The sequence below is a fragment of the Hypanus sabinus genome, chromosome 4 (genome assembly GCF_030144855.1).
Source record: "Hypanus sabinus isolate sHypSab1 chromosome 4, sHypSab1.hap1, whole genome shotgun sequence".
Taxonomy (NCBI): domain Eukaryota; kingdom Metazoa; phylum Chordata; class Chondrichthyes; order Myliobatiformes; family Dasyatidae; genus Hypanus; species Hypanus sabinus.
Window position 1 is genome coordinate 149,177,502 of NC_082709.1, and position 144,179 is coordinate 149,321,680.

At 42.3% G+C, this 144,179-nt stretch overlaps 3 protein-coding genes, 1 long non-coding RNA gene and 1 pseudogene across 8 annotated transcripts; 4 read left to right on the forward strand and 1 right to left on the reverse strand.

Moving 5' to 3' along the window:
- The first annotated feature begins 15,840 nt into the window (after positions 1-15,840).
- Positions 15,841-40,531, forward strand: trim45 (tripartite motif containing 45). 3 transcript variants are annotated; one of them, XM_059968361.1, is made up of 7 exons: positions 15,841-16,050; positions 16,496-16,956; positions 17,980-18,716; positions 27,961-28,090; positions 29,067-29,178; positions 34,688-34,814; positions 37,491-40,531. In XM_059968361.1, exons 2-7 carry the CDS (start codon positions 16,517-16,519, stop codon positions 37,637-37,639), a joined length of 1,695 nt encoding a protein of 564 aa, XP_059824344.1. In that variant the 5' UTR covers positions 15,841-16,050; positions 16,496-16,516; the 3' UTR covers positions 37,640-40,531. The 3 variants fall into 3 exon arrangements, with proteins under 3 accessions (XP_059824344.1, XP_059824343.1, XP_059824345.1); XM_059968362.1 differs by having other exon boundaries at positions 15,845-15,962; XM_059968360.1 differs by having other exon boundaries at positions 15,841-16,956.
- On the reverse strand, positions 19,589-28,747 carry LOC132393311 (uncharacterized). The gene is made up of 3 exons (XR_009511832.1): positions 28,643-28,747; positions 27,473-27,561; positions 19,589-23,179 (listed from the first exon to the last, which is right to left on the reverse strand). It is a non-coding gene; the product is annotated as an uncharacterized LOC132393311 (long non-coding RNA).
- Positions 40,532-61,048: 20,517 nt separating the features above from the next.
- On the forward strand, positions 61,049-82,647 carry LOC132393310 (butyrophilin subfamily 2 member A2-like). Of its 2 annotated transcripts, none has more exons than XM_059968365.1 (6): positions 61,049-61,187; positions 61,663-61,731; positions 71,394-71,443; positions 73,842-74,183; positions 77,161-77,430; positions 81,333-82,647. In XM_059968365.1, the coding sequence occupies exons 3-6, from the start codon at positions 71,395-71,397 to the stop codon at positions 81,383-81,385; spliced, it is 714 nt and encodes a 237-aa protein (XP_059824348.1). In that variant the 5' UTR covers positions 61,049-61,187; positions 61,663-61,731; position 71,394; the 3' UTR covers positions 81,386-82,647. The 2 variants fall into 2 exon arrangements, with proteins under 2 accessions (XP_059824348.1, XP_059824350.1); XM_059968367.1 differs by lacking the exon at positions 61,049-61,187 and adding an exon at positions 61,483-61,550.
- A 7,042-nt stretch (positions 82,648-89,689) lies between these two features.
- On the forward strand, positions 89,690-120,726 carry LOC132393309 (signal-regulatory protein beta-1-like). 2 transcript variants are annotated; one of them, XM_059968364.1, is made up of 8 exons: positions 89,690-90,107; positions 90,201-90,533; positions 91,391-91,684; positions 92,409-92,702; positions 105,728-105,829; positions 106,718-106,824; positions 117,854-117,939; positions 118,377-118,482. In XM_059968364.1, exons 1-7 carry the CDS (start codon positions 90,059-90,061, stop codon positions 117,926-117,928), a joined length of 1,254 nt encoding a protein of 417 aa, XP_059824347.1. In that variant the 5' UTR covers positions 89,690-90,058; the 3' UTR covers positions 117,929-117,939; positions 118,377-118,482. The 2 variants fall into 2 exon arrangements, with proteins under 2 accessions (XP_059824347.1, XP_059824346.1); XM_059968363.1 differs by lacking the exon at positions 117,854-117,939 and having other exon boundaries at positions 118,377-120,726.
- An 8,405-nt stretch (positions 120,727-129,131) lies between these two features.
- On the forward strand, positions 129,132-130,342 carry LOC132392371 (transaldolase-like; annotated as a pseudogene).
- The last annotated feature ends 13,837 nt before the right edge of the window (positions 130,343-144,179 follow it).

Below are 144,179 nucleotides of genomic sequence, written 5' to 3' on the forward strand. Positions count from 1 at the left end.
AATAATATATAAACAAGTAAATCAATTACAGTGTACGTATATTAAATAGATTTTTTAAAACACATCCAAAAACAGAAATAATATCTATTAAAAAGTGAGGTAGTGTCCAAAGCTTCAAAGTCCATTCAGGAATCGGATGGCAAAGGGGAAGAAGCTGTTCCTGTGTCTCTGAGTGTTGCCTCCAGACTTCTGCATCTGCTGGTACCTGATGGTAACAGTGAGAAAAGGGCATGCCCTGGGTGCTGGAGGTCCTTAATAATGGATGTTGCCTTTCTGAGACACTGCTCCCTGAAGATGTCATGGGTACTTTGTAGGCTAGTACCCAAGATGGAGCTGAGCAGAATTACAACCTTCTGCAGCTTCTTTCGGTCCGGCGCAGTAGCCCCTCAATACCAGATGGTTTGCAGCCTGTCAGAATGGTACAACTAAATAAAGTTTTTGAGTGTATTTGTTGACATGCCAAATCTCTTCAAACCCCTAATAAAGTATAGCCGCTGTCCTCCCTTGGTAATAACTACATCGATACGTTGGACCAGGTTAGAAATTCAGAGATCTTGTTGGCGTTGCTAAAGCGGTCGGAGTGTTGCATTTCACCGCCTCTCTTTCAGTGAACTTTTGGAAATCTGCACCAACGACCCTGCTGCCCACCCAAGTTGTGGAGCTGTTGTATCAGCAGCATTTTCTGTATCTTCCCCGTACATGGGATTGTTTGGGTGAAGGTTAATCCAATTACCTCGGGCCACAAAAGGAAAAGCCAAACTAAACGTGGCGAAGCCATACCACCCTCTGTGAAAAATCCCGAGCGACCAGCGAGCGCTCAGGCTGCCGAGTGCCTGTCTTCAACAAGTTCCAGCTGACAATCCCGGCACTGTCCGGCGTCCGAGACCATTCTCGCCGGATCCTTCGGCTCCTCCTCGATTCGCAGCTGTTTGCCCTCGACGAGGGGTCAAAACCGTAGGGGACTGGATAATTTTTAGACTGACAACGATCCCTGCGATTACCACCATCAGCAAATTGTGGAAGGAAAACGGGAATACTGTAGAAGACAGCAGCGGTGAAGGCGTGAATTGCCCATGAGAAAGAACCAGAACTATTTATTCCATTGGCAATAAAGAACAGTTCGCTTAATGTAGTGTTTCAAAACATACAGTAAGTAAAATCAATATCAGCAAAATTAATATTGAATACACACACGTCATCACTCATAGTTGTACCTACGCTGTGAGTTTCCTTTGTTTTACTTGGAAAGCGGCTTCGTAATGATCTTGCCTAAATCATATTTGACAATAGACAATAGGTGCAGGAATAGGCCATTCGGCCCTTCTAGCCAGCACCGCCATTCACTGTGATCATGGCTGATCATACACAATCAGTACCCCATTCCTGCCCTCTCCCCATATCCCTTGACCCCGCTATCTATAAGAGCTCTATCTAACTCTCTCTTGAATGCATCCAGAGACTTGGCCTCCACTGCCTTCTGGGACAGAGCATTCCACATATCCACCACTCTGGGTGAAAAAGTTTTTCCGCATCTCTGTTCTAAATGGCCTACCCCTTATTCTTAAACTGTGGCCTCTAGTTCTGGACTCACCCATCAGCGGGAACATGATTCCTGCCTCCAGCGTGTCCAATTTCTTAATAATCTTATATGTTTCAATCAGATCCCCTTTCATCCTTCTAAATTCCAGTGTATACAAGCCCAGTCGCTCCAATCTTTCAACATATGACAGTCCCGCCATTCCGGGAATTAACCTTGTGAACCTATGCTGCACTCCCTCAATAGCAAGAATGTCCTTCCTCAAATTTGGATCGGAAAGTTTTTATTTCCCCTGTTCTGGGACCAAGTGGAGCACGAAACAACAGCGAAAGTGTACAAAATTGCACTGCCTTAGCACCTAATAGACATTGAATGCCGCCGGCAATGCAACTTGTTACTTTGGGTATACTGTTGCCATGTGTACTGAAATAGATTGAGAAGCTTTTGTACTGTGTGCCAGCCAGCCGGAATATTCCCTGAGATAGCTAAGAGGAAAACGGATTGCAGAACAGTGCTACAGTTACAGAGAAAGTGCAAAGAAAGCAGAGAAGTGCGAGGAAAGTAACACGAAGAAAAAAGATAAATATCTGGGTCATCAAGTATGTTTGTCCACCCAGAGACTCCGAGCCAGGTGATTCGAGATCGTTTCCTGACCCGAATTGCCTCTCACATCTCAGTAACCTTTTTCTACAATCAACACATGCAGCTCAGTTCCATTTTATGTTCAATGTTCTGGATAAGGCTTGATCTTTAATTTACTATGAACTTCGCCATGCCACATTAATGAAATGGCCGCATCCAAAACGGTTGGACGGTTCTCTTTCTGTGAGCCAAAGGCACAGAGCTCCCCACCTGGACTTCCCGTTATCTTGCTCACTAATCAGACTGAAGGATAAGTGACCAGTGAAATCTGAACTTGTAATTCAGCAAATTCAGGGTGACTTAACTATAAATGGGAAATACAAGTTGGTTTATGAGAAAGGGTAAATGAGCCAAAATATATAAAAAATTTATATATCGCCTTTAAAAATGTCCTTGATTTAAACATCTGAATTTTGGTAAAATTGTTTGCAAGATTTTTTTTACTAAATTGGGAAACGAAGCTGGCTATGCCATAAAAGGTGACAGGTGCGAGAAGGCAAGCCCTAACATTGTAAACATAAAAGCGGTTAAATACAAGCGTCAGCTGTGGTGCACAAGCTAACTTAGCCATTTCAAATATGAGGTCTGAGGCAGTTAACTGAGATGCTATTTTGGAAGCAAACAGAAACTTGTGGTGAGTGGAGTACGCAATCAAATCGACAACATTGTGAGCATGCTATTTTACACCGGAATATGTGGCAACGATTGTGGACTGCTTCAAGCACGCTCTAGGGTATGATGGCTGTTAACCGAAATTGTGCATTTCACCGTATATTTCAATGTACACATGATAAATAAAATTCACTCTTGGAATTCCAGAGGCGAAGCGAGAGGTTGTTCGTTGGCGAGGCTGCGCAAGGTTTAAAAGGAGCTTGAGATGTTTTGGCATTTTCTGCAGGCTGCAATCATTGTTAAGGTTTAAAAGGGGCCTGGGAACATTTGGAACTTTTTGAAGAGATGCTATAATCGCAATCCTTTAGACACTCGGCAGTGGCCAATAAAAAGAAGTGTGTGTGGGGGGTGGGGGTTGGTAAACTGAGTGACCATTGTTTGACTGGACAGTGTTAGACTTTGGCACAACAGCGTTAGGTGAGAACACGCACAGGCTAGAGCTTAAGCACGAGAAGTCAGAGGTATAACAAGTGCAGTCAGGATAGTAGATCTAGCAGTGGAATGCTGCTGCTGTGGGATGTATACTCTGGCTGACGACTACATCTGTAGGAAGTGCATCCAACTTCAGCTCCTGACTGACAAGGTCAAGGAAATGGAACTAGAGCTGGATGTACTCAGGTGTACAGGCTTCAGATGGTAGATGGGTGACCACCAGAAGTAAAGGGAGAAATTAGTCAGTGCAGGGTTTCCCCTGTGGCCATTCCCCCAACAAGTAAACCCCTTTGGATACCGCTGGGACTGGGAGTGACCTTTCAGGGTACAGCAGCAACAGCCAGGCCAGTGGCTCCGTGGCCGGCTCTGAGGCTCAGCAGGGAAGGGTAAAGTCAGGCAGAGCAGTAGAGATAGGAGACTCGATAGTAGGGGAAAGGAAAAGTGATTCTGTGGCTACAGGTTGGTGCCAGATCCCAAGAAAGGGAATTTGTAGAATGCCTATGAGATTGCTCTTAGTGCAGCTTGAGATCGAGCCCATATGTATGTGAAAGGCAATTCACAATTAGGTGTTGTGTAATAAACCAGATTTGATGAGGGAGCTTAAGGTAAAGAAATCCTTAGGAAGCAGTGATCATAAATGATAGAATTCAATCTGCAGAAGAAGATAAAATCAAATGTATCATTATTACAGTGGAGTAAAGGGAATTACAGAGGCATGAGAAAGGAGCAGGCCATAGTTGATTGGAAGGGGACACTAGCAGGATGTCAGCAGAACAACAATGAATAGAGTTTCTGGGAACAATGTGGAAAGCACAGGACAGATACATCCCAAAGATGAAATAGTATTGTAAAGAGAGGATGATCCGAGCATGGCTGACAAGCAAAGTGAAAGACAGCATAAAGGCAAAAGAGAGGGCATATAATAGAGCAAAAATTAGTGGGAAGTTAGTGGATTGTGAAGTAAGCTTTTAAAAAACCAAAAGGAGAGAAAAGATGAAATATGAAGGTAAGCTAGCCAATCATATAAAAGCGGATGTTAAAGTTTTTCAGATATGTAAAGAGTAAAAGGGACAAGAGTGAATATTGGATCACTAGAAAATGACACTAGAGAGGCAATACTGGGGGACAAGGAAATGGCAGATGAACTAATTAAGTATTTTACACCAGTCTTCACTGTGGAAGACAGCAGCAGTTGCCAGATGTTCGAGAATATCGGGGACCAAGTGAGTTTAACTTCTGTTACTAAGGAGAAGGTGCTTGGGAAGCTGAAAGGTCAGAAGGTGAATAAGTCAACTGGGCCAGAAGGAATACGCCCCAGGTTCCTGAGAGAGGCAGCTGAAGAGTTTGTGGAAACATTAGTAATGATCTTCCATGAATCACTAGATTCTGGAATGGTTCTAGAGGACTGGAAATTTATATACTGTATGCCTCTCCACTCTTTGAGAAGGGAGGGAAGCATGAGAAAGGAAATTATAGGCTATTTAGCCTGACTTCATTGGATGGGAAAACATTGGAGTCCGTTATTAAGGATGAGGTTTCAGGGTACTTGGAGACACATAGCAAAGCAGGCCAAGTCAGTATGGATTCCTGAAGGTGAAATCCTACCTAGCAAATCTGTTGAGGTCTTTGAGGAAACAACAGGCAGGATAGACAAAGGAAGGTCTGTAGATATCTTTTACTTGGATTTTTAAAAGGCCTTCGGCAAGGTGCCACATATGAGACTACTAAACAAGATGAGAGCCATGGTATTAAAGGGAAAACATCAGCATGGAAAGAGGATTAGCTGACTGGCAGGAGGGGAAGAATAGAAATAAAAGGGCTTTTTCTGTTTGGCTGCCAGTGATTCATGGTGTTCCTCAGGGGTCAGTGTTGGAAATGCCTCATTTCACTTTATATGTCAATGACTTGGATAACAGAATTAATTGCTTTGTGGCAGCACGAGTGAATCTGCAGATGCTGGAAATAAATAAAAAACACAAAATGCTGGCAGAACTCAGCAGGCCATACAGCATCTATGGGAGGAGGTAATAATGACGTTTGGAACATAGATTGCTCCACATGGCCGACAAAAAGGCAGGCATAGCTAGGACCCATGCAGGTGCCCAGGGCTACACCTTTAGTTTGGAGGAAGTGGGAGGAGCCAAAGGAGAACTAAAGGTGTAGCCATGGGCACCCGCATGGGTCCTAGCTATGCCTGCCTTTTTGTCGGCCATGTGGAGTAATCTATGTTCCAAGCCTACACCGGTATCTGTCCTCCACTTTTCTTGCATTATTTCGACGACTGCATCGGCGCTGCTTCCTGCACGCATGCTGAGCTCATTGACTTCATTAACTTCGCCTCCAACTTTCACCCCACCCTCAAATTCACCTGGTCTATTTCCGACACCTCCCTCCCCTTTCTAGTTCTTTCTGTTTCTATCTCTGGAGTCGGCCTATCCACTGACGTCTACTACAAACCTACTAACTCCCACAGCTACCTAGACTATTCCTCTCCCACCCTGTCTCCTGTGTTACGAACCCCATAACTGGGTCACTTACCAGCAAAGATAGAGAGTCCCATTGAAGTCTGATGGTACTATTTTTAAAAGTCTTTATTTATAAAGGGGCACAAAAATAAGATTAATACAGACATTCAGATAAAATACGTCATCAATATTCAATCGAAAAACGCGGGTATAATAATAATCATCAATTAAGCAATAGCTCTATCATTTGTCTCGGGGATATTGTATTGTCCGATGGAAAGGTAAAAGTCACTGTCCTTTCAAGCTGCAGCTTTTGGGTTTAAGAGAGACGGTTTTAAACTTGCCCGAGACTTTTATGAGGCCAATCCATTGCGTCGGGGGAGTTGGTTCCCCGTTGTTAGTTCCAAGTCATTTTCCGTGGTACCAGCCACCAGCTCCCAGGCAAGGGAACTGAACGCACGTGGCTTCCTTCAAATGGCTTCCCGCTATTACAGGATCACTAGCGTTTCTTCTGGTGCGTCTGAAAGTGGTTGTCCCCCCAGACCCTCTTTTATACTTCCTCACGGGTTCTCAGATGTCAATCAGGTTGGGATGATGCAATCCCTCTCTCAACCAGCCCACTTTGCCCGAGGGCTTGCACGTAGCATAGTCCCCAATCCACAAACGTGGTCTCCAGGAGACGATGGCCAGGTCTCTCTCTCTCATTTCCTGGGTCCTCTGACACAACCGAATAATGCTCTTGCGATTCTCACAAAGGAGTGGGCTCCCCCGCACCCTTCGGCCCCTCAGAGCTTTGGTGCATTCATAACACCTGCAAAAATGCTATCCCTTTCTCTCAATTCCTCCGCCTCCGCCGCATCTGCTCTCAGGATGAGGCCTTTCATTCTAGGACAAAGGAGATGTCTTCCTTTTTTAAAGAAAGGGGCTTCCTTTCGTCCACTATCAACTCTGCCCTCCATCGCGTCTCCCGTATTTCACGCACCTCTGCCCTCACCCCATCCCCCAGCCAGCCCACCAGGGATAGGGTCCCCCTGGTCCTCACCTATCACCCTACCAGCCTACAGATCCAACGTATAATCCTCCATAACTTCCGCCACCTCCTATCCACCAGCCACATCTTCCCCTCCCCAACCCTCGGCTTTCCGCAGGGATCGCTCCCTACGTGACTCCCTTGTGCATTCATGCCCCCATCCCTCCCCACGGACCTCCCTCCGGGCACTCATCCCTGCAAATGGAAGAAGTGCTACACCTGCCCCCACACTTCTTCCCTCACCACCATCCCAGGACCCAGACAGTCTTTTCAGGTGAGGCACCACTTCACCTGCGAGTCAACTGGGGTGATATACTGTATCCGGTGCTCCCGATGTGGCCATTTATACATTGGGGAGACCCGCCGCAGACTGGGAGACCGTTTCGCCGAACACCGGCACTCAGTCCTCCAGCAGTGGCAGGATCTCCCTGTGGCCACACACTTCAATTCCACAGACCACTCCCTCTCCGACATGTCTGTCCTTGGCCTCCTCTACCATCAAGATGAGGCCACACACAGGTCGATGGAGCAATACCTTATCTCCCACCTAGGTAGCCTCCTACCTGCCGGCATGAACATCCAACTCACAGACCTCCGTTGATACCCCTGCCCCCCCCTTACCCCCATCCTTATCTATTATTTTAGTCTGGTTCTCCTTCTCTCTCTTTATCCCTCCTCACTGTAATCTCTCCCTCCAGCCCTACTTTTTTTCTCTTCTATTTCCAATAATTCTCCACCTTCCCCCTAGCCCATTTACCTTCAGCCTATCACTTTCCAGCTCTCTACTTTATCCCTCCCCCCACTTCTTATCCCCCCTCGACCATCCCATGTTACTTCACTCCTGATGAAGGGTTTCGGCCCAAAACGTCGTTATTACCTTCTCCCATAGAGCTGTCTGACCTGCTGAGTTCTGCCAACATTTTATGTTTTTTAATTGCTTTGTGGCCAAGGTTGTGAATGATACATAGGTAGGTGGAGGAATAGGTTGTGTTGAGGAAGCAGGGAGCCTGCAGAAAGACTTTAACAGATTTGGAGAATGGGCAAAGAAGTGACAGATGGTATATAATGGAGGGGACTGTATGGCCATGCACTTTGGTGGAAGTAATAAAGGCACAGACTACTTTCTAAACTGGGAGAAAATTGGGAAGTCAGAGATGTAAAGTGACTTGGGAGTTCTCATGCAGGATTCCCTAAAGGTTAACTTGCAGATTGAGTCAGTGGAAAGGAAAGCAAACACAATGTTAGCATTCATTTCAAGAGGCCTAGAATGTAAGATCAAGGATGTAATGCTGAGGCTTTATAAGGCATCGGTCAGACCTTACTTGGAGTAATGAGGGGGGATCTCATTGAATATCAAATGGCCCAGGTAGACTGGATGCAGAGAGGATGTTTCCTGTTGTGGGAGAGTCTAGGGCTAGAGGGAATAGCCTCAGAATTGAGGGACATCCCTTTAGATGAGAGGGGATTTTGTTATTGAGAGGGTAGTGAGTCTCTGGAAGTCATTGCTACATATGGCTGTGGAGGCCAAGTTATTGAGTATAGTTAAATTGGAGGCTGCTAGGTTCTTGATTAGTAAGGATATCAAAGATTATGGGGAGAAGACAGGAAAACGGTGCTGAGAGGGATTGTAAATCAGGCATTATGGAAATAAATTGGCAAAGTTAATGGGCTGAATGGTCTAAATCTGCTGCTTTGTCTTATGGTTTTAAGGTATCTCTAAGTAAATATATAAATAAACACCCTCTTTGCTACTCTACATGTGCAGCCACCTTCAGTAAACTGGACTCTTTTACTTCCAGTTCCCTCTGTTCCACAACACTTTTCCATGGCCTGCCATTCACTGTATAAGTCTTACTCAGCTTTTGACTGTCCAAAGTGTGTGGCCTCATATTTACTTCATTTGAAATCTATTTGCCTTTCCTTAGCCTATTTTCCTAACTGATAAAGACCTTTTATCTACTTATTGCAGCTTCTTCAGTCTCAACAATAATGCTAATGTAGTAGAAACACAAGAGATTCTGCAGATGCTAGAAATCAAAAGTAACACCTACAAAATGCTGAAAGAACTCAGCAGGTCAGACAGCAGCTATGGAAATGAAAATGGTTGATGTTTTGGGCCGAGAGCTTTAATTAGAACTGGAAAGGAAAGGGAAAGAATTCAGAATAAGGTGGTGGAAAGAGGGAAAGGATTAAAAGCAATAATGTAGCGGTGTGCTACACGCAGCGCTAAAATTACGACACGGAGTCGGTAACTGCAGTCGAAGGAAAAACTTTATTCGAAATCTTCAGCCTCACTTTTAAGCCCCCCTCAACCTGCCCCCCCGTGGCGCAGAGGCTCCAAAGCTCTGTGCTCGCAAACCCCCGTAGGCTATCTAATTGTGAGTCGGTTCGGATGTGCCAGGAAATGGGTCGCCACATAACCCCCCCCACAACCGGCGATACACCCCCCAATGTCCACAGTCTGGGCCAGAACCTGCTTGGGAGGTCGGCCTCTGCGCCAGGCGCCGGAAACTCGGCCGGTTGCGCCAGGTCCACATGGGCCGGTTTGAGGCGGTCCACCGTGAAAACCTCCTCTTTCCCCCCAACGTCCAGCACGAACGTGGACCCGTTGTTCCGGAGCACCATAAACGGCCCCTCGTATGGCCGCTGCAGCGGTGGCCGATGCCCGCCCCTTCGTACAAACTCAAACTTACAGTTCTGTAGGTCTTTGGGTACGCAGGTCGGGTGCCGCCCGTACTGTGAAGTGGGTATGGGGGCCAGGTTACCGAGCTTCTCGCGTAGTCTGCCCAGGACTGCTGCGGGTTCTTCCTCTTGCCCCCTTGGGGCTGGTAGGAACTCCCCGGGGACGACCAGGGGCGCGCCGTATACCAACTCAGCCAACGAGGCGTGCAGGTCGTCCTTGGGCGCTGTGCGGATGCCAAGTAGGACCCAGGGAAGCTCGTCCGCCCAGCTGGCTCCTCGCAGGCGGTCCATGAGGGCCGACTTCAGGTGACGGTGGAAACGCTCCACTAGCCCGTCCGACTGTGGGTGGTAGGCAGTTGTGTGGTGCAGCTGAGTCCCCAAAAGGCTGGCCATAGCTGACCACAGGCTGGAGGTGAACTGGGCGCCTCTGTCGGAGGTAATGTGGGCTGGTACACCAAAGCGAGATATCCAGGTGGCGATCAGGGCTCGGGCGCAAGATTCGGAGGTGGTGTCGGTGAGCGGGACCGCCTCCGGCCATCTTGTGAACCGGTCCACGATAGTCAGGAGGTGCCGTGCTCCGCGCGACACTGGCAGGGGGCCCACAATATCCACATGAATGTGGTCGAAACGCCGGTGGGTGGGATGGAACTGCTGCGGTGGGGCTTTGGTGTGCCGCTGCACCTTGGCCGTCTGGCAGTGTATGCACGTTTTGGCCCATTCACTGACCTGTTTGCGGAGTCCGTGCCAAACGAACCTGCTGGAAACCATCCGGACAGTTGTCCGGATGGAGGGATGCGCCAAGTTATGAATGGAGTCGAAAACGCGGCGCCGCCAGGCTGCGGGGACGACCGGACGGGGCTGGCCGGTGGCGACGTCACAGAGTAGGGTCCTCTCACCCGGGCCCACGGGGAGGTCCTGGAGCTGCAAACCGGAGACTGCGGTTCTGTAACTCGGAATCTCCTCATCCGCCTGCTGCGCCTCTGCCAGTGCCTCAAAGTCTACCCCTTGGGAAAGGGCATGAACGGTAGGGCGAGAGAGCGCATCCGCCACGACATTGTCCTTACCCGAGACGTGTCGGACATCCGTCGTGTATTCAGAGATGTAGGACAGATGGCGCTGCTGGCGGGACGACCAGGGGTCGGACGCTTTCGTAAACGCAAAGGTAAGCGGTTTGTGGTCCGTGAACGCGGTGAAGGGCCGACCTTCTAGGAAGTACCTGAAATGCCGGATTGCCAGGTAGAGCGCCAACAGTTCCCGGTCGAAAGCACTGTATTTGAGCTCGGGTGGTCGCAGGTGTTTGCTGAAAACGCCAGGGGTTGCCAGCGACCTGCGATGAGTTGCTCCAGCACCCCACCGACTGCCGTGTTTGATGCGTCCACTGTGAGGGCGGTAGGGGCGTCCATTCTGGGATGTACTAGCATTGCGGCATTCTTCAGGCCGAACGGCATGCGGAGGAACTCGAAAAGGCCAAACGGGGTGATGAGAGCCGTTTTGGGGACGTCGTCAGGATGCATCGGGATTTGATGGTACCCTCGGACGAGGTCCATCTTGGAGAAGCTCCGTGCGCCGTGCAGGTTTGCTGCAAAGTCCTGAATGTGCGGCACAGGGTAGCGGTCCGGTGTGGTAGCCTCGTTCAGCCTGCGGTAGTCGCCGCACGGTCTCCAGACCCCCGTCGCTTTGGGCACCATGTGCAGGGGGGAGGCCCATGGGCTGTCGGACCGCCGGATGATCCCCAATTCCTCCATCCTCTGGAACTCCTCCTTCGCAAGTCGGAGCTTGTCCGGGGGAAGCCGCCGAGCGCGGGCGTGGAGGGGTGGTCCCTGGGTAGGGATGTGGTGCTGTACGCCGTGCCTGGGCATGGCCGCTGTGAACTGCGGTGCCAGAACCGATGGGAAATCCGCCAGGACCCTGGTGAAGTCGTTGTCAGACAGCGTGATGGAGCCGAGGTGAGGGGCTGGCAACTGGGCTGCACCCAGGGAGAACGTCTGAAAGGTCTCGGCGTGGACCAGTCTCTTCCTGGGCAGGTCGACCAGTAGGCTGTGAGCCCGCAAAAAATCCGCACCCAGAAGCGGTTGGGCTACGGCGGCCAGTGTGAAGTCCCACGTGAACTGGCTGGAGGCGAACTGTAGCTGCACCTGACGGGTGCCATAGGTCCTTACTGTGCTGCCATTCACGGCCCTCAGGGGGGGACCCGGTGCCCTGCTGCGGGTGTCGTAACTCGTCGGAGGTAAAACGCTGATCTCAGCCCCAGTATCGACCAAAAACCGGCGTCCCGACCTTCTGTCCCACACATACCGGAGGCTATCCCGATGGCCAGCCGCCGTAGCCATCAGCAGCGGCTGGCCCTGGCGTTTCCCGGGAACTTGCAGGGCGGGCGACAACGGCGGGCTTCTGCGCCCCACCGCTGGTGGTAGAAGCACCAGTGTTCATTGGGCCGGGGGTTGGCGGGCTCTGCGGCCGGGCCTGGACTGGTTTGCTGCCGGGAGCGTGGCTGGGTGATCTGTGCGATGGACGCCCCGCTCACCTTTTTGGCGTTCCACAGCAAGTCCACCCGGGCTGCCACCTTCCGGGGGTCACTGAAATCCGCGTCGGACAGCAGCAGGTGTATGTCCTCGGGCAGCTGCTCCAGGAATGCCTGCTCAAACATGAGGCCTGTGTGTCCGTCGGCCAGAGACAACATCTCATTCATTAAAGCCGATGGAGGTCTGTCTCCCAAGCCATCCAGGTGCAGTAAACGGGCAGCCCGCTCGCGCCGTGAGAGTCCGAAAGTCCTGAGGAGCAGGGCTTTGAATTCCGTGTACTTGCCGTCCGCCGGGGGCGACTGTACGAACTCCGCGACCTGGGCCGCTGTGTCCTTGTCGAGGGAGCTCACCACGTAGTAGTAGCGGGTGTCTTCTGAGGTGATCTGGCGAACGTGGAATTGGGCTTCGGCTTGCTGGAACCATAGGTTCGGTCGCTGTGTCCAGAAACCCGGCAGTTTCAACGAAACCGCATGAACAGAGGCGGCGTCGGTCATTTCTGGTCCAAAAATCGTTTGGACTGTCGGGGTGACCAATTGTAGCGGTGTGCTACAAGCAGCGCTAAAATTACGACGCGGAGTCGGTAACTGCAGTCGAAGGAAAAACTTTATTCGAAACGACACACACGAGCCCTCCACCGGCTGTTGCTATTAAATGCTGTCACAGGATTTCTAGCGTTTCTCCTGGTGCGTCTAAAGGGGTGTTCCCCAGACCCTCTTTTATCCTTACTCACGGGGTCTCAGATGTCAATCAGGTTGGGATGATGCAATCCCTCCACCAGCTCAGTCTGGTCATCTCCTGAGGGCTTCAATGAATAGGACAGTACTCAATACACAATTCCGTCTCCAAGAGACAATGGCCGTTGTCAGTGGCTTTGTCTTGCGGAGGCCAGGACACGTTCCAAACCCTGTGTATTCTGGATGTCTCTCTCTCATTTCCTGGGTCCCAGACCCAAATTAATAGTGATCTTGCGATTCTCAAAAAGGAGGGGGCTACTTTGTACCCTTCGGCCCCTCAGAGTTGTGGCACATTCGTAACAAGGGGGAGTTTAGGAGAAAGGGGCACAGCCTCGGGATAGAGGGTGTCCAATTAAAACAGAGATGCGGAGAAATTTCTTAAGCCAGAGGGTGGTGAATTTGTGGAATTTGTTACCAGTGGCAGCTGTGGAGGCCAGATCAATGGGTATATTTAAGGCAGAGATTGATAGGTGCTTGAATGGATTTTACATCAAAGGTTATGGGGAGTGGGGCTGAGGAAGGGAAGAAAGGATCAGCATGGTGAATGGCAGAGCTGACTTGATGGGTCAAATGGCCTAATCCTGCTCCTATGTCTTATGGTCTTATGAGGGGCACCAGGGGGAGATGATTGACAAGTGAGGAGAAAGGAAGTGGTAAAAGGGGAGGCAGAGTGGTGAATAAAAGAAGAGGCAAGTTGGTGGGGAATAAATTAAGTTATAAAAATTAATGTTTATGCCTTCAAGATGGAGCTAACCAGATGGAATATGATCTGCTGCTCATCCAACCTGAGACTGGCCTTATTGTGGCAGTAGAGGAGCTGTTGGCCGACATATTGGAATGGGAATGGGGACTGGAATTAAAATGATTAGTTGCGGAGAAGTCTTGCTTGTTATGGATGGAGTGACAGTGCTCAAGAAAGTGGATCAATGTTGGGTCTCAGTGTAGAGGAGGCCATATTGGGAGTAATGGATACAGTTGACCATTTCAGCAGATTCACAGCTGAAGTGCTGCCTCACCTAGGGAGACCACTTGTGGCCCTGAATGGAGAGAGGGAGGAGGTGAATGGGGAGGTATAGCACTTCTTTTGCTTGCAGGGAATAGTGCCAGACGGGAGGTTAGTGGAGAGGAATAAATGGTCAAAGGAATCACAGGGGGAGCAATCCCTGCAGAAGATAAAGTTCAGTGGGAGGTAAAGTTGTGTGTTGGTAGTAGGATCCCATTGAAAATGGTGGAAGTTGTGGAGAATGATGAGTTGGATGCAGAGGCTCATGGGGTGTTAGGTAAAGGCAAGAGGAACTCTATCTTTGTTAAAGCAGCAGAAGGTGGGGCGAGGGCAAATGTCCTGGAAGTAGAGGAGATGTTTGTGAGGTCAGCATTAATGGTGGAGGAACGGAAACCACATTCTTTGAAGAAGGAGGACATCTCTGATGTTCTGGAAAGCAGGGACTGCCCAGAGTCCATGTAGACAACATCCACGGTCATATCTTCCCCTTTCTCTTTGGTTACCTCTTCAAAAAACTTCATAGTTCCTCAGATATGACTACCAACTCCCAAAACTGCTCAAATTATGCTGACCACTCCTGGTCAGGTCTTGACTATCCAAGTTATGGTAGATCTTGTCCCTCAGATTTTCCTCCAGTAATTTCCCCATGACTTAATCAGGCTCACCAGCCTTTATTGCCCTGAGCTGGCCTTTAATGCCCTGTGCTGTCCTTGCCATTATTTTTGAACCCTCTCCCCACGCTCTACTCTTCTGGAGATTTGCCAATGGTTTACAAAGCAAATATCTCCACAAAGGCCTTCATGATTTCTTCCCTGGCCTTCTGTAAGGTTTGTGAGTGCAATTACTCAGGGTCTGAGGATTTCTCCACATTAATGCTCTTCAAGGCTGCAAATACCGCCTTCCTTAAAATATGCAAATAACCCAAATACTATTTAGTACCTTAATTTCTTTGGCATCAATAATATCCTCCTTAGTAAACACTAAGGGGAAACTAATTTTAAAGTCTTCGGCCATCTCCTATGGCTCCACACATAGGTGGCCATAATGGTCTTTAATAAGACAGAGTCTCACACTAGTCACCCTTTCACTGTTAATTTAAGTAAAAGACTTATTCAGATTATCTTTAACCCTGCCTGCCAAATCCAACTCATACCCTCTTTTTGTCTTAATAATTCCTTGCTTAAATCTGGATCTTACACCTTTATATTCATCAAGGGATATATTCATGCCCAGCTGCCTAAAAGTGATGTCTACTTCATTATTCTTCCTTGACAGAGTCTCAATATCTTTTGTCAGCCAGGGTTTCTTGAAATTGGTATGTGCACCTCTCACCCTAACAGGAACAAGCTGCCCCTACGAGCTTTTCAAAATACCTCCCAATGACCACCTGTTCCTCAGCCTTTAAGGAAAATCACCCTGTTAGCCACAGACAGAATGGTTTCCCAATCTACTCTACAGCATTTATCGAGGAAACGACCATATCTCTGCCACCTGAGACTTTTGTGCCGCCTTGAAGACAAAAATAGCCTTGTCATAATATAGACGGGGGGGGGGCGGGGGGGGCATAGCTCTGATGGACCCAGACGGCTTCCGCTATCTGACATTTAACTTTACTGTTTGTAGAATTCTACGGAATCTACAAACAATCCCGAATCATCATTTTGACCCAAAGTCAGGTACCTCGGACAGCACACAATTCCGCCCATGGTAACCGAAGGAGCAGTCGGACATGATGTGTTCGAGTTTTGTTGCCTCTCTGTGCAATTGACTAGATTTGACTATACTGGGTGGGAGCTCCCAACTGATATGCGGTTCAATTAGTAGTCTAAATTGCTTTTCCTATTTTTGTTTTCCAGTTTTGATTTTTTTTCTGTATTTCGTTTTCTGCTAACAACGACGTTTTGTTAACCTGGTTGATTCAGTTCTGATTGCCCATACACCGGTCCTCCAGACCTACGAGGGCAGCACCGACTTGCACCGTAGATGGGCGGAACCTCTCATTTCAAAGCGAACAAAAAAACCCAGGCGATAATCTTGCTCCCGCTCCCTGTTTCTGATTGGTGTCTTTAACTGCAGATGGGCGTCGCTAGTTGGTCTGTTGGGCTGTCAATCACCTATGAATGTTACGAGTTTGGAATAGTTTGCGATCTTTTTGTGAGAAAGCTCTTGGATTGAGAAACTTCGGTGCAGGCAGGCGGGCGGCTCTCGGTGTTCATTCTGTCAGCCGACTATATCCCGGGCAGGTGAACAATACACAGCGAGAAAACCCAGTCGGAAAAGTCACGGGAAGTTACCGGGTTTGAGGGATGTGGTGGAGTGAATGTTGGGAAGGTACTGCAGACAAGGGAATGTGAATTAGTGTTGGGAAGAACGGCGGGTACATTTTGATGGAGTAGGTTATACCACAACAGATCTCTGTCTACTATTTTAACATTTAACAATAGTGATTTATAGATGTTGTACTTCCTCGGCTACATTTGATTTTTATAATTGCCTACAGCAGAATCTACAAGAAAAAGTGAATTAGCTTTTTTTCTGGACGGAGTAAATTCTAGAACTCTAATTTTCATCATTGGGTATTGTAGAGGCAAGCAGATGGTTCGTAAAAAGCCGAAACACTTTCGTGAATCTAGGACAATTAATAACACGGATTCTGGTCTGAAGTAGGCCAAGTGAAGAAGTAGGATCTAGACGAATAGTTGCAGTGATTATTATAGTTTAACGTAGCCTTTTTGGAGTGCTCAGATTTTAGGAACTTGAATTTTGATTTTTATAGATTTGAGACAACTCCTTGAAAATGTCGGTGAGACAGAAAGAATTGGAGAGCAAGGCTGTTGCACTGTCCTTGAGTTCAGAGTCTCCAAGGAGTTGCAGGACGAAGTGTTTGGTTTGTAGAAGCTTTTACTCGAATCCCAAGCTCCTGCCTTGCCTCCACACCTTCTGCTTGGACTGCTTAAGCGGCCTGGAGCAGTTCTCTGTTCCGCAGACAGGGAGAGAGGGCGGGCCAGGATCTATGGTCTGCATCCTGTGCCCAGCCTGCGATTTCGAGGTGTATGTGCCCACGGCTGGAATTCAAGGGCTGACCACTAACCACCTGATCCAAAACGAGGTTCTGCTAGAGCGTTTGAAGAGACTCGACCACAAGTTAGTCTGTGACCTTTGTAATGATGGCGATGCTGAAAGAAGGTGTCAAGTTTGCTCGGCAATCCTGTGTGATTTTTGCTCTAAAGCTCACAGGTAAGCCTGTTTGAATTGGTGTTGGCATTTTGTTCACTCACCTAGCATTCAGCTTCCAATACTTTTGTGTATGGGCAGAATGGACTACAAACTTAGAGGAAAGGTATTGGAATGGATGTCTCTTCATTATAAAATTTAATGTTTGGGTACCATCCAGTTAAATGATAGGAAGCTACCTATTTGGTAAATTGGTTTGTTATTGGCACATGTGCTGAGGTACAGTGAAAAACCTATTTTGCCTGAGGTTGTCAGAGGAAACAATAAAAGAAATACAGAATGTAATGTTATGGTTAACAGCAGACAGGACAATAAGATCATAACAAAGTGGGTTGTGAGGTAAGAAAGATAAGAATCCATCTTATGGTACTTGGGGACCATTCACTAGTCTTACTAACAGCGGATGGAAGCTGTCCTTGAGCCTGCTGGTGCTGCTTTCAGGCTTTTGTATCTTCTGACTTGGGAGGGGGAGAAGAGAGTATGAGCAGTGTAGTGGTGGGTGGGGGGAGGTCTTTGATTATGTTGACTGCTTTACTGAGGCAGTGAGAAGTGCAGACAAATCCCTGGACAGGAAGGTGGTTTCTGTGATTTGCTGAGTTGTGTCTGTACAGTTTCTAGCAGTCTAAAGGAGAGCAGCTGTCATGTTAAACCGTGACGCATGCTGATAGGATGCTTTCTAAAGTGCATCTCTAAAAATTAGAGAGGGTCAAAGTGGTTATGTCAGATTATTTAGCCTGAGGAGGAAATAGAGGCACTTGTGTGTTTTCTTGGCCCTGCTGTCCACATGTTTAGACCAGTAGTTTATCAGTGAAATCAGTGCCCAGGTCTTTTGTTGTCATTGAGGGGAAGGTTGTTATGACTCTATGTAATAGGCTGTTTATCTCCTTCCTGTACTCTGGCTCATTGTTATTTGAGATTTTTCAATTATTTCAATCTGCTGAAGCATTGTAATTTTAAAATTAAATCAATCTAATTAAAATGTATTTAGTCGGTCAAGGAGTGTTTTAAAACTAATCCGTTCTGCAGGAGGCAGAGAGCGACTGCTAGTCATAACATGGTGGCACTGAAGGACCTACAAGGTGGAACTGAGCGAATCGTACAATCCATCATGTGCTCTGCTCATCCGTCAGAGGAACTGAGGTTGTTTTGTGAGACGTGCGATTGTCTGGTCTGCAGAGACTGTTGTATTGTGGGCCATCAAGACCACAACTGTGATTTTATCGCCAATGTCATTAACCAACATGGCAAGTCAATCAAACAGCTTCTGAAACAAACACAGCCACGTATTGGTGCTCTACAGGAGAACGTACAAAAAATTCAGACCTCTAGACTGATTCTGAAAGAGCAGCTGAGCAAGATAACAGAAGAAATTAATAGTTTTACAGAGAACTACATCAAGGCACTGGAGAAACATCGGAACAGGCTTTTGAAAGAGCTGGAAGAATTGAAAATGCAGAAAGAGAACTCGTTCAATCTCCATCAGATTCAGTTGGAACAAATCCTGGCAGATGTCAAGACTGGGGTGGACTTTACAGAGAGCTTGTTGACAAATGGCTCTCCTGGGGAAATCTTGTTAACCAAGTGTGTAGTAGTCAACAGGTTGAAGCAACTGAAGAAGATTAGTTACAGCACTCTGCCCAGAGAGGATGACTGGATTCAGTTCCATGCACAAGAGAGAGCTGGCCAGTGTGATGGATTTGAGGTGTTTGGGATCATTACCACAAAAACCATTGATCCCACCAAGTGCTTCCTTCAGGGTGAAGGTAAGAGACAAGGACAGAGTGTTTAACAGCTTTGAAATCTGTCAGCTGTTTGTTTTTTGATGATGATGATTGGATGATAGTGGATTGATCATATCAGGAGAGATTATACAGACTACATTGTATAATGTTGAGTTAAGAGGAAGCGATAAGACACAGAAGCAGAATTAGGCCATCTGGCCCATCGAGTCTGCTCCACATTTGTCCATGGCTGATTTATTTTCCCTCTCAACCACATTCTCCTGCCTTCTCCCCGTAATCTTTGATGCCCTTACTAATAAAGAACCTATCAACCTCCATGTAAAATAAGTCCAATGACTTGACACAGCCATCTGACAATAATTTCCTCTAATTCACCTCCATCTAACTAAATTCCTCATCTGTGTTCTAAAGGGGTTTTTCTATTCTGAAGCTGTGCCCTGTGATCTTAGACTCTCTCTTTGGAAATGTCCTCTCCACATCCACCCTATTCAGGCTTTTCAATATTTGTTAGATTTCAATGAGATTTTCCCCCTCCACCCACCCATTCTTCTAAACTCCAGTGAGTACAGGTCCAGAGCCATCAAATGCTTTTCATATGTTATCTTTTTCATTCCTAGGATAATTCTTGTAAAAATCTTCTCAATCCTCTCCAATGCCAGCACATTCTTTCATAGATATGGGGCCCCACAACTGCTTAACCATGCTCCAAATGTGGACTGACCAGTGTGGTTCTGAAGGTGATTTGGCAGAGGAGATATTGTTGATATTCTCTGACTGGAGTGTTTAGAGCTTGGGGGGGGGGGGGGGTCACAGTCTCAAAATAAGTTGAACATTCAAGACAAGGATGAAAAGAAATTTATTCACCAAAATGTGAAATTTTCTGCTTGGGGAGCTGGTGCAGGTTAGTAACACTTGTGTAAAAGATTAACCACAATCTTATTGAATGGCAGGACAAACATAAAGAGTCTCTTGTTTCCACATTTTATGTTATCATATCTGTATTGCTGGAGGCAATGTAGACATCAATGCAACATTTCAATCAATTGTAGTTTCAGTAAGTCAACAACATAATCTAGCAGGTTCCATTGGCTGCAGCAGGAGTACCCTGTTACAAAGCAGGCTGTTGGTTATGATAAGATCATGGTTCAAGTCTCAATGTTTGCTTGAAAATGTTTCCCCTTTTATTGTGTCTGATTTCACCCATGCCCCCACACAGCTAAATCCGGACCTATCAGATCTAAATATTTCCAGCAGTTTGTTATTATTGTTTATTGGTGGTTCTTTATTGTAGTTGTACTGCTCTGTGAAGAAAAGGTTTCCAGATTTATTCCATAGTGTCAGTATGTACTTCTCAAACACCTCTGATCACTGACTGTCTTTATGTTACCATATTGAAAGCTTGTCTAAGGACCAATCTTGGAAGTCAAAAGCTTTTTAATATTGCTAGGAAGGGTCTGAAAAGTGGTACAGCACACACAAAATGCTGGAGAATTCAGCAGGAGAGGCAGCACCTTTGGAAAAAAGTATAGTCAATGTATCAGGCCAAAACCCTTTGGCAGGACTCCAACGAGAGGTGACCTTTTGGAAGATCGAAGGAGGCTAGGGTGGTTCACAATTGCGTAACCTGAAAGGTGAACTGGTAAAGGTGATTTCGAAGAGCTACCATCCACAAAGAGGGTAAGATCCTGTGTGGGTAATGGGGCGTCTGAAAGGTCTGGTCGAAGGGTGGTTAAGTAATTGGGTAAAAGGCGATCATGGGGGGTACCGGGAGCTCTTCTGGTGGGCTGCTCAGGAAGGTTGCCGGATTCACATTTGACCAGTAGGAGAAGGCCAGAAGGGGGTTATTCTGGAGAGCTATCTCATAAAGGAAAGGAATGGAGGGTTATGGGCTGAGTGTGGGCCAGTGGGACTAGGTGAGAGTAAGCGTTTGGCACATACTAGAAGGGCCGAGATGGCCTGTTTCCGTGCTGTAATTGTTGTATGGTGACTCAGGTGTGCCTGTGTAAGATGTTGGGTTTGGTGGGAAGTCAAGAGGGCTACAATAGCATGTGAGGAATAGACAGTCAGGGGTTGTTGGAGAGTAATATTGGAAGTGGCAATTACGAGGGAGTAGATAGCGGGGAGAATTTGTGAGCAGGGTGGGAGGCCCATGGCTACAGGGTCAAGGCGGGTCAACTAGTAGGCTACTGGTCTCTTGCGATCCCCATGGGCTTGGGTCAAAACAGCAGTTGCGCAGTCCTCCAGGATACAGCATACAACTGGAAAGGCCTGTCATACAAAGGTCTTCCGAATGCCGGGGCACTGGCAAGGGCCGGTTTTAATTCAGTGAAATCTGTCCGTTGCTCATCTGATAGGGTGAAGGTCTTTGGGGCCTTGCTTGAGGCCAAAGGGGTTAACTGCTTGCTGAGTAGTGTTACGTTAGGGAGCCACTGTCGGCAGTAGTTAACTAAGCCTAAGAAGACACGCATTTGCTTGGGGCTTGTGGGCAAAGGGGTCAGCAGAATGGCTGCGATACGTTCCAGGGTCAATTGTCTATCAGAAGCAGTGAGTAAAGTTCCCAGGAATTTGACTTGGTGCTGGGTGTGCTTAACCTTGGCGGCTGGTATGACATACCCGCAAGAATGGAGAGCGTTCAGGAGACGGTTGGTCTCTGCAATGTTAGCAGGTTCAGAAGGGCTGGCTAGGAGCAAGTCATCAACATATTGGACGATGGCAGAGCCAAAGCTCCCTGAGCTGCCGGTGCAGTACCTGGGAGAATAAAGTGGGGGAATGGACAAATCCCCAAGGGAGGCATGTCGAAGTGTACTGCTGGCTCTTGGAGGTAAAGGCAAACAAATACTGTGATTCTCCTGCCAGAGGGATAGCAAAGAAAGCATGCTGTAAGTCAGCCAGGGTGAAAACACAGGTGTCGGCGGAGATGCTGCTAAGAATCGTCGCAGGGTTCGGCACAACCGGGTGTACAGGCTGGACTATTTTGTTGATCTGCCTGAGATCCTGCGCTAATCTCCATTCCGGGCGTCCTGGTTTGGGGACAGGTAGAATGGGGTGTTGCAGGGTGACTGGCAAGGAACTAGGATGCTTTGTTGGAAGAATGATTTTATCAAGGTTGATATCCCCTCTATTGCTTCTGGACTTAGGGGGTACTGGGGTATTGAAGGCAGTTTCGTCCCTGGTATAATCTGGATCTTTATAGGCTCTACGGGGATGCATCCTACTTCATGCGTAGAGGCTGACCAGAGATCGGGAAAGGGTTCTTCTGAGGGGTCATGTTGGGGTTGATGGTGGCAGAGTGGGCCCGTTATGGTGAAAGGGTCTGAAAGATAGTTTAAACTCCCATCGGTCAGTTATTGGGGTATGCCAGTGACACTGGGGTCTGACTGCTGCTTTGGGCGGTGTGCTAACAATCCCAGGGCCTTTGCTTTGTATCCCTTGCTCACAGACAAGGTGATATGGGGAGATACCAAGCCTGGTTGATGCCAGAGGTGGACGGGAACGTCCACCAGGAGGGCGAGTCCCTCCTTACCCTCAATGCGTCCTACAGTGGTAACAGTGACAGTCGACCTTAGGAAAGGAGCAAAGGTTGCTAACAGCTCAGCGGAGGCTCCAGTGGAATCATAACAGAGGGTTACATCGGGATCAGGGACCTGCAGGGGAGGAGTAAAATCCTCCGGCCTCAAGTCAACAGCCCACCACTAGGGGAGCAATAAATCCAAAATTGTCTCGTATTGTTTTTGGTGGTGATGCCCTTGTTAAGGCAAAGAATTTTGACTCGGAGGGAACACAACAAATCTCTTCCTGCTAGATTAATCCCTAAACCAGGGGTTTGGGTGCATTGGACAGTACAGATCCGAGGGCCAGATTGGATAGTGGTTCTGTCAGGGGGTATTGTCTCTCCTGCTCGGTTAGACCGCTAAGGTTCATGGTGGCAGATGAGAGCCTAAATCCTTGCTGGTGCGCACAGCAGATTACAAGTGTTGAAGCTGTGGCCCCAGCATCAGTCTTAAAGGGGATTTCCCTGTCCTCAACAGTCAAGCATGCCATCGGCTCATCCTCAGTGTCCTTAGTCAATATGGGGACGTTCGGAAGGGAGGATAGTCAGGACGAGAAAGGGTTGCTGGTGGAAAAGAGTTGTCTCCTGCCCTGGGGCCTATTTTGCTGCCGTGTCTGGGCAGTTCTGTTGCCAGTGATTCCTGCCACCGCAGTTAAAATAGCCGTGTTGAACTTGGTGTTGCCGAACGGGGCGGGTGAGGCACTAGGCGGATTTTGCCAATTCTCCTCCTGATCATCGGTGTCATTATTTTGGAACAGCAGTTTAGCATTTAATTTCCTGCATGTCAGCAGGACAAATTAATCTTCTAACATCTCGGAAGCTCAGGGAACCTCTCCGTTGTCTCGGGAAGTGTGGCAGCCGGGCAGGACTGAAATGCAGGCCCCAAAGATCCACTTTCCTCCTTCCTGTCGTCCTCCCGTCTAATGCACTGTCTCTGGAAGATGACATTGAAGACCACAGAACAAGATTACGTTAACAGAGGGAGTTAGGAACGATTGTCTACTCTGCTTCACAGAGCCTTGGCTCACTCCCAGCACTCCAGACGCAGAGGGCTTCACCATCCACTGGATGGACTGGACAGTGGCATGAGGTAAAGCCATCTGCTTCATAATGCAGAAGCGTGGCGCTTCTGATTCAGTCCTGCTCCCCCAACCTGGAATCAATTGTTGTCCATTCTATCTGCTGAGGCAATTCTCCTCTGTCATCCTGGTAACGGTGTACATTCCTCTCCTGGCTGATGTCAAGTTGGCACTAGAGGAACTGAGGCTGTGACCAGCAGTCACGAGACAGCACACCCAGATTACTTCAACCAGGCCAGCCTGAAGAATTCTCTGACAAACTACCACCAGCATGCCACCGATGGGACCAGCGGAGCCAACGCATTCAGTCGCTGTTGCAGCAGTGTTGAGAGCATTTACTGTGCTCACACTTTGTGCTGAGGATGGTCAAGGGAGGCAGAGGAGCATTTACACGACTGGTTTGAACTGGTGGACTGGACCATATTCAAGGATTCATCTTTAGCTGCAATATTTAAGTTGGGTGACAACACCACTGTTGTTGGCCGAATCAAAGGTGGTGACAAATTGGTGTATGGGAGGGAAATTGAAAATCTGGTTGAGTGGTGCCATAATAACTTCTCACTCAACGCTAGCAAAACTAAGAAGCTGATTATTGACTATGGGAGGAACAAGCTGGAGGTCCTCTATGAGCCAATCCTCAACAGGGGAAGAGAGATAGAGGGTCAGTAGGGTTATCATGTCAGAGGATCTGTCTTGGGACCAGCACCTAACTGTAATCGCAAAGAAGGCAGGAGGACACCTCTGGATTGTTTTAGAAGTTTGCGTAGATTCGACTTGTCACCAAAAACTTTGACAAACTTCTATAGTTGCACAGTGGAGAGTTTCCTAACTGGTTGCATCATGACCTGGAGTGAAAACATTAGTGACCAGGAATGGAAAAATGGTGGATACAGGCAACGCCCTTGCCACCACTGAGTACCTTTACATTATGCACTGTGCACTGAAAGTAGCAGCCATCATCAAAGGACCCTGCCATCCAGGGATACCCTCTTCCCACTGCCACCATCAGGCAGGAGGTACAGGTGTCTTGGGTCACACACCATCAGGTTCAGAACAGTTATTACCCTTCAACCACCAGGCTCCCGAACTGGTGTGAATAACTTCGCTCATTACTAGTCTGAACTGATTCTACAACCTACAGACTTGCTTACAAAGAGCCTTTACAACTCACGTTCTCAGTATTATGATATTTGCATAGTTTGGTTTCTGCACATTGGTATGTCATTCTTTGTTCATCTATAGTTTTTCATAAAATTCTGTTGTACTTCTGTTTGTCCTGTAAAGGCCCGCAAGAATATTAATCTCAAGGTAATATATGGTAACGCATATACACTTCGATAATGCAATTACTTTGAACTTTGGATCTGGATGTGTGGATGGGTGTATGCCTTCAATAACAGACCGAGCATACCAAAACCTGAAGCTTTGGATGAGCCAGATCTGTGGTGTTCAAGGCCAGTGATCCAGTCCCTACAGGATGTACAGGCATGGCCTACTGAAGGCCAGTGTGAGAGCAAGAAGGCAACTCTGTGTGAAGTTATAGAAACAAATAGACGTTCAGCATCCACAGCAGGGTTTGCATGTTATTACTTCCTATAGGGCAAAACCTAACAGCATGAATGGCAGTGATGCTTCACTCCCCTACAACCTTTATGCATGCTTTGTAAATAGAATATCACCATCAAAATATGAATCGCCACAGCCACTGCCGATTCTGTGTTCTCTGTCTCAGAGTCTGATGTCAGAACTTCCTTTAAGAGGGCGACATGCAGGGAACTGAATATCTGTGCTGACCGCGTGCCTGGAATACTCGAGAACCACTTCAGACATCTTCAGCCGCTCACTGCTGTAGTTGGAGATTCCCAGCTGCTTTAAAAAAGGGCACCCATCACACCAGAGCCAGGAAGAACAAGGTGAGCTACCCAAATGACCGTTGCCTGGTAGCTCTGACATTGATTTGGTGATGAAGTACTTTGGGAGCAGCTCATGGTCGGAATTGACTCTTGTCTGACCTGCTGCAATTTGCTTGCAGCCACAAGAAGTTACCTGTATAATGGACACAATCTCACTGGACCAGAGCAGCTAGACAACAGCAAAACATACATCAGGCAGCTGCTTATTGATTAACATTCAACACCATCATCTCCTCAATACTAATCAATGAGCTTCAAAACCTGGACCTCAGTACCTCCCTCGACTTACTTATTGGGAGACCACAGTCACTACAGGTTCTCAATGACAATCAGCCCAGGCACACACAAAGCTCTACCCTCCCTACACTCGTGACTGTGTGGCTAGGCACAGCTCAAACACCATCAATAAATTGATGACACCGCAGTTGTTAGCAGAATCTCAGATGGTGATGAGGAGGTGTACAGGAGTGAAATTAATCAGCCCATTGAGTGCTGTTACAACAACAATCTCGCACATGGGATCAACAGGACCAAGGATTTGATTACGTATCTCAGGAAGGAGAAGTTGGGAGAACACACACCAGTCCTCACTGACGGTCTGTGGTGGAGAGAGTGAGCAAGTTACTGGGCTTCAGCACCTCGGAGGATGTATCTTGGGTCCAACCATCGCAAATAAGGCGTTTCAGCAGCTCTCCCTCATTAGGAGATTGAGGAGATTTGGTGACCGAGGCCTCCATCTGTCAGAGTTGATCATGGACATTGCTTCCTAGCTGTCTGGATACGTAGGCCTGGGCCATACGGTCTGGAGAGCAAACTGTTGCTCACGTTGCAAGCTCCCGTTCTCCACACATCGAATGAATCCAAAGGAACGGCAGAGACTGATTCAGTTTGGTACCCGCAGCATCACAGGAGTTGCCAGTCAATACTTAACTCATAGGGCTGCCTTAGGAACTCTAGATCAGGATTTTTCTCTCGGGGTCTACTCCCGAAGTCTTCCCCATGAGTGGGTATAGCCACAAGGCAGCGGAGATTTGAGATCGGAGTTCTTCTTCTAGATGAGCTGCCAACCATGGCAGACGAGCCACATCAGCCTGAAGCAACTGGTTTTAAGGTGCCAGTAACCTGGCTTTGTCCCTCCTCCTGTCAGTAGAGAGCATGCTGAATGGTTGCACCACAGCCTGGTATGGAGTCTTCAATACAAAGGATTGCGAGAGGCTGCAGAGTATTGTAGACTCGGGAATTTCCAACACAGGCCCAACCTACCCTGTCATCAAGGACATCTTCAAGAGGTGATGCCTCAAGAATGTGGCATCCATTATTAAAGACCTTCAGCCATCGGTTTGTGCCCTCTTTCCACCACTACTGTCAGGTCTCTGAATGGTCCACGAACGCTACCTTGTAATTTGTCTTTCACACCGTTAATTTATATTGAGTTTTATTCCTTGCATTGTCCTGCTGCTGCAAAACAACAGATTTCATTCCATATGTCAGTGTTTTAAAAAAGTCCTGATCAACACACACAAAATGCTGGAGGAACTCAGCAGGCCGGGCAGCATCTAGAAAAAGAGTAGCATCGACGTTTCAGGCTGAAACCCTTCAGTAGAACCCATCTGTCCTGCTGAAGGGTTTTGGCCTGAAATGTCGACTATACCATCCTGCATACACCCTTCTTGAGGGGCTTACTTGCTCCACATGTTTCCTGTTCACCTCTAGGTCCTGCTAGTCCTTCTCTGTGTCCTTCCCTCTTTACTATTTAAGTCCATTATTCTGTAATTTTTGGAAGTTTATTTTCATTTTTATTTTGGAAACTTACTGCTTTTGTTCCACTGAATATACTTATTATGTATACAGAATTAATGTCAGTCTTATCCTGAATTAATTCTTGTAAAGCCATTAAGTGACTGATATTGTTTCTCATTTGATATCAAAATTGACAGATTTTTACGCCTTTGCTCAAGGTAATTAGCACTCCAGCTTTTTGAAGCCATCAACTTCCTTCCTTATTTCATCCATCCTCACATTTGGTGGGACTTCAGAAGATTGTGTGCCCTAGTCAGAGATCATAATATCCATCAAAGAGCTGAGATATCGGCTCATTGCTGGGTTACAGTGCACTCATCCCATCCAGTTTGATGACTGCTTTGTGGCCATTGAATGTGAGGGCTTGGGAAAAGGTTTTAAATGTTGTATTGAACCCTTGCCCGCTGCAGCCCGTCATTTCATTTTGCTACTTACCATGGTGGAGCAGAAGCTGGGTACGTCCCCGCTGGACAAATGTGGGACAGTCTCCTGCGCTGTCAGTTCATCTCAAGTGTTAAGATGCACTATGAAATGGAGTAAAGTAAGTGGTGTTATTTATGAACATGAGTTCCCTGCATGGGAAAAACAGAAATAGAGATTATTTTTGTCACTATCAGAAAAATCGTTAACCGCCTTTTAACTTCCTTTTAATGTCCTTTGACTTGCAAGAGGAAGCTTTTGGTTTTCGCTGGGCTGTCTACTGATACTGTATAGTTCACAGCACATCCCAGAGAGAGTGTGGGCTGTGTTCAGTGGCTGGGCTCAAATTTGCTTCACACTGAGCATTAAATTACATGAATGAAATGCAGATCTCTCATTGTTTATCTTAAGTAGTGAGAATAAGTGGTTTAAGGTTGTGTATTGCTTTCCAGTTGCATGATGAATTGCGATGTGTAACTCGTGTCCAATTTGCTGTCATTCAGGTCTCAATGTGGCTCAACAAGACCAACCAAGTGCTTTCACACTAGTCTGCAATGACCAATCGGGGCAGAAGATGGGAAGGGGAAGTGAATCTATTCGAGTGAGCATCTTCAATAAGAATAAGAAAGAATGGTGGGTAATTTGCAAGAAAGTGAGCAGGAAGGTAAATTAATCTCTAATAGACTGTAGGTGTCTTGCTGAGTAAAGCAGTTTAAGCTTGGGTGAGTAATTAATTAGTGTAACTTCCATTTCCAAATATAAATTAGGTTAATTTGATTCTGTAGTTTGATTTTTATATTTGCTATAGTTAACTTGCTAGACCTGTACTGCTATGGTAGCGGTTAGTTAATATTCTGTTAATAATTTGGGATTTGAAAACAAAAAGTTAGCTGTTAATAATGATGGCTACAGAAATGGCAGATTAGTGCAAAACCCATCTGGTTCTCTACTGTTCTTCAGGAGAGGAATCCTATCATAGAGTAATTCACAAACCCTTTAGCTCAAATTTTCCATCCCAACCAAACTCCCTTTCTACACTAATTCCATTTGCCTAGATTTGACCCATATTCCTCAAAACCTCTCCTCTCCATCTAAGAGTCCAAATAGCTTTTAAACATTGTAATCGTCCCTGCCACTGGCACCTTGTTCCCACCTAGTTCGGCCAATGCACGACTTCAAACTCACCATTATAGTTAACTCTCAAGTACCTTGCCACTCATTTCCAGTAAGGATTGATGAAAAATGAAACATTGCTTCCAATACTGTAAGACAGTTGTTTTGTTCGCTGCCAAAAACAGAAAAAATACTTAATTACAAAATATTTGGACATTTATCTTTATAGTCGAATAATACTAAATTTTCTATGGAAAATCAGAATTCTTTGAACCTGTGGGCATCTTTCTGTGGGGCCTAATTCCATACTGTATTACTCTATGACTGAGATTTGACTGAAAATTTAACAGAATTTGTAGTAATTCTTGTATCTGCTTGCATCAGAATCAGCATTTTCATCTCTGGTTTGGAAAGAGAGACACCTCAACAGTAATCCATTGCTTTACTGAAAGTATTTACTCTGAATATGCCGGTCATCTATTATTTCAATCCACAGTATCAAAACAACACTGCAAGATAATCACGATGGAACTTACCGAATTATATATACACCTCGGATGTCAGGCTCATATGTGGCGTGGGTCTGTATAAATGGACAGCATGTACAGGTGGGTCAAGACTGGTATAAGTGATATAAAGATTTCAAATTATCTTGATGTTGCATAAAACAGCTTGCATTCTGTTCTAGTGGAATGGATTTGAAAATGAACTAAGTATTAATGTTTCTCTCTGTCTGAAAATGAGACACCTTCTTGCTCCTGACCATCACATTATGTACACATGCAAAGTTTTTCCACTGACTACAGTGTAATAATGTGAGCTGGATACTGGAATTTACAGTAGCTTTATTCTGAACTGGATCCTGTCCTCAAAATCACTTCCTTACTCTTTCACAGGAGTGGGTGTTTTAAAAAAAAGAGGAAGCTAGACTTCTTCCTTGCTTCAAGAAAAAAGTGCTTCTCTCATTATGAAAATAATCTGGTATTTTTTTTTATTTCTGCATTACCGAATAACATGAAATATCTTGGAACCTCTGTCTAAGTGTATTCTGCATTTTTTCCTTCCAGGCATTAATTTTCTGGCCTGTTTCAGATTGATCCAAAAGTTGTTCTTGTGTGAAGCTGCTTAGAGCAGATTGCACACACTGTGTTAATTTATAGAAATAAACAGCTGAGTAAACAAGTCCCTTTACCCCTCCTGAGTCCACTCACCTACTACCCACATACTTGACTCATCAGTGCCCTCTTTCCCTCTTCTGGTTCCATTACCAGATTCTCTCCCACTGATTGCTATCATCTCATTCCTTACCTATCACATAGCAGCACTAGTTCCCACTTAATATCCCCTAGCAGCATTCTCTGCCTTCACCCTTCCTCCTGCTGGCTCCGTCTCTCAACTCCACCCATCCCTCTCTCTGACCTGGCTCCAACCTACCTCTCATCCTTCACTGACCCACAGTTTAGCGGTCATCGTTCGTCCCGTCTCACCATCACCAAACCCCACCCCTTTGTAATGGCAATCATCCGTCTTCAGTCTCAGCCCCAATGCAGGGTTTTGATCTGAAATGTCAGCATGACTTTTCCTTCCGTGGATGCCGAACTCTGCTGGCAGATTGCGTGTTTCTCCAAATTCCAGCATCTGGAATTCCTTGCATCTCCTATTCATTCACTAAAATTCAGAGTGTTACTTCTAAATGTTTCAGATCCACTCAGGTAATCGGCATGCTGAAAATCAGCTATGCTGTCGTATGGGAAAGGTCGTTAACTGCAGATGCTGGAACCCGGAACCACTGTCCATTTCCCTCTACAGCCGTCTGATCCGCTGAGCTCCACCAGCAGCTTGACGGTTTTCCCTTTTGTTCACATTGTTCTCTGCACTCTTTTAATAGGAATGTAATTTGCACTCAGAGGCCACTCTCGTAGGTACACATGCTTGTCAATGCAAATACCTAACCAGCCAATCATGTGGCAGCAACTTGGTGCATATAAGCATGCAGGCATGGTCAAAGAGGTTCAGTTGTTCAATGGGAAAGAAATGTAATCTAAGCAACTTTGACTGTGGAATGATTGCTGGTGTCAGAAGGGATGGTTTGAGTATCTCAAAAATTCAAAGTTCAAAGTACATTTATTATCAAAGAATGTATACTTCATACAACCTTGAGATTTGTCTTCTTACAGGCAGCCACAAAACAAAGAAACACTGTAGAAGCCATTTTTAAAAAAAACCCACACACACACCCAATATATGGAAAAAAGGAATAAATAATGCAAATGATAAAAGTAAACAAGTAACAAAGAATGGGAACTGCAGAGCTCCAAAAACAAGTTCACAGCCACAGAACCGGTTCAGTGCTGAGGTGAGTGCAGCCAGCCCAGAAGCCCGATAGCCACATCCACAGAGCCAGATCAACACTGAGGCGAGTGTTGCCGATGGTTGCAGGCCATAGCTGCAGAGTCAGCCCGGTGCCGAGGCGGGCAAACCCCACGGACCAGTGAACTGAACAACGGCCTGACCTCTACCGTCAGCCTCAATCTCACTCGGCACTTATGTCAGCCAAGCATCAGTTTTTATTTTGGTTTTAGACCCAGGCCTCGCTGCTTTGATCCCGCCCCAGTTCCACTGCAGCAATGGCTGATGCCATCGTACCTGGACTCTCGAGTGTCCAGCCCACCAAATTCCCCAGGACTCTGCAAAAATCACCAGGTCCTATGAAGAGAAGCCACAGCGTGTGGAGTGCAGTGATCATAGTCCAGAAAAAGGTGAATGGTAGTATTAATAGAATAATTGATGGTTTTGTTTGCTGTCTGTAAAGTTTCACTCTGATTCACCGGTGCCTGAGTTATTTCTGGGCTTTTCACACACAATCATCACTAGAGTTTAAAGAGAATGGTTTGGAAAAACAAAAGACATCCAGTTCTGTGGGTGAAAATTCCTTATTAATGAAAGCTGTCAGAGGAGAGTGGCCAGACTGGTTCAAGCTGACAGGAAGGCAACAGTAACTCAAGTAACCTCACGTTACAATGATGGTATGCAAAAGAGCATTTCTGAATGCACAGCATTCATTGAATGCACAGAACCTTGAAGCGGGTGGGCTACAGCAGCAGAAGACAGGGAACATACACTCAGTGGCCAGGAAGTGTATTTTGGGTGGATAATGCCTGCACTGTTACAGCACATACCTGAAATTAAACACACTGATCAGAGTAGTCTTTGTCCTAAAAGTATAGAAATTATTTCATCTGATGTCAACAGCTTTCAGATTTGTTAATGGAAAACTTGCCTCAATCTTATCAACCTCATTGATTTCTGATTGTACAGCCTTTACTTTATCTGAAGCTGGAGGTTGCCCCACTTGTCCTTCGAAATGTTCGCTGTACAGCAAACGCAAACACAATTTGAATACTTCTGCAAAAGTATACAGTTAGGGTGTGTGATACTTTTGCACAGTACTGTAGTAATTTGATATACAGGTGTCTCCCCCACCCTCTTACAAAGGTTGAGCGTTCCTATGAAACCTTTCTTAAGCCAAAATGGCGTAAAGCGAAGAACCCTTAATTTATATGGGAAAAATTTTCCAAAATGCAAAAACCCTCTTTGTAATGCGAAAACAAGTGACTAATGTAGGTCTTTTGTAAAAGCGGAGTGGCATAAAGTGAACATTTGTAAAGCGGGGTACACTGCTGCCACAGAAAGAGAAAAACAAATGTCATGACATATGCGAGTGATGATAAAGGTGATTCCAATGTGGGTCTCTGTTGTGGACTGGGAGTGCAAAGGGGGCAGGGAGAGGGGAATCATTGTTGGGGATAGGGAAAGAGAGAGTTTAGGAGCAGGAAACAGCAGTGAGACATTCTGTAATGATCAATAAGCCAATTGTTTGAAATCAAATGACCTTGATTGGTGTCTTGGGGCTGGGAGTGTTTGCACGTGGGTCACACCCCCCATCCCTGGCATTCCTTTTCTGCCACGCGTCCCACACCCCTCCTGTAGCACTCCACCCTGGACATTTCCAACTTCCTTTGCTTCTGCAAGATTTATAAACTCTCACTTCACTCCACATTGACAAATAGAGTATTGTGGAAAAGTCTTGAGCACATATGAAGACTTTTGCATAGTCCTACATATGCCATTCATAAGACATAGGAGCAGAATTAGACCACTCGCCTGAGCGAGTCTGCTCTGCCATTCTATCATGGCCGATTTATTATCCTGCTTAAGCGCTTTCCTGTCTTTTGCCTGTAACCTTTGCCCTTACTAATCAAGAACCTATCAACCCATACTTTAAATATCCCCTATGACGTCCTCCACAGCAGTCTCCAGCAATGAATTCCACAGATTCATCCTCTGGCTGAAGAAAGTCATTCTCATCTCTGTTCTAAACGGAAGTCCCTCTATTCTACTCAGCGCTTGTTGATCTGATGTGACCTCTGGATAGCTGGCATGCAACCGCAGCGTATTCCAGCCTGGACCCTGACTCTTTACTCTCCTTTATACCTGTCTTTAAAGCCTGTTCTCCCCTTTAGCTGCCTGCATTGTTCCCAAAACCACTGCTATTATTGATCGGTTCCAGCAGATGATTCTAGTCACTTCAATTTGATAATATATTGTGGGTTATAATTATTTAATTCATGGGTATTCAAGGAGTTATTGTTGGTCACTACCTTACTAGAGCAGCTGCACAAATATGCCTTGTTGTGGAGACAATTCTGCACCAAGGGACATGTGCAAGGCATGCTGGGAGTATTCTGCATGGACCAGGACGAATGTGGCTCCAACAACACTTGAATCTTGACATTATCCATAACAAAGCTGACATCTTCCATTTTCCAACATGGTCAGTGCTTGCCATCTAAATTTGCCGTAAAAGCTTGCAGAATTTTGGCAGCTCATTGACAGGAGAGAAGCAGTGCCACTAACTGTTGCTAGGTCATTGCAAAGTTCTTTTGCCTGGTCCTAACCTGGGAATTTTCTGCTTTCTTTTCATTGTTGCTGGAGGGAAATTTCCCAGTAATTTTCTAACCAATGCTCTTCAGCACAGACAACAGTAATTCAAGTAGGTGGCATACCTCTATCTTAACTCGATAAATTTTAATTTTTCCATCATTGCCTACTTCCTGTGGATTAATGAAAATAAATATATATTTTTCATCTTTTGCTAATGCAAATATCTAATCAGCCAATGACGTGGCTGCAACTCAATTCATAAAAACATGCAGACGTGGTCAAGGGGTTCAGTTGTGGTTCGGTTGTTCTTCAGAAGGAACTAAAAATGTGATCTAGGTGACTTTGACTGTGGAATAATTGTTGATTCTAGTTAGGGGAGTTTGACTATCCCAGAACTACTGATCTGCTGGTTTTCATGTACAACAGTGTCTGGAGTTCACAGAGAATGGTTCAAAACACAAATAATCATCCAGTGAGCAGCAGTTCTGTGGGCCAAAATGTCATTTTAATGCGAGAAGTCAGAGGAGAATGGCGAGACTGGTTCACATTGAGAGGAAGAGTACACGCTTTAGAACAGTGGTTTCTGAAAACAGTTTCTTTGGAGAGAAGTTGGATGAGAGGAGACATGATAGGGGTGTACAAGATATTAAGAGGAATAGATAGAGTGGATAGTCAGTGCCTCTCCCCCAGGGCACCACTGCTCAGTACAAGAGGACATGGCTTTAAGGTAAGGGGAGGGAAGTTCAAGGGGGATATTAGAGGAAGGTTTTCCACTCAGAGAGTGGTTGGTGCGTGGAATGCACTGCCTGAGTCAGTGGTGGAGGCAGATACACTAGTGAAGTTTAAGAGACTACGAGACAGGTAAATGGAGGAATTTAAGGTGGGGGGTTATATGGGAGGCAGGGTTGAGGGTCGGCACAACATTGTGGGCCAAAGGGCCTGTAATGTGCTGTACTATTCCATGTTCTATGTGTGCAGAAGATTGTCTTTGAATGCACAGCGTGTTAAACCTTAAACTGGACGAGCTACAGCTGCAGAAGACGAGCATAAACTCAGTGGCAACTTGATTAGGTATAGGATCTATCTATTAAAGTGGCCAGTGAGTGTATTTGTAGCTTAAAAAAATATTTTTTGTGTTTCATATAACTTCAGTAGAGAGTTGTTGTTTTCTAGGGTTCCCCATTCACCATAACGGTAGAAGGCAAATTCCGTGAGCACGTTGGCATATTCCACTGCTGCACGTTCTGCTCCAGTGGTGGACAAAAGGATGTCCGTTGTGGCTGCAAAGGGACAATGCCAGGTGAGCTTGATAAAATGTCTGGTCTGTATAGTGCCTCAGCAACACGCTTTTTTGCAATAATAAACAATTAATTGTCAGATTTAAAGGCTGTGTAATAGTGAGTAATTAAGCCAAGTGATTAAAACTTAACACAGTGATCTGCAAGTATTAACACAAGAAAATCTGCAGATGCTGGAAATCCAAGCAACACACACAAGATGCAGGAGGAACTCAGCAGGCCAGGCAGCATCTGTGGAAAAGAGTACAGTCGACTTTTCGGGCTGAGACCCTTCAACAGGACTGGGGAAAAGAAAGATGAGAAGTCAGAGCAAGAAGGTGCTTTAACTTCTCATAATTTTCCAATCCTGATGAAGGGTCTGGGCCCAAAGCGTGACTGTTTAATCTTTTTCATAGATGCTGCCTGGCCTGCTGAGTTCCTCCAGCATGTTGAGTGTACTGTTCTGCAAATATTGTGGTTTTTTTTCTCTGATATGTAAATTATGGCAGAATTTGTTCATTGCTTTGGACAGTTTATTAAAATAATTCACACTGAGCTCATCAATTTTGTAAAGCAAAGAAAACTTCAGAGTACACGTCACCACTTACAACCCTGAGATTCTTTTTCTGCGAACATACTTAACAAATCTATAGAAAAATAATTCGTGCTGAGCTCATCAATTTCATCAACTTTGCCTCCCACTTCGACCCTGTCCTTAAATTCACTTGGCCCATTTCTGACACCTCCTTCCCCTTTCTTGATCTCTCTGTCATCATTTCTAGAGATGAACTGATGACTGACATCTTTTATAAAACCTACCAGTTTCCACAACTACCTTGACTATTTCTCTTCCCACCCTGTCTCTTGCAAAAATGCTTTTCCCTTTTCTCAGTTCCTTCATGTCTACCACATCTGTTCCCAGCATGAAACTTTCCTTTCCAGAACCTCAGAGATGCCGTCATTTGTAGAGGAATGGGGTTTCCCTTCCTCCACAATTGATGCTACCCTCACTCACACCTCCTCCATTTCTCGAAAATTCGCGCTCACCCCATCTTCCCACCACCTTAACGGTGATAGAGTTCCTCATCCTGAGCTAGCACCCCATTTGCCTCTTGAATCCAAATCATCATTCTCCACAACTACAGCCATCTTCAAAGGCATCCTACTGCCAACCATCTTTCCCTCCTCTCCCACCCGCCGCCGCCTTCCACAGGGATCACTCCCTCCAAGATTCTCTTGTCCATTTGTGCCTCCCCTCCTGGCACTTACCCTTGCATGCAGCTTAAATGTCTCACCTGCCCGTTCACCTCCTCTCTCGCCTCAATTAAAGTCCCCAAACAGTCCTTCAAGATGAGGTAACACTTCACCTGTGAATCTTTTGTGTCCACTGCTCCTGATGTGGCCTCCTCTACATTGGTGGGACCCATCATAAATTGGGGGATTGCTTTGTCAAGTACCTCTACTCCATCAGGCAAAAGTGGAACTTGGCAGTGGCCAAACATTTTAATTCTGTTTCCCATTCCCATTCCGACATGTCAGTCCATGGCCTCCTCTTGTGCCACAATGAGGCCACACTCATGTTGGAGCGACAACACCTTATGTTCCATCTGGGTAACCTCCAACCCGATGGCATGAATGTTGATTTCCGCTTTGGTAAAAAAGAATTCTCACCCTTCCCTCTTCTATTTCGCTCTCTGCTCTCTTACCTCTAATCATGTTCCCTTAACCTTTCTACCCCCACCCCCGCCCTTGGTGCTCCTGCTCTTTCCCTTTCCCTTATCGTCCACTCTTCTCTCCTATCAGAATCCTACTTCTCCAGCCTTTGACTTTTCCCACCCACTTGGCTTCACCTATCACCTTCTAGCTATTCTCCCGCCACCCTGGTTCTGTTATCTTCCCCCCTTCCTTTCCAGTCCTGAAGAAGGGTCTCGGCCCAAAATGTCGGCTGTTTGTTCATTTCTATGGATGCTGCCTGACCTGTTGAGTTCCTCCAGCATTTTGTGTGTGTTGCCTTAGAAACTGAATATGCTTTTCTCTTTAATAAATAAAAACAAAGTGCTGGAATCATTCAGCAGGTCACTCACCTGTGGGAAGAGAAACAGGATGAATGTGAGGATGACGACTCTGTTCAAACTGATTGACAGGTTGATAAAGGAAGGTTTTTCTTTCTGATTTTATTCAGAAACCAGAATTAAGATTCAGAAATGAATTTCATGGCTGTATATGGTGACATATATTGTATTTGATAATAAATTTATATCGAATTTTGAACTTTATAGATTTCAACATAATAAAGAGTCTGACAAGATGGGTGGTGAAGGAACTGAGCATTAAAACAAGTGGTTTGACCCAGGATATTTCATTATTTGAAGTGACTTACCTTTGTTAAGTGGTGCCAGAAGGCAAAATGTGAGGTGTAAATTTGTTAAATATATATTTCTATGAAATTTTATACATGAAGAAACTTTATGAACCAGATCTTCTTTTGTCCTTGATGGAACATGAAGACAGTGAAAATGATTAAATATTTGATTTTTAAAATTTTGAATGTTTATTCCTTTACATAGATGCTGCCTGGCCTGTTGAATTCCTCCAGCATTTTATGTGTATTGCTGTAAATGTTTTTCTGACATGGTTTTACATGAGGTTTACAGGCATTATTCTGTTAACACCAGTGTCTCTTTGCCTTTGATTGGTAGGTGGGTTTCAAGGCTGCGGACATGGACATAAAACTCATCCTGGCCATCCGCATTGGTCCTGTTGTGGAAATGCGAGTAAGGATTCGGAATGCTTTGGAGCACTGCATGGCAGCTCATACCCGAACCTGGTTAGGACTGTTGCTCTGTAGTAATTACTGCGATCCCGCGTCTATCAAATACATGAGAGTGAGGAAATGCCTGTTAAACCAACTTCATTAATCATGAACAGAGTACTTTTTTCTCTTAAGATTTTGTCATCTGATTTGGTTTTTCCACTCAGTGTAAAGACAGAAAAAGAAATGTTCTGATCAGGTTAGTATTGATTACCCTGTTGCTCATGTTTTGTGGCAGAACTCTAATGATTGTGTGTGAGACTGAATGTATGCTATGTATTCCAACTTTCTATATTTATCACCTTTATATACACTAATTCTCATTAATAATGCTTAACACTACTAACAACAATTACTGGAACAAGTTCATGGGGATATTCCCTGTAGACTGGGACTAGTTTGATACACGATTTTGAACTAACTTCGTGCATTCTCCTTGTACCAGATGTAGGAGCTTCCTTTTGACTCTGACAGTTAGTCTCACAATCCTGAATGCAAAGAACTCTGTTTCTACAATAGATTGGATCCCTTGGAGATATTGCTCCAGTGGGCACTTTCTGTCATTTGCCTTGGAATTGTTTATATACTTGATAAGTTTTAGCCCTTACTGGGTCATTTTCAGTCTGGATGTCATTGATCAGCTTGTAACTTATTAGCACCAAATGCCTTTGTCTGATCACAATTTGATCAAGCATTTTTTTTTCCTCCAACTGTCTTGTCAGTCCACTGATAAAATCATATATTGAATCTTAACCTTGTGGGTTTCCCCTCGCAAGCTGTCTTGTACAGTTGCAACATTGCCTTCCCAGTTCCATTGGTATACTTTCTGGGTAAAAACCTTCGGCCCATAAATCCACCTTCTGGAAGTCCCTGGTTACATTCTTGGGAATTTTTCAAAATTTGCTGAAAGCATAGAAAAAATGTTAAATGTCCTGAGTCATTGTCATGCAAAGAGCTGCAAGGGAGGAATATGTTTCAACATTTTGTTTTGTGGATTTCACAAATACATGGTGATAAAAGGGATCGATTGATTGCTCCCTGTCTTGCTGAGTGCTTCCAGCGATTTTTGCTTCATAAGTTCAGCAGATGCAGTTTTTAAAAATTATTTTTCCAGTGTTTCCCTCACTATGCTAATGTTCCCAAATTGTCAAGATCCTCACTCACCACTGTCCAGAGACCTTATCAGCCCTCCCCAGTGAGACAGGTGCCTCCTCCAGTCTGATTAGTGCTCACAATGTGACCTCTATATTGGCAAGATCAAACGTAGACTAGGCAACTATTTTCAGAATTCCTGCACTCTGTTTGCAACAGTCATCTGCAGCTTCTGACGGTGCGATATTTCAACTTCCATTCCACACCATTCTGGTTGTTCCCTGCCATCTCCACTCCTACAGTGAGGCCAAATGCAAACCATCTCTAATTCCACTTGGGTAGCCTTCAATCCAATAGCATGAATATTGAACTTTCCAATTTCAGGTAACTGATTTTGCCCTCTTCCTTTCCCACTCAGGGTGCCTCTCGTCCTTTGTTTACCTTTTACATCCCTGCTGTATCTCGTTCCATCTGCCTATCATCCCTCCTTTAACTGGTTCCATTGATCACCTACCAACCTCTGTCCCCACCCTCATCCACCCAGCAAATGAGGAAGAGAATTACTAGCTTACCATTGATTATAGATTTTTTAAAAACTCCATTTGTGTGGACAAGGAGCCAACAGTATTATATTCTAAATGTGGTTTGGAGCAGAGCATGTTGACATGACAACCAGTGGAAGTGCCTCTGGCCACTTTGGTCCAGTTTCCTCAAATAATTTGGCCATACGGCTTTTCAGGGCCCATTTTGTCCGTCTATTGCCCCCATAGATTCTGTGCGGAACAGGCAGGCAAAGTGATGATTACACTGCAAGGCTTTTGCTAACTCCTGTATCGCTCTTACCTGTAAAGTGAGGACGGTGTCACTTGAAATGTCCTCAAGGATTCTAAACCTAGGAATAAACTTTTATAATAAAATTTAGCAATGCTTACAGCATCCTTTCTACGAGTTGGATAACTGTGTAATACAGATAACTTGGAAATATACATATTACGTCTAGGAAGTGGGCCATGAAGCAGCAGATACTGATGGTGTTTTCCCTGGATTATGTCCCTCACAAATCTTATAGTTCACCACCATTTTTCCTTCCAAAGCTGGGAATACTGGCACATACCACTCATTTTCGATTATACCCATCGTACCCCTTTTGCCTGTATGTATTAATTCATGTACCTTACGGACAAGCCAAGGTAGAAGAGTGGATTCCCACTGGTGCATTGTTAACGTGCATTGTTGTGCATTAGAAAACAAAGGTGATATCCCTGATGTGTATTATATGTCAAGAATTATGGTACATCTATATCTGCCACTTCAGGAAATGCGGACTCAGTTCATGCGTATTTTGTAGCTTGCATTTAAATGCAGGCCATTATCAGCTTTGATTGTAGAAGCCATATTGATGAATGCTGCAAAGATATTAATATCTGAGATAACATGAGTGTAATATGAAGCGCTCAAATATTGCACTGAACTGAATTCTTACTCCTAGATTTTAACACTTGTGAACTATTATTGTGGTGGTTGACAAAAAAGCTGAACGATGCAGTAAAATCCTTTAGTGTCCAAGTACTAAGCGGCTACCTTTCACCGGGGTGTGGAACTTGTAAGCTTTTAATATACCTGTTACTTGATGTTGCTAGTATGCTTCCCTAATACTTGTGTCTTAATTTTTTTTTTGCAAAGTTTCTACTTTAGTTTGTACCAATAAGAAATGCACATTTATTGCCTTTTATGTACTTCCTTATTTATTTCTAAACAATTTGTTTTGTGTATTAAATGATAATTGTGGATAAGTAGCTTTAAAAATATAAATAAACAACTTTTTCTTTGTTTTTACACCAATTTTAAGCAGAAGTTTTGCACTAGGATGTTAAGATTTTCATCTTTGGAAAATAAAATCCAACAGGTGCACTGTGTATTTCTGATGGTCACCACCTTTACAATAGAAATGTAATTCTATTAATTAGGAAACCTTTGTAAGGAACATGGTTTGCAATGCTCTCAGTTGAACTCTGAGTCAAGGCATAACAGACTATATCAAATGTAGGTTATACTAGAATGAACTGCACAGGAAGTATTATGATGAAATAGATTGAGAAAACTGTGTTGAAATGATGACTTACTGTAATGCTTCCTGATATAGCAGACAGCTAACTTAACCACATGGTTCTTTCCAAAAATTAAATTACAATTTAGATGTTGAGAACATCACAACAGCAGATGACATAAAGAGAATTAAGCCATTCAGCCCATTGAGTCAGCTCTGCCATTCCATGAAGGCTGATTTATATTTCTTCTCAACCCCATTCTCCTGCCTTCACTTTTTAACTTTTGACACCATTACTAATTAAGAACCTATCAACCCCTGCTTTAAATATACCCAATGACTTGGTCTCCACAGTTGTCTACGGCAATAAATTCCACTAATTCAACACTCCTAATTCCTGTTTTAAAGGGACATTCTTCTATTCTGAGGCAGTGCCCTCTGGTCTTAGACTCCCCACTCTTGGAACCATCCTCTCCACGTCCACTCTATCTAGGCCCTTCAATATTCAATAGGTTTCAATGAGATTTCGCCCACCCCCATTCTTCTAAGCTCTAGCGAATTCAGGTCCAATATTAACCGTTTAATTCCCAGGATCATTCTTGTGACCCTGCTCTGGACTCTCTCCAATACCAGCACATTCTTTCATATATTGAGGTCCAAAATAAGTTTAAGCCATTAATGGACAAAGATACTTTCTATTTTGATTCCTATGGCTTTGCTTTCAAAAATGCTGTTTTTATGAATATAATATAAAGTAATGAATGAAGGAGGTTCACAAAAAGGATAATATGAATTTGGGCCTATTGTGCATATGAGTCCACTGGTGTTCAGAGATGGCCTATCATGGGGTTGGAGGACTGTGTGTACGTGGATGAGTGGGGAGGTGAATGGGAGGGAGGAATTCCTGGAATCATCCTTGCAAACATCCTCTGTTCACTCTCCAATGACAACACTTCCTTTCTGAGATATGGGACCTAAAACTGTTAACAATACCCCAAGTGCAGCCTGACTAGTGTCTCATAAAGCCTCAGCATTATCTCCTTGCTTTTATGTGCTATTCCTCTTGAAATAAATGCCACCATTGCATTTGCCTCCTTTACCACAGGCCCAAGCTATAAATTCATTTTCTGGGGTGCTTGCAAGAGGACTCCTAAGTCCATCTACACCTCTGGTGTTTGAACCTTCTCCCCATTTAGATAATAGTCCACACTATTGTACCTTTTACCAAAATGCATTATCGTACATTTCCCAACACTCTATCCCATCTGCCTTTTTTTTTGCCCATTCTTCCAATTTGTATGTCCTGCTGCAATCGCATTGCTTCCCCAGCACTACCTACTCCTCCACCTATCTTCGTATCATCTGAAAACTTTGCCACAAAGCCATCAATTCCATTATAGAAATCATTAACAAACAATATGAAAAGTAGCAGTTCCTATACTGACCCCTGAGGAATGCCACTGATTACTGGCAGACATCCCGAAAAGGCCCCTTTTATTCCCACTCGCTGCCTCCCGCCTGTCAGCCATTCCTCTATCCATGCCAGTATCCTTTCTGTAACACCACAGGAATTTGTCTTGTTAAGCACCTTATCAAATGCCTTCTGAAATCCAAGTAAATTACATCCACTGCCTCCCCTTTGTCCACCCTGCTTAGTACTTACAACATAGAAATGTACAGCACATTACAGGCCCATCATCCCACAATGTTGTGCCGACCGTGTAACCTACTCTAGAAACTGTCAGAATTTCCGTGTGTGTGTGTAATAGTTGAATTAAAAAAGTAGTGCAAAGACAAAAATAAAAACTGCAGTGAGGAAGTGTTCATGAGTTCAATGTCCATTTAGAAATCCGATGGCAGGGAAGAAGCTGTTCCTGAATTGGTGTGTTTGTGTGCCTTCAGGCTTCTGTACCTCCTTCCCAATAACAACAATGAGAAGAGGTTATGTCCTGGGTGAAGGGGTCCTTAATGATGGATGCCACCTTTCTGAGGCACTGCTTCTCGAAGATGTACTGGAGGCTAATACCCATGATGGAGCTGACTGGTTTAACAACCTTCTGCAGCTAAATTCAATCCTGTGCAGTACCACCGCCCGCCACCCCCCCCCCCATACCAGACGGTGATGCATCCAGTCATAAGGCTCTCCAAGATACATCTGTAGAAGTTTTCGAGTGCTTTAGGTGACCAAAGGCAATAAACCAAATCTCAAACTCCTGAAGAAATATAGCCGCTGTCTTACCTTTTTTATAGCTTCTTCAGTATGTTGGGACCACATACAGAGCTCCTGCTTATTTCCCTCCAGAAGCTGTGTCTTTTTTCACTCCTCCATCTTCCTCTTTTGTCATCCCGCTCCTGCATTTGTCTCCTAACTCCACCCTATTTTCCCTATACTAGGCTTAATATTCCTCTCATCCTTTATCCTTCCCCCGTCCACCACTCTCATCTGCCTGGCTCACCACTCCCTTGTTCTGCTTTCTACTGATTACCTTGGCTCTGAATACTGATACCAGAAGCACCAACAGCTCCCACCCCACAGGTGAAGCTGGACTCCCCAAGGCTGCCCTGCAAAGTATTTGTTGCTCCATAATGCCCTGTAGGATGTGCAGACTCTGTCGCGGGCACATGGGTCAACCGCTGGGCTGTTGCGTTCCCCTTCTGTGACTGGTGCGTGGCATCTAAGAACTTACGATTGAGTGACTTGTTCTCGCGTCTTTCTCGGTCACGGAGTAGCCGTGAGCCAGAAGTCGGCGAGCAGGTATTAGGGACGGGCGTGGTCTGTCCCGGGAACCGCTTGCTGTGACGGGGAACTAGAAATCAAATGGATTTTAAAACATAATTCAAGCTATCCATTTGCAAGTCAGATAATGGCTAGTCACATTGCTGAAAATATCTTTAAAAAGGAAATGATGAAACGAGAACTGACCATATCAGTTACTGAAAAGCGAATCGTTTAAAACAGTTATTCCTGAGCCCCAGCCTTTACGAAGAAAAATTATGATCACCATTCTGCTCCTGGCAGCAATCTGTAAGTATAATATTCAAAAGTGACACACAATTGTTCACTCTTAATGTATAATTATGATGTTTGCTACTTGCAACTTTAACGAGCTGTATTATGATAGGTGTTGCCACAGGACTGGATTTGCAGCAATCTCCTCGATCGCTCCGGCTGCTGGCGGGGGATTCTGCCTCCTTCAGCTGTAGTTTACAAGGCAATGGAGAGTTAGTAAAAGGCAGCTTTTATTGGCATTTTACTAAAGAAACGTCTGGTGATTTGCACGCGAGAAACATCAGCGCCAAGAGTGGAGATGGTCGCATCAGTGTGTTTGGAACTAATTCTCCAAGTTTCAGAAGCTCCTTGACGATTAACAACCTTGAGCTGGCAGACAGCGGGACGTATTATTGCAACGCTATCACTTCGCGCTCCGAGAATATTCAGGGCTTCGGATCTCGGCTGATTGTTGAAGGTAGGGTAGAAAGACGGCTAAAAGCTCCATATAATTTTTGTGAATCACGTATCAGACTAGTATTTTATCAACTTCATTCACGAGAGGGCACATTGGTATGACTCCTTTGTTGTATTTTTTTCTCTCTCACGGTAACACATCGAAGCTGCACCCTCTCTAACATGCTGGTGGAGAGAGTTTTATTCTGTTTTTTTTAGTGCTGGAAATATTTTTTACTCAATTTCCCCCGGCATCAATAAAGTATGTCTGCCTGTCTGTCTTTCTTTCCAGATATCACCGCTGCCACAATGTCCAGGTCTGAATTCTAATTTCTATCGTTCCCGAGTCCCCGACAAGGAGGCTCAATTTTATTCCTGATACATGCTTGTAACCAAGAGTTTATGATCCACACACAAATGCCCCATCCTTCGCAGTCCCGATGCAGCGTCTTGGCGCGAAGATAGCATCGTAAAACATAGAGGCCATCGAGTCTGTTCCGCCATTACATCGTGGCTGATTTATTATCTCTCATTTATTTCCAGCATCCTGTCTTTTCCCCGTTACCTTTGACGCCCTGACTAATCAAGAACCTGGCAATCACTGCTTTAAATATAATCTTGACTTGACCTTCACAGATTCACCACCCGCTGGCGAAAGAAATTCAACCTCACCTCTGTTCTAAGTGGACGTCCCTTTATTTTGAGGCTGTGGCCTTTGGTCCTAAACTCACCCACTATAGGAAACATCCAGTCCACATCCACTCTATCTAAATCCTTCGATATTCATTACGTTTCAATGAAATCCTCACCCCCCCCCCCCCCCCCCGCTCCTCTTCTAAACTCCAGCAAGTACAGGTCCAGAGCCGGCAAACGCGTATCGTACATTAACCCACAAACAAGAGAAAATCTGCAGATGCCGGTGATCCGAGCGACGTATACAAAATGCTGGAGGAACTCAGATGGCCAGGCAGTATCTATGGGAAAAAGTACAGTGGACGTTTTGGGCCAAGACCCTTCGGCTGTGTCCCGTATTGATCACACTTTTTGATTTTGCTTCCATGTTATACATCAACTCACCCACTGACTGCAACTTTGCCCTATCATTTGCCCGTCCTTCCTCACATTCTCATTACACACTGCATCTACTTGTATACCAACTGCCCCATCCTCAGCCCTATCTCTCCGGTTCTCATTACCCCTGCCAAATTAGTTTAAATCCTCCCCAACTGCTCTAGCAAACCCGAATTTGCCAAAATCCTCCCTTAATTTCTGTGATATTGGTCAATATTTCCAGCAGAATCTCTTTTGGCTTATAAGCTTATGAAATAGTTTCAAATCGAATAGCTTAACAGAGCGGGTGCCGCCGTAGGAGGGCTTTGGCTCAACGGGGCTTCGGAGATAACGGGTCAAGGCGAGACAACAACAGGGAGTATGCCCACGAGGCCGGTGTTCCGATCTCCGCGTCAGATGTGGGAAATCCGGGAGACTCCGGACGGCCACGTCTGCCCCAGGTGTGTTGAGCTGCAGCACCTTATGCAGCTTGATGACCTTTCTCTGGTCAGGGAAAGTGAGGAGGTGATAGAGAGGAGCGATAGGCAATTAGTCACACCGGGGCCTTGGGAGACAGATAAGTGGGTAACAGGAGAGGAAAGGGCAAGAGGTAGATGCAAGATTGAATCCTACTGGCTGTCCCCCTTAACAATAAGTACTCCTGTTTGAGTACTGTTGGGGGGGCGGGTACGGCCGACCTGGGGGAAGTGACAGTGGCCGCGCCTCTGGCAGAGTCTGACCCTGTGGCTCAAAAGGGTAGGGAAAGGAAGAGGATGGCAGCAGTGACGGGGACTTTATAGTCAGGGGGTCAGACAGGCGATTCTGTGGACGCAGGAAAGAAACACAGATGGTAATTTGCCTCCCAGGTGCCAGGGTCCGGGATGTTTCTGATCAGATACCCAATATCCCGAAGTGGGAAAGTCAACAGCCAAAGGTCATGGTACATATTGGCACCAACAGAGGTAGGAAAAGAGAGGAAATCCTGAAAACAGACTACAGGGAGTTAGGAAAGAAGCTGAGAAGCAGGACCACAAGGGTAGTAATCGCAGGATTACTGCCTGTGCCACGCAACAGAGAGTAATAGAGTGAGGTGGAGGATAAAGGTGTGGCTGAGGGATTGGAGCAGGGGGCAGGGATTCAGATTTCTGGATCATTGGGACTTCTTTTGGGACTGGCGTGACCTGCACAATAAGGATGGGTTACACTTGAATACAAGGGGGACCAATATCCAAGCAGGGAGGTAGGCTAAGGCTATTGGGGAGAGTTTAAACTTGATTTGCTGGTGGGAACTGAACTGAAGAGACAGAGGAAGGGGTGGTTGGCTCACATATAGAGAAAGCTTGTAGGCAGTGTGAGAGGGAGGATAGGCAGGTGATCGAGAAGATATGCACTCAGACTGATGGTTTGAGATGTGTATTTTAATGCAAGGAGTATCATGAACAGAGCGGATGAGGTTAGAGTGTGGATCAGTACTTGGAGCTATGTGGCCATTACAGAGACTTGGATGGCTTGGGGCAGGAATGGCTACTTAGAGTGCCAGGCTTTAGATGTTTCAGAAAGAACAGGGAAGGAGGCAAAAGCGGTGGTGCATGGCACTGCTGATCAGTGGTAGTGTCATGGCTACAGAAAAGGAGGAAGTCATAAAGGGATTGTCTACTGAGTCTCTGTGGGTGGAAGTTAGAAAGAGGGAAGAGTCAATAACTCTACTGGGTGTTTTTTATAGACCACCCAATAGTAACAGAGACATCAAGGAGCAGATAGAGAGATAGATTATGGAAAGGTGTAATAATAACAGGATTGTTGTGGTGGGAAATTTTAATTTCCCAAATATTGATTGACATCTCCCTAGAGCAAGGGGTTTAGAAGGGATGGAGTTTGTTAGGTGTGTTCAGAAAGGTTTTCTGATACAATACAGTATGTAGATAAGCCTACAAGAGGAGAGGCTGTGCTTGATTTGTTATTGGGAAATGAACCTGGTCAGGTGTCAGGTCTCTCAGTGGGAGAGCATTTTGGAGATAATGATCACAATTCTATCTCCTTTATCATAGCACTGGAGAGGGATAGGAGGAGACAAGTCAAGAAAACGTTTAATTGGAGTAAGGGGAAATATGAAGCTATCACACAGGAACTTGGAAACATAAATTGAGAGCAGATATTCTCAGGGAAATGTACCGCAGAAATGTGGCAAATGTTCACTGGATATTTGCATGGTGTTCTGCTTAGTACGTTCCAATGAGACAGGTTAAAAATGGTAGGGTATAGGGTATAGGGTACAAAGACTGTAGAAAATCTAGTCAAGAAGAAAAGATTAGGAAAGGTTACAAAAACTAGGTAATGAAATAGATCTAGAAGATTAAAAAGCTAGCAGGAAGGAGCTTAAGAATGAAATTAGGAGAGCCAGAAGGGGCCATGAGAAGTCCTTGGTGAGCAGGATTAAGGAAACCCCCAAGGTATTCTATAAGTATGTAAAGAGCAAGAGGATAAGATGTGAGAGAATAGGACCAATCAAATGTGACAATGGAAAAGTGTGTATGGAACCAGAGATACTTAATGTATCTCTGAGATACATAATGAATACTTTGCTTCAGTATTCACTATGGAAAAGGACCTTGGTGATTGTAGGGATGACTTACAGTGGACTGAAAAGCTTGAGCGTGTAGATATTAAGAAAGAGGATGTGTTTGGAGCTCTTGGAAAGCATCAGGCTGGCTAAGTCACTGGGACAGGATGAGGTATCCCCTAGGTTACTGTGGGAGGCAAGGGAGGAGATTGCCATGATCTTTGCATCATCATGGGGATGGGAGAGGTTCTGGAGGATTGGAGGGTTGCAGATCCTGTTCCCTTATTCAAGAAAGGGAGCAGAGATAGCTCTGGAAATTATAGACCAGTGAGTATTACTTCAGTGGTTGGTAAATTGATGAAGAAGACCATGAGAGGCAGGAGTTATGAACATTTGGAGAGGCATAATATAATTATGAATAGTCAGCATAGCTTTGTGAAAGGCAGGTTGTGCCTTACGAGCCTTATTGAATTTTTTGAGGATGTGACTAAACACATTGATGAAGGTAGAACAGTAGATGTAGTGTATATGGATTTCAGCAAGGCATTTGATAAGGTACCCCATGCAAGGCTTATTGAGAAAGTAAGGAGGCATGGGATCCATGGGGAAATTACTTTGTGGATCTAGAACTGGCTTGCCCACAGAAGGCAAAGAGTGGTTGTAGATGGGTCATATTCTGCATGGAGGTTGGTGACTGTTGGTGTGCCTCAGGGATCTGTTCTGGGACCCCTTCTCTTTGTGATTTTTATAAATGACCTGGATGAGGAAGTGCAGGAATGGGTTAGTAAATCTGCTGATGACACAAAGGTTGGGGGGGGGGGGTTGTGGATAGTGTGGAGGGCTGTCAAGAGTTACAGCGGGACATTGATAGGATGCAAAACTGAGCTGAGAAGTGGCAGATGTAATTCAACCCAGTTAATTGTGAGGTGGTTCATTTTGGTAGGTCAAATCTGATGGTAGAATATAGTGTTAATGGTAAGACACTTGGCTGTGTGGAGGATTAGAGGGATGTTGGGTTCCGAGTCCAGAGGAGGTTCAAAGCTGTTGCACAGGTTGTCGGTGTGGTTGAGAAGACATATGGTATATTGGCCTTCATCAACTATAGGACTGAGTTCAAGAGCTGAGAGGTAATGTTACAGCTGTATAGGACCCTACTCAGATCCCACTTGGAGTACTGTACTCAATTCTGGTCATCTCATTTAAAGAAGGATCTTGAAACTATAGAAAGGGTGCAGAGGTGATTTGCAAGGATATTGCCTGTAATGGGGAGCATGCCTTACAAGAATTGGTTGAGTTCTTACAAGAAAAAGAGAATTCCTTTTCTCCTTGGAATGACAGAGGATGAGAGGTGACCTGATAGATGTGTATAAGATGATGAGAGGCATTGATCGTGTGGATAGTCAGGCTTTTTCCCAGGGCTAACACAAGAGGGCACTCTTTTAAGGTGCTTGGGAGTAGGAACAGAAGAGATGTCGGTGGTAAGTTTTTTACGCAGACAGTGGTGAGTGCAGGGAATGGGCTGTCGGCATCTGTGGTGGAGGCAGATACAATAGGGTCTTTTAATTGAGTCCTGGATAGGTACATGCAGCTTATAAAAATAGAGGGCTATGGGTGTCTTAGGTAATTTCTAAAGTAAATACATATTCGGCACAGCACTGTGGGCTGAAGGACCTGTATTGTGCTGCTAGTTTTCTATGTTTCTAATCTTATCTTTCAGCATTGTTTTTTTTTGAAATCGGGTTTCCAGATAGATTGGCAATGGTTACCTGTCCTTTAAGTACTCATGTCGAGGCAGTCTGAACCTTCTTGTGAAGGGACTCCCATTGTGCAGTTAATGGAGATTTTCACATAGTGATGATGGAATTTACAAATTCAACTGAGTATGACCTAAAGGGTAGAGATACTTCTGAGCTGCACTATTATCCAGCTGAAACTGTATTTGTTCTTCCTTCAAACCCATAGTTTGTCTTGTGTCCGATATCCATTATCTAGCTTGTAGTTTTGTTTTTGTTTGAAAGATTAACTTAAGACTGTTAGTATGAACATGCAATATTAAACTCTCCTGCATTTACCACAGTTATGAAATCCACATAGTAACAGAAAATGCCGGAAATGCTCAGTAGGCCAGGTTGCATTCTGTCGAGAGAACCAGAGAAGTTGGAAAACAAACACAAGGAAATCTGCAGATGCTGGAAATTCAAACAACACACACAAAATGCTGGTGGAACGCAGCAGGCCAGGCAGCATCTATAGGGAGAAGCGCTGTCACCTTTTCTGGCTGAGACCATCAGGACTTTGTCAGAAAGGGAGCAGAGATAGCTCTGGAAATTATAGACCAGTGAGTCTTACTTCAGTGGTTGGTAAATTGATGAGGAAGACCATGAGAGACAGGAGTTATGAACATTTAGAGAGGCGTAATTAGGAATAGTCCTGACGAAGGGTCTCGGCCCGAAATGTCGACAGCGTTTCTCCCTATAGATGCTGCCTGGCCTGCTGCGTTCCGCTAGCATTTTGTGTGTTTAAGTTGGAAAACAAATATGTTTCAAATCTGAGAGCAGGGGTGGGTAGAGAGAACATCCGTGAAATGCTAGAGACCAAGGGTACGCAAGGTCATTCACTGCTTTCTGAGTGGCTTAATAATGGAAAAATGATGGAAAATAAGAAGAGAAAGAGTAGGAAACAAAATACTGCGCTGGGTCTTTTGGAGGCAGAGGACATCTTGTATGGAAATCTGCATCATTAAAAAAAAGTTGGAAGTACCCAGCAGACCAAGCTGCATCTGCTGAGAGATAAAAGTGGAGTTGAGGCATATCAGAATTGGCTACAAGGAGTAAAAGATGGTGAATTCAGTGCTGAAATGAAAATCCTGGCAATCATCAAAACCGTCAGATCCTTATTACTGTAAGTTTGTTTTTAAGTAATTAATGATTCCATTTCTTTTTCTTTTAACAGATTTTCATTGGAAGAATCATGTTTCCAGTGGTATATTTTTACATTTTACCATTTTGGCTCACTCCACTGCCCACATATCCCCACAAAACACATTAGATGACTGGGAATTTGCAGGAATATTAGTGACATGGAAAGAAGAAATAGAACTCACAGACTTTGAAAGGAAGTATCTCTAAACTCAAGACAATGAGGGAAATACTCTCAACATAGCCTAAAAATTGTGGTTATAAGATGTTTTCGTATTTACTATGTGAGATTTTGGTGCATTAAGCAATAATGACTCATGATATACTTTTGACCCTCTTCCAATTAGGATACAATTAAGGCCGACTGTACACCCAGTGGTCACATCATCACATACCTCCTGGACCTAATAAAGCAGTCACTGAGTTTATGTTCCTGGTCTTCTTCACCTCAAAGTTCGACATATGTATTCAGGGATGCTCTTCTGCACCCCACCGTTATAACGCGTGGTTATCTGAATTACTGTCACCATCCTGTCAACTTGAACCAGTCTGGCCACTCTCCTCTGAACTCTCTCATTAGAAGGCATTTTTACTCACACAACTGCCGCTCGCTGGGTTCTCCTTTCCACCATTCTTTGTAAACTCTAGAGACTTGTGTGTGAAAATCCCAGCAGACCATCAGTTTCTGAGAAACCCATACTACCCTGTCTGACATCAATAGGGTCAAAGTCACTTAGGTCACATTTCTTTCCCATTCTGATGTTTAGACTGAACAATTGCATCTCTTGGCCATGTTTGTCTGCTTTAATTCATTGGGTTGCTGCCACATGATTGGCTGATTAGATATTTGCATTAATGTGCAAGTATACGTGCACCTAATGAAGTGGCTTCTGAGTGTAGGTTGTAACAACATGGAATGTCAAAATATTAAACATGCTGATTGATAATTTATCTATTGTATTCCAGGCATAATAACCAGTTTGCATTACTTATTGACAGTCCTCCGCTACAGTTTATTTGCCCTGCTCTTGTGTTATTTCATTTGTGTTGAGAAATTCTCCTAAACCCAAAACAGAGGTATGTCTTGCAAGGTTTTGAAACGTGTGCTTGTATATTGTGAAGTTTTCATTCCTAAAAGTTATATTTCTTTATATCAAATACAAAGGCTCCCCAAATACAAATGTACTTCTGAAAAGCAGACTAACTAACCTTTCAAATTGTACACTAACCAGTTAAGGATTGAGGTTCGACTTTATTCTCCATATAAATTTACCTGTATTAGGAATTTATAAATACAAAAGATTCTGCAGTTCCTGGAAATCTGGAGCAACACATACAAAATGCTGGAGAAACTCAGCAGGTCAGGTAGCATCAATGGAAATGAAAAAACAGCCAACATTTTGGGCCAAGATGTTTTGGGACTGGATAGGGAGGGGCAAGACATCAGAATAAAAAAGTGAGGTAAGTTAAGGAGGATTGGCTAGAATGTGCTAGGTGAACTTTGGATATTATTGATGTCCCCAACAGATTCATGGGTGAAGTGTTGCCTCACCCAAAGGAACTGGCGGGGGCCCCGAATAGAGGTAAGGGATGAGGTGAATGGACAGGTGTAACATTTGTCATTTGCAAGGATATGTGCTAAGAGGGAGCTTAGTGGAGAGGGACGAGAGGATGCTCCATGTGGAGAGCGGAGAATGAAGATAGATAAAGATCGGTTATGGTTTGCTGGTAGGATCTTGTTGAAGATGGTGGAATTTGTGGAGGATGTATTGGATGCGGAGTCTCATGGAACGAAGACGAGTAACTCTTGAGATGTCCTCTTTTTCAAAGAGCAAGGTTTCCCTTCTTCCACCATTGATGCTACCTTCACCCGCATCTCCATTTCCTGGATATCCACACTCACTCCATCTTCCCACCACCTTAACAGGGATCAAGTTCCTCTTGTCCTCAACTACCACCTCATGAGCTTCCATATTCAACACATTGTTCTCCAAAATTTCCACCATCTTCAATAGGATCCTACCACCTAACATATCATTTTTGCTCCCTTCCCCCTCCCCCCCAATCCATCCCTCTGGGGTCACCTATTGTATACAGTGCTCCTGATGCAGCCTCCTCTACATTGCTGAAACCCGAGATAATTTGGGGGAACGCTTTGTCAAGCACCTTCATTCTATCTGCCAAAATTGGAAGTTCCTGGTGACCAACCATTTTAATTTCTATCGCTATTCCCATTCCGACATGTCAGTGCATGGCTCCCTCATTTTGCCATGATGAGACCACACTCAGGGTGGAGGAGCAACACCTCATATTCCATCTAGGATGGCATGACCATCGATTTCTCCTTACAGTAAAATTTCACCTCCCCCTTCCCTCCTCTTCTATTCCTCACTCTGGTCTCTTACCTCTTCTCCTCACCTGTATGTCATCTTCCCCCCGCACCGGTGCCCCTCCTTTTTCTTTCTCCAATGGTCCATTGTCCTCTCCTATCAGATTCCTTCTTCTCCAGCTCTTTACTGTTCCCATTCACTTGGCTTTACCTATCACCTTGTAGCTAATCCTTTTCCCCCTCCCCCCACCATTTTATTCAGGCATCTCCCCCCTTACTTTCCAGCCCTGAAGAAGAGTCTCAGCCTGGACTATGTACTCTTTATTCATTTCCATAGTTGTTGCTTGACCATCTCTAGTATTTTGTATTAGGAATTTGTTGTGGTGTATTGGCGCAACATGCAACAAACCAGAACATTCAACCTTTATAGAAATAAAGAATTGTAAAAAAATAAACATAGTTGAAGTACAGATGTGGAATAAAATGTGCATAGATACACAATACCAGCTTGTATTTACGAAGTAAACAGCCTTATAAAAGGTGGCTTAAAATGTTTACAGTGCAATAAATAGAGGGAGCATGGGGTGGCTAAATAGAATAGCTTAACAGATTGACTTCCTGGGGGAAAACTTTTAAAATGTTGTGGTTTTTTTTAAATTGAGCTAAACAGCTTTGTGGAAGGGAGTTTTCAAAACTGCATTTTGCAGGGTGGGTAGTGTCTGCAATAATTTTTTCTTATCTACTTCCTTGTTCTGGATTCCTACAAGTCCTGCAGTGATCGTAGACAATCACTGACCTTTTCAGCTGACCTGACAGTTCACTGCAGTTTTCATATATTCTGAGAGAATGATGAACCAACCAGACAGTTATAGCTGATGTGAGGATATTCTCTATTGTGACAGTGTAGAATTGCACCAGAATGTTCTGGAGAAGGTGGAGTTATATCAACTTTTGCAAGAAGCACATCCTCTGCTGAGTCTTTTTGTTCATGAAAGCCTCTCATCATTTCTAAGTAAACTGCTTCTTATTTTTCCCATCAAAGTGGATATTTCTTTAATTCTCCACACTCCGCACATAAAAAGATGAAGGATAATGGCCTGAAATGTTAACTGTGTTGAACTGTTCAGTGATTTTGGCTATAACTACTTCTGGCACTTTGATGTTGCCTCCTCACCTAATTAATCAATACCATTTACAGCACCTGCATCCTCAGAGTTAATTTTCCATTTAACTTTCTTTCACCAGTAAACTTGTAAATATCACCTGCCCTCATTTAATCTGCTGTTTTTTTTCCATGAAGTCAAGGACAAATCCTTGCTGCACCCTATTGGTAATGTAAACCCAAACAGTGATTCTGTTTTCTGTCAAGCAATTGTTCCACAATTCATGCTTAAGTTATTCTTGCCCATGCCATTCACCACCCCCACCCCACACTACAACCAATGAGTGCTAACTGCTTAACAAGCAGCTTATCAAATTTCTTATGAAACTTTACATTGCCGGGTAACACACACAAAACGCTGGAGGAATTCAACTGGTCAGGCAGCATCTATGGGGAGGAATAAAGAACTTTAGTTTTGAGCTGAGAGCCTTCATAAGGCCTGGAAAGGATGGGGGAAGAAGGTGGGATGAGTGGAAGTACAAGATGGAAGGTGCAAAGAGTTGGAGAGCAGCACAGATAAAGGGGGAGTAGTCAGAGAAGGTCTCACCAAATTCCTGTCGAAGAGAAGATTTAAATTTCTTCGGGGAAGCATACCTCGAAGAGACTTCGCAATGAAGCAGCACATCAATAATAAAAGAGATTCTGCAGATGCTGGAAATCCAGAGTAACAGACAAACATACAAAATGCTGGAACTCAACAGGTCAGGCTTCCTTGACTTTTGTTTCCAATCCAACAACACGCAAGAAACTCAACAATATCCAGGACAAAGCAGCCCATTTGATAGGCCCCTTTTTAATCCCATGTATTCATTCCCTCCACATTCTTACACAATGTATACCAGTCCGCATATCTAACTTGCAGCTCTGACAACAGCTCCTAAACCAATGACCTCTGCTACCAAGAAGAACAGTAGATGCATACTGTGTCCATGATCTGCATACAAAAATGACATAATGTCCAATTTTGAAAATATATCGCTGGTACTATCAATGCTAGGTATGGGGGCGGGGGGGGTGGGGTGATTGATAAGTTCATAGCCTAAGGTAGAAGGAGTCAATTTTGGAAAACCTAGCACATTTATTTTTTAACATAGTCCCTTCCTACATCTACACATTTAGTCCAGCGGTCGTGGAGCATACGGATCTCTTCTTTGTAGAAGCTGGCGTCTTGGAGCTCAAGAAGTGGTCCACAGCAGGGGTGATTGATAAGTTCATGGTCTAAGGTAGAAGGAGGTGAGTTATTAACTTCAAATTTTCTGCATAATCACTCCGAACTGCATGTGCATATAACGAGAGCTGTTTAGCTCCTTAGGCCATGAACTTATCAATCACCCCTCGTCTATATCCCCACCCAATAGCACTCTCAGAAAACGTTTACTAAAACCACTGCACAAGTTCAGGAAGGTAGGTTACTATAGTTCTCCCTGGAGCAACTGGGCATGACACCAAAAACTGTCTTTGCCTGTGAGATCCCTATCCAGAAAAATATTTTTAAAAAAATTTTGTGTTTTATTTTCTCAGTCTTGTGCATCATGGTCAACAGACCATATTTATAATCTCACCCAGACTCCTCCTTTCCAGACCTACAATACAGTAGGCTTTGTCCTCACTTTCCATTTTATCAGTCTTCCATGGATCATCTACTACATTTTGTTAATTCCAAAGTTGTTACCAAAAGTTATACCTTTTTATCCTCTGTCTTTATCAAGAGTTTTTTTCTATCTAAGAAGCTCTGCTTTACTCTTTCATCTTCAGCAGTTACTAAAACAACAGCAGGTACTACAACACCTACCCGGTCTCAAGCTTCAACCATACCATACGTACTTTTTCCAGGTTTGAAAGCGACTTGCTTGCACTTTCAATTTAAAAATTCAACACTTGCTCATGACTCAGCCCTCTCTAATATTGGGACGGCCAACTTCTGATTTTTGTAACTGCTTTAAAAAACACACCATTCACCCTGCATACACAATCCCAAACTCCCAGTCTGTCATCCTAATTCTCCATTCCATTCCTGCTTGGACACCTTTGCGTATTGTACAGTTCTAATGAAACTCAAAGCAAGGTCAAGAAAGAGTACTTCATCCTCCAACTGCTACATACTGTATTCCTTCCAGTTTTAATCTGACATTAATTTCTGGGACTGAGTGCTTCTAGCACCTTCCATTTTCAGATTTACTTTATTGTCACCAAACAATTGATACTAGAGCATACAATTATCACCATCGTCCGCTACTCCTTCTGAAGTCAACAACCAATTCCTTCGTCTTGCTGACGTTGAGGGATGGGTTACTGTCTTCACACCATGCTACCAGGTTCTTAATCTCCTCTCTGTACTCAGACTCATCATTACCCAAGATACGGCCTCAACATTTCCAGCATCAACAATTGTGCCCCCTGGAATATCATACCTGTTACCTTGCACCTCCTCTTGTTTTTCATTTGTTTTATAACGTACTCCTCTCCCACCTAACATATCACAGTATCTTTCCTCCCTTTCCCCTTTTGCATTCTTCTTTAAAAAACGGAACTAACTTTTCCCAATTTTAAGGACGATGCCTGTTCTGATCGTTTCTAACACTTTTTTATATTTTGATTTCTTTTTCAGCATCTGCAGTATTTTGCTCTTTAGATTGCTGGGAATATGAACCTAGGGACTTCTATTAAAACAAAATTAATTGTAGAGAAATAGGGCATATGATGGCATTTACTACACAGGTGAATTTAATTTGGGACAAAGAATGACAGAACATCAGAATATCTGGGCTCTATGTTTCATTATCACTGCATCGGTGGTATTGGCATAGGGAGCAGAGAGATCCTATAACTGTAAGGATACAAGAAACCATTAACTAAGACAAAAACGTACAAGCCATGGGCAAAGGTCACATAATGAAATGTCAAATAATGAGCACTTTCATGAGTGTTCCATTTAAAACTCCAGAATATAGGAACAAGCAATGTGCTGATTGTGATGCCAATATGGATTGTCTGCATCTTTAAATGACCTCCCTGTTCATGTACCTGGCAAGGCAGCTTTTAACTCTTGCTATTGCTTCTGCTTCCACCAGTTACCCAAATTCCAGGCACCTAACTGTATTAAGGACTTGCCTTGTAAATATCCTTTAAAATTTCCCCTCTCCCCTTAGAGCTACTATTAGCTTATAGGGAGGAACTGGGAAATGAAGAGAAGTGGATTGGTGGGTAAACATCCTGAGTATTTAGAATTGTTTTAAGCAGAATAGGCAACCAATGATATTTCTTTTCACCACTGAGAGACTGGAATAAAACCTTGCAATTTCCATTGTTTTTTCTTCAAGGATTTAGGAACTGTAAGATTAACCGTAGTTGAAACAAAAATTTAAAAACTTGTAATGTGGTTGTTTTTGTGGAGAAAATGTTAACTGATATTATAAATAACGATTTTCCTTACATCTTCAGTTTTAGGAGGCAAATTTGCTGGAAACCATGGTACCCGTATCATTTAACTAACTTGAAACCACATGAAGCTGATCTTCTGTGACGGTCTTTTCTGGAACATTCTCAGTGACAGAAAGACTGCTTTTGAAGCTGTTGTACATATATCATGCTTAAAGGAAATTATTCTTGCCTTCAGATTATTAGTAATTAAAGGAAATGCATAGTCTTGTATATTCAATAAACATTTAAATGCTATTCCAAAATTATCAAATTCCATAGTTAGACACCAGGTTTTAAATGCACTTATGATAGTGTGACAAAAGATATATTAATACATTTGGTTATGTTAATATACATACAAATTTCATTAGTTCTTCTTTTGGATTGTACTACATTATTGTGCAAAATGTGTGAAGTCTTGAGTTTTTCTCGTATTTATTAAAAATATATCCCAGGAGATTGAAAGACAACTGGTAAAACATGTTTAACAACTACATTCTGTTTCAAGATTTGATAGCGAACAAGGTCTACGACATGTGTGCCTAACTATTTACACTCTGCAGCTATAGTATGCATTGCAGCAGTTTGCTAAGCTTTCTTCAGCAGTGTCACATAAGCTTACAGTTTCTATTCGAAACAGAAGGGCAACAAAGGCATACTGTAAGAAGCACAACTCTTGCAATTTTTTCTTCAAGTCATGTCATTCTGACTTAGATGTCCATTCCTTTTCATTTGCCTGGTCAACATCCTTGAAATCGTGACTGACACAAGAGCTAAGTGTAGTGAATGGAGAGGAAAGATGATTGCAGGAAGGACTGAAGAAGGATATGGAAGGAAGAAGAGAGTGAAATAGATTAAAGAAAGTAAAAGAAAGGTTCCCCAGACTTCATTGACATCAAATTCTGGGCAGAACATCTTTGACAACTGGCTAAACCAACCTAACTTTTGACATCTGTTGGTACAGGAGCAGATGGATTAGAGGAATGTGAAGGCACATGGGAGAAAGAGAAGAGGGGTTGGGAGGAGAGAGGGAGTTTTAGTAGATTATTCAGCAGAAAATAGTGGGAGCAAAGGGAAGAGGGTGGTGGTAAGAATGTGAAGAGGGTAAGGGGTACGTGTAGAAGGGGTGGGCGAGGGGTAAGTGTAGCAAAATATGTAGACAGGACCAGGGAGAGGATACGTTATTGGGGAAGTAGCTAAGATAAGTTTCCAGATAGCAAGTGGCAACCACAAAGAAAAAGAAACCTGCGACCACAAAACAATGTGTTTGGCAAAGTATTTTGAGCTATATACCTATTTTGAGTGTTTTGCTTGCGTCCATACCCATTCCGAGTATTATGCTTGCGTCTATGCTTATTCCGAGTATTTTGCGTGCTTAGCTATGCAATAGCCAATCAATTGATGAATTTGAACCGGTAACCATATTTGTGAATACCCTGCTTTTGGGTATAAGTATGACCTTCGTAAACCGACAAATTGGGAGTTGGCTAAAGTGCGTGGGGCTGCGAACTCCTCTCTGAATAAAAACCGTTTCAGAGGTGATTCCGTGTCTCTGGTGTTTTTCCTCAACTGAGCAGGTTAATAATTTCAGGTTGACAGTGGAGATGGAGAGCAGAAAGGCAGAAACAGGAGGGTGTACAGGACAAGGTGAAACAGAAGGAAGAGGTGAGACAACATGGGCAGAGATAACACAGCAATGGAGAAAGCTGGGAGGAGGAAAGTAGGAACAAAGCCTCTATAGCAGGCATTGATGCAACCAGTCAGAATGCACTCCAGAACAAATCTCCCCAAACTCCTAATGAAGAATAGCCACTTGTGTACCTTCTTCATGATTGCTTCAAGGATAGATGCTCTGAGATGTTGATGCCCTGAAAACTGAAGCTGCTCTTCATTTCCACTGCTGATCCCTGAATGAGGACTGATGTGTGTTCCCCTTCCTGAAGACAACAAACAATTCCTTAGTCTTGCTGATGTAGGGTGGAAGACTGTTATTTCACCATTAAACCAGCCCATCTATCTAGTTCCTGTACTCCTCCTGAGTTTCATCTGAGATTCTGCCAACAGCAATGATGTCGGTGGCAGTCGTGAAATAGGTCAGTGAAAAGGGGAGAAAGATGCTTGCTGATAATAGTGTATTGATAAGTTGTCCATTTTACTAAAATGGAAATTGCCTATGGCTGTAACTAATAGAGGAGAGAAGAAATGAAATGGTGGAGAGGGAAAGAGACTAGAGTGAGGTAGAGATTGAGAGGTGGAAGGGGTAAAGGGAGGCTGGAAGGGAGAAGCTAGAAGCAGGAATCCAGAGAGGAATGGAAGAAATTGGGAGAGGAAGGTAAGTTGGAGGATGGAAGTGGGTGGGAGAATGAGGGTGGGGTGGATGAAGGAGGATGAGGATAAAGGCAGAAGGGAGGATAAACATGAATGAGTGAGGAATATGTATAAAAAGGGAGGAATGAACAATTAAAAGAAAGAAAAGGTGAAGGAGGATGAAAAAAGATAGGTTACCAATTGCCTCTTATTGGACCATTGGCCCTATTTTTAAATATGGTTATCCTGTTCAATGTTAGTACAGTCTGTCCAACAGCTGAGATAATGTTCACAATATTGGCCCCTGAGCTGCAGCAATCGAACTCCAGACATTGTGCCTAATCATTATGAAAGTATTTTGGAACTATCCCAGCAGAGAGCCTTCTTGTGGGACTATGGGGAATCTTTCACTACAAGCACAAGAAGCCTCAACCACAATATATTCATACATTTGGAACACAATTATTATTAATCCCGTTTCCTCTAATATTCCTTTCTTTGCACCTTGCTATATCTTTCAACTTCTTTTTCTAGTTCTGATAAAATGAATTGCCCTGAAACATTCTATTTCCTCCTACAGCTGCTACCAGACATTTTTTCGTCTGAGTGTATTTTTAATATCTTTACAACTCCGTAGAATAATGCCATTCAGCTCATCAATTCTATTCTGGTTCTGAGAGCATTTCCATCAGTGCTATCCCCCATAATCTATTTACAGTTGTTGCCTGTGTCTTGATTCTCCTGCCACTCACCTGTATAGGGGGCTATTTACTGTAGCCTGTTAACCTACCATGGATGTGGGACGAAACCGGAATACCCACAGGGGAGAATCTGCAGACAACGCCCCTGGTCACTGAGGCTGCGAAGCAGTCACCATGCTGTCGGAAACGGTCATCTGCACACTTTAAGTTTCCATATCCTCTTCTCTTCAATACGTGCGCGCAACACAAATTCAAAACATAACTGCGGACGGTGATGATCATACCAAGCGGCGTCGCTAATCGGGCTGTAGGGGGCGAAGCGAGGAATGTTTACAGAATTACCACTCATTCACTTTCAGTTTTGTTTCTCATTTTAAACGGAGTTCCTATTTCTCGGATATGGCCACTGATCTTTGATGACTCATTCTAAATTATTTTTGAAATGAGTTCCGAAGAATAATTCGGATATTCAAATTAATTTTGTGGCGTCCATCATTAAGGACCCCCGCCACCCAGGACGTGCCCGCTTCTCCTTGTTACCTTCAGGAGGGAGGTACGGAACACACGCACACGCACACCATTCAGGAACAGCCATTGAACCCTTGAGCGCTACCGCACCACTTTTCTATTTCTGTTTTTTCACAACTTATTTAACACTTGCTGGAATTCACAGTTTTTTTCTGTATTTATCATGTTTTGCCTTGTACTGCTGCCGCAAAGTTAACAAATTTCAGGTCAAATGCCGATGATATTCAACCCGATTCTGCTTTTTTGCGATTCATTAGCTAAGTATCTTGATGAATGTACTAAAGTATTTTGATAATGTACAAAACATTAATATTTGAATATTCAAAAAATTGCGGTGCTTTGCACATCATCCGCGAACATCCGCTGGCGAAAGGCTGAGCGCAACATCGTGAGTTCTTTTCTGCCCAACAACTAGTGACGGAGGGAGCGGCGCGGCGTCTTATAGGCGCTCAGCCCAGATCCTTCCTGTTTTCAATTACTTTGTGGTGGTTGTGTTTCAGGACTGGACTGCTTACGGTAAACGGAGTTTCAGAAGATCTTACGGCTGGGACGAAATCAGGTTTTGTAACGTACGTGTGAATTATGCGTTTTTGAGGATATTTTGCAGTTATGATTTTAGCTGAACCCATAATTGATCTATTTAATATTACGAGGTCTACTAAGATTATTGATCGTGATGATGTGCTGTATCGTTCGTGCTTTATTGGGAATAGGTACTAACAAGACGTTGAGAGATGTTATTAGACCTGAAATGTCTGCAGATATCGGAGATGTAACAAATCGGAAAAATATTGGAAACACAGCAGATCAGGTCGCATCCATGGGGAGAGAAAGTAGAGGTAATATTTCAGGTTGCCGACCAGAAATGTTCCCTCATTTTCTTTTTCCACGATGACCTTCTGAGTGTTCACAACATCTACTTTTATGTGAGAGATTTTAAAAGGTTTGAACGTTGATTATGGCGGTGGAAGGATATGGAAGTACTGCACATTATATCTTAATTAGACACCATGACGATCTTGAATATTTGATGGCTTCATATTTACGGTCAGTTATTTTTAGGCAACTCTTAATCTTAAAAATACTTTTGAGGCCTTCATTAAGTTCGTATACAGTTTTTGTAGTAATGGCCTTTCCTCGGTGTGAAACCAAATCCGCTCTGGTATACCGTAACTCAGTTTTTTGAACATCTCCTTTACTGTTTGGATGGTTTGATGTGGTGCCCAGAACAGTTCTCCCACGTGTCGTAAAAGCAACGTTTTCTACATAAAGTTAACATAATGTCTCCGTTTTGAACTTATTTTGATAAAGGTGTTTGAGAGCTTCACGCATTTTATAAACACAACAGCAGCAATTTATGTTAATCTTTATAGCCAGATTGTCTGCACTTGGTACTTTGATAAAGAATATGATTATGCACCGGGTTATTCGATGTATGGATTCGAACGTTGATATCTGCTCATGTTGTGCACATTTGATAGTGAGAGAAATGATTAAATTAAAGACGGTTCTTAAGGAGTCCATTTAGAATGTGCTGACACAGAAAGAACGTGCAAAGCAACTTGCAGGGCAACGTATAAACCAATTTGCAAAATCAGGATGAAACAATAGCTTGCTGATTAAAGAAGCGATACGGGTAACGGGAAGACATGCTTAACGGTTGAACAATAACGGTGTTAATGCGCTGAGGCTGATAAGTGGGCCAAAGGGTAATCACATTTGTAATTTTGTAATGAGATTAAGGAAGAATGTCTGCACCTCACATGGGTGCAACTCACAAAGTCGTAAACAAGTAGGGTATAAAAAACTCTGCAAAGTGTAATTCGGCACTCAATCTAGCAGGAGCTGGTTGGGTCCGACTCTGCAGACTCGAAAAATAAAGTTTACCGTTCTGCAAATTGCTGAGACTCAGTGTGTTTCTGACAACGTGGGGGCTCGTCCAGGATCCACACTCCGGCCGCGGTGGACACGAGGAAGGACATCGGAGACGGTGCACCCCGCCGAGTTTGGCGGTCCCTGACTCCTTGCTCGTCGCTCCGACGCGGCTTGAGCGAGTGATATCCGGACAGCGCAGAGCGGAAAACGGGGAGAAGGGGACAGTACCTGGTACTGGAAGTCCCCAGGACGCACCGGGTAAGTGCCTACTATTATAGTAGAAGGGTGCGGGAATAAGTAAGGACGGGGAAGACCGGGATCGCTACCCGGGGGTCCTCCTGATAAAAGTCCTTGGGACGCACCGGGTAAAGTGCCTACTGTTGCAGTAGAAGGGTGCGGGATTAAGTAAGAGCGGAATAAAATGGGAGGGGGTGGCTCTAAAAAGAAAGAGGAAACGGAAAGACCGGGACCATACCCGGGGGTTCCTCCTGATAGCCCCCTCGGTAGAATGTTTGAGAATTGGGGATGTGGAAGACTAAAAGGGAAACAAAAAAAAAATGATACAGTACTGTTTAATTTGGTCGAAACAGCCGATAGAAAAACCTGGTGGCCGCGGCTTGGGTCTGAGGAGGATTGGGTACGACAAGCCTTAAACATTTACGTTAATTCAAAACCAAATGTAAAACCGGAAGAAATTGCTTATGCTTTTTGTTGGGCTCCCTGGCCAGGAGTAACAACAAAGAGTTTTAAATTGGGCATTAAAGGGGAGCGGAAGTGGGACCCACTCGATCATTTACCCCCTCCCTATGTCCAGCCTTCTGCGCCCCTTGCGGGAGCAGAGGGAGGACGTGAAGAAAGTGAAAAAACAGAAGAAATAGACCCGGAGAGGGAAGAGAGGGATGTTAGGGAAAAAGCAAAGGCAAGGATCGAAACAAGGAGTGTGACAGGAGCAGATAAGAAAAAGAAGGACGAATCAAAAAGGGAAGAGGTATCGATGTATCCCCTTCGAGAGGTTCCAATGGGAGGAGCACGAGGAGGGACAGGATTTGTAAACGTCCCTCTGACAAGTACCGAAGTACGAGGATTTAAGAAAGATATGAAAATTTGGGAAGAAATGCATGCGATTATGGGAATGCTATTTTCTGCACAAGAGAGGCAAATGATACGACAAGCTGCAATATCAATTTGGGGAAGGGAACAGCCGAATGAGTTACCGGGGGACCGGAAATTTCCAGTAAACGACCCACAGTGGGACAAACAAGCAGAAGAGAGAAGACGGCAATATCCCATTGCCATGGAAGGGAGGAGGGGATTACAACCTGTAATTGAGACATTAGTATCAGATGGACTCCTGGAAGAATGTATGTCACCCTTTAATACCCCCATCCTACCGGTCCGAAAGCCCGACGGCACGTATCGAATGGTTCAAGATCTGAGAGGCTTAAATGCGGTAGTCCAAACACGATACCCGGTAGTGCCTAACCCCTATACATTAATGAACAAAATACCTCCTGAACATGAATGGTTCAGTGTGATAGATCTAAAAGATGCCTTTTGGAGTTGCCCGTTGGAGGAAGGTAGCCAAGATATGTTCGCATTTGAATGGGAAAATCCCTTCACTGGGCGGAAGAAGCAACTCCGGTGGACCGTCTTGCCCCAAGGGTTCACGGAGTCCCCAAACCTATTCGAACAGGTACTGGAGCAAGTATTGGCTGGATTCCATTGTACCGAAAAGAACCAACTATTACAGTATGTTGATGACCTACTACTATCGGGACCAGCAGAGGAGGTAGTGCGAGACGATACTATAAGACTCCTGAATTACCTAGGAGAAAAAGGATTGCGGGTGTCCAAGAAGAAACTGCAATTTGTCGAGAAGGAAATAACATATCTCGGACACAGAGTCAGTAAAGGGCACCGCCAAATAACCCCAGAAAGAATAGCGGGAATAACTAAAATACCGCTTCCCAGGACAAAGAAGGAAATAAGACAATTTCTGGGCTTAGTGGGCTATTGCCGGATTTGGATAGAGAATTATACCCCCCTGGTGAAGTTTATGTACGACAAATTGGCAAAGGAAGACCGGGGAATAATCAGCTGGACCGAAGAAGAAGAACAGAAGTTCAGGAAAATAAAAGGGCAACTAATTCGGGCCCCGGTATTAACACTGCCAGCACTGGAAAAGCCCTTTCAGCTGTATGCAACAAACAATGAAGGAACTGCGTTAGGAGTACTAACCCAAGAAAAAGGAGGAAAGCGGCAACCTGTGGCCTTTTTATCAAAAATGTTAGACCCGGTATCCCGGGGATGGCCGACGTGCATACAAGCCGTAGCGGCAGCAGCCGTACTAGTAGAAGAAGCACGGAAATTAACCTTTGGGGGAAGAATGACGGTGTATACCCCGCACTCCGTTAGCACCCTCTTAGCCCAAAAAGCTCAGCGGTGGTTGACGGACGAAAGGAGGCTGGTGGCGAACCGCTTTAGGGGTTATAGGAGGGGGATTGATGGTCCTCCTTCTGCTACCATGTCTAATCCCCTGCTTGCGGGAGCTAGTAGCTCGGGTGGCAAGACAAGTCATGCAACCAGGGGCCCCAGCTGATCCTGTTCAGGTACTCCTACAAAGGGAAATAGAGCTAGAGGAAGAAGCCTATGTAAACCCGTGGCAAAAGCCCAACTGATAGCACATTCTAAAAAGAAAAAGGGTGGATTGAGAGAAATGATTAAATTAAAGACGGTTCTTAAGGAGTCCATTTAGAATGTGCTGACACAGAAAGAACGTGCAAAGCAACTTGCAGGGCAACGTATAAACCAATTTGCAAAATCAGGATGAAACAATAGCTTGCTGATTAAAGAAGCGATACGGGTAACGGGAAGACATGCTTAACGGTTGAACAATAACGGTGTTAATGCGCTGAGGCTGATAAGTGGGCCAAATGGTAATCACATTTGTAATTTTGTAATGAGATTAAGGAAGAATGTCTGCACCTCACATGGGTGCAACTCACAAAGTCGTAAACAAGTAGGGTATAAAAAACTGTGCAAAGTGTAATTCGGCACTCAATCTAGCAGGAGCTGGTTGGGTCCGACTCTGCAGACTCGAAAAATAAAGTTTACCGTTCTGCAAATTGCTGAGACTCTGTGTGTTTCTGACAGATAGCATCTAATGCCAATTGCAGCAAAGACATTTTGTTTAGAAGCAATTTCTTCTAATAGTTTTTTTGGCCTCAGTACCCATGTGTAGAACTCCTGAACGCTTAGTATACAGGATGTAAGATTTAAAAGTGAAACTGTGTTGGAATCACCTTTAATGGTTCTTCTGAGGGATTGTTCAACTGAGTTTACAATAATTGTTTTGCTCTGGCCTTCATAAGGAACATTTACTGTCAGAGTCATAAGAGTCCATGGTATTACAAGAAAGATACTAGCATGAATAGACGATTGGCTGACTGGCAGGAGGCAAAGAGTTGGCATAAAGGGGGCCTTTTCGGGTAGGCTGCTGGTGACTAGTGGTGCTCTGCGGAGGTCTATATTGGGACTGCTTTTTATGTTATTGCAATGATTTAGATGATGAAATTGATGGCTTTGTGGCTAATACTGTGGATGATGTAAAGATAAGTGGTAGGGCAGATATTGTTGCGGAAGCAGGGAGTCTACAGAAGGACAGACAAATTGGGACAATGGGCAAAAAAGTGACAGATGGAGTATAGTGTATGGTCATGCACTTTGGTAGAAGGTATAAAAGCGTAGACTATTTTGTAAATGGAGAAAAATTCAAAAATCAGAGGTGCAGATGGACTTGGGAGTCCTGCAGGATTCCCTCAAGGTTAACTTGCAGGTTGAGTTGGTGGTAAGGAAGGCAAGTACAATATTTGCATTCATTTCAAAAGGACTAGAATATAAGAGAAAATATGTGATCCTGAGGCTTTATAAAGCATTGGTCAGACTGGGCAGAGTATTGTGAGCAGTTTTGGGCTCCTTATCAAAGAAAAGACGTGCTCCTCCAGAGGAGGTTCATGGGAATGAAAGGGTTAACATATGAGAAGCATGTACTTGCTGGAGTTTAGCAGAATGAGGGGGTGATCTCATTGAAACCTATTGAAAAACTTGGATTGGAAGTGGAGAGGATGTTTCCTTTCATGAGTGAGTCTAGGACCAGAGGCCTCAGCCTCAGAATAAAGGGATGTCCACTTAGAACAGAGATGCAGAGAAATTTATTTCACCAGAGGGAAATGAATCTGTGGAATTCATTGTCACAGGTGGCTATGGAGGCCAGGTCATTGAGTATGTTTAAAATGGAGATAGGCTGATCAGTCAGGGTGTCAAATGTTACGAGGAGAAGGCATGGGAATGGGATTGAGAGGGATAATAAATTAGTCAAGATGAAATGGCAGAACAGACTTAATTGGCTGAATGTCTACGGTCAAACCGTTGGATCTCAGTGGATCGTGTAGTATCTGTGCAGGGAAATGGACAGTCGATGATTCGAGTCAAGACCGTTCATTGGACTGAAGGATCCAGATAACGAGTGTTGACCTGAAAATCAACTGTCCATCTCCCTCCAGAGATCAAAGTCAAAGTGAAGTTATCAGAGTACCTATATGTTACCCTAGCAACATTCACTAAATACTGGAGGAACTCAGCAGATCAGGCGGCATCTGTGGGAGAGAGTAAACAGTTGACGTTTCGGGCCAAGACCCTTCTTCAGGACTGATGTATACTATATGTTACCAAATACTACCTTCAGATTAATTTTCGTGAAGGTGTTTACAGGGGAAAAAAAAACATAAAAACAAAAACATGGAATACAGGAGGAATGGACATATCAGTGGGACTGTGGTTGAGAGGGTGAGTCATTTCAAGTTCCTCTGTATACACATCACTGAGGATCTCACCTGGACTGTACACAGCGGCTTTGCGGCAAAAAATGCACAACCGTGTCTCTTTCACTTCAGGCGACTGAAGAAGTTTGGCATGAGCCCCCAAATCCTCAAGACCTACAAGGGCACCATTGAGAGCATTCTCTCTGGCAATATCACCAACTGGTACGGGAACTGCATCAACCTTGATCGCTGGGCATTGCAGAGTGGTATGGACAGCCTAGTGCATCTGTGGATGTGATCTTCTCTCCATTGATGACTTTTATAGCAGCAGGTGCGTAAAGGAGGCCTGAAAGATCATCGGGAACACCGATCACCCCAACCATAAACTGTTTCAGCTGCTTCTGTCTGGCAAATGGTACCACAACATTGAAGCCAGGACCAACAGACTGTGGAACAGCTTCTTTCTACAAGCCACTAGACATTGCGACAGAGTCATAGCACAAAGATTTTTACTCCCTTGTGTTGGTGGGATGGATGTAAGATTTAAATAATTAAATTCAATTCAACAATAGAATTTTATGAAAAATTATTTGTGAGTAGACAAAGGGTGACAAACAACTGACAGCTAATGTGCAAATGATAAATTGTGGAAGAAATGAGTTGTAAAGGATACTTGAAAGTGAGTGTCAGTCATAGAATCAGTTTAGAGTTGTGGTGTTTGAAATTATCCTTGCTGTAACAGGAGTCTGATGGTCGTAGGGTAATAACTGTCCCTGAACTTGGTGGTGTGGGACCCAAGGCTTCTGTACCTCCTGTCCAACAGTAGTATAGAAAAGAGAATGGCCCGGTTGGTGGGGGTCTTTAATGATGGATGCTATTTTCTTGTAGCAGCATTCCATGTAAATATACTCAGTGGTGGGAAGGGCTTTGACTGTGATGGACTGGCCTGTATTCATTACTTTCTTTAACCTTCACCATTCCTGGGCACTACTGTTTCCATGCTGAGCCATGATGCAACTAGTCCGGATACTTTATACTGTGCATCTGTAGAAGATCATCGGAATTTGTTGTGATATGCCAAAAATGCATAAACTTCTAAGAAAGTAAAGGCGCTGTTGTGCCTTCTTTGTGAAAACACTTAGGTGCTGGTTCCAGCAAATACTCTCTGATATATTAACACCAAGAAACTTAAAAGTTACTGTCTTCTCCACTCCCATTCCCCAAATAAGCGTCATCCTCCTGCAGTTGTTCTGCTCTTAGGTTTTGCTGATGCTCACTGAGAGACTAGTGTTGTGGCATCATTCAACCAGATTTTCAGTCTCTCTAAGATTCATCAGAATCTTTGATTTGACCAACAATAGTGGTGGTGAAGTTAGAAGGTATGTGCTGTGTATTTAATATTTCAGTAATATTTGAGTAATACATTGATAAAGCATTCTTTGTTTAAATAATTAATTACCGGTTGTTTGTGAAGGTACGTAACTAGTATACGTCATCATGCCACCATGATATGTGCGTGCTTCACTTAAAGTAAACACAAAGATTCACTTTAGTTGCGTTATTTTGGACTCCCTTGTTTTAATTTCAGTTAGTTTTTATGTTATAAAACATAACAGTATGCATTTTAAGTTGTAGTGAAGGAAGTGGGGTATGGACAAAAGGATGCAGATAATTCTAAACATAACATTTCATTTATTACATCTTTTAATTAAATGATTTTGCTTTATTTTAAAATGTTTTTTGTGAATTTTACAATTCAATTCTCTTTCAGTTTCAAAACGTGTGTGTGTGTGTGTGTGTATTTGTGTGCACGCGCGCCCTTAAGTCCTAGAGCTGTTGGGGCACTGTCATGACAAGCTTACAAGCTCTTTGCACCCATCTTTTTGGTGATTGCTCATCGTACGGCATGTCTTGTGCATCTGAAACCTGATGGAGCCCATCCCTCTCCAGTTTTTTTTACAAGGTCGAGTTGCTAGCCACGGGTGGAGAGCATGCAAGGAAGCCGGCCAGGTTCGAACTCAGGACCTCTTGCGCCAAAGTCCAGCGCTGATGTCACTACGCCACCAGCTGGCCATAGTATTATAAAGCAAGGCAAATAAGCCAAACTGACTGGGTAACCAGCTAGAGCTAGTTAAGTGAAGCACGGTATATATAATGGTACAGATATGATGGACTTTAAATCTCTGAACTTAATGAAAAGCACTTTGTGTATTTGCATTGGGTTTCTACAGTAAGCTACTAGTGATGATAGACTTAAGATATTTAAGGTGATGAATATATGTAAGACAAGCAAGCCAAGTGAGGTGACATGTTGCAGCTGTCGTCTATTAAGACCACATCTGCCTGCGGTTACATGAACTTTGGTTTGGAGATGATGAGGTGGGATCAGAGATTTTGATGCTATGATGAGAATGAGAAAGTCCCAGGAAACATTGCACACTCCTTTGGTTAATTACTGTATATTTTATCAGTCAAGGGGATAAGAAAGTATGCCTATGAGTTGGGACAGGTGTGAGGATCCAGGAGTTAGTGTTTGAAGAGTCTCAGTTCCTGCACTTGTACGATGGATACAAGATTCTTGCAGTCTCTGCAGATAGAGCAGACATTGTAGATGGATGAGCAAACTGCCCCCAAAATCCACTCTTATGCCTTTGCCCATCTTCTGAATATTTCTTTGTAGCATATCTTAGTTTTGAGAAATACTTACATTGCATTTTATTTTGATGTCTTGTTGACCTCTGCAAACTAACAAACAAATCTGTATTATATAATAATGTGGACAAAAATATACATGGTCTGAGAGGGATATTGGGTGCAGATCTGTGGCTTCCCGAAAGTAAATGGGGTAGAAGAGAAGTTGTCTGGGGTACTTGCCTTCATTTGTTGGGGTGTTGAGAATAAGAGCTGGTAAGTCGTATTGCAGTTGTATAAATATGCAGTTATATATGGTTGGGTTACAGGAGAGGTTAAACAAATTCTGTTAGTCTTCTTTGCAGCATCAGGGCTGAGGGGCAACCCAAGAGAAGTCTATGAAGTTATGAAAGGCGTGTATCAATGGGTAATGAAAATCCTTGACCCAGGGTTGAAGTTAGAAATAACAGAGGGCATAGCTTTAAGGTGCAAGGTGGAAAGCTAAAAGGAGATTTACAAGGAAAATATTTTACACCGAGAGTGGTAGATGCCTGGAACATGCAAAGTGGTGGAAGCAGATACAGTAACATCTGTGAGGCAGTTAGGTGGGCATATGAACAGGCAGGAAATGAGAGATGCAGAACGTGTGCAGGTAGATGTGATTAGTTTGGATGAGTATTATGGTCAGCATAGACATCGTGAACCAAGGGGCCTATTCTTGTGCTCTACCTTTCTATGTTCTGTACATCTGATAGTCTTGTATCTAAATTTTTTTTTGTATATGAATGTATAGAAGCAAATATTAGAATTGAACACTTGAACATTATTATTTTACTCTGACCATTTGGAAGATGCTTTAAATGCTCAGTTTACTTTCTTCTAACCAATTGTTAATTTCTTTTCAGGATGGTGTGCATCCTGGCTCTGGTGTGTTCCTTGTTGATTGTTCCTGTTGGTAAGTTATTCTCTGGATGAGGGTGATGCTGGATGTTTCAGTAGCCGCCTCACATTGCTGTATTACTATTCAAGACTACATTTCTTCAGCATGGAACACAGGGCAAAGAACTGTACAGGCCCATTATCCCATGATGATATGCTGACGTTTTAACCTATTCCAAGACTGAAACGTCGACAGTGCTTCTCACTATAGGTGCTGCCTGGCCTGCTGTGTTCCACCAGCACTTTGTGTGTGTTGTTTGAATTTCCAGCATCTGCAGATTTCCTCGTGTTTGCCATGTTTCTCACCCACATTGTCCTGTGCGTTCCAAGCACTTAAAATTCTCTGTGCTTATTTAAAAAGCACCTCAGACATAACCCTATACTTTCCTCCAATCACTTCTTGAACTCAATCCCTTGACTACCGAAGGCCAACACATCATAGACCACCTCACCTCGACTTGTATGGCAACTTTGAAGAACCTATGGATATGGATCACAAGATCCATCTGTTCCTCCACACTGCCAAAAATCCTTCCATTAACATACTTTGCTTTCAAGTTCGATCTTCCAAAGTTGAAATTCATCCGCCACCTCTAAGCCCAGCTTTGCATTGTATCAATTTCCCATTGTAACCTGTGACAGCTTCCTTCACCATATGTAACTCCACCAACTTAACATACTGTTCCGATTCCACATCTAAGTCGTTTTTATAAATAATGAAGAACAGCGGTCCCAGATCAGATCCCTGTGGAATACCATTAGACACGGATCTACAGGCAGAATACACTCTATATACTCTCATCTTCTGCCTTCTGTGGACAAGCCAATTTCAAATCCATGCAGCCAAGATTCCCTGAATCCCATGCTCCTGACTTTCTGAGTGACCTTACCATGGGAAGTCTTGTTGAATGCATTACTAAAATCCATATACACTGCTCTGACTTCAACAGTTAGTTTTGTCACTGACTCAAAGTCAATCAAGCTCACAAAACATGACATGTTCCTCACAAAGTCATGCAAATTATGTCTAATCAGGCTGTGTTTCTCCAAGTGCTTATAAATCCTCTCCAAAAGTTTGCCCATCACTGATGTAAAATCACTGTTCTATAATTCCCAGGGTCATCTCCATTACTTTCCTTGAACAAAGGAATAACATTTGTCATACTCCAATCTTCCAGCATTACTCCTGAGGCCAGTGAGGAAGCAAAGATCATCACTTACAGTAATATTGAAGATTGTTTCTAAGACCTTTAATTTTTGCCAAAGAGGCAACATCATTTTGCCAAAGGTGGCATTGAAAGGCCCAGGGCATGGATTCAAATTCTGTCAATGTGTGAAAATTTGAGTTGGAGTTTAAAGAGATGTGTGGTTTTGTTTCTACCTAATAGACTGTTGTTTGTAATTATGATACAACATTATCTTTAGCAGTTCATTTTCCATTTGTCGACTTATGGGGTCAACTGGGTCAATTTATATTGAGGCTGTGGTAGAAATCCTTGTTAAATTTAGCAGTTTAACATGACAATTATTAGTTTTATTGCTATTTTTAACAGTGATCAATTGTAATTCCAACCATATAGGACAACAGGTTATGTTCTTGTACTGCATATTTTCCAACTCTTTCTGAATCCAACACTCAAACCCATAGGGAATTTACTAAACCTCAAGAAATCTGGTCATGATTTAAAACAAATTGCAAAATATACAACAATGCAAAGCCATGTTATTAACAAACTGAAAATACAGAATATTGACCAGTTCCAATTTTTATTATAACCTGTTATTATTTGTGACATAGAAATGAAAGGAAAGGATGTGGACAGCCAAGTGAATTGAAATTGTGGATTTGTGGTCCTTTTCAGACAAACCGATTGGGTGAAGTTTTAAATTGTAAGCACAAGGACATGGGCTCAAAGTCCTAGAATTTCCAGATCAGATTCCAATCATGCCATGAGGTTTTGTAATTCTTATCCAACTTTTGTTGAAGCAGAGAGATGATTTTGTGCGAGTTAAATCTGCTGGGAACAGTGTTCTTCTGTTGTGTAGAATACATCCTGTAAATTATAAATGTAAGTGTAAATGCAACAGTGTAATGGTAAAACCCAGCAAAGTACATACTAATATTTAGACAAGGTGTTGGAAGGATACAATTAAATTTTTAAAAGATAAATGGAATCAATCAAATTGGAGAAACTGGGAAATTCTGCAGATCATCCTTGTCCATTGCCCAAGTTCTTGAAGTGAGATGAATATCAGGCAAGGAATTTTCTGAAAGCAATTTGTAAATGAAAAATGTACCTTTTTTAGACTTGTGTTAACAATAGAAAAGCTTATCAGCTCAAACGTAAGTGAACATTTGAATTTTTCTCATGAATATTTTGTTTATAACTACATTATTTCTATCCTTTATTCAGATGCATTCAAAGTTGAGTGTGAGCCCGAACCAGCTGCAGAAATTGGAAAAGATGTCACGTTCAAATGTACATTTGATTGCCATGGTCATTGTACTCCAGCAGTGAAATGGGAGAAGAAAGCTGGCTCTGAAATTTTGTATGAGTACAAAGGAAGTAAAAGTGATTTCAGCAACCAGCATGCCAACTACACAAAAAGAATTCAAGTTGATGAAAATTCAGTTAATAACGGCGAAGTAATTCTTACATTGAAGAAGGTTCATCTTTGGGATGAAGGAGATTACTTGATCTTTGTTAGCACTAATGGTGGATATAAAGAAGTATCTGTTCATCTGTCTGTTTGGGGTATGCCACCTATCTTGTTCTGCTCTCAGTGAGGGTGAAATCCACTTAAATTTAGTTTTTTAAAATTGTAATGAAAATAGTGGCAAGAAATAAAAGGGTTATGTTTTACTGACTAACACTACCTTTTACAGAAGGCAGCAGCCTAAAAATATGGTGTTGCATTAAAGCTCATTGTAACAAAGTCTCTGAATTTGATAAAGGGCAACTTGGCCAGAATTGTCAGTTGAAGGTCAGTGTGATTTTTCCTGGAAATAGTACCAAATGCAATTTACTCCTTGTTAAATCAATTTCCGATTGCAGTGTTGGGGAAAAAATAGCAGCACTCTGCTGTTAGGCTCCTGGCAATTAAAAAAGACATCACTTGTAGCATTAAATCACATTTTTCCTGTGTTCATCAATGCCATCACTGGGTATATTCAAGGTAGAGGTCGATAGATTAGTGAGGGCATGAAGGGATACAGGGGAATAGATCTGCTATGATGGAATGGTGGAGCTGACTTGATGTCCTATTTCTACTCCTATATCTTATGGGTCTTATCATCAAGACAGATGCCGTGGCATCATTGCTGACAGCTAATCAAGTCCTGATTACGAAAGATGTAGTTAGTAGATCTGTTGCAGGTCAAGTGATTAAACCAATCTGACCTTGTTTTAACCAGTCTCTTTGTTGCTGATGCAGTTTATAAACTGTTGTTAAAAAGCCCTGTGTTCAGATTGAGGACACCGTTATGTTGCATGTTCCGTAATTCTGTAACAATTAAATTGGGCAGCTTTAACACAGTTCAAGCAAAACACACAAAATGCTGGAGAAACCCAGCAGGCCAAGCAGCATCTACAGAAAAGAGTATGGTCGATGTTTCGGGCCCAGACCCTTTAATCCTGATGAAGGATCTGGCCCTGAAATGTCAACTGGACTCTTTTTTTTCCATAGACGCTGCCTGGCCTGCTGAGTTCCTCCAGCATTGTGCGTGATGCTTGGATTTCCAGCATCTGCAGATTGTCTGGTATTTGTGTTACCACAGTTCAAATCTGTCCAGTTGTAGGCACCGTCAGCTTTCGGTGATGAACACGATTGTGTTCCACCAGAATCAGTAACATTGTATTTTAACCTAAGGACCAACCTCTGTTCAGTGAGTGATGTATATGGACGTCCCAGAATATTACTAGGTAGAGCTCAAAAGGAAACATTCATCAGATGAAAATGCAAAATAGGAATGTGGGCTAAGTCATATGCTATAGACAGTGCTAAGTTATCACTTGATAGAACACAGTTACATCTCTTCAGACACAGTTGGACAGGTGCAAAGATCGGAAAGGTTTAGAAGTTTATGGGCCAAAGACAAGAAAACAGGATTAGCTTGGATGGAGCACATTGGTCAGCATATAGCAGTGGGGCTGAATGGTCTGTTCCTGTGCTTTGTAACTTTATGTTTCTTGGATTAGTAAAAATCTTTGTAGTTTTACATCATGAATATCACCATCCTTAATGATTCTTCTCTGCCTCCTCTTGAGATCTTTACCATCTGTAAAATAGTCTTCAGTTGTTTTCATTCATTTCTTCATTCAATTAAGTCGATGGGTAAGGATGGTGATTATGCCATATCCCAGGCTATCTACCGCAGCTGAGGGCAAAATGGAGAGACCTTTGCAGAAATTACACCCTATCATTTTTAGGTAATAAAGTGACAAATATTTCCCTATAGTCTGGACAGAATAAGAACAATCACATAATTCTGTGAAGCTTATGACTCTTCTCTAATACCTTGGCACTAGTAGCATTTCTACATGGAAACGCACTTAGAAATAGTTTTATGAGTAAAAATAGAACTATATTTTGGTTTGATGGCAATGGATGGAAAACCAAAAATGTTAAACAATACACAAAGAGCTAAGGCTTTTAGGTAAAGGTGTGAAAATGCAATGTTTGATGCTACAGCAGTAGCAGATCAGATATGAAGTGAAGACAAAGATGGAATTCTGCCCAGTGGCTGTTATATTTATTTATAACACCATCACTCCTGTGCCTTTTATAGAACAGCTATTGTTAGTCTCTAGTCCCAAAGGAATGGTGGTTAAATCATTCACTGGCTTGACTGGAGTCCGCATGGCACCAACTATTCGCTGGCACTACATCTAGTGACTATTACTGATTTGTATAACACCCATTTCTATTTGAACTGGCCATTTAGTATGGCTGCTTGACGAGGAGCCTAGATCAGATGTCCCTTGAATATCTTATAAGTGGTCCTGGCTCAAAGACATCGAACACTCTTCTGATAACTCATGGCTATTTTCTTCAGTAGAACTTGACAAGTGAAACTTCCAAGTTAGTTAATTTCATTGATCCAAACTATTACAAGGAATGAAGTATAGCTTAATGTATATTCTAAACTGGAATCTGCATTCTTAGTTAGCAAGATAATTTTTTCCTGTGTGTGCTGAATGCATTGGGTCACTTCAGCACAGAAGAGTGTGGAGGATTATGCACCAATGAAGGTGCTTGTTCAGTCTTCGATTCACGTGTTATAAGAAGGAAGCTAAGATGTGCAGGTTATTTTCAATTGTAGCCCAGTTTATTTAAACTTAATGCCTCTACCAAGAAAATCTGCCTGAGAATGTGCGTGGAATTAATATAGGAAAAGTGCAGTCTTACTTATTTATAAACTTTATATACCTACGATGCTCGTGGAAACAATGTGTTTATGAAAACAAAGTAAGCCAATGGAAAGAAGTCAGACCATTGTCTTATTTTGTTGCACATTTTGGGTAACTTTCAACTCATTCCAATAGATACTTATTTTCTCCAGAATATACAGTGCACTCTTGACTATCAGCTAAGTATAGAGAGTATCTTAAATATATAATTTTGCAGAGGATTATTGCTTTTCTGAAAACTAACATTTTGTATTGAAGCATTTCAGTAGGATTCGTGTTCTTGTTGACCAGCTATAATTTGTGTTACTTTTACTCTTGGTAGCTAGTACAGATGGCATCCATGTTTTCTGGGATTCCAATTCAAATGTGCTGTCATGCCGGTCTTCAGGGTGGTACCCTGCTCCAGTCGTTACATGGAAGGACAAGCATGGGAATGAATTGTCAGCGCATGATGAAGTAAAATTGAGAGAAAGTGATGGATATTTCAATGTGACGAATGATTTGAAAATAATTGACAAAATGAAACACTACATCTGCTCCAAGATTCATAAATGGATGACCGAGCCTAAGCAGACTCGAGTGATATTTTCAGGTAGGTTTATTTCTAAAGTTGTTACTTTAGAAAGTGTTAAATGAACATAATGAGCAGTAAGTCGGTACATCTTATAAAACTATGCAGTGGATTCTAGTTACTTGGGCTTTCGGTTAACTGGGGTGTCTGCTTAGTTAGGACTACTATTAAGACCAAAAACTAATTAAGAAAATAGCCAAATACCCTTTGTTTATTTGTGACACCATGCCCCTTAATTAGGACAGGATACTTGCTGAACAGGTTCTAAATAGCACTTGTGTGGTTGTTAGACACTATACCATGCTTAGCGTGAACTGTTTTTGAATAGCGTCAGTTGTGTGCATCTGTGTTCAAAAGTCAGTGACTTTTGTCACTGATGGCTGTCGAGAAATAAGCAGTCAGGCAATTCAGAACTGTTTCGGTCACTGAGCCATCAAGCAAGAAATGGCGGGAGTGAAAAATGAAATTATTTCATTACTTCAAGTTAGGAAATACTGAGAATTTGTAGGTATGGGCAGTCATCTTGAATGTTACAATGCAAATGAAGTTTTGGAGTGTCCATTCATCAAAAGGCAGTTCATTATTCTGCACTGATTTTGTTCATTGCATACACTGAATGAATTCCTCTGTTGGTAACTATTAAGAACCAATATAGAGTTTTATAGTACTGTAGTAGCATTGGTAGTCTTCCAGTTTGTTCTGAATTTCAGTTAAATACATACTTTGTTACTCAGTTTGTGTTTTTTACACCTTTTTAATGATTTCCATGAAATCTTGGCTAATTGGGACAGCAGGTTAATTGGGCTAAAATATACTGATCCTGATGTGCCTCAATTAATGGAATCCATTGTACAAGGAGAAAGAAAGGAAGGACAAAAAGAGTAGAAACTGAGCGAGGCTGAAAATAGAGGAAATCTGGAAATATTTTAACGAGGCAGGAAATATCTTTAAATAACGTTGTGTTATTTAAGCATAACCTTTTACTACAATCACTAGAAATTTAATTCCATAGATTTTTAAATCAGAAGTTAAAGCCCAACTTGAAATGTTAAGAAAAGAGCAAATTAAATAATGCTTATTAAGATTTAAGTGATAGTATTGGGAGAATTCTTGATAATTTCATAAATAACGGGATTAATGTTTAATTACAATAGTTACTTAATGTCAGTGCAGAGCTGGCTTAAGTTCAAGTAAATCATAGAAACATAGAAAATAGGTGCAAGAGTAGGCCATTTGGCCCTTCGAGCCTGCACCACCATTCAGTATGATCATGGCTGATCATCCAACTCAGAACCCTGTACCTGCCTTCTCTCCATACCCCCCGATCCCTTTAGCCACAAGGGCCATATCTAACTCCTTCTTAAATATAGCCAATGAACCAGCCTCAACTGTTTCCTGTGACAGAGAATTGCACAGATTCACCACTCAAAAAAACAGCACAGTGTTATTGAACATAGTTTTAGTTTTGTGTGGAGTATATTAGTGTGTGTTTCCAGGTTACATTGCATTGCGTTACATCAGGAATTTTGTAGCCAGACTTTCTGTTGGAATTTGAACTTGTAGGTTAATATTGCTATGTCATTTTCCAGTGTTGTAACTTGATTTGTCCAAAATGACCTTCCTCATTCATTCACAGATATTCCAGCTTTTACCATTGCTGATTGCTTCATGCCTCTGTTACACACTCAGTTTTTGTTCTTTTCCAGTTTCCTACATAGCAGTCTGGACGCTGTCTTCCATTTCTGGCAGGTGAACACGATTGACAGAAGCACATTGTATAAATTTAGCTATGGTTCAGGCTTTATGAAGCTCTTGAGTGACCTGAAGAGAAAATATTTTCTAGGACATCATTCTTGTGAATATGCCAGTAACCTCAGAGGTTTAAATCAGGGTATGTTAGCACAGTAAGTGCAGTTTCAGTGAGTGTCACTACAACGTTCACGATTAGTTAATCTTAGGAATTTGTTATAATGCTGTTATTGAAGGTCTTCTGATACGCAGTGTTGGTTGGAACTATAACAAAGAAAACGGGATCAAAACTACAATACGGGGGCGGCTGGAATGTGAGAACACAAAGGAGATACCATCCAGTAGAACAGCCTAGGTCAGGCTTATGGTCAGACAAAAGAAAATGAGCCAATATCCCGTAGGGTTCACCTGGCCTGATTTTATATGGATAAAGTGAGTTACCCGATTTCTAGTCTGCACATGCCCAAATAGAAGATGAGGTGTCGCTCCCCAATCATGAATTGGATTACTTTGAGCAGAAGACTTTGTCACCTCTTCCTAACTGCACCCATTGCATCATATCCTTGGATCAACCCTGGACTCCTCTTATCCTAAATACTCCCTTTGTTCTATTCATCCCACTGTCACTTCTCCCATACCTTGATACCAAACTGTTCTCTCCTTTCCAGTATCAACAAAGGATCTTCACAATTATATATTAATCCTGTCTCCACTTTTCTGATCTGCAGCACATTTCTGGCACATGCTCTTTTTATTTTGTTTTGAGTTAGAAAGTGTATTTGTTATTTCTAATTATAATTTTAAAACTAGATTTTATTACATGCTGAAAATAAACTTGCGCCCTCTAATAGTTTTGGAGGAGGAAGATCAAGAAGCGAGAAATACGTTCAGATTAATTTATTTATCACATGTACTTTGAAGCATACAGTGAAATTTGTCATTTGCGCTGACAACCAACACAGCTGCAGAGTGTGCAGAGACAGCCCACAAGTGTTGCCACACATTCCGGCACCAACGTAGTATGTCTGCTGTGATCAGCAGAACAACCCAAGCAACACCACCACCAGCAACAAAGCAAAAAAAACACTGCAAGAGAAGTCCCTTTCTCAACTAACAACCTACACACACATAGAGGCCTCCAACCCCACCACCTCTGAGCTTCTGACCCCAGTCCTTGGCCTTGAACACTCAGAAGGCATAGACGTTGTGCCTCTAACCTCCAGCGCCTAGCCTAGACTCACAGATGTTGAGCCACTGACTTCGGAACACGCTGATCGAGGGGCTTCAGATTTCAGGGCTTCAACCTTCATGCCCCAATCTTCGGACTCGCTGACTTTGCTCTTTGAACTTTGGTATTGACCCCAGGATTCACCAATCATGTGGGACCTTCATCTCTGAGCATAGACCTCCAGACTCGCGTGGACTTCCGAACCCGGGGCTTAATGGCCTAGGGACCAGCCAACCACAGTCCTTGACCTTGGGGATAGCTGATCTTCGTCCTCAGCGCGTCAGCCTGGACTATGACCACCAACCCCTGCCCTCACTCTTCATTTACAGGCCTTAACCTTTATCTCCCCGGCATCTATGTCCCGAAACCCAAGCCTGACATGTAGTTCTTAAATGTCCCCAAAACCATTCTTAAGAACCTCAAAGAAATGTCTGAGCCACAACTTGACAGACGTCGTAGCTTGGCACCATTTTGACTTGAAGTACACAAAATTAAGCATATATAGAACCTCAAGTAAATACAAATGAACCTATTTTGGTAAGATAATTCCACTTGAATATTGTACTGAGGAGATGTGTTAACTAAGTTTGGCACAATTGTAGGTCATGAGAAACTTTAGAAATTATTAGTAATGCAGAATGACTGACAACTGTTTTTTGTTTTTCACTAACCAAGTGGTTTTCATCACTGAGAATTTTCAGGTAAGGTAACGATTTTGTTGGTAGGAATGCAGAAAACTGAGGAAGTGCACAGAGTAAAATTGAGTTCAACTGTTGTAATGTGCTTTAGAATGATCAATGCTTATTTTAAATGTGGATATCTAAGGCTAATTAAGAAATACAGAATTACAATCAATTTAAGATTATTTCATTATGATAGCCCAGCTTATGTATACACAGTATTAGCAGAATAAATGTTGACTTTTGTTCCTATTTGTATTTTTCAGATGGAAAACACCTTATCCGTGTGGATAATGGAGAGAAACCATCAGATTTATAATTGAAAAGATGTGTTTCTCCAAACAGTCATTATACTCTCCAACAAAGCTTCCTCAATTTATTGCTTCTTACCGTAAATACCGATCTATAAGCCAGGACTTTGGCCCTAACTTCCTAACTTAAAGTTAGTTGTTACCTGAGCACCTTTGGTCTTCAACCTATCATTGACGTTTCCTTCTCTCCACACTGTCTGCCCCTTCCTTCTCTCCACTCTCTGCTTAGTTTCTTATTTTTTCTGGTTTTGGAACCTTGATAGGGATGGCTGGTCATGTGACATGTGACTTATGTTACTTATTATTTTCACATTTCTGGTTTTGTTTTGGTTTAAAACCATGTGCAGCTTTGTGACTTATTATGTGACTAATATATGACTTATTATTTTCACATTTCTGGTTTTGTTTTGGTTTTAAAACCAGCTTTGTTAATCAAGCATGCAGCTTGATTAATGCAGTTAAGCATTGCAGCTTTGTTAATCAAAATGGCTAGTCTTTAATATGTTGTGGTTAAACTAATGATAGTTTTCTTGATGAGTTTTATGGCTAGCATAGCAAGTAACATAGTGGTTGTTGCAGCACTGAAGTAAGGGATTGAAGAATTACCTGTGCTAGTGGAAGTGGTGGATGTGGGTTTGATTTGAATATCTAGGTGAATTTTGGGTATGTATATAGATGGGAGTGTATGGAGGGTCGTGGTCCGGTGTCCATTGATGGGACTAGGCAGAATAATTTGGTGTGGTCTAGATCGGCTGAAGGACAGGTTCCTGTGAGGTAGTGTTCTATAGGCGATTGTAATTAACCAAAATTACAGCAATGTGATTGTATCTTCCTGGCAGATGAAAGCAAAAAGAAAGAGGTGATAGGTTTTCAATAACACCACTAATATGAATTAATGTTCAAGGATTCCATGTGTTTGGTTGCTGACTTCTCATGTCAAACAAGAATTGTGATTTGTGTATATGTAAGGACTTAAATTTTAAGAGCAAGTAAAAATACTGCTAGGTGGTAGATAAATAAGAATAAATTAGAACTGTGAGGCACAAGCAAAATATGTAATTTACATATAGCTATATATGAAATTTATGAGACTGCTATACAATTATGGAGGAAGTTAATGCTCCTTAAAACTTAGTTTTGTATGTTTTGTGTGCGAGGCACTTTCTACAATTACTGATTTTCTGAAAGTTCATTCTACAACTATTTGCAAAGATCTTGTTTTAAAAAAGCTTTTAGCAATTTGAATAAAAACTTTCATTTTAATTCCCTTCCTCTTTCCGTGTGTGTGTGATTTATTATTTGAATTACTATTGATAGGATTGTGAAATTAATTACACAAGGATGAGGTGTTACTTTGTTTAATGTCTTCAATTACATGAAAATCTCCAGGTTCAAATGCAAAACCCCCATGTATTAAGAGAGGGAATTTTGAAAAGGCAAGTTGCACACCACCCTGATGATTTAATTCCTATATATCATTGCAAAGTTTAGGTTCTGGAATGATCAATATCTAGAGCATGCACTGAGATTTTCTTGCTTTAGGAAGCAGTACATAAGTACATTCTTAATGTTGTAGAATGAGCATGTATACGTGAATGCCCATAAATCCATTATGCAGTTTTCTGGAGGATGTTCCTGCCTGCAACCTCCTTGGCCAGCATACACCCTAACTAGAAACCTGGCGAGAGTACCTTCTCAAAAGTAGTTAGTGTTGCAGTAAATGTTGATTTTTGTCACCAATGCCTTCATCGTATAAATGGATTAAAAAAAAACATCAGAATCTAATCATCATCTCCATTATTTGATAGTTATAGTCGGCCACTTTGAAATGGAATTACATTTGTTCTTAACAAGAGAAGCATCTTAGTGAACACTTAGAACCAGGGAACAATGTAGTAGGCACTGAATAACGAGCTAAAATAAAAAGTCAAAGAATGCCACTGCAGGAAAACGTACTTTAAAAACCAAATTTTCTATCACTGAGATTGACATTCAGGTTGTAGAAGACAGGCAGAAAAAAATCCAAGGACATTGAGAGAGCCAGCCATTGGTTTCTATAACACAGCCCTGAAGAAAAGGAATGCAGCTGTGTTCTTATAACAGTAATTCAACTCCTGAAGACTTAAGCAATGCTCAAATTCATTCTGAGTATATTGCAATTGTATTTCACCCCATGGATGATCCTGAACGACTGCTGCTGTCCATAATTGACACCACGGTTACATGGAGCCAGTAGTTAAATAAATGACAGGATCATGAAATGTTTTCACCATTGCAAGGGAAATCACTGAGCTAGAATCTGCTCAAGTATAAGCTCAATCTGGCCTGATTACAGCCAAACTATCTTGTCTTTTATAGAATACTTAAAGGATTCTCTACACAACCAACAGGATGCAGAGAGAGTAAAATGGAAGGAAAATACTTATGAATAATAGATTTCATTACTGATCAAAGTTAATAAGTGGATGAATTTGACTCATGAACTCTTGGGTCTCTTGATATAAACTCAAGCTGAATAGAGTCCTAGGTCACAGTGCATTTTATAAATCACAAGGAATTCTGGATTTATAGCATGTTCTAGGTGAGTAACCAGCAATGTATTATTTTACACGTTACAGAAAGCTCCCATTGGATTTTAAAGAATGTCAGCATTCTGGCCTGTTTTAGGAAGAAGGAAATAATCCAGCCATCTCCTTAGTAACAAGATATCCTTTAGGGTGCTGGCCATCACTGCAGATTAAAATTTTCTAATTCACACCCCAAAGGGGAAAAATGACCCAGGCTGGGAACTTTGCAATTATTTGGCATGCGACATGGAAAACAAACAGTGAATGCTGCTTTCTCCAACCAATAAATAAAAAGGATTTAATTACCTTTTATCTCTTAGATTGTATCTAATCACTTTCGAAGTCAAACTGGTTCCTGATTCTGTTTCTTCCTCAATTCAAGTAAATTACATTTTAACAAGGCTCGGCTGTAGAATAATATAAAATCGAAATATTGGTCTTTGAAGTTGAAAGTAAATTTGTTAATGAAATACATTATTTTACCATTTACAACCCTGAGATTCATTTTCTTGCAGCTGTACCCGGAATGTCCATCGAATAATAACCAAAGTAGAAACAGTATAAGACTGCACCAAATTGGCCATTCAACCAATGTGCAAAAGACAATGAAGGGTGCAAATGTAGAAAGAAAGAATAAATCATGATAATAAAAAAAGGCAATAAATATTGGAAATGTGAGATGACAAATCATGAAAACGTGTCATTGACACATTTCAATGATGGGGCAAGTGAAGTTATTCCCCTTGGTTCAAGGGGTGGTTGAGGAGTAATAGCTGTTCCTGAACCTGGTGATGTGAGTCCTGAGGCATCTTCTTCCTGATGGCAGCAACGAGAAGACAGCATGTCCTGGGTGGTGGATAAATCAAGCAATTTTACATCGAGATTTATAGTAAGTATAACTTCTTTCAACTGTGCATTCACTGATTCAACTCTCAGCTGTTCTTAAATTTAACCCAGTATTCGACCTTGGCCACGCAAACCAGTGTTCTCCTGCCTCCTCCAGTTTAATAAGATGTCATCTGATGAAAGGTGACCAAGTTTACCACTCTGTCAGGAAAGATGAAGACAGAAACATTTCAAGAATTGATTTATACATTGGTTTGCTGGATGTGGTCCAAGGCATCCACAACTGCAGATACAAAATTACTTTTTTTTTGTAGACCATGAGAAATCGCATACTTACCAGAGCAAACGATGATAATGGAAACAAATTAGATTGGAAACCTCTCTATCAGAGTGTATGGATGCAAATTTCCTATCTCTGCTTGTCATGCTACTTACTCTCAGTGGCCGGTTTGTTAGGTACACCAGTACCCCTGCTCGTTAATGCAAATATCAGCCAATTGTGGCAGCCACTTAGTGCACAAAAGCATGCAGACAAGGTCAAGGTGTTCAGTTGTTGCTCAAACCAACATCAAAATGGGGAAGTGATATAATCTAAGTGATTCTGTTCATAGAATGATTGTTTGTGCCAGGTGAGATACTTTGAATATCTCAGTAACTAACTGCTGACCTCCTGGGATTTTCATGCACGCAGGCTCTTAGAGTTTTAAAGTTCAATGTTTACAGAGAATGGCGCAAAAAAAACCATAACATTTAAAAAAAACAGTGAGGGGGGTTCTGGGGTTGAAAATGCCTTGCTAATGAGTGAGGTCAGAGGAGGATGGCCAGACTGGTTCAAATTGGTGGGAAGGTGACAGTAACTCAAATAACTCCAAGTGGTGTGCAGAAGAGCATCTCTGAACACACAAGCCAAACTTTGAAGTGAGTGGGCTATAGCAACAGAAGACCATGGACATTCAATCAGCGGCCACTCTATTAGGCACCTCTTGTACCAATAAATTGACCACTGAGTGTATATCTATATTATAGTGTCTTAGCTATGCCTGAATCCCCTGCGCATCAAACACCCACTTACGCTATTTCTGTGTTTATGCAAATTTTTATCATGCTCACATCCTTGTTAACTCTCCTGAGATTCTACAACTCACCTGTACACCAGGAGCAGGTACACAGAAATCATAACAAGCAACACGTCTAGGATATGGGAGAAAACCAGAGTAAACACGCACAGTCACAGGGAGAACATGCAAACTCCATGTAGGCAGTACTAGAAGTCAGGATTACACCTAGTTAGTTAAATTGGAAGGCAACAGCTCTATTCTCTGCAGCACTGCTGATCTTCCATAACAGCACATGGAGTCTGAGTGCACAGCTCTACTTTGCAGAGTATGATTCTTTGACAGACTTCCAACCATAAACTCAAAGGTTCAAGATTCAAAGTACATTTATTATCAAAGAATGTGTGCAATATACAACCCTGAGATTTGTCTTCCCTCAGTTAACCACAAAACAAAGAAAAACCATGGATCCATACAAAGAAATTCCCAACATGCAAAAAAAAGGAACACATCAAGCAAACAACAAAAAAGAAAACAAGTGAAAACACAGAATATAAAACACCAAACTACAAATCATCCAACCAGTCCAGACGTATTCAGTTCAGCTCAATCTAGCTCTGTGTTACTCGTTAACTTCAGGTTGCAGAACTAGTCCACTCCAATCAAAATCGCACAAAATATCAACAAAAAAAGTGCGACTGGAAACCAAGAACACATCGTAACGTGAACTACAGAGTCCAATTCACAAAACACATCAATCAAACCTTGCCCAAGACCCAGGATGCCCTGCACCATCTCTCAGCAGCTTTGAGTGACAGCATTTGGGTAGATAGAGGCTGATTTGGAGGAGTTAGGATAGCTTTGAACATGCTAGCTGAATCTTTTAGAGCTCTTTGAAGAGGTAGCCAAAAGGGTAGATGAAGGCAGAGCAGTGGATATTGTCTACTTGGGCATCAGCAAGCCTTCACCAAGGTCCCGCATGATGGCCTAGTCTGCAAGGTTAATTCTCATGGAATCCAGTGAGAGCTATTTAGAACATAGAACACAGAAATAATCTACAGCACATTACAGGCTCTTTGGCCCAAACTGTTGAGCCGACCATGTAACCTACTCTAGAAACTGTTTAGAATTTCCCTAGGGCATAGTCTTCTATATTTCTAAGATCCATGTACCTATCTAAGAGGCTCTTTAAAGAACCTATTGTATCCGCTTCCACCACCACCGCCAACAGTACATTTCACATAGCCAACACCCTCTGTGTGAAAAACTTTCCTCTGACATCCCCTCAGTACCTACTTCCAAGCACACTAAGACTATGCCCCCTCTTGTTAGTCATTTCAGCCCTGGGAAAATGCCTCTGATTATCCACACGATCAATGGCCCTCATCATCTTATACTCCTCTATCAGGTCACCTCTCATCTCCCACCACTGCAAGGAGAAAAGACCAAGTTCACTCAACCTATTCTCATAAGGTACACCCTCCAATCCAGGCAACATCCTTGTAAATCTCCTTTGCACTCTGTCTATGGTATTCACATGCTTCCTGTAGTGAGGTGACCAGAACCGAACACAGTACTTAAAGTGCAGTCCGATCAAGGTCTTCTGGGTAGGTTGGTTGATGGGTAGGAAGCAGAAGGGGGTGGTGGTTTAAGGTTGTTTCTCAGAACAGTGGCCAGTGATTACTCTTGTGCCACAGGGACACTCATGTTGGACCTTTGTTATTCATTATTTATATGAGGATGTAAATCCTCACAACCACAAGGCTTGATCAGCAAGTTTGTGGATAGCGCAAAATAAGGGAAGTGGTGTTGTTAGTGAAGGAGGTTACCATCGAGTACAGGGGATCTTGATCGGTTAGAGAAGTCGGCCAAAGAATGGCAAATTGATTTCAATACAGATAAATATGAGGTGATGCATTCTGGAAAGTCAAATCAGTTTAGGACCTATATTATGAATGGCAGCGCAATAGAGAGTGTAGAGAAATTGTGGGGTTAATGGGTGGGCAGGAGTGCAAGTGATTAGTTCAGTAAAATCTGCAACGCAGGTAGACAGTGTGGTGAAAAAGATCTTCAGCATGATGCCGTTCATCAATCAGGGCAAGTACATTTAGAATCAGAGTGAGGTTTATTTTCACTAACTTAGGTCATGAAATCTGATATTTTGTGGCAGTGCAATACAGGACATAAAAATTACTACATGTTACAAAATAAACAAACAGTGCAAAAGACAAATAATGAGGTAGTGTTCATGGATACTGTTCAGAAATCTGATGGCAGAGGGGAGAAACTCTTCTTAAAGTTTTGAGTGTGGGTCTTCAGGCTCCTGTACTGCCTCCTGTGGAAGTAGTAATGCAAAGAGGGCACGTGCCAGAAGGATGCCGCCTTCCTGAGCTGCTGCCACTTGAAGGTGCCCTCGATGGTGGGAAGTATCGTGCCTGTGATGGAAATGGCTGAATTGCCAAACCTCTGCAACCTCGTGCTGTTCTGCACATTGAGGGCTCTGCGCCGGGCTGTGACACAACCAGTCGGAATGCTCTCCACGGTAGGAATTTGCAAGAGACCTTGGTGACATACCATATCTCCTGGAACTCCTAATAAAGTAGAGCTGTTGATGTCCCTTCTTTGTGATTGCATCATTGTGTTGGGCCCAGGGTAGATTTAATGAGACATGGATGCCCAAGAACTTAGAAGTTGCTCACCCTTCCTACCCCTGAGTCCACAATGAGGAGAGGGTTGGATCTCCTGACTCCCCCTTTCAGAAATCCACAGACAAATACTCACACTTGCTGCTGTTGTTATGACACACTCAATCAGCAGATCTATTTCACTTTTGTATGCCTCCTTGTCTCCTGCCTTGGAGTTGGGACAGCTGGACTTGGTCACTGTGGATCTTTATTCCTCAGAGTGTAAGAGAATGGTGGACAACCTTATAGAAGCATTTTAAATTATGGGAGGCATGGGTCCGAGGAATGGAAGCCGTCTTTTTCCTGGGAAGGAAACCCAAATCAGAGGGCATAAACTTAGGGTGGGGGGGGGGGATTTAAAAGGGATCCCAGGGACAACTTTTTCCACGCAGAGGGTGATGAGTACAGGAACAAGCTGCCAGGGGAAATGGTTGAGGAAGAACCAGTATCAGAATGAGAATCAGGTTTATTAATATTGAAATATGTCGCAGAATTTGCGGCAATGGTACAGTGACAGACATAAAATATCTAAATGGTGCAATAGCATTAGGTAAGAAGCACTTGCGGGAAGAGGCCTGGGGGGATATGGGCTGAATGCGGGAAGTTGGAACTGGCTAAATATGGATAACGTGGTCTGCATGGGCCGGTTAAACCGAAGGCGCTGTGTTTGGGCCCTGTCCTTCCGTGACTCCAAGACTCAGCCGATATCTCACGATACCACAGCGGACAAGTCCTCACCTCACTTGAGTGATCGATCTCTTAAACCGGGTGATCATTTGCTGAAATGAGAACTGAACATGCTCCACCCAACGAGTCCGGCAGCCACTGTTGAAAGGGCGACATTTTTACTGTTTCATCTCCCAATGAAGTGATAACTCAGTACCGACCAGCGTCTCCAAGCGAACTTCCCTACCCCCGATTCTGCTCATTCACCGAGTTCCTCCAGCAAACCCTTACCTCTGAGTCTGCTTGAGTCACACTCTCTCTCAGAAACGAGAACATCTTTTTCTCATTTTTTATGGATGCTATCTGACCTGCTGAGTGTTGCCACCATTTCCCGTTTCTATTTACGTGCATCTGCGAGCTTTTCAGAAAATATTCTCAGTGGTTATTTACAAATTCCAGCTTCTCGTTTGCCTAATCCATCAGTTGTGAGTGCAAGACGGCCAATGCTCGGAAGGATTGAAGAGTTCAGGGTCACAAGACAAAGGAGCAGAAGTAGGCCATTCGGCCCATCGAGTCTGCTCCGCCACTCCATCATGAGCTAAACTATTCTCCCCTCCAGTTCCAATTTCCGGCTTTTTCCCCATATCCCTTGACACCCTGACTAACTAGATACCCATCAATCTCCTCCTTAAACATCCTCAATGATTGGGCCTCCAGTTGTTTAATTAAATTTTCCGCCAGTCTGCCGCAGATGTGACGTGCTGAGGAGAAACCGCCACAAATTCGCAGCGATTTTGCACTTTACAAAGTGACCATCAGCGCTGGGTGACTCCTGTCCCGAGTCGACGCCTCCTTTACCCAACATGTCACTACTCGGAAGCTTACTGTACTCGGTCTGGCTGTTTCTCCCGGGTAATTCGCGCGCTATCTCCGTTTGGCATTTATTCTCGTTGTCCTCTCATAATTTTGGATCTTGTTGCTAATTGCGGCGATTTTCTGTTCTAGCTCCCGCTGTTGGCCTGAAAGTGAACCAGACACCTTCGGCTCTGACCCTTCTCCGAGGACAGACAGCTCGGATCTACTGTTCCCTGTTATCCGGGGACGAGCCGGTGGATTCGGCGAGGTATTATTGGACTCGGACACGAGACAAACCTGTAAACGGGTCCAGTAATTTCCTGAAAAATAACACTCGGATCTGTCTATCGGGGAAAGAAGGCTGGCTGGTCATTCGCGACGTGACTGTGGATGACTCTGACACTTACCAATGCTCAGCGCTGACAATGGATTCGAACCCCTGGAAAACATATTTTGGAAGCGGAACAGAAGTGACCATCCGAGGTACGTGTGAAATGAAAGCAGTAAACGCTTGAAATACTCAGCAGGCCGGGCAAAGTGTGAAGCGAGGGAACTGGGGTCAATGCCTCAGACCAATGGCCGAGCTGGATAACGGGTCTTTAGGTCCTTTTCTCCAAACGCGCCCTGACCTGCTGGAGGAATCCTGTCTTCTCCGCGTTTGGTTTCTGTTTTGCTTCTGACCCAAAGTAACCAGATTAACCAACATCGAAACAATCTCCCGCATGGGGAAGGGAAGACCTGTCGCTGAATTCATCAGCGCCACCACGTCCCAAAAATTCACTGGTAGAGAGGCGGTTAAAAGAGCCGACAAGAAACGCCAGAGGGATTGGTAATGGGGAATCGGCACCGCGAAACCTCCTGTTTGGGACTCACTGCCAGTGTAATTTGCATCCTGGGACTAAAGTTTACCTGGTCGAAAGAAAGTGAAAAATAAAACTAGAAAGTGCTGGAAACACTCAGCAGGTCAGGTCGCAAATGCGCAGAGAGAAACAGAGTTAATGTTTGGTATGGAAGACCTTTCGTTAGAGCTCTTCGACTCTTCCACCAGACCCGCTGGATATTTCCAACGGGTTCTGTTGTTCAAAAAAATTATTTTAGATCTCCGGCATCTTTTTATTTTTTTATTTCACGCGCTGTAACATTTCACATTCATTCCGTTCCCGGGCTGTAGTTTGTTTCTCTTCGGGCCAGTGTGAATTTAGAGACATAAAATAATTAATTCGGTTCAGAGTGTTACCTTTGTATCGTGCACCCGTCTTCAGTTGTGTCCACTGTTGCTGTCTGTATCCATCTGGGTTACAGCAACATTCACCATGTGTTAATTCTCCCGTTATCTGCAGCGAAGCCTGACGTCTCCCTCTGTCTGGATCCCAAGAACGAAGCCGCTGGGGTTCAGACCCTGATTTGTGTGGCTGCGGGATTTTTCCCGAAAGATCTGAGTATTTCTTGGACCGTAACGGGAAATGTCTCGTATGAAACAGAGGCGGATCTGCTGAGGGTAAACGAGGACAAAACCTACAACCTGAGCTCCCGGCTGCGGGTGACCGACTCTCGGCGGGGGTCAGTACCCGACATCACCTGCCTGGTTCACCACGTTACAGGGAGTGTGAGGAAAAGTTTCACTTTCAACCGAGGTAGGTGTTTCACACAGGGAATAAATCCCACAACCTGCTCCTCCCAATTACGGGTGAAAATTGGAAGTAAAAATAGGGATTTTTGATGGGGTATCGGAACCGTGAAAAATCCTTGTTGGAATGTCCTGCCAGTGTAATTTGCATCTTGTGACTAAAGTTTGCCGGGTCGAAAAGAACTGAAAAGTAAAACTAGAAAGAGCTGGAGACACTCAGCAGGTCAGGTCGCAAATGCGGAGGGGAAAACAGTTTCTGGTGCTGCTGCAACTTATTTTCTGCTACTTATCTATTTAATACTGTTTTAATATTACTGTTTTATTTTTATCTACCGCTTTGTTTGATTGCCTGTGAGGAAGCCAAACAGGGCTTCATTGTACCTATGTACAATAAGGATCATTCAATTCAAATTCATTTCAATTAATGTTCGGTATTGAAGACCTTTCGTCAGAAATTCTGCGTCTTTCTGTGTGTTCTGTCTGTTTTACATTCTAAATCTGCAGCATCTTTTTTATTTACACCCGCTGTAACATTTCAAGTTCATTCCGTTACCGGGCTGAATTTTGTTTCTCTTCCTGCCGGTGTAAATTTTCAGACATAAAATAATCAACTCGGTTCAGAGTGTTACCTTTGTATCGTGCACCGTCTTCAGTTGTGTCCACTGTTGCTGTCTGTATCCATGTGGGTTACAGCAACATTCACCATGTGTTAATTCTCCCGTTATCTGCAGCGAAGCCTGACGTCTCCCTCTCACTGGATCCCAAGAACGAAGCCGCTGGGGTTCAGACCCTGATTTGTGTGGCTGCGGGATTTTTCCCGAAAGATCTGAATATTTCTTGGACTGTAACGGGAAATGTCTTGTATGAAACAGAGGCGGATCCGCTGAGGGTAAACGAGGACCATACCTACAACCTGAGCTCCCGGCTGCGGGTGACCGACGCTCGGCGGGAGTCAGTTCCCGACATCACCTGCCTGGTTCACCACGTTACAGGGAGTGTGAGGAAAAGTTTGACTTTCAACCGAGGTAGGTGTTTCACACAGGAATAAATCTCGCAACCTGTTTCTCCCAATTACTGGTGAAAATTGGAGATAAAATTTGTAAATTTATACAAACCATATGTTGAATGCAATCCGTTCGGGTAACGCCTACAATAGCTACAGTCTTTTATTGCGAAATAATTTATTTCAATTTATTGAATCGATCGAAAACTTGCGCTGTGTTATCGTGAATGTTTCAAATAATATGCTACTTGTGAGGGTTTATGAAAGGAATTGGATAGAGACAAGAGCTGAGGATACCTAGACTTTGGTCCCTGTCGCCGTCGCTTACTTTCTACAGAACCCGCGTGATCTGCTAATATCTCCAACATTTTGTTTCTTCGCGTGCTTGTACCAACGAAATATTCTTTTTCGGAACAGCGTTACTGCAAAACACATTCAAGAGGTATGGCAGTGGGCTGCAGATATTATCTACTGATCCAATTCATATAAATCCAATCAAATAAAATTCAAATAAATCCAATAAAATATAAATGGCGAAAAAAAAGTAGGATTTTACCGGACTTCGCCCATCGTCCTGTCTGAGTTAATATCCTTCCCCGTTCTGGACCCTTGGCCGATACTACTTGGCAACGCAAAGTTCATATTGTAAAATTAATCTAATTTTTCCTGACTTCATCGATTGATAGTTGAATTTCCACGGTATATAAACTGTACTAGGCGGCCAATTGCAACTCCTGCAGCTGGGTCATAGAATTTATACCCCGAACAGGTGCAGTGCTCAGGGAACGACAACAACAGAGAAAAAAAAACAATGTCCGAATTGTATTTATGTGATCATTTGCAACCGAGAGAATTTTCAATTCATGGGTGGTCGCGAATAGAGAAAAAAACAACGTTCAGCGGAAGTGATTGCAGTCAGGGCAAAATTCACTCGCTCCCCGCCAAATTGTAACCAATTTCAATCGCCATAGTGAAAGTTTCGGGTGTGCTCTCGGCGAGCGCTGAATGATCAAATATCCCAGGTCTCTACGACTTGCTAAATTACAGTTTTAGGTTGCGACGGGGTGTCCGTTTCAATCGCCTCTCACTGAAATTGAATTCCTGGTCATTCCAGATTTCCCTGCCCTAAATCACGATTGCATTGCGCTGTGCGAAAAATAAAACGGAGAAGAAACGGAATTAATGTTGCAAGGGTTCCAGTTTAACCAGCGAGGCTCACTTCCCAAGCAGGTTGAACAACCAATGAAAGAAAAGGAATCAGAGTGGGACAAAGCCAGTCGTAAATGTACAACTGTAGCAGGGGCTGCTCCCACAAAAAGCGAGTTTGGGAAATTAATGGAAAATAAGTTGTAAATCGGGAATTGGAAGAGAGGGAGGAATCTGGGGAAATTGCAATCGTCATGGTAGTACTACTGGACAAATTATTGGAGCTGTAGGTGGACAGTCCCTGAGTCCTCGTGGACTTTACCTCAGGGTCCTAACGGAAACTACTCCCGGGAGATCTAATGCACCGGGTTTCATTTTCCAGAATACCCGAAATCCGTTTTGTCTGGAAAATAGCATTTAACCCTTTGTTGAAGAAGGGATGGGAACAGAACCTAAGAAAACTACAAGCCAATTAGTTTAATATCTGTTAAAGGTAAAATAGTGGAAGCTGTGATTAAAATATTATAGCATGTAGAAAATATTATAGTGTGCAGAAATATCCAAAGCAAAGCCAGCATGGTTTTCTCAAGGGGAAATGTTTGACCAAGGCATTGGAGTTCTTTAAAGGGGCCCCTGTTGATGTTCTGTACATAGATTTCCAAAGGTATTGGATATGGTGGCACATCAAAGGTCTTTGCGAAGATTAAAAGCTCACTGTAGGAGTTAATGTTGGGAGGGATAAAAGACCCCAGCTAGTCGAACAGAAAGCAAAGAGCAGACAGAAATAGTTGGCAAGGTGAAACAAAAAGTATGCTAAATGGATTAACGCTGGGTTCTTAACTTATTATGCTATATATGATTTGTATGAAGATGTTGTCTGAATGATTGTTAAATTTGTTGATGACACGGGGAGAGGAAGGAAAGCATATTGTGAACAGGATAGAAGGAGGCTACAAAATGATTATAGAAATTTTAAGTGAGCTGGGAAGTTCCACCATATGGAGCATAATATTGGAAAATAGGACATTGTACTCTTTGGTGGGAAAAATGAGGAAGTACTAAATTAAAAATAACAAAGATGTGGTAGGATCTTTAACCTGAAATGTTGGCACTATGGTTCTTTCTACAGCTGCTGCCTGAACTGATGAGTGATTCCAGCATTTTCTGTTGTTGCTCAGATTTGCAGCATCTGCAAAGATCTGATTCTCATTCATTGCTGAATTCATTACCACTTCCTCAGCAGGAATGTCCACCTGAAATTATTTCTGTCGCTCTCTCCGTCGGGATTTCTATCTGCCTGTTTTGCACTGTGTTCTTTTTAAAAAAAATGTTATTTATTTATTAATTTTTAGAAATTACAAAGAATAAATGTGGAGATAAAATAGTAAGAAAAATAATATTAACCCTCCCCCCCTTAACCCTTATCTAAAGAAAGAAAAAAAAAAGGAAAGAAAATAAAGATTGCCTGGATATCGGAGGATCCCCACATGCTCCATGGAGTTCAAAATAATTTTGATATTTATTTTTACTTGCCCCAATTACTATAATTTTATCTTCAAAGGACCTATGTATTTAATCCTATCTTTTGTAAGTATGGGAGCCAAATTTTAAAAAATATCATATTCATTTCTTAGATTATACGTAATTTTTTCAAGTGGAATACTACTATGTATTTCATTATTCCAACGATCCATAGTTAAATGTAAATCTGATTTCCAAGTAACTGCAATAACTTTTTTGGCTACTGCCAATGCAATTTTTATAATTTTTTTCTGATACTTATTCAATTTAAGTTTCGTTATTGTCCCTTCAATGTCTCCTAATAAAAATAATAGTGGACTATGTGGGAGTTGTACTCCAATAATTTGTTCCAATAAAAGTCTTAAATTTATCCAAAATGGTTGAATTTTAAAACAAGACCAAGTAGAATGTAAAAAAGTAGCAATTCCTTGATTACACCGAAAACATTGGTCAGACATATTTGAATTTAATCTATTTATTTTCTGTGGTGTTATGTATAATTGATGTAAAAATTATATTGTATTAATCTAAGCCGAACATTTATTGTATTTCTCATACTATCAGAACATAATCTTGACTAGTTTTTTTCCATCAATTTTAACATTCAGATCAGATTCCCATTTTTTGATTTATGAATTCCTAATTTAATTGTCTGCTTTTGAATCAAATTATACATACAAGATGTACATTTTTTAATTTTTCCTTTCTGAATTAATATTTCTATTTCACTAGGTTTTGGCATCAGCATTGTTTGTCCCAGCTTTTCTCGTAAATAGGTTTTTATTTGAAAATAACAGAAAAGAGTGTTACTTGATATTTTATATTTTTTAATTGATCAAACGACAACAATATACCTCCTTCAAAACAGTCACCTATATATTTAATCCCTTTTGAAACCAATTATGTAAAAGTTTATTATCCATTGTAAAAGGAATAAGCCTATTTTGAATTAAAGTTCTTTTTGCTAATAAAGATTTCTTTATCTCATCATCCATATTTACCTTATTCCATAAATCAATCAAGTGTCTTAATATAGGAGATTCTTTTTTTCCCGTATCCATTTGGATTCCCATTTATATATAAAATCTTCTGGTATATTTTCTCCTATCTTATCTAATTCTATTCTAATCCATGCCGGTTTTTCTTCATCAAAAAAAAGATGCAATAAATCTAAGTTGATTTGCTTTATAATAATTCTTAAAATTTGGAAGTTGTAATCTAAGTTGTAACATGTCAATTTTTCCAATGATATTCTTGACAACTTTCCTTTCCAAAGAAATTTCCTTACATATTTATTCAGTTCTTGAAAAAACTTCTGAGGTAATTGTATTGGTAAAGTTTGAAATAAATATTGCAATCTAGGAAATATATTCATTTTTACAGCATTAACTCTACCTATTAATGTTATTGGTAACATCATCCATTTATCAAGATCCTCTTTTTTTTAATGATGGCAAGTAATTTTGTTCATATGAATTTTTTACATCATTATCAACTCTAATACCTAAATATTTTATCCCATTTATTGACCATTGAAGTTGAGTTGCTAATCGACATTGATTATAATTTCCTTTGGTAAGGGGTAAAATTTCACTTTTATCCCAATTTACTTTATAGCCTGATACTTTCCCATATTCTTCCAATCTAAAAGATAATCTTTGCTAAGATTGCAATGCGTTTGTTAAATAAATCAAAACATCATCAGCAAATAAATTAATCTTATATTCTTCCTGATTAACTCTAAAGCCCCCAATATCTGAATCTTTTCTAATTAATTCAGCTAATGGTTCTATTGCCAATACAAATAAAGCAGGTGAGAATAGGCAGCCTTGTCTAGTTGACCTCGTTAAGCAAAATGGTGTTGAAATCTGACCATTTGTAACTACTTTAGCTTGAGGATTAGTATTTAAAATTTTAATCCATTGTATAAAAGATTTTCCTAACTCATATTTTTCCAATACCTTAAATAAAAAATCCCATTCCAATCTATCAAATGCTTTTTCTGCATCCAAAGCAACTGTCACGCTCATTTCCTCTCTCTTTTGTGCCAAATGAATTATACTAAGTAACCGGGTTATATTATCCATTAATTGTCTATTTTTAATAAAACCTGTTTGATCCATATGTATTAATTTTGGTAAATATTTAGATATTCTATTAGTTAAAATTTTTGCCTTCTCCTATGCCTCATCATATCCTTTGCTTCCCACGCACTGTTGCAGAACTGCCTTCCTGGTTGTTGGATCTTACTTTAGATTTCATTCACCCAGTCCGCCTGACATGAGCAGGCGTGTACCTATGTCACTGGGGTGTGAAACCCTTCCCTGGCCACCCTCACCTGGTTTAGCCTGCCCGTCAAAGCAGTGTATCAGGGCATGGCTGCTGTTCCATGCAAACAGCTACTTTGAACCACAGGGGAGTGTCTGGTGGGGAGCGCAAAGTTAATATTCAAGCCGATTGTCGATACCCTCAAATTCTTCATAGCTCCTAATTGGAAGAAGTAGTGTAATTGTTTCATGTTTCACTCTTGGTCGTTTCGTCAGTCTCCAAGCCAGAATGCTTGAAACCGCAGTGACAAAACAGTTCTGAATTGCCTTACTGCTTATTTCTCATCAGCCATCAGTGACAAAAATCGTTTGAACATAAATACACATAAATACATAAATACACTCAACTGTCATTATTTAAAAACTGTTCACTCTTAAGCACAGTGTAGTGTCTACCAGCCATGCAGGCATGTGCCTCTGACGCTAGTTAGAAACTGTTCTGCCCCAAGTAAGCCAAGTGAATCCTGGTTATTTTCTCCATGAGTTTTTGTTCTTTAAGAGTTGTTGCAAATAACTGATGGCCCAATTTACTGGAATCTAATGTATATATTTTATATAAGATATAGATACATTGACTTTCCAGCTTTTAGCTTATGTATGTTGAGAGGATCGGAGTTGACGACATTGATGATTATGTATTCTTGTGAGATATTACAAACAGCCCTTTTTTTCTCTTCTAGTTTTTTTTTCTTTCTTTTTTTGTCTCTTTTTTTCTTCTTTTTTAGTTATTAGATTAGTAGGGTAGTTAATTTTGCATTATATATATATTTTTTTTATTTTTTCTGTTTTTTTATATTATATATTACAAAATATCTAGACTTACCATGTTCATACATATACTGTATGGTTCATGTTTTGGTAAACTCATTTATACTGTAACCATTGCTTATGTATTTTTTCATCTGTAATGGGAATTTGTATGTTTGTAATTTCTTTATTAATGTATCATTTATATTTTGTTCATATTATTAATAATAATAAAAAGATTGAGAAAGAAAGAAAGAAAGAAAGATATAGATACATATAAAAGGTAAGGGACCATAGAGCTCTGTGATCCAGAGAGATCTTAGTAAATGATTTGCTGCAGCCAGTAACCCAGAAATGGCAAGTCATTATGAAAGCTGAGCATTATTTATGTTACTGGTCATTGTGAGGAGAAGAGAATGCAAGAGGATGGAGATTATGCCTCAGCGATAAAGTAGATTTATGAGATCACGTCTGGGGTTCTGTGTAGAGGATCAGGAGCCTTTCTTCAGAAAGGCTGCTTTGGAAGTGTCCAGAGAATGTTTACTGGTATGTTTCCTTTTGAGGAAAAGTTGGATAGGCTAGGTTAGCACCTCCTGGAGGTTAGAGGAATTAGAGGGGATTTGATTAACGTGTAAAAGATCCTTTACAGGGGAATTAAGGAGAGAATTTTACCTCTTTGCAGCAGAATCTAGAACTAATGTTCATCGTAAAAAAAAAGTATGTCATTGCCCATTTTAGACTGTTATGGTCATTCTTTTTTCTTTCAGAATGTCTCGAGTCTTTGTAACTCTCTTCCTCAAAGGGTAGAGAAGACAGAAGCTTTTTTTTTAAGGCTGAACTACATGGATTGATAAGTAAAGGGGTTAGATGTTATTAAGGAGATGAGAATGTGGAGTTGAGGTTACAATCAAAAAAGCTACGATCGTACTAAGTAAATGAGCAGGCATGAATGGTGGCTCTGCCCTAGATTTCAATTTGTACCTTAGTATTAATATAAAATGTTTGGGGCTACTCCACAGAGACTATAGGAAACTTTGCCCTATAATCCTGTGCTATATTGAAATAATAATGTGAAGATAGTCAATGATGGTGAAGGGACCTGTACCTTAGGTAAGACTGTAAAACGGCCTCAGGCAACTCTGTTTAGTGGCTGCAAAGCAGGTTTGTGGACCCAAATCAGAATAGAGTGACATTGTAACTCAAGACTTCAGATTGCAGTTCTGGATTATTGGATTTTCCCTTAGCAACAGTCACACAAATAGTAAATCTAATATTAATTTTCAGATTTGTCTATCTTTGAATTAGCATCTCTCCAAAGCTAGAAAATTAAACACAGTTGGACAATTTCAGAAAAGCTCACTCTGCCCAGGAAAATGAAGAAATTAATAATAACTCTGATTATCAGCCTCTGCATGTATGAAGCCAAAAAACTAGTCTAGCCATTCCACTTTTGCCATAAACATCAGGACATATGACTGGAATGTACAATAGCTGATGAGTTAGAAACTATCAAAGATAGAACTGAGTGTTAAAGGCACAAAGTTTACTTCAACAAATTACATTTTATAAAACACCTTTATTTTAAAGCAACTACAAACATTGAATGAAATGCATCATCTTTACAAATCCTTCCATATATTTCATGGTGAGACAATCCATAATTGAAGGCACCAGTGTCCATAAGTAAGGATACCTGATGCAGTACTTCCAGGAAACAGCTGGATTGTCTCCAAAAGCGACAACCACTCTTTAAGATATGAACGTTTCATACAAAACAAGAGTTAGATTTACTCCAGATAATTAATTTGAAGAATATAAGAATAAGTAAAAGTGGTACTTTAATATATTATTTATTCTGTAGTATGACTTTGGAAGGAAAGATTAAGTAAGTCCCCCTACAAATGTGATTCAGAAACCTTCAGCTCATTTTCAGTTGTCCATTCCATGCTTGTAAAAGAGAAATACCAACAAAAGTAACATCAGATAGATTCAATTTTTAACTCCTTTGGTCATGATAGGTTCCAGTAGCAGTTTATAAATGCTTTGATTGATTATAGTGACAATCTCCAATGTGAGTCAAGAAAACATTTCATTTTAACCTCTACACACTGTCAGATTGAAATATTACCTGTCAGCTTGAAAAACAAATAGTTGTCATTTGTGCCTTGATCTAAATCAAAAATAGTGGAAGCAGATTCTGCCCTTGGTTGGCAAGCCTCTGCCTTAAACCTGCATATCGATTAACATGTGGAAGAAAGAGAACGAACACACAAACATCCTGCAATTAACCAATGTTGTTTGAAGAGGCCGTTGAAGTTATGCTAGTTACTTCAAGAAATGCAGCAGATTTGGGGATAGAGGGCTCAGTAAAGGATACATATTTCATGCTTTCAAGTGTGCACCAACAGTTCTGTAGGTTATTATCTGAACATGACACCGGCTTCCACTAATATTGAATACAGGATCAACAGACTGATGCACGCAAAAGCTATTCAGTTGCCACATCCAGTCTGTGAATTAGGAAACAGGCATACATCAGCCTTATCCACGGTTCCAAATGGTTTGTGTATTGTTTATTTTTCATTAACAGCTTGACGATTGATAACATACATACTGTGGTAATTTATAAGACATACGAGCAGAATTATGCAACTTGACTCTTCCAGTCTACTCTGCCGTTCCATCATGGCTGATTTATTATCCCTCTCAACCCCATTCTCTTGCCTTCTCCCTGTAACCTTTGACATGTTAACTAATCAAGAACCTATCTACCTTTGCTTTAAATATACTCAACGTCTCGGCCTCCACAGCCTCCAGTGGGAATGAATTCCACAGATTCACTACCCTCCGGCTCAAGAAATTCCTCCCCATCACTTTTCTAAATGGACGTCCCTCGATTCGGAGGCTGTGCCCTCTGGTCCTAGACTCACCCACTACACGAAACATCCTCTCCACATCCACTCTGTCTAGGCTTTTCAGTATTTGAGAGGTTTCAATAAGATCCTCACTCATTCTTCTGAACTCCAGTGAGTACAGGCCCAGAGCCATCAAACACACCCACACATAAAGCAGGAAATCACAGGCTGCTGAGCCTGACATCAGTTGTGGGAATGTTATTGGTAGGTATTCCAAGGGGCCAGATATATGATTGACATGGACTGATTAAGGATAGTCAGCAAGGCTTCGTGTGTGATAGGTTATATCTAATCAATCTTACAGAGCTTTTTGAGCAAATTACCAGGAAAATGGACGAAGGCAAGGCTGCAGATGTTGTCGACGTGGACTTCAGCAAGGTATTTGACAAGGTCCCCACTTAGGAGTTGGAAAAGAAGGTTCAGTCACTCAGCATTTAAGATAAGGTAGTAAATTGAATTAGACATTGACTGTAAGAAACCAGAGAGTGGTAGCAGATGGTTGCCTCCCTGACTGGAGGCCTGTGACTAGTGGTATGCCACAGGGATCGGTGCTGGGCCCATTGTTCTTTGTCACCTATATCAATGATCTGGATGATGATGTAGTTAACTGGATCAGCAAATTTGTGGATGACACCAAGATTTGGGGTGTAGTGGACAGTGAAGAGGGCTATCTTGGGTTGTAGAGGGATCTGTATCAGCTAGATAAATGGGCTGTAAAATGACAGATGGAATTTAGTGCAACCAAGTGTGAGGAGTTGCACTTTGAGACAATCAGCCAGGGTAGGGCTTACACAGTGAACAGTAGGACATTGAAGAGTGTGGTGGAACAAAGGGATCTGGGAATACAGGTCCATAATTCGTTGAAAGTGTCGTCACAGGTAGATACAGTCATAAAGAAAGCTTTTGGCACATTGAGCTTAATAAATCAAAGTATTGAATACAAGAGATAGGATGTTACATTGAAGTTGTACAAGCTGTTAATCTGGAATATTGTGTGTGCAGCTTCGGCAACCTATCCACAGGAAAGATCAGAATCAGAATCAGGTTTATTATCACCGGCATGTGACATGAAATTTGTTAACTTAGCAGCAGCAGTTCAATGCAATACATAATCTAGCAGAGAGAAAAAATAATAATAAATAAACAAGTAAATCAATTACTTGCATTGAATAGATTTTTAAAAAGTGCGAAAAACAGAAATACAGTAGATTTTTTAAAAAAGTGAGGCAGTGTTCAAAGCTTCAATGTCCATTTAGGAATCGGATGGCAGAGGGGAAGAAGCTGTTCCTGAATCACTGAGTGTGTGCCTTCAGGCTTCTGTACCTCCTACCTGATGGTAACAGGGAGAAAAGGGCATGCCCTGGGTGCTGGAGGTCATTAATAATGGACATTGCCTTTCTGAGACACTGCTCCCTAAAGAGGTCCTGGGTACTTTGTAGGCTAGTACTCAAGATGGAGCTGACTAGCTTTACAACCTTCTGCAGCTTCTTTCGGTCCTGTGCAGTAGCCCCTCCATACCAGACAGTGATGCAGCCTGTCAGAGTGCTCTCCACGGTACAACTATAGAGGTTTTTGAGTGTATTTGTTGACATACCAAATCTCTTCAAACTCGTATAGCTGCTGTCTTGCCTCCTTTATGACTACATTGATATGTTGGGACCAGGTTAGATCAGAGATCTTGCCATCGAGGAACTTGAAGCTGCTCACTCTCTCCACTTCTGATCTCACTATGAAGATTGGTATGTGTTCCTTCGTCTTACCCTTCCTGAAGTCCACAATCATCCCTTTTGTCTTACTGACATTGAGCTGTAAATAAGGCTGAAAGAGTAGGGATAAAATTTACAAGGATGTTCTGCTCGGTCTAGATGACCTGGGTTACAAAGGGAAACAGAATAGGATAAGAGTTTATTCCTTGGAACATAGAAGATTGAGGTATAAGAGGGGTATAGATAGGGTAAATATAAGCAGGCTTTTCCCACTGAGTTTGGGTGGGACTACAACCAGAGGTCATCGGTTAAGGGTTAAAGGCAATAGGTCAATGGGGAACATGAGGGGAAACTTTTTCACCTGGAGGATCATGAGAGAGTGGAATGAGCAGCCAGCACAAGTAGTACATGCAAGCTCGATTTCAATATTTAAACCAAGTCTGGATAGGTAGAGTACATGGAAAGTAGTGGTATGGAGGGCTATGGTCCAGTGTTGTTCAATGGGAGTAGGCAGTTTAAATGGTTTCGATATAGACTAGATGGGGTAAAGGGCCTTTTTCTGTGCTGTAGTTTTTTTTAATGACTCAATGGCTCTATATTAACCCTTTTATTCCCAGAATCATTACTGTGAATCTCCTCTGGACCCTTTCCAATGTCAGCACATCTTTTCACAGAGAAGGGGCACAAAGCTGCACACAGCACTTCAAGTGTTGTCTGACCAATGCCTCATAAAACTTATGTATCGTATCCTTGCTCATATTCTAGTTCTTTCAAAATGAATGCTAACATTGTATGTGCCTTCCCTCCCACTGACACAGCCTGCAAGTTAACCTTTAGAGAATCCTGCATAAGGTTTCCCAAGTCCCTTTGCACCTTGGCTTTTTGAATTTTCTTCATTTAGAAACTAGTGTACACCTTATTCCTTCTATCAAAGTGTATAACCATACACTTCCTTACACTATATTCCATCGGCCACTTCTTTGTTCATCATCCTGATCAGTCCAACTCCTCTGCAGACTCTGTTTCCTCAACACTGCTGCCCTTCCACTTATCTTTGTATCCTCTGCAAATCTGGCCACAAAGTCATCAATCCCATCATTGAAATTATTGACCTATAATCTGAAAAGTTATTTCAATACTGACCCCTGCGGAACAGCATTTGTCACTGGTTCTCTTTATTCTGACTCTTTGCTTCCAGCCAATTAGCCAATCTTCTATCCATTCCAGTCTTTTTCCTGTAAAGCCATGGGCTCTTATCTTGTTAAGTAGCCTCATGTGTGGCACCTTATCTGAGACTTCCTGAAAAACCAAGTAAACAACATCCACTGACTCTCCTTTGTCTATCCTGCCCATTATTTCCTCAAAGAATTGCAACAGACAATATTTCCCCTTCAAGAAACCTGACTTTGGCCTACTTTATCATGGGCCTCCAAAACCTCATCCTTAATAAAGGACTCCAACATCTTCCCAACCAAGACTTCCCAGACTAGCTGGCTTATAAATTCCTTTCTTCTGCCTCCCTCTTTCTTAAAAAGTAGAGTAACATTTGCAATTTTCCAATGCTTCAGAACCATTCCAGAATCTAGTGATTCTTAAAAGATCAATACTAAAGCCTTCACATTCTCCTCAGCTTCCTATTTTGAAACCCTTGGATGTAGTTCATCTGGTCCAAGTGACTTACCTAGTTTTCGACCTTCCTGCCTCCCAACCACCTTCTCCTTAGTAATAGTAACTGCACTCACTTCTGTCTCCTGACAGTCTCAAATTTCTGATATAATGAAGACTGATGCAAAATATGTATGAAGTTTGCCCCCATTGCTACATCCCCATGTCATTTGCCCCCATTGCTACATGTCATTTCCAGCATTCCAATATCCACTCTCACCTCTCTTTTACTCTTTATATCTGAAAAAAACTTTTGGTATCCTCTTTGATATTTTTGTCTACCTTATCTCCATATTTCATCTTTCACTCCTTGTGTTAAATTTGTCTTCTGTTAGTTTTTAAAAGGTTTCTAACTTCCTTCAACTTCCTACTATTTTTTGCTATATGATCTGCCCTTAACTTCACTAGTTACCCACAGTTGCCTTGTCTTTCCTTTTGAATACCTCTTCATCTTTGTGATGTTTCTAAGCTGCACCTTCCGTTTGCCCACAAAAACTCCAGCCTTTGCTGTTCTGCTGTCATCCCAGTTAGTGTTCCCTTCATCAGCTCCTCTTTCATAGAAGATTATGCTGTGGTAATTTACAAAATACTATGTTGTGGTGATTCACAGTATTGGTAATCAATGAATTATGACAGTTCCTTGGCATTAACAATATCTCTCATGAATAATTAGATCATTACTCTGGATATCATCTTCCATGACAGTGTGGGTTGTGTCCACTGAAAGGCTATTTTGTGCATTTAAAGATTTTTGTAGAAATAGAATTAGATTGTACATAAGCAGAAGTATTGTTGATATTCTGTGTGAAGATCCTAAGAAGGGAAACTATTGGCATATTTCATGAGGACAAACTCTGCAAAATGGTAGATTTAAATATAGTTTTGTCTTAATGTACAATTTATCTTATATGTATGAGTCTATTTGAAATATTTTATGTAAAGTAACATGCATCAGTTAGAGTTCTATTTGCTTTTCACTGTGACATAGTTTTGATTCACGTTTCAATTGTAATTTTGAAGGATTCTCCAAGAATTATTTTGCTCTGTTGACTCTTATCCTCATTGTACCATTATGCCTCTGGATTATTAATAATCGATGCTGTAAACACAAGAATGGAAAAGGTAATCAGATACATTGTTTATTTTTACTTGGTAACTGAACTGAGTATATCAAAAGTGAACATCCCATTTAGTTCTCAAGGAGAAAAAAAGCAAAAGTGAAAACCTGTTTTAAATTCTACCCAAATGAAATTTTCTGGAGAGAGTACTGTTAAGTTTTGTAACTCCAAAACAGAAAACCAATCTAAAGAAAAACATGGGGAGACCAGGACAAATGTATACTCTTTGTTTTTACTTTCAGTGAGGCGCGTATTTATGATGTGGTGGCGTAATGACGTATGGCATTCACGTACTTTTACATGTAATGAATTATTTATATGAACAAAAATGATTTATCAAACAATATATTTACAATACTACTCAAATATTACTGATATATTAAATGCACAAGGATAATAATGTAGCCTACAAAATTAAAATAGTTCATCTAAAAAATGCACTAAGATAAGTTTAATTGAGAAACTAAGTACAGCTAAATATAAATAGTTCTACATCCAATTAAGCCAACATAGTTTTCAAGTATAATTATTAATAACAATAATAACTTATTTCTCGAACACTTCATACAAACAATGTAGTTCAAAGTGCTTTAAAATTAGATAAAATTCAAACATGAAAATAAAAGACAAATAGATGTTAGTTAAAAACAAGGTTAAATAAATAGATTTTGAACTGGTGTTTAAAATTGTCAACTGAGTCTGCAACCCTTATAGTTTTAGGTATTCAGTTCCACAGTTTAGGAATGTAGTTTAAAAAGCCAACTTGACAATTATTATTTGAAGAATTAAAAATTGAAATGTTGATACTGATTAGTATCCAATTGTTACTTCTATGAGAAAATATATGTCCCACTAACCTGAGATGCTTATGATATTCATGATATTTTTATAGATTCATCAGCCCATGACAAAAATGTTGATAATCAAACAAAGAGAAAATGGAAGAAGGATGTTGATAATCAAATAAAGAGAAAATGGAAGAAAGATTCAGGAAACAGAGTAAGTATATACTTTGCACCCCACCCCAACAGTATGCATGTGGTGTCTGATGTACTGAAAGTTCAGTAAAGTATTGTCAGCTTATTCAAGTTAATTTACTAGTGCCATTAGATGGGAGGAACCAAGAAGGCAAAGTGAGGAATACATGGAGTCTGTTGAGTGGAATATATTTTAACTGCCTAGGTATTAAGCTAATGCCAGATTGAAATTTTTTACAATTGAATGACTTTGACAAGCAGTGTCCCACAAAGGATAGTACTGGGAACCTTGCTGCTTTTATTATATATCTGTAAGATGTATATTTCAACCTTCATATATAATTGTAAGATAAACAATACATTATAAATATGTATGGGTGTGGGACGTTTGATAAGTAAGTTCATGACTGGAATGAAGTTGATAGTGTGGAAGACTGTTCTAGGCTGCAGTGAGGAACTGTACTGATAAAACATGGCACATGGAGTTTTATCCAGACAAACATGAAGTGGTACAGTTTGGGAGCCAAATGACCATGCATGATAGGGTTCCATGCACTTGGGAGGACTTTCAAAGATCCTTGAAGGTGATAGCACAGGAAGGTAATTGGTTAGGAAGGCATGTTGGATTGTGGCTTTAATTAGCTGGGGAAGGAAATGCTGAGGTAGTGAGGTTGTGCTCCAAATTTATAAAATATAGGTCATACCTCAGCTGGAGTACAGTGAGCAGTCTGGACCCCAATGTACAGGAAGGATATGATAGAGCTAGGGTAGAGAGGAGACTCACCAGGATGTTGCCTGGGATGAAACGGTTCACTCTTGAGGAGACTCTTGAAGCCTTATCTGTTCTCTGAAGACTGGACAACATTAAGGGGGGACATGATAAGGTATAAGAAATAATGAGTATAGATAGGATGGACAGTAGGAGCTGTCTTCCAAATCAGAGGCAGGTAAAACTAGATGACATAGATATAGGTTAAGTGGGAGAGATTTCAGGGGTATCTGAGGTGGGCCTTCTTCATTCTGAGAGTTCAGTAGCAGTTGGTTAACTGAAAGTATTATGAGGGTATAGGTAAGCACTTAAATTAGCCAGTGGTATAGTGACATCAGTATCAGACTTCAAGGCAATTGGTCCCGGGTTCGAATCTGACCGGCTCCTTGTATGCTCTAAATCTGTGTGTTGAACTAGCAAACTGACCCCGTAAAAACAGTCAAATGCTAAGCAAACAGTAAAAACTGCTGTCTGATGTGCCACAAAGTGCGAAAAGGAACAGTGACAGATGAGCACCTGCATTGCTTAGGCAGGGAGGGCAGTAGACCAAGTGTTGGGAAAGGGCATAAATCAGACGGGTGCCCACAGATGGCATGGATGATCTAAGACCATAAGACATAGGAACAGAATTAGGCCATTCAGCCCATCGAGTCTGCTCCACCATTCCATCCTGATCCTGGATCCCACTCAACACCATGCATCTGGCTTCTCGCTATGACCTCTGATGCCTGACCAATCAGGAAACTATCAATTTTCACTTTAAATATACCTATGGCCTTGGCCTCATATATTAACCCCTTCATTCTGGGTATCATCCTCATGAACCTCCTCTGCATTCTTTCCAAAGACAGCACTTCCTTTCTGAGATAAGGGGCCCAAAACTGTTGACAATACAGGTTCAACATTATCTCCTGGCTTTTCTATTCTACTTCCCTTGAAATAAATGCTAACATTGCATTTGCCTTCTTTACCACAGACTCAACCTGTAAATTAACTTTCTGTTTCCTGCCTGTCAGCTATTCCTCAATCTATGGCAGTATCAGTCTTGTAGTGCCATTGGATTTTAACTATAAGCAGCCTCAATGTGTGGCACCTTATCAAATGTCTCGTGGAAATCCAAGTAAATGACATCCACTGCCACTCCTTTGCTTGTTACTTTCTCGAAGGACTCTAACAGATTTTCCAGGCAAGATTTCCCTTTACAAAAACCATGCTGACTTTGACTTATTTTATCATCAGTCTCCAAGTACCCCGAAACCTCATCCTTTAAAATGGACTCCAAGGTGGGTCCACCTTTGCCCCTTCTCTTGTCAGTAGAAACAGTTCCACCAGGCCTAGTAGCTAAGCCACAGGTGAAGGCCAAGAGTTGGTTGTCAGAGGCTGTTGGAGTCGCACTTCATTTGGAGCACTTTATAGGTAGTGGGAGCTTTTCCCCACTACCACCCCGGCTATGACAATCTTAGGAACGAGAGAGTAGGTTACATGGTTGGCAAAACGTTGTGGGCTGAAGGGCCTGTAATGTGCTGTAGATTTCTATGTTTCTATGTTCAAATATCAACTCTCACCTTCCTTTTACTCTTTATATAACTGAAAAAAACTTTTAGTATCCTGCCCTATACTATTGGCTAGTTTGCCCTAATTTTTTCATCTTTGCCCTTTTAGGGCCTTTTTAGTTGCCTTTTGTTGGATTTTAAGAGGTTCCCAATCATCCAACTTCTTACTCACTTTTGCTACATGATGTGCCCTTTCCTTGATTTTTATACACTCCTTAACTTCTCTTGTCAGCCTCAGTTGCCTACCCATGCCATTTGAGAACTTCTTCTGTGGGACATATTTATCCTGTGCCTTGACAACTTTTCCCAGAAACTTCAGCCACCTCTGCTCTGCCGTCATCCATGCCCATATCCCTTTCCAGCACAACTGGGCAAGCTCCTCTCTCATGCCTTCCTTTATTCCATTGCAATGCTGGAACATCTGACATATGCTTCTCCCTCTCAAATTGCAGTATCAATTCAAACATATTATAATCACTGTCTCCTAAAGGTTTTGTTTTAACCCTTAAACTCCCTAATAAGATTCTGTGTTATTGCACAACACCCAATTTAAAATAGCCTTTCCCCATGTAGGCTCAAGCACAAGCTGCTCTAGAAAGCCTTCTCATTGGCATTCAACAAATTGCCTCTCTTGCGATCCGACACCAACCTGATTTTCGTAATCCTTATGCATACTGAAGTTCCCTGTTGCAATTGTTATTACATGCCTTTTTCAGCTCGCTTTGCAATCTCAACCCCACATCTTGGTTACTATTTGGAGGCCTATATAGGATTCCCATAATGTTTTTTTCACCTTTTGCAGTTTCTTAACTCCACAAAGATTTGACATTCTCCAACCCAATGTCACCTCTTTCTAAAGAAGTAATTGCATCTCTTACCAATAGGGTCACACCACAGCTTAAGCCTTCCTGCCTGTCCTTTTGATACAAAGTATATTCTTTGATATTAAGCTCCCAACTATCACCATCTTTCAACCATGACTCAGTGATGCCTACAATCGTCATAACACCTAATCTCGAAATACACCATGAGTTCGTCTATCATATTCTGAATGCTATGCATATTTAAATACAGAACCTTCAGTCCTGCATTCTTCTTACTTTTGAATTTTGCCTCTGTGGTACAATTTAACTCTTTGCTCTGTCTGCAGTTGTACACATTATTGGCTTCTCCTTCCTTACATTCATATTACACCCATCATGTACTTGTAAGCCTGTTGGCTCATCCTCAGCTCTTTCATTGTGGTTCCCACCCCCTGCCATATTAGTTTAAACCACTCCCAACAGCTTTAGCATATCTGCCTGCAAGAATATTGCCCACCCCTCAGATTCAAGTGCAACCCTTTCCTTTTGTACAGGCCACCCCTACCCTAGAAGGGGTTCCAATGATCCAGAAATCTGAATCCTTGCCCTCTGCTCCAATTCTTCAGCCTCACATTTATCTGCCACCTCATTCGTTTCCGATCCTCACTGTTGTGTGGCACAGGCAGCAATCACAAGATACCTACCTTTTTACCCAATTTCCCTCAGGATCAATAAAGTATGTCTGTCTGTCTTTGAGGTCCTACTTCTCTGCTTCCCTCGTAACGCCCTGTAGTCTGTTTTCAGGACCTCCTTCCTTTTTCTACCTATGTTGACGGTACCAATACATACCACAACTTCTGGCTGCTCACCCTCCCTTTTCAGGATATTGTGGATGCATTTAGAAAGATCACAGACCCTGGTACCTGGAAGGCAAACTACCAACCATGTGTCTTTTTTGTGGCTACAGAATCATGTATCTGTCCCCCTAACTATAGAGTCCCCTATTACTGCTGCCATCCTCTTTAGTTCCCTGGCCTTCTGAGCCACAGGGCCAGACTCAGTGCCAGAGGCACAGCTGCTATTGCTTCCCAACCGTACTTATTGTTGAGGGAGATGGCCACAGGGGTACTCCCCACTGTCTGATGTTTTCCCTTCCCTCTCTTGACAGTCACCCACTTATCTGTGTCCTGTAGACTTGGGAGGCTAGTTGGGCTAACTGTAGTAGAACCAAATGGCCTGTTTCCATGTTGTATGAATCCCTGAATCTAAGACTTTAATATTCATTTTAACCTTCTCCATTTACCATGACCGCACAATTACTATCTTCATTGTTAACAGCTCCTAAATATTGAGCTGTGAGGGATGCTGAAGGTTACCTTGGTTTCATGTCCCAGATATAGCTGGGCAGCATGCCATGCCCATCCCCTTGTGCAGCTCTTTCCTTGTTGTTCTTCAAGGTGGATTTTATTTCCATGCATCTACCTTTTACATTAAATTATTGTGGTCTCCATCTAGAAAACCAAAAGCTATGTACACCTCTTTCCTCCAGAAAAACTCTGAAAAACTGAGTCAAGTAATATAGTTGCCTTTTCTGCTTGCTCTAGTTTCTTTCTCAGTAAATTTTTGATTCAATTTTAACAAATTACATATATCAGAATTAACCTCTGCCTAAAGTGAAGCTACAGCTTTAAAGAACATTAGAGACACCTTAGGTCTTACTACCCCACAGATATAACATTCCAACATTCCCACCATTATATTCTTTCCACACTGACATCAATGAATAACTACATGGCTAAGGAAAATGTCTGCTCCATAGTGAGCAGTATGCTAACTTCCAAACGTGGATACAGATTGGTGAGAGATAAATCACTTCTCTTAAAGTTGAAGCATTTGAGGATAAGGTCTATTGATAGAGATAGGTCAGAGTTGGAAATATTTATTTTGTTTATTTTTGTGAATGTTGCAATGAAACTCACTAGACCAATATATTTCAATAACCTGGCAAAGTATTGGAGGTAGGAGCAGAGTTTCTTGTTTACCTTGGCCAACTATTTAATTCCAATTTTTTGGCTTTTGGTTACACATTAATTTTGTAGAGTTATTGCCCTTCAAGGTATATCGCCTGAAGTGTTGATAGCTAAGCGGGTAGTAGCTATTCTTGATACTTTCTGAAGTTGCCAACAGCCCGTGGAGCCTATATCTGTAGAAAAAAATGGAAATGCAGGAGTTACTGACAACGATATCCTATGTCCCCTCAGACTATGCGGCTAAAATTCCAAAAGGTAAAAGTTTTTACAAATCTGGAAAGTGAGATGAATTTACATTTTGTATTTTCTTCTCACTGTAAATACCTTCGAGAAAGTCAAATCAAGGCATAACTGTTTCAACAGCATAGTATGCCACAAATATTACTAAAAGAAACTTTTCTTCTGCTGAATTTTTTTTGTAGTACATAAACATTCTCCTTTCCAAACATATCTTTCACTCTTCTACTCCTTAAGACTTGTAAAAGAGTAAAATTTCACCCTCTCAGTGGTTTTCACATTATGTGGCCAGATGGTGTTTCTTCAGGTGTTAATCCAGTCCACGCGCTGTACAGTAATCAAGTGAAACATCTTGGCTGCAGTTTTTTGCATATAAATTTACTCGTGCACATCAGACTGAGACTGCAATTTTCACTCCACATGTGAGGCTGAGGTTCAGTGGGTGAGAAACTGAAGTGCTGTTTATCACGCGCTTTTACAGCTGAACAGATATAAAGTCAACCCCCATTTTATTGTCATATGTATGCACAAATACGTGTACATACAGGTGCAGTGAGAACCTTAACTTGCAGCAGCATTACAGGCACATAGCATTATGTGAGCAATATTCACAAGAAAAACATAAATTATTCACAATTGTTACAAGAATGTACACGATTAGAACAAAACAAGTCCATTTTAATGTGAAACCATCAAATTAGTCATAGTGTTGCTGTCGCTTGCTTCTATTGTTTGCATGGTGTGTATTTTTCCTCTTTCTCTGTGCAGAGGTTATGGTCTTTCTTTATTTTAATTGTGTTCTTCGTGTTTCTTGCTTTGTTCCTGCCTGTAATTAAACAAATCTCAATGTGTATCATTTATACATTCTTTGATAATAGATGTGCTTCAAATCTTGAATCTTCGAAGATGTAGAGATTAAGGTTTTGCTGACTGGTTCAGGAACTGAATGGTTGAAGGAGAAAATCTGCAGATGCTGGAAATCCAAGCAACACATGCAAAATGCTGGAGAAACTCAGCAGGCCAAACGGCGTCTAAATGAATCTCGAAGCCACGTTGTACAAGCTAGCAGCGAAGATATGTTCCCAGAAAAGATACACGGTTGTAGTAGCGGGTCTGGATAAGCACGTGGTTGCAGAGCTGGGGAGCAGCGGGGTTCACAGAGGGGGAGCAGTGAGCAGGGTTTCACTGAACTCCCATCGAAGGGAAGGCTTAAACTTCTTCAGGGTGGGCATTTCTGGAAGAGACTTCACAGTGTCGTAATCAAATCACAAACAAGAGAACATCTACAGATGCTGTAAATCCAAGCACCACACACAAAATGCTGGAGGAACTCAGCAGGCCAGGCAGCATCTAAGGAAAGTCATTGTTCCTGATCCTGATGGTGTGGGAGTTCAGGCTTCTGTACCTCCTGTCTGATGGCAGCTGCACAAAGGTGACAGAGCCTGGATGGTGGGGATCTTTGATGATGGATGTTGTCTTCTCCAGCCAGTGCCTCCTGCCAATAGTAGGGATTGTCTCGGTCCCGACTGTTAATTCCTCTTATTATCCTAACTCCCTTTTTCCCCCATGTTCTCCTGGGCTACTTGATTGCGGCACCTGATTCTCTTCTAAACTTGCAGCATAAAACCCTGGCTTTGCATCCACTCATTGCCAGACCGTTACTTCAGCCAGAGCGGTAATTCACATTCCCGACAGCTTAGAATGGAGTATTCTAAGTCTTACTTCAGTACCGAGGTTTACCTGTGTAACTCTGTCTCTCCGTATTGCCTGTCATTTGTCGTTCCATTTAACGCTCCATGTCAAGATAAGTGTTGCCTGCCTCCTGCCCCTCCGTTTACCCACACTGTTTGCCTGTGTTAACCCAGTCTCCCATCCACTTAGAACTGTGTATTCTAAATTCTGCTTCCACGCTGTTTGCCTGTGTTAACCCAGTCTCCCATCCACTTAGAACTGTGTATTCTAAATTCTGCTTCCACGCTGTTTGCCTGTGTTAACCCAGTCTGTCATCCACTTAGAACTGTGTATTCTAAATTCTGTTTCCACGCTGTTTGCCTGTGTTAACCCAGTCTGTCATCCACTTAGAACTGTGTATTCTAAATTCTGTTTCCACGCTGTTTGCCTGTGTTAACCCAGTCTCCCATCCACTTAGAACTGTGTATTCTAAATTCTGTTTCCACGCTGTTTGCCTGTGTTAACCCAGTCTCCCATCCACTTAGAACTGTGTATTCTAAATTCTGTTTCCACGCTGTTTGCCTGTGTTAACCCAGTCTCCCATCCACTTAGAACTGTGTATTCTAAATTCTGTTTCCACACTGTTTGCCTGTGTTAACCCAGTCTGTCATCCACTTAGAACTGTGTATTCTAAATTCTGTTTCCACGCTGTTTGCCTGTGTTAACCCAGTCTCTCATCCACTTAGAACTGTGTATTCTAAATTCTGTTTCCACGCTGTTTGCCTGTGTTAACCCAGTCTCTCATCCACTTAGAACTGTGTATTCTAAATTCTGCTTCCACGCTGTTTGCCTGTGTTAACCCAGTCTCCCATCCACTTAGAACTGTGTATTCTAAATTCTGCTTCCACGCTGTTTGCCTGTGTTAACCCAGTCTCTCATCCACTTAGAACTGTGTATTCTAAATTCTGTTTCCACACTGTTTGCCTGTGTTAACCCAGTCTGTCATCCACTTAGAACTGTGTATTCTAAATTCTGTTTCCACGCTGTTTGCCTGTGTTAACCCAGTCTCTCGTTCGCTTAGAACTGTGTATTCTAAATTCTGTTTCCACGCTGTTTGCCTGTGTTAACCCAGTCTCTCGTCCGCTTAGAACTGTGTATTCTAAATTCTGTTTCCACGCTGTTTGCCTGTGTTAACCCAGTCTCTCGTTCGCTTAGAACTGTGTATTCTAAATTCTGTTTCCACGCTGTTTGCCTGTGTTAACCCAGTCTCTCGTTCGCTTAGAACTGTGTATTCTAAGTTTTGTTTCCACACTGCTTGCCTGTGTTAACTTTCTCTCTCCATATTAACAGGAGTATGGCATGCTGCCCGCCGTTCTCCCCTAGCCAGGCTCATCCCCTTGTCTGCCTCCCTGCTCCACCTCATCCCGCCGTCCGTCTACACTCTCCGCTGGGTCAGTGGTTAAATGCCGCGTTCTCACCATGGTGACCTGGGTTTGAACCCTGGTCCAGCCTCGCTCACTCCTCAGCATTCCTCTGCCTATCCCTGCAACCATTAATAAACACTCTTCTGATAACGCTGTGTGTCCTGTGTTTGGGTTCACTCGTTCTCTTGCTGCAACAGGGATGGATATGGTTATGATGTATTGGGTAGAGTCCACTACTCTCTTTAGCTGCTTATGTTCCTGCACATTCAGATGGCCACGGTCTAACCATTCAGGATACTTTCAGCACTACATCTGTAAAAGTTTGTTGGTGTTCAGTGGCAAGCTGAAGTTCCTCAACCTCCTAAGAAAGTTCAAGTTTATCGTCATCTGGCTGTACACATTTACAACCAAATGAAACAACGTTCCTCTAGACCACGGTGCACCCACAAAACAGCACATAAAATATAACTACAAGTAGGTTATTAAAATATAACTTAAAGTTCACATAATGCACAGCACAGTAACAGCTCACTGTCCTGGTGACACATATTTGGTGGTGACAGAGTATTCATTTGTCCCAGAGCCTGAAGGTTCTGAAGTTGTTACTCTTTTGTTTTCCTTATGATTGGATCTTTGTGCTGTGCCCAGGACAGATTATCTGATATGTTAACACCCAGGAATTTAAAGCTGCTGAGTCTCTTCATCATTGATGCCCCAATGTAGACAGGTGTATGTGTGCCCTCCTTTCCCGACATCAACAATCAGCTCCTTAGTTTTACCGATATTGAGTGTAAGGGTGTTTTTGCAGCACCACTCAACCAGCTGACCTATCTCACTCTGGTAAGCTGTGATTTGTCCAATAACAGTAATGGCAGTCATCCAGAAACAGCAGTCTCACTGGCGAATTTGACAATGGCATCGGAGCTGTGCTTAGGCACACAGTCAGCTGTGTATAAAGACTAGAGCAGGGGGCTATGCATGCAGCCTTGAGGTGCACCAGTGTTAAAGATCATTAGGGAGGTGCCCTGCCATCCTCCCTGAGGTCTGCTGGTGAGAAACATTCATTTTTGATGGTTAGACAGACACCCAAAACAAGCAGAAATGTTTACAGTGCAAAGGCTGTTTCTTAGATTCACGCTTTGTGTTGCAATGTTTTTCAAGTCTTTGGGAAACATTCAGAAGTACAAACATGCTTCTACTTGTAGAATCGAAGATCTCAAATAAATGGTATTGTCTCAGCTGCTGCTTGATGTAGGTCAAGGAAGAAAACCTGGAATTTGCATGGATTAATAAATTCTGGCTTATTACTTACTTGGTCCGTTGCTGAATATGTAGCAGCAGAAAGTGAATGGGGTGAGCTCCAAGGGATCTGACTGGTTTAACAGTTGGATGAACTGTGAAATGTGAATTGCCGGCACTAAGCTCTCTGATTCCAATAAGCTTGCCGGTTTTTCATGAAGGTCTCCCTTCCACCCATCTGATGTATTTATCTAGCGCGTTGCATTTGCAAGGCCCGTAGCATTGTCAAAGTTCCCTCCCATTTGTCCCACAATCTCTTTGACCCCCTAGCATCAGGCAGGAGGTGTCACAGCTTTAGAACAAGTAGTGTTTGGACTGGAAACAGCTTCTTCCAGGCTGTGAGACAACTGAACTTCCTGCCACCACCCAGGTCTCATCACTTATGAAATGCCAGTAGTGTTATATTGTTTAGCTTTTAACTAGTGCCGTAAATGCACCTTATGCTAAATGTCAAACTTCTGGAATATATTTTATTATGTGTGGTAATATTTCTTTATGTGTTGTGTGTGAGTTATGTGTACGTGTTATGCTCCTTGGTTTGGGAGAGCGTTGCTTAGTTTGGTGGTACATGATTGAATGACAAAAGACTTGGACTTGAAAGGACTGAATGCAATAGCTGGCTATTGCTTAAAGATAAAGATTCTTGCTCAAAGATTCTCTTTCTTTTCCCAATGACCTTTTGTGATCTGTCTACAACTAAGGTAATGTGACATTGGCCAGGAGTTCAAGAATCTCCAACACAGGCTTGGAAATGAAACTGATTAAAAAAGAGGATGTTGTTGACTTATTAGTCATGATTTTACTGAAATGAAAATCAGCCAACAGTGCAACACTCGTGATCATGAACACACAAATCCACAGCCCATTGGTATTTGATGCTGTTACGAATTCCCGTAACTGGATCACTTACCAGCAAAGATAGAGAGGTCCGTTGAAGTCTGATGGTACTATTTTTAAAAGTACTTATTGATAAAGGGCACAAAAATAAGATTAATGCAAACATACAGATAATATACGTCGTCAATACTAAATCTAGCGCGCGGGTATAATAATAACCAATAAGAAATCGCTCTATTGTTGTCTAGGGGATAATGTATTGTCCAATGGAAAGATAACAGTCACTATCAGTTCGCTCAAGCTGCAGCGTTGTTGGGTTTAAAAACGATGTGGTTTAACTTGCCCCATATCTTTTATGATGCCAATCCATTGAGTCAGGGGAGCGGGCTTCCCCGTTGTTAGCTAAAAGCTGTTTTCTGTTGTTCCAGCCACCAATTCCAGCCATGGAATCGAACACACGTGGCTTCCTTCAGATGACTTCCTGTTGTTACATGGTCGCTTAATGTTTCTTCTGGTGCGTCTGAAGGGGTTGTTCCCCAGACCCTCTTTTATACTTCCTCACGGGGTCTCCGATGTCAATCAGGTTGGGATGATGCAATCCCTCAACCAGCTCACTCTGGTCGTCTCCTGAGGGGCTTCAATGAATAGTACAGTACTCAATACCCAACTTGGTCTTCCGGAGACAATGGCCATGTCCCATAGCTTTACATCGCCGGGGAAACGAGCCAGCCTGCATGTATCTTTTCCCCTTTCCTGGGCCCCTTGACCCAACCCAACAGCGATCTGGCGATTCTCACAAAGGAGGGGGCTACGGACGTAACAATGCTCAAGTTTAATACTAACACTTCCACATGGTTTTGCTGTGTACAGCATTTATGGCAAAGTAGGTTCATTTAAAAACAGAATGGGGAATAAAATCTAATGATACTTTTTTTCATTTTTGTGTTGCAGGTTAACGTTTCTTTAAGAGATGAAACTCTGCAATATGCATCTGTTTATTTCAGCAATCCTCCCAAAGAGAAGCAAAGGCAAGAAGTGAGAAGTCCAGCACAGGCCCATGAATCAGAATATGCTGTTTTAAAGGTCAAAGATAAAAATAATCTTTTCTATGAGGAACCTGTATGTAATTTCACAGTCAGCGTTTGTCCCACGTCAAATACAGCCCAGACTGCTAATTACCGCACAACCACAAGCTTTTCTCTACAACAATTTACGTAGAACATAGGAAACAGAAACTAATGAAGGTGGCACAGCTCCTGAAATTGATGTCTTCTTTCAATGAACTCTTGACCAATAGCACATCTGTGACCGGTTCCCGATTCCCTGGGGCTCATAATCCTATTGATCTCAATAAATGAGCATTGTGTGTGCCTGTTGAGCCAGAGAACTCCAAACTTGGTCAATATTTTTCTTTCCATCACAATTTTGGATGACTGAAGCTAGTGGTGGATTATTTTGTAAAAGCGAACAGTCTCCCGTCAGTTCCTTTTTGAATCTTATGTTTCATAAAGAGATCTGCTCACTTTCTCTTCACAGGACCACTCTTTCATCTCAAGAATCGGTCTAGGGAATCTATGCTTGACTGAATCCAAGATGGATTCATGCTTTCTTTAATAAGGAGGCATGTGCTCCAAACATGGTTTCATAATATCAGAAAACTAGCTTGAATTTGAATTCCAAATTCTTTGCAATGAACACCCATTTCGTTTCTACTTTCCTATTTGCTTGCTATACTTGCATGTTTCTTTTTTACATCTCAGGAACTAATACTTTAAGACTTAACACACCAATAATTTTACATTCTCACTTAATAAAAGGACTGAGAATTTCTTGTGAGCAATGAAATTATGGCAGTCCTCATCACCACCCTTCCCTTTCTATCACCATCCACACCAGCATGGACCTTCAGGTAGCAACGTCATCCATCATGTTGGCCTAGTGCTCGGTGAAGACCTATAGAACATAGTCTTCAGCAAATACAGGTGTCATGGGGCCAGGCTTAAATTTGCTCTGACTATAGAACTGCTTTGACAACCATCCAAGTGTGATATTAATCAGCTGTTTTCAAACTTTTGAACCACCAACAAACTTTTAATTCAATTAAAAATAAGGACCCCCAATTAATTCAAGAAGTTGAAAAATGAGCTGAAAGCAGCCTCTCTCTATCAGAGCCATTATTGTCAACAGAGAGAATTGAGCTGCAGAATCTGGTAGTGCAGTGAACAAATATTCCAATAGTATTTTTAGGAACCTGCAAGAAATTGGTGCTGTATCACAAGGAGTCCATTGTCAGGGAGCAACAGGGAATTAATTAGCAACGAGGATGTTTTGGACTTCTGCATTGGCACTGGAGCCTGTAACATGCTGACAACTATAGACGGAAGAGCATTTCTTAGGAAAACCTGTTTCTTTATCCTTCAGACCAAATATTTTCAAGATTATACTCCATCTGCCACTTTCCTGCCAACTTGTTTGACCTGCCCACAACTATTTGCAGGTCCTTTGTTTCTTCTTCAAAGCTCAGCTACCCACTTGGATCAAGGGTGCTATAACTCAGCTCTTCACCTAAAGCCATTAATAGATTTGAACCTCCTACTGCTTCCCGAGGCAGTCACTCATGCCAACTTTCCAGTCAGACAGTGGTTTGCTTATTCTGTATCTCACTTCATGGCTCCAATATTTCAAAACAGTCAATCATTGTTCATTCAATGGGAAGTCCAACTGATTAATACTTTAAATGCTTAAGACACAACACAATGCTAAATTAATCCATTATATTTTCATATGCATTTAAAATTAATCTTATTAATAAATACAATACATTTTAGATTTAATCATATTTGTTATAGTTAATTTTTGATAAGAAGGAACAAAGAATAGGAAATATTAGTGGCATTACTCCTTTGTGCCTGCTCCACCATTTGACAAAATAGGGAAATTCATTTATTATTGCCACATATAGTGTGGTGCAGCGAAAACTTTATCTTGCATGTTCATTACAACAGTGCATTGAGGCTGTACAAGATAAAACAGTAACAGAATGAAGAATGGAGTGTTACAGAGAAATTGCAGTGCAGGTAAGGTACATAGTGCAAGGTAGATAGTGAGGTCAAGGGACGATCTTATCATAGGGAACTGTTCACTGATCTTATAACAGCAGGACCGAATCTGTCCTTGATCCTTGTGGCTCAAGATCATGGATGACTGTTTACCTCAGCACCATCTTCTTGGATGCACTTAGAGACAGAGCATCTGCACCCTCTTGGCCAGTGAATTTCAAGGATTCACTGTTGTTAGGATGATAGTGTATTTTCATAGGTTATGTATAATAAAAAATGACAGCTGTTTCCTTTTCTTAATTGAGATTTCCTGTCAGACTGTGGAGTGAGGTTTTCACTTTATTTTTGCATTGAAAACTCAAACCAAAGTGCATGGAAAAAATTTAGTACTGTTTACAATTATATCTATTGTTGATCAGATCTGAGGTCAGATTAGCTCTAATGTTTAGATCATTACTTTGAAGCAGGTGATGGCCACTTCAGTAAATTTACACAGAAGCCAAATGATATTTCGCAATCTCTATGACTACCACCACATCCTCCTCCTGTGTACCAACTTTAAATGCAATTCTGAAGGATTTGATGCTGTTTCCTCAAACCCGAGAACTGATAAATAGTGCAGAACATTACATTGTAAGATGATACGGGTAGATAAGGACATTTAGAAAACTTTCTACTTTATTGTTGCCAAACAATTGATATTAGAGCATACAATCATCACAGTGATATTGGATTCTGCGCTTCGCGCTCCCTGGAGTACAAATTGATATTAAATATAATAAAAAATAAAATTATAAATCATAAACAAAAAAATAGAAAACAGAAAGTAAGGTAGTCCAAAAAGAACTGAGAGACAGGTCCAGATATTTGGGAGGTACGGCCCAGATCCGAGTTGGATGTGAAGAGATTGTGATTAATTCACCGTGTATACGTTAATGTGTTTATTCTCCTTCTCTAGCTCAAACTGATGTTAGGAACTAATGGACACCAATCTATATAAAGACCACCCCTTGCAGGAAGTCAAGATCTATCTGTACCTGAAACCGCTCTCCCAACATTCATCAACTACAGCAAGAGTTACTGCTAGTGTTTGAGAATGGAGCACTTGTTGAACTTACATTATGAAAACAGGCTCTTCAGAACGACTAATCTATAGGACCCCATGGTAGTGTAGCGGTCAGTGCCACGCTGTTACATCTTGGTACATTCTGGAGTTCAGAGTTCAATTTCAGCATCAGTGCTGTCTGTGAGGAGTTTGGTTCCCCATAGCAGTTTGGTTTCCTCCAGGTGCTCTAGTTTCCTCCCACAGTCCAAAGATGTACTAGATAGTAGGTTAATAGGTCATTATAAATTGTCCTATGATTACGCTAGTGTTAAACAGGTAGATTTCTGGGCGGTGCAGTTTATTGTGCCAGAAGGGCTTGCTTTACACTGTATCTATAAATAAATAAAAATCTCTGGGACACCTATATGGTATTAATCCCAAGTCCCACGTTGCATCCATATTTCTTACTCCACTTTCCTCAATTACCTTTAACAGCCATTGAATGGCAAAGTGACTCTGCCTCAATAATTAAATCTGGTCATGAATTTCACAGCCTCACGAACATCAGGGTAAAGATGTTTTCCGTGTCTTATGTTCTAGCATTCAACTTTTATCATAGATTGATCAGTGCTTTTACCCTTAAACTGCCTATCAAACATCCTTTTTAAACAAAAGCATCCCAGTGGTTCAGAGCCTTCTGCATTTTTATGTCTTCAAATATCAGACAAAATCCCGGTGAATTTCTGCAGCTTGAGCTCCTTGCATGGCTGAAACGATGCTCTTATTTAGATTCACCATATGATGTGTATCCCAAATTACTGGTAGATAGAAATCAATATTTATTTATGTCTTATCCACATGAGATTGGTCTGCAAGCTCTTCTCTTCAAACTAAGTGCTTCCTCAGTGGCTTCAGGGCAGCAGATGAAAGGCTGCTGTTGATGTGGGGTTGCTGGAAACAATTGTGGCTTGGACGCAGACAGAAGTTCCTCAACTGCTACTTGGTCACTCTGGCCTAACTGGCGAGGATTGTACCGTGGCGAGGACTGATGTAATGCCACCATGAATGTAAATTAGGGCACTGGACTTGTGGGTTATCAATTCCCTGATCCACAGGACAGTAAAGTCAAGGAAGCAAGTGATATCACCCAATCAGGCTTTGACAATTTGGACCACTATCAAAGCTATAGTACATTGGCTGGTGAGAGTGGCATGGTAGCATAGTAGTTAGCAGCAGTAACAATCAGGGTTCAATTCCTGTCACTGTAAGGAGTGTGTATGTTCTCCTTGTGGGCTTCCTCCCGGTGACCTCCTTTGCTCTCACATTTGAAAGGTGTGTAGTGTAGTAAGTTGTGGGCATGCTGTGTTGGCGTCAGAAGCTTAGTGACATTTGCTGCTGCCCTACCACGATCCTCGACAACATACACAAAGTGCTGTAGGAACTCAGCCGGTCAGGCAGTATCTATGGAAATGAACAAACAGTCAACGTTTTGGGTTGAGGCCCTTCGACAGGACTGGATTATGTTGGACTGTGGCCCTTGGAATGTGTTGGTCATTGATGTAAACCAAATAACCCGGTGTCCAGTGTATGTTTTGATGTACAGTACACTTGACAAATAAAGCTAATCTTTCTTTTTTTTAAATTTACCATTATGAACACCATATTTTAAGATAGACCTGAAAGGGAATTGAGTGTTCACGGTATGTAGACAAGATGGTTTTCATGCTTAGAATGGATAGCTGTACTTCTGCATTGCTGTGATGCCTTTTCAAAAACTTGATACAAGCAGGTTTGATTGCAAGGATCCCATCCCATAGGTGCCTGTCACTGAGTCTGTGGGCTCACTGTGTGTCGCAATCTCTGACTCAATCTTTCATGCGGTTTCAGTGCCCATATCCGGTTAGGAACAGTGCAGTGTTAAGGTGAGTGAAGTTATCCTCACTGGTTCAGGAGCCTGATGACTGAAGGGTAATAACTGTTCCTAAATATAGTGGTGTGGGATGTAAGTTTTCTGTACCTCCTGCCTGAAGACTCCGCTTCTACTGCACTTCAAAGAAGAGAAGTCCAGAACCCTTTGACAGAATTTTGCCTTATGTCTAAACTGTTTAGGATCTCAGAGCCCATTACTATCCCAGTTCTGGCAGTTTTGTCAAGGAATGTTTCTTTACTGGTCTCCTTCCTCTTCTCAATATTGTATGCGGTTCTCCGTTGCATTGGAAAGTAGGGCAGTTATGGGTGCATTAAAAATGACCAGGGATATGTATGGAGTTGCAGTGGGTGTTTAAGCTGAGGTAAAAGAAAGGAGAAATTTGTTACTTAAACCCAAACTCTGGCCCCTCCCCTGACTTCACTCTTCATATCCTTGGACCTGATCCCAGAATGTAAGGATTTCCAATCTATTGAATTTGTAGAAGAAGAAGAACTTGTACGACCTCCAAGCTTATTTCTTGTGGATCGGTGCTATGGTACATCTTAGCAGAGTTGAGACTAACTTCAAAGATGGTAGTCATTCCATTCAGGTTATGACTAAGAAACTACAGAAGGGGTGAAAGCATGGTGAGTAATATGGAATAAATTAGTCATTGGCAAGATTGACCACAGAAAAAGCACTTGCTGTACTTTTGATCCACCATTAAAACACTTTTGAGGACCAAACAGCAACAGCTCAATACTTGTGGTGAGAGTAACGGCTAACTGAGGCTGAAACTGAAAGCATACAGTTGCTTGAAAGAATTGAGCAATTCTGCAGGAAGCTTAGGGTACTTGGAAAACTCGACTTGGTGTTCGAAACCTGGTCTATAAAAGGTGATTTGTAAAATGTTTTACAAGGTGGTAAGTGAAGAAAGAAGACCTCATAAGCTGTCTCGACGAGAAAAGGTTTGACACAGCACTCAGTGTGCCATTGTGGCTCAGGTGTCACTTAATATAATTGTTTGAAAAATATTCCATTGCTCTGAACATTGTGACAGAAAGGCACATGGGTGGTGAAAGTCATACTCATGGAGCCCTTTTGAGTCTTAGCTATACAATGTGTCTCTTTACTAGGTCTGTCTTGTACTTAATAAATTGGTCACTGAGGGTATGGCTGTGATCTTTCTGCTGCTAAAGCTCATCCACTTCAAGATTCGACATGTTGTGAATTGGGAGATACTCTTCACACCACCGTTGTAACACATTGAGTTACTGTCGCCCTCCTGTCAGCTTGAACCAGTCTGGCTATCCTCCTCTGACCTTGCTAATTAACAAAGCACTTTTGCAGACCTGCCACAAACTGGATGTTTTTTGTTTTTCACACATTTCTCTGTAAACTCCAGAGACTGCTGTGCATGAAAATCCCAGGAGATGAGCAGTTTCTGAGATAGTCAAACCACTCTGTCTGGCACCAACGATCATTTGACGGTCAAACTCACTTAGACTACATTTCATCCGCATTCTGGTGCTTGTCTAAACAACAACTGAACCTCTTGACCCATGTTCCATGTTGTTATGCATTGAGTTGCTGATAAGGTATTTCAAAGTTCAAAAAACTTTTATCAAATTATACTATGTACAACCTTCTTACAACAGCCACAAAATCAAAGAACCGATCAAATTCAATTCATTTTATTTTCCATGAGGAACTTCATTTGTGCTGTGGTAAGGACAACATCACAGAGTTTAAGACACACAACACCACACTACATATAATTAAACACAATATAAAATACTCGCAATAGGTTATAACTACTAGGAATTGATGCATGTGATTTAAAATACATATGCACGTATTAAAACTGACTGTTTTTACTGTCGAAGGTGGTATGCATACTATATATTCAAAACTGGGTGTTGAGAAGGCAAATGGAGGAAGGCACAAAACCGGATAAGGCTGTTCTGATGCTGAAGAAGAGCACCAGATGGCATGGGAGTGTAGTATCTGTGAAGTGTATGTGTAATGTATGTGTAATGTCCTCTACTATTTGTTGAGCTTTCTTTATTGTCCATCTTGTATGGATGCTGCTGAGTGATTCTTGCTCCTGGCCAATGATTTTACTACTTATTCTGACAATTCTGTTGAGTGGGCTGAGGTTGATACTGCTCATTGCTCTGAACCATACCGTGATGTTGTAGCTTCATATTGATTCAATAAAGCATTTATAAAATGTCTGGAGAATCAGTGGCTGGGCGTGAAGTTTCCTCATCTTCCTAAGGAAAAATAGCCATTGTTGGCAGTTGGAGAGTATCAACTTACCATTGTTATCTATAGTTATGCTGAGGTACTAGTATTCTCCAACACGCTCTATTGACTGGCCACCTATTTCCAGGGTTGCTTTCTAAAGTCTATTACTATTTCCTTAGTTTTACTGGAGTTCCGATCCAGATAGCTGTTTGTGCACCATCCAACAAGTTAATTGATTTCCATAAGACCATAAGAAGCCAAATTAGGCCATCTGGCCCATTGAGTCTGCTGTGCCATTCAATCATGGCTGATCCTTATTTTTCTCCTCTTCAACCCCAGTTCCCAGCCTTCTCCCAGTGACCTTTGATGCCATGTCAGATCAAGAACCTATCAATCTCTGCCTTAAATACACCCAACGACCTGACTTCCACAGCTGCAAGTGGCAACAAATAACACAAATTCAACAAATGTCACAGTCCCTACCATTAATTCCCCATTTTCTTCTAATTCCCTTTGATGACAACACACCTAGGTTTCATCAAGACCTGCAGCATAAGAACCCTGGCTTTACACTCACTAGTTGCTAGATCATTGGTTTTGCCTGTGTCGTAATTAACATTTCCCGGCTGCTTAGGACTGTGCATTCTAAGTTTTGCTTCAGTACCGAGAATTACCTGTGAAACTCAGTCTATTCGTGTCAAGATAAGTTTTCTAAGTTCTCCTCAAGTTCCGAGATTTACCCATGAAACTCAGTCTCTCCATGTCAAGATCAGTTCTGCCTGTCTACTGCCTTCCTGCACTCTCTCCTGTTTGCTGTTCAACCCTCACACTTGCGTCTGCATCCTAACGCAACCTCTGTGCCTATGTCCTGTGCTTGGGTTCGCCTTGTCCGTTGCAACAATAAGTTTTTCCACATCTCTGTTTTGAGAGGTCACCTCTCTATCCCGAGGCTGTGCCCTCTTGTTCTAGACTCTCCCACCATGGGAAACATTCTTTCCATATCTATTCTGTCTAGGACTTCCAATATTCAAAAGGTTTCAATGAGATCTGGGTCTGTAATGAGATTACAGACCCAGAGCCATCAAACATTCCTCATTTGATAACCTTTTCACTTCTGTAATCATCCTCGTGAACCTCTTCTGGACCCTCTCCAATACCAGGACATCTTTTCTAAGATGAGGGGCACAAAACTGTTCACAATACTCAAGGTGAGTCCTCACCAGTGCCTTATAAAGCCTTACCATCACATTCTTGCTCTTGAATTCTGGACCTCTTGAAATGAATACTAACATGGCATTTGCCTTCCTTCCTCACCACCTACTCAACCTGCAAGTTAACCTCATTGATGCAGTCATCAGAGTTGGTAGTGTCGATGATGACTGTGTCATCTGAGTACTTGATGTACTGCATGCCTGTGTGAGCTTCTGCAGTCATCTGCGTACAATGTGAACAAGACTGGTGAGATAACCGAGCCCTGTGGTGCTCAAGTTGATATTTGCCTGTTGGTGCTCATATAACTGTTATATCTCACTTCTTGATGTCTGTTTATGAGGAAGAGGAGGGTGCGGAGTATGAGGTTAAACAAGCGAATTAAAAAAGACCATCAGACATCCAATGTGCAACCTTTTGTATTTGACCCTGCATTTAAAATGGCCAGACATGAGCTCGTTCCTTGCTCTCGGGCCCAGGCTTACATTCGACTCCAAGTCTGCCCCAGCAATGGCTAAATATTGGCTCATTCCTTGCTCTCGGGCCTGGGTCCCACTGCCTTGGTTTGGCCCGTGCCCACCACATCGCTGCAGTGCACCTCTGAGACTCCAGCTCACCAAATCCCCAGATCACCGCAAATATACCAGGCCATACAGGTGAATCACAAGCACTGCTCCGAAAGGGAAGTGACAGGCTATTGATTGCAGTGATCCTTGTCAAGAATAAGTGTGATCAATAGAGTAGTTAGATTTGTTTGCTGCCAGTAAAGCTTTAACTGGCCTTTTTGCATTAATGACCAGGCATGCATGTGTACCTAATAAAGTTCTCACTCAGTGTATGAGTGAGAATAGAGAGAGAGAGCTGACGAATGCTGGGATTGGGTTACGTCCAGATGGGAAATATTACAATGTCATTAGTCATCGGGTGATAGGATGTTTGAATCTTTTGTCCGATAACAGGGAAGAGAATTTGAACTATAAGAAAAGAACACAATAGTCAACAATGGATTTAGCTGGGATAGCCTATATCTGACCATAGCATATAGGAGCAGAATTAGGCCATTTGGCTCATCGAGTCTTCTCCACAGGACCTGGAAGCAGGATTACATTCAAATTATGCTGTTTTTGTCTGCAACAACCAATTCTATTTCTTAACCAACTGGCAGTGTTAAGCTCTAAATCAGCTTCCTGCTCTAAGGGGGTGTGCCTTAAGTTTTTGAACTTCATTATCATCAGTTTGTTAGAATCTCTGAGACTGGAATCGTCCAACAGTTCCCTCCTGATTGGCAAATCCTGATGCGTGCACATTTCGACTCTTTCACCTCCAACCTCAGATAGCTGCAACACCCACTGCAAAATGAGAAGGGCCATCAGGCTGTGCAAGTGTTATACTGAAGGGTCAGAAGTACAGGAAATGTTCTTGTGAGGTCTTCATTGCCAATTACTAACTCATAAAATGACAAGGTTCCAAACATTCCCCCTGCACATCCCCAGGAGCTTGAATCTTTCTTCAGCTGTAAGTTGGTCAGCTTCTAACCCTACCTTAAATTGTGCTTTGTTAAAGTGCTTGTCCGCAGCACAACATGGCATTGGAGTGTTCTTCCTTGCTGAAATGCTGGAGTATAAAAGACTCTTGACAGCTGTTTGCATGTTACCATATAAAATACACTTCAAGTGAAAAGAAACTTTTGTAGTTTATATTAGCATGTTAGTTTACAGTTGGAGATGGAACACCATCTGGGGCGACGCTGGGAACCCATTAACTCCAAAGATGTTGTCACTTCGCTCAGGTTTACTTCTAGGAACTCTGTTAAACTGTATGCACTGAGGAGCTCTGGCAAAATGGCTACCAATGACATATTGCTTTACTAATCTCATATTAAAAAACATAAACAGCTAATATTATCATGAAGATGAATCATGAGGATTATTTTGTTCAGTCAGAGAAGAATCCTTAACAAAGTTGATAGACCGGCTGTGGTGAACTACATATACCTGTCTGGACACGCTCCCCCCGCTGACTGCTCCTGTGGCTCCTCCCACAGACCCCGGTATAAAGGCACGGCTCCTCCCTCAGTCTCCAGGATGTTGTGCGGTGGTCGCTTGCTGCTTGTGCTTTCTTCCAGCCAATAAGAGCCTACGTTAACTCATGTCTCCGAGAGTTATTGATGGTGCATCACCGGGAACACTCCCAAAGGAATGTGTACAAATGAGAAACTTCAATGTTATATAAAAAAAGGGGACTCGTTGGCCAAGAGACAGAAGATGGCATCAGCCTTGGATCAGCTGAAGGAGTTCACAGTGGTGGTGGCCGACACCGGCGACTTTAACACTATCGATGCATACAAACCACAGGATGCCACAACCAATCCTTCCCTCATTCTTGCCGCTGCACAGATGCCAGCCAATGACAAACTGATGGCTGATGCGATTGAATATGGAAAAAGCCAAGGCGGATCTGAGGAGGAGCAGCTGACCAATATCATAGACAAATTGTACATCAATTTTGGAGTGGAGATTTTGAAAAAAATTCCAGGCCGGGTGTCCACTGAAGTTGATGCAAGATTGTCGTTTGACAAAGACAGCATGGTCGCAAAAGCCAAACGCCTAATTCAGATGTACAAGGGTGCAGGGATCAACAAGGACCGTATTCTCATCAAACTTTCTTCTACATGGGAAGGGATTCAGGCTGGCAAAATCCTTGTAGAACAGTGTGGCATCCATTGCAACGTGACTCTGCTTTTCTCATTTGCTCAAGCAGTTGCCTGTGCAGAGGCTGGAGCAACACTCATTTCGCCACTTGTAGGTCGTATTCTGGACTGGCACGTGGCCAACACAGATAAGAAAAGTTTTGAACCAAATGAAGATCCAGGTGTGCAGAGTGTAACAAAGTTCTACAACTATTACAAAACGTTTGGGTAGAAGACTATTGTCATGGGTGCATCTTTCCGTAATACTGGTGAAATAAAAGCATTGGCAGGCTGTGATTATCTAACAATATCTCCAAAATTGCTGGAAAGCCTCAGTAAAGACTTTGAGCAACTAACACCCAGTTTGAGTGTTAAAAAAGCGGAAGCACTTAACATACAAAAAGTTGAAATGAATGAACAGAAATTCCGTTGGTCTCACAATGAGGACCAGATGGCCGTAGAAAAATTGTCTGATGGGATCCTCAAGTTTTCGGCTGATGCTATTAAGCTAGAAAACATGATAAAGGAGCGACTTTTTGGTGCCAAGAATGGATGCTAGGAAGTCTCTTATGCATTTGGATAATTTGAATCATGTGGGTTGATGGAAGATTTGTTTTACTTTCTTTTTTGACCAGTTGTGTAAAAGGATCGCAATACATGGTGTATTGCTGAATCCAGTTTTGGACCATGCTTAATCCAGGCTTGTGCACTTTGGAGCAACTGTTTCTAATAAATACACCAACGTACCAAAAAAAAGGACCTGGCACAATGCATGTAAATGGCAGCAATGACAGCTGCACCTGTTTCAGAAGTGCCACAAGATCAGACAGTATGCTTAAAATATTTTGATGTCGTGTGGACATTTCTTGCTTCGTGAAGCCATTATAACATGAAACACCTGATGTTTGTGAACATTATCCTGATACTTGCAGGAAGATTTTTGCTGGAGTAAGTCCAACCTATCAAATAAAGTGTCATCTGAACATCCTTAATATCTTTATGCCAGAATTTACTACTTTTGCACAATAAACTCAAAATCCTTGGCATTGTTGTCATGTAAACAAAGTCACTGGAGAGACACAGTTGGTAGATGTGAAAAACAGTCTTTTTACTTGATACACACATTCAGAGAGAGAGACAGAGAGAAACAGAGAGAGAGAGACAGAGATATAGAGTGATACAGAGAGAGAGAGAGAGAGAGAGACAGACCGAAATACAGGAAGATATTAATAAGGTTGAAAGAGTGCAGAGAAGGTTTACAAGGATGATGCCGGGACTTGAGAAACTGAATTACAGAGAAAGGTTGAATAGGTTAGGACTTTATTCCCTGGAGCGTAGAAGAATGAGGGGAGACTTGACAGAGGTGTATAAAATTATGATGGGTGTAGATAGAGTGAATGTGAGCAGGCTTTTTCCACTGAAGCCAGGGGAGAAAAAAACCAGAGGTCATGGGTTAAGGGTGAAAGGGAAAAAGTTTAAAGGGAACATGGGGGGGGGGGGTTCTTCACACAGAGAGTGATGGGAGTGTGGAATGAGCTGCCAGATGAAGTTGTAAATGTGGGCTCACTTTTAACATGTAAGAAAATCTTGGACAGGTACATTAATGGGAGGTGCACGGAGGGATATGGGCCAAGTGCGGGTCAGTGGGACTAGGCAGAAGATGGTTCGGTACAGCCAAGAAGGGCCAAAAGGCCTTGTTTCTGTGATGTAATGTTCTATGGTTCTATGAAACAGAGACAAGCATCTCCTTCTTCACACCCACACTACAGACACCCAGATAACAAATTGAAATCAGCATTGTCTGGTCTTCCAATTAACTGTGGTTCACAGTTGTTAAGGACCCATTGTTCAGAGGTGCTACTTAGATTTAATACACAGTTCAGTTTTGCATCTGAAGACTTGTGGCTGAAGTTATATGCTATACAGTATGTGCTAACATCCACTAACCGGCCTCCTGTTTTAAGAAGTTCAGCATGTCTGTGATTTAAACTTTAACCCCTTTAAAGGAAAATCTCTCAGCATTGATTAAGTAGAACGGACTTGCTGCTGTGACAATCAGCGTCATGGTGACTACAATGATAAATACCACTGCACACATATTAAGTCCGTGCTGGTGGAAAAACTGCTACAGTGGTATGTACACCCACCAAATACTCAAACTGTGACAAGAGGGGATACCAAGCCATCAGCATAATGTCCCTTAGCTCTGATATTGCTTTGCTTTTATGGAGCATGTGGGTGTCATTGCCCATCTCTCATTGTTGGTTTGTTAGATTATTTCGGGGAATTAAAGAGTAAGCCATGTTAGTGTAGATCAAGTGTGACATATGGGCCAGACTATGTGATAATTTACTGGTCATCATAGCTAAAACCAGAATAGAAATTGGTTATCAGTCCATACTCTGAGTTACCTATTTTGCAATTGTCTTTCTGGTGCAGATGGAGGCCACTTTTAGATCTATCCTGGCCCTCAGAGCAATCCCATAAATCCCATTACCCTGACATCCTCCATTTCCCAGTAACCTAAGCTCCTACATGCCTATCAATTTCCCTTGATTCTCCTGTCACTTTCCAGGGTCCTGGGGGACTTACTGGCAGCCTCAGATTTCTTGCACAGCTGCATGACCTTTCCAAAGGGTCGGAATTGCTGTGATAAAGTTAAACTTTTAACAAATGTTCTTTTGTTGTAAACAAGAAACAGTCTACAGTTCTTGATGTAAATTGCAAGCAGATATCAGTCTGAAGTTAAAAGTACAGGCTGTTTTCCCACTGGAGGTGGCTGGTTACTACGAGGTCTAATTTGCAAAGAGAAGTGACCAGGAAACACCAGGAACAAGAGAAAATCTGCAGATGCTGGAAATCCAAGCGAAACACACAAACTAACGGAGGAACTTAACAGGCCAGGCAGCATCTAAGGAAAAAAGTACAGTCGACTTTTCGGGCCAAGACCCTTTGGCAAGACTTCCAGCATATCATGCGGTAAACGTAAGGTCTGCATCGGCTAAACACAGGTCAATGAGGTTTTCTCTGTTAGCGCATCAAACATGATCACAAGTTGGGATGTGTGTTTACTCAGAAAGTCACTGAAGGACGAACAACAGCAACCCCTCACAGCATTGATTGTGGATGTGTGGAATCTCTGCCACCAGAAACTTTTAAGCCCATCTGCATGAGTTACTTCGTCCCAACAAAGTTTTCTGTAAAACATCACTTGCAGAGGACGTCAGCTTGTAAAAAATAGTATAAATATCAGACTTATTAGACCATACGACATTGGAGCAGTTAGGAATGACAGGGGAATTATAGAAACACAGGCTGACAGAAAGAAGAACTAAAATACTTTGTACAACGAAAGAAGAACTAAAATACTTTGTACAACCAGTTTCTGTGATGGATGACTCACTTGTTTACAACTTGTTTTTCTAGTTTTGTATGAATTGTACCTGTGTTTGGAACTTTTTTGTAGTTTATAAATCTTTTGTAATTCAGAAATCTTTTACAAATCAGAAATCCTCAGTGTATGTTAAACGTGTGTTAAATGTGTGTTAAGAACTAGTTATTTAAATTGTTACATGCTCACAGTTTGATCACGGGACAGTGGGATGATGTAATGGTCTTGTGAGTGGGATGACGTAATTGTCTCATGACCATGGGGTAATGTTATGTCATATAATGGCATATTCCAAACGGTATTTAAACCAAGCCGCAGTTGTGACACAGTTCTCATTTTAATTTTTGTGCAACGTTGTTGTTGCTGGTTGGAGGTGTGGAGGCTCCACCGGTTTTGTTTGTTACACGTTTATTTTTCCCTTACAGTCCAGTATCAGAGAGTGAAGGTATTACTGGAGTTATCCGAGTTCAAAGGATTGGATAAAGTTAATGTCATTCCACATTTTGGGGAATGATAGACCTTTGTGACTTCATTCAGGAATTGTGGCATGCACATTTGAGTTAAACCCTTGCAAGGTGGGGAAGGTTTGTGCAGTGACCACACTCCAGTCAAAAGGTCAGTTCCTTTTACTTCCTTGTGATTTCTTCGAACAAGGCATCTCCCGGCTGTGGGATTGGCAGATTCATCGTTACTTCAAAACAACATCGTTGTTTTGGGGGAAGTTTCTCCTTAATGACTGTATAAATCACATGGACTTTTGAATTTATCACCTTGAATGTGCTTGGATGAGAACTCGTTAAGTACAGTTTCTAAGTTTGACTGTTTGTTAGATATTGCCTCCTAACTGTTAGCTTCTGGTTAAGTTAATTGTTTGTTTACTTTTCTAAGTTCTGAGCAGAGGTTAATAAATCTTGAGATTTGTTTTAAACCCTGTCTCAGTTTCATATTCATTGCTGCTGCATTTGTAACAAAATCTAAAAATGTATCATTACACAAAAATAAAACTATTTCATGAGCTGGAAGTATCTCCTCTATTGTAGAAAGGGGAGACCTACCACTCTACCAGTGGGTATTGGTAGTTACACCTTGCTGCAGAGACTAGACAGGACAGGAAGTAAACTAGTCCTTGCAGAGTTGCTAGATGCGACATATCCTCCCAATAGTGAGAGCAAGTGTAGGTATCTTCTGTATATTGGACAGGACAAAATCTTCTTTTGAGTTTAGAGCTCAGTGGACAGGAAACCTAATACCATCATTCTCCTGCCATCCAAGGTAATTTCTAGTAGCCAATTAATCCACCTGTAAGTCTAGGTTACATGGATGGAAAATCGAACACCAGGGAAACCGACATCATAACAAGGGGTTTGATGGAAATTCACTGCCCATGGCCTGAGGTGCATTTTTACCAAACTCACTTTCTAATACAGCAGCTGATTCTTTCAGGAATCAAAGAGTTGTGTTTGGGTAAGTTAATCTCCCAACCAGTATTTCTTGTTTCAGTGACACACACAAAATGCTGGTGGAACGCAGCAGGCCAGCAGCATCTAGAGGAAGAAGTGCAGTTGATGTTTCGGGCTGAGACCTTTTGTCAGGACTAACTTGTTTCAGCTTCTTGTTGTAAACGAAAACCAGTTTTCAGTTTTTAATGTAACTTGCAAGCAATAATCAGTCTGAAGTTAAAAGAACAGTTTTACAAACAAACAACATTGTCTATAAAGCACAGACTGCTGGCCCACAGCACAGGGCTGACTGCTTAAGCGATGCTTAAGAGATGTAAGATAATGGGTTTATGTTAATTGGGCCTGTATGAAATCAAACAACACAGGCTAAGTTATTTAGTTCAAGAAAAATTGCAGACAAGACTGATACCATCACTTAACACATTAAATAGCTGATCTATCAATAATTGGGAGATATTGTGTACTCAAAGAGTCAGCTCCCCATGTAATTAATGTTAGGTGTTGGAACAGAGTTCCCAGAAGTTTTTAGAACATCTGTGTGAATTTCCCAGCAAAGGTATCTGAAAAATATTACATGCATGTGAATTCACCAAGTAAAAACAACAGTATAAATGTTAGAAAGAAGTCAGGCTTTTTAGGAATGGTCAGGGAATGATAAGAGTATTGACAGAAAGGTGACTAGAATCCATTCCCCTGCCTTCGGTTTCTGCAATAGACATGTCATTCATCTGCATCTTGTGGATATGTATTTTTAGCTTATAGGAATTGTACCAGTATTTTGGAAAACTTTCGTGTTTTAAAAATTGTTTGCAATTTGGAAAACTATTATAAGACATAAATGCTCTGTGTGTCTTAAATGTGTTTTAAGAGTGCTACCTAATAAAAGTGTACTATTAAAAATAAATGAAGTGTATTTAAACTTCTTTGCTAGTTGGAAGTATCTCCTCCTTGGTGGGAGGGGGGTGAATCCACTACCCACAAGGTGGGTATTGGCCGTGGAGGATAAACAGGAAGTGATCTGCCCTTTGAAAAGTAGGTGGCTATTACCTCCCTTTAGTGTGGGTACCCCTAGCCATCTGTATCCGATAGGGTTTAAGGGTTTAAGGTATTTGAGTGCAGAGCTGTGTGATCAGCAAACTCACAACAGAGCACCCCAGGAGCAACATGATCTGTGAGCCACTAGGCCTCTGCCAGCACTGCCACCCCAAGCCCAGTAATTTAACTGTGCACAATACTCCAAATGTGGTCTCACCAATGACCTACCGAACTGCTACTCTCTACTCCTAAACTCGATGCCTTGACTGATGAGGGCCAGATTTCCAAACAACTTCTCCACCACCCTATCCACTTGGATGGCTGCATTCAGGGTGATTGAACACCATGCAAATTTTCATTTCCTTGGTGATCTGGAAAGGGGAAAGTAATATTTAGCAAAGCTGATTGAATCTGAAGGACATGATCATAAGATCAGATGTGATAATATTCATTGGTGATTTCATGGTAGAACTAACTTTCTACTTCAGTCTCCACACTTTGGTTCCCACATGCAGACACTTCTTCTGTTCATGTTGCAGTCAACAATAATTTTATCATCAAAGTATCTTTGGCATTATATTCCCTTACTGGCTTGGTTACAGTCATAGAAAACTATAGCACAAAGAAGGCCTTTCATCCAATGTAGTCAGTGCCAATTATTATTCTGCCTAGTCCAACAATCTGCACCCAGACATAGCCCTCCATGCCACCCCCATCCATATACCTGTCCAAATTTCTCTTAAATGTTGAAATCAAACCCATACCCACCACTTCTGCTGGCAACTCATTCCACCCTCACCACCCTCAGAGTGAACAAGTTCCCCTCATGTTCCCTTTTAACATTAACACATGACCTAGAGTCATAAAGTCATAGGTCTCTTGTTATAGTTCCAGCCTTAGTGGAAAAAAGCCTATCTATACCTCTCATAATTTTCTATACCTCTATCAAATCTCTTCCAATTCCCCTATGCTCCAGGGAATAAATTCAAGATTCAAATACATTTATTATCACAGAACGTGTAAATTATACAAACATGAGATTTGTTTGCTCACCGGTAGCCACAAAGCAAGAAACCCAAGATAACACAATTAAAGAAAAAATGAATAAAACAAAAGTAAAAGACCAACACTCAGTGAACAAGAGAAAGAAAAAAAATCCTACAAACTATTTGAAAGGAACAACATTCTGAACCAAACTTTGAGTCTTTAGGTCCGAAACCAGGAGTAACCTGGAGTAGGCCCAAAGCCTTACTTACCATTTCATCATATTAGTGGGCACAGAGCCCAGTAGCCATGGCAGTCATCGTAGCCTCAGTGCCATGGAGATGACCATTGTGGAGAACGAGTGAAATCTGCACACATCCTGACTGACAACCTGTCTTTTCAGTCTAGGCTGGCCCAACAAATTGACCCAACAATGGAACACGGAAGGGCTACACTCCCTGGAGAGAGGAGTGAAGGTTGCGGAGAGTGTGAAATTGTATAAGTAGCATACTTTACCTTGCACTAGGACCCAGCTGTAGTGAAAAATTCTGTGCCTGGACCACACCACCCAGCAACTCGCTCCGAGCTCAGATACCATCACCGAGATGGAAGCCGCCCTAATGCTGTTCAAAATAGCTTGGTGCCCAGAGTGAACCAATCTTGCACCTGGGCCAGTTAACCTATTCAGCCTTTTCCCATAGCTCAGATCCTCATGACCCAACAACATTCTTGTAAATTTTCTCTGCACTCTTTCAATCTAATTGATATCTGTCCTGCATGTAGGTGACCAAAACTGGACACAGTGCTCCAAATTAGGCTTCACCAATGTTTTGTACAAATTCAACACAGCATTCCAACTCCTGTACTCAGTACTTTGATTTATGAAGGCCAATATGCCAAAAGTTCTGCTTACAACTCACCTACCTGTGACACCTCTTTCAAGGAACTATGGATTTGTTTTCCCCGATCCCTCTGTCCCACTGCAATCCTCAGTGTTGTACTACTCACCACATTAGTCCTGTCCTGGTTTGTCCACCCAACTTGTAACACCTCACAACTGTTTGCATTAAATTCCACTTGTCATTTTTCAGCTCAATCTTTTTCCAGCTGGCCCATATCTCATTGCGAGCTTTGATAGTCTTCCTCGCTATCCGCTACACCCCCAGTCTTGGTGTTATCTTCAAATTTACTGATCCAGTTTGCCACATTATCATCCTGTGGTAGTGCAGCCCATTTCTGTGGCAGGGGTCAGATCCACAATCTAAACTTTTCCAGCATCTGCTAACCATGAACATTTTAAGATATCTATATACTGCAAAACTGCAAACTGATATTTTTAGTTAGGTTTAAAGCCAGAATTTCTATAGTTTTTCTAAGTCCCTCACAATCTCCTTACTGCCTCTCTCAGAGAGCCGTCTCCTCGCTGCCCTATGTGCAGGTCTGCGACTTCCTGGGCTGGCAGCACAAGTCAATAGGTAGGAAATGAGGCACATCGGGACCTTGCCTTCATTAGCTGGGGCTGAATATAAGTTAAGGTGCAACTTTATAAAATCTCGTCAGATCACAGCTGGTGTACTGTGTAGAGTGCACACTATAGGTAGTTGTCATTGTACTGGGGAGGGGACATATGAGCTTCAGTAGGATGTTGTCTGAGATGGAATGTGTCAGTTATGATGGGCTGAGTTTGTTTTCTGTGGGGTGGAGAAGGCTGAAGCAGGAATCTGATGGAGGGGTACAAACTAGAGGCACAGATACGTTTGATGGTGGGACATATTTTTCCATCGCAGGGCGACCTATAGGTTTAGGATAAGGGGTAAAAGGTTTAGGAGGGATCTGAGAAAGAACCTTTTTACCCAGTGGGTGTCTGAGTACCTGCCAGGCTGGTGGGAGTCGGTACGCTAATAACATTGAAGTAGGGGGCAACGCAGCAGCGTAACATTATTACAGCATCAGTGACCAGGGTTCAACTCCGCTGCTATCTATGAGGAGTTTTCTCCCCATGATCCCGCGGGTTTCCTCCCACATTCCAAAGTCATACGGGTAAGTGGTTTAACTGGCCACACAGGTTCACTTGGGTGGCGTGGGCTTGTTGGAACTGAAGGGCCAGCTACTGTATATAAAAACAAGCACATGAACTGTCAAGGCATTGAAGGCTACAGACCAAATGCTGGCAAACTGGATTAAAGTAGCTAGGGCAGTGTGGAAGGCTTGGTACTACCTGTACAGCTTCTGCTGACTGCTGCATAAACCAGTTCCTCACAGATCCTTCATTTGCCTAATGAATCTCCTGGAACATTTTCACAGGCGCAATTAACGGGATAGATAAAGGTAGGGCAGTACATGTTGTGTATATGGACTTTAGTAAGGCTTTTTGATGAGGTCCTGTGTGTCAGGCTGATCTGGAAAGTTAGGCTGCATAAAGGCTCCAGTTTACAGCTACTCGGTGCTGGACCGTCACCTGAGCAAGTGCAGTTGTGCCTGATTCAGGTCCCCTGTGGACTCTAAGCAGCTTCGGTGCCCGGGGTGCTTTCTGGATTCGGTTGTTATTTCGTCGTCTCGTATCCAGCTCAGTAGGCAGGCCGTTTGCCGCTACTCAAGTGGACTGTCATTGTTTGGTCGTTCCGAGTCCCGTGTCCAAGTCAAGGCTTCAAGTCCGAGTTCCAAGTCAAGTCCAAGTCTGTCTTTGGCTATCCACACAATCAAAAGTCCAAGTCTGTCTTTGGCTATCCACACAATCAAATCCCCTCATCATCTTATACACCTCTATCATGTCACCTCTCATCTTCCGTTGCTCCAAGGAGAAAAAGCCAGGTTCACTTCATCTATTCTCAAAAGGTATCATAAGGGGTATGGATAACATGGATGGCTATAGTCTTTTCCCCTGGACAGAGGACCACAAAACTAGAGAGCACAGATACAAGATAAGAGGGGAAAGAATAAAGAGACATGAAAGGCAACTTCTTTGCACAAAAAGTAGTCAGTACTTGGAATGAAGTGTCAGAGTAAGTGGTTGAAGCAAATACAAATTTTCTGAGAAGCATTGGAATAGGTACATAGAGGTGAGGGTCTGGAGAGTTTAGGGGAATTGCGTTGGAATAGGTACATAGAGGTGAGGGGTCTGGAGAGTTTGGGGAAATTGCATTGGAATAGGTACATAGAGGTGAGGGTTCTGGAGAGTTTGGGGGAATTGCATTGGAATAGGTACATAGAGGTGAGGGGTCTGGAGAGTTTGGGGAAATTGCATTGGAATAGGTACATAGAGGTGAGGGTCTGGAGAGTTTGGGGGAATTGCAATGGAATAGGTACATAGACGTGAGAGGTCTGGAGAGTTTGGGGGAATTGCAATGGAATAGGTACATAGAGGTGAGGGTTCTGGAGAGTTTGGGGGAATTGCGTTGGAATAGGTACATAGAGGTGAGAGGTCTGGAGAGTGGGGGAATTGCATTGGAGTAGGTACATAGAGGTGAGGGGTCTGGAGAGTTTGGGGGAATTGCGTTGGAATGGGTACATAGAGATGAGGGGTCTGGAGAGTTTGGGGGAATTGCGTTGGTATAGGTACATAGAGGTGAGGGGTCTGGAGAGTTTGGGGGAATTGCGTTGGAATAGGTACATAGAGGTGAGGGGTCTGGAGAGTTTGGGGGAATTGCATTGGAATAGGTACATAGAGGTGAGGGTCTGGAGAGTTTGGGGGAATTGCAATGGAATAGGTACATAGAGGTGAGGGGTCTGGAGAGTTTGGGGGAATTGCGTTGGAATAGGTACATAGAGGTGAGGGGTCTGGAGAGTTTGGGGGAATTGCGTTGGTATAGGTACATAGAGGTGAGGGGTCTGGAGAGTTTGGGGGAATTGCATTGGTATAGGTACATAGAGGTGAGGGGTCTGGAGAGTTTGGGGAAATTGCATTGGAATAGGTACATAGAGGTGAGGGGTCTGGAGAGTTTAGGGGAATTGCGTTGGTATAGGTACATAGAGGTGAGGGGTCTGGAGAGTTTGGGGGAATTGCATTGGAGTAGGTACATAGAGGTGAGGGGTCTGGAGAGTTTGGAGGAATTGCATGCAGAAGGGACTATCGGGGAGATTGCTTTGGTCAGCATCGCCAGTGGGGTGAAGATCCTGCTTCCATGTTGCAACAGAAGATGACTCTGCCCACAACTGCTCCAGTGTTCTTTTCCATCCATGTCCACCTCAACATCCAGCTTCCTTCCGGCTGGAGGTGAAAAAGAGTTTTCATTTGAAGTTCCAATGGAAGATCAAGTCACTGAAGACCTATGAAGGTGGCCTGCAAAATACCACTGAAGATGAAACCAAGTCCAAAAATTCCACACTTCCTGATCTCACTCTCCTGCTGATGGCAGACGGGTATGTGGTTTGGTGAAGCCAGAGCTTAGTTTCACAGTGTATTTAAAACAGGTGAAGCAGAAGGAAGAATTTGACACTGGATCTTGTGATTGTAGATGATTCTATATTTCTACAGTGTCATACAGTTGTCAGAATCAGAATCAGGTTTATTATCACCAGCATATACCGTGAAATTTGTTAACTTAGCATCAGTAGTTCTATGCAATACATAATATAGAAAAAAAACAAGTAAATCAATTGCAGTAAGTATATGTATCTATATTAAAAGCTGCATTAAAAATAGTGCAAAGCTGAAATTGTCATGGTCCCTTCTGGCAATCCCCCACCTGACTATTTACCTCAGGAATTGGCCCTCAATCCCCTCATTTAGTTTCCAATCATTCCCAGGTTCCACTAACTGCAAACACCTGATTTCCAACAGAAAATGCAGGATAAAGACCCTGTGATCACAACAGGGAGCTGCCAGTTTGTTGGCTAACTCTGGTGTGAGTAACCCTGTTTCATGGTTCTTGGGACTGCCACGTCTAAGTCTAGCATTGTTCCTGGATACAGATTCCACACTTGCTATGTCAACAATGCCTCCTGACTCTGCCTCTGTGCCTGTGTTCTGCACTTGGGTTTGCCCACTGCCATGCTTATGTAACAGAAATACAGTACAGTATCAAAAAGGTCAGGTAATGTTCATGGGTTCAATGTCCATTTAGGAATAGTATTGCAGAGGGGACTAAGCTGTTCCTGAATTGCACAGTGTGTGCATTTAGGCTTCTGTACCTCCTTTCTGACAGTAACAATGAGCAGAGGGTATGTCATGGGTGATGGGGGTCCTTAATAATGGACCCCATTTTTCTGATGCCTCACTCCTTGAAGATGTCGTGGGTACCACAGAGGCTAGCACCCAAGATGGAGCTGACTAATTTTACAACTTTCTGTAGCATCTTTCGGTCCAGTGCAGTAGCCTCCCCCCACCCCACCCCATACCAGAGAGTGATGCAGCCTGTCAGAATACTGTACAGTGTCAATGACGTACAGTGTCTTTCCTGGTCTGTTCCGATGCCAGATGCATACTGATGCAGGATTACCTGAGTCTTTGCTCTTCACTGCCAGCTCAACAGGATCCGTTTGTGCTGAAACCACTTTCTTACCATCTAGTACACCCATTTGAAGCCATTATCCCCTGGTAACGTTCCGGCACTTCGTGGGTAAGGTTTCTGTGTATGAATGCTACCAGATAAGTTAAATGCGTAGTTTGCTTTTATTATGGAGGGAAAAATAATCTGTTAATGATGAATAACTGACCAGGATCTACAGTTGCTGTTTAGTTGTTAATGTGCTGTTTGACTTTGTTTTGAGTGTTAATAAATTAACCGGCAGTGAGAGAAAGATAATCTGCATTTGGTGTTCACCGATACCGAATAAGCTATTGCATTTGCAGTAGCGCCCTCTAGTGGGCTATTGGAAAACAATATTGAAGATCCAACTCGCCAAGTGCTCACAGTGAGTGAAGACTTTGAGTTGTTTCTAATCAAGCTTGGATCAAGTGACTGGTGTTACGATACAGGTAAATCCCGACTTCTAACACCAGGTCTTAAAGGCTAGTGGAATTCTGCACTTCCAGCCCCTTGGATTCTAAATGTTATGCTACAAGTGTACAATACCATCATTACACCACAGTGTGATCTAAATACCATAAGTGGCCCAGGGCACCACTTTTGTTTGGATATACTGTCCTTGTGTAGATTGATCAGAATTATTCCTTGGTTGTGATATGAGATATGAACAGGCTGGGGTTCTAAATAATAGGATTATAGAAGATTAAGGAGATTTGAACAGAGTTTTAAAGGTATTATGGAGAGGATAGACAAGTATTTCTCCCAGTTGGACAGCTTTGGACAAGTGTGGTATAAGTATTGGAGGAAAATTTTGAGTGAAGTCAGAACATTTCTGCCTGCAGACGGTAGAATTTTGGAATTCTCTTTTGCAACATATACTGATGCTAAATAATTTCTTAATTTTAAATCTGAGATGATTGGAGTTTTGATATTCAAAGCTTCAAAGAAAAAAATAATGTCACAGAGCAGGCATGATCCTGGGAACAGGCCCAGGAGATGTTTCAGCATATTTATGTGGTGCTGTTCTGTGGCTGGAAGGCTGTTTCAGGGCTCATACTTCTGTCCTTTATGTTTTACTGTCATCAGTGATTGAAACTTAAATGGAGGGGGCGTGATTGTAGCAGTTACTTGAAAACAAACCTAAGCCACTGAGAGACGGAGTATGGGAGTTGAGTCTGTGCTCCCAAATAAGAGTTCCAAGTCAAAAAACATGTATGTTCATTCCTTTATTCTGAAACCAGCAAAAATGAACAATTTTACATGAAAAATACTAAAGAAACTAAATTATTGATATAGTGAAGCAAGAGTAATTAGCATACACAAGCATAATTAAGCAAAGATCATAAATAAGCATAATTAATCCATCAACAAAAAATATCATTCTCCAGTTGCCTCTAACTAATAACTAGACTAATTAACTAAGACAAAGCATGAATATGTAACTATACTCTTTTGCTTTTACCACGCTCCAATCCATCTGACAGATAACCCATAATAAATGCATAACACAAAATACAACCACAAACAGACAGAAAATAGATATATGGCACCCACATCATAGCACCTAATTGTTATAATATAATCATTAAAACATCATACTACTAAAATGGGACACATGAGATCTTCAAGGATAAACATCTTAATGTTTATAGAATATCCTCTGTCCTCTTTCTTCGTGTCATCATGTAACAGCCATCCAGACTAGGAGCTGCAAGTGATCTTTACCACCACTCTCCATCAAGTCAGCAAGTCAAGTCAAAGTTATGAAGCTGCTAGAGCTGTAGCTCCTCAAACCTCTGCCTCCTGTAGAAGACAGATCTTAGATATAGGCCCGTCCAGCCAGTTGGTCTTGTTCTTGATGCACACCTGCCACATAAATCCTCTACTGTCTGGAACGACTTGGGTGACTCTTCCTGCGATCATGAGTTTCAAGACACTGTGTCATCAATTATAAGCACAATGTCTCCTGGGAGGAAATTGCCTTTATACCTGACCATTTGACATTCCTGTAACTGTGGAAAGTACTTCTTGACCCACCATTTCCAAAACAAGATTTTCATAAATATTGGACCTGCTTCCATCTGTGAGGTCCTTTTGGAACTCGGGTGAGGTCTTCAGAAGCAACAGATGGTTGGTGTTAGTGCTTCCAAATCATTGGGATTGGAGGATACCTTAGTAATTGGACAACCATTGATAAGAGCTTCTTCACAAAAGACTGTATGGGAGCCCTCTTCATCAAGATTCTGTACCTTCAT

What these genes read in the sequence shown, in the direction of transcription:
- trim45 (XM_059968360.1), top strand. Translation starts at nt 16,517, where the DNA reads ATGTCGGTGAGACAGAAAGAATTGGAGAGCAAGGCTGTTGCACTGTCC. An exon ending in TTTTGCTCTAAAGCTCACAG is followed by an intron (nt 16,957 to 17,979) that starts GTAAGCCTGTTT and finishes TCCGTTCTGCAG; the next exon opens with GAGGCAGAGAGCGACTGCTA. An exon ending in TAAATGGACAGCATGTACAG is followed by an intron (nt 29,179 to 34,687) that starts GTGGGTCAAGAC and finishes GTTGTTTTCTAG; the next exon opens with GGTTCCCCATTCACCATAAC.
- LOC132393310 (XM_059968365.1), top strand. Translation starts at nt 71,395, where the DNA reads ATGGTGTGCATCCTGGCTCTGGTGTGTTCCTTGTTGATTGTTCCTGTT. An exon ending in CTTGTTGATTGTTCCTGTTG is followed by an intron (nt 71,444 to 73,841) that starts GTAAGTTATTCT and finishes TCCTTTATTCAG; the next exon opens with ATGCATTCAAAGTTGAGTGT. An exon ending in GACTCGAGTGATATTTTCAG is followed by an intron (nt 77,431 to 81,332) that starts GTAGGTTTATTT and finishes TGTATTTTTCAG; the next exon opens with ATGGAAAACACCTTATCCGT.
- LOC132393309 (XM_059968363.1), top strand. Translation starts at nt 90,059, where the DNA reads ATGTCACTACTCGGAAGCTTACTGTACTCGGTCTGGCTGTTTCTCCCG. An exon ending in GGTCTGGCTGTTTCTCCCGG is followed by an intron (nt 90,108 to 90,200) that starts GTAATTCGCGCG and finishes TTTCTGTTCTAG; the next exon opens with CTCCCGCTGTTGGCCTGAAA. An exon ending in AAGTTTGACTTTCAACCGAG is followed by an intron (nt 92,703 to 105,727) that starts GTAGGTGTTTCA and finishes GTAATTTTGAAG; the next exon opens with GATTCTCCAAGAATTATTTT.